Raw genomic sequence first — 144179 nt, forward strand, 5'->3', positions numbered from 1 at the left:
AATTTAAAATGGGGGGAAATATTATTCTGAAATAAATGTTTTTCTCTAATACACATTGGCCACAATTAACAGCACCCTTTTATTCAATACTTTTTTGAAACCTCCATTTGCCAGTTTAACAGCTCTACATTTTCTCCTATAATGCCTGATGAGGTTAGAGAACACCTGACAAGAGATCAGAGACCATTCCTTCATCCAGAATCACTCCAGATCCTTTAGATTCACAGCTCCATGTTGGTGCTTCTTCTCTTCAGTTCATCTCACTCATTTTCTACAGGGTTCAGGTCAGAGGACTGGAATGGCCAGCAGAAGCTTGGTTTTGTGCTCAGTGACCCATTTTTGTGTTGCTTTTGAGGTTTGTGTTTGGATTATTATATGGTTGGAAGATCCAAACATGGCCCACTATAAGATTTCGGTAAAACTTTATTTTGATAGTCCACTTTAGACATTCTACTAACAGTAAGTAACTTTGCAACTACTTGTCAACTAGCGACTAGTCATTAGAGTATTGCCAGACTGTCTGCTTAATATCTTCTAACACTTTATTTTGATGGGTCCACAACATACAACATGCTGACTATGAGAAAATTTGCAAGTATATGTCAACTTATTCTGCTAACCCTAAACCTACCCTACTGAGAGTTAATAGACATGTTGTTGCAAATTAATGAGAATTAGTTGACAAGTAGTTGACGTAGTTCCAAAGTTACTTATAGTTAGTGGAATGTCTAAAGTGGACTACCGAAATAAAGTGTAACGAAGATTTCTAATAGAGTTAGTCACATATTGATTTTTTATCTGTTGGTATTTGATAGAATCCATGATGCCATGCGTCTAAACAAGATGTCCAGGACCTCCAGCAGAAATATAGGCCCACAACATCAAAAAATACAGCAGTATATTTCATTGTACACATGGGGTACATTTTATCCCTGTGTTCACCAAGCATATCTTGAATGTTTGCTGCTATAAAAGCAATTTTTTTTTGTTTCATTTGACCATAGAACCCAGTCCCATTTGAAGTTCCAGTCATGTCTGATAACTGAATATGCTGTAGTTTATTTTTGGATGAGCTAGGAGAATTTTTCTTGAAACCCTCCCAAACAACATGTGGTGATGAAGGTGCTGTTTGACATTTTTTTCAAGATTTTCTGACCTCAAGACTCAACTATTTTCTGCAATTCTCCAGCTGTGGTCCTTGGAGAGTCTTTAGCCACTCAAATGCTCCTCCTCACCCTGCATTAGGACGATATAGACACATGTCCTCTTCCTGGCAGTTTCGTAACATTTTATGTTGATTAGAAATTCTTAATTATTGCCCTGATGGAGGAAATGGGAATTTTCACTGCTCTAGCTCTTTTCTTAAAGCCACTTCACTAATTTGTGAAGCTCAATTATCTTTTGCTGCACATCAGAAATATATTCTTTGTTTTTTCTTATTGTGATGGATGATTAAGGAAATTTGGGCTTTGTTTTCCCTCCTATTTATATTTCTGTGATGTCATACAAGACATCATACATATGATGTCATTTATATTTATAAGTCTCTTCTAAAGATGATGCACAAGAAAGCCAGCAAACAGTTGGCTGAAGACAAGCAGACTAAGGACATGGATTACTGGAACCATGTCCTGTGGTCTGATGAGACCAAGATAAACTTATTTGGTTCCGATGGTATCAAGTGTGTGTGGTGGCAACCAGGTGAGGAGTACAAAGACAAGTGTGTCTAGCCTACAGTCAAGCATGGTGGTGGGAGTGTCATGGGCTGGGGATGCATGAGTGCTGCCAGCACTGGGGAGCTACAGTTCATTGAGGGAACCATGAATGCCAACATGTACTGTGACATACTGAAGCAGAGACTGGGCCGCAGGGCAGTATTCCAGCATGATAACGACCCCAAACACACCTCCAAGACGGCCACTGCCTTGCTAAAGAAGCTGAGGGTAAAGGGGATGGACTGGCCAAGCATGTCTCCAGACCTAAACCCTATTGAGCATCTGTGGGGCATCCTCAAATGGAAGGTGAAGGTGCGCAAGGTCTCTAACATCCACCAGCTCTGTGATGTCATCATGGAGGAGAGGAAGTGAACTCCGTGCCCAAGAGGGTTAAGGCAGTGCTGCAAAATAATGGTGGCCACACCAAATATTGACAATTTGGGCCCAATTTGGACATTTTCACTTAGGGGTGTACTCACTTTTGTGACCAGCGGCTTAGACATTAATGGCTGTTTGTTGAGTTATTTTTGAGGGGACAGCAAATTTACACTGTTATACAAGCTGTACACTCACTACTTTACACTGTAGCAAAGTGTCATTTCTTCAGAGTTGTCACATGAAAAGATATAATAAAATATTTACAAAAATGTGAGGGGTGTACTAACTTCTGTCAGATACTGTATCTGTCTGTATGTCTATCTACCTGTGTATATATTTATATATCTGCCTATCTATCTATCTATCTATCTATCTATCTATCTATCTATCTATCTATCTATCTATCTATCTATCTATCTATCTATCTATCTATCTATCTATCTATCTATCTGTCTATCTGTCTGTCTGTCTGTCTGTCTGTCTGTCTGTCTGTCTGTGTTAATCAACAAACATTTACTGTACTCTAGATAAAGCACTCCAAATACCGCAGGTAGTGTTAATATATTAATAGCATAATGAGTTCACAAAACAAATTTAAAACTTCAAAGCTTTTTTTGTTTTGTTTTTCATCTCCTTTCAGGCAAGTCTTTGTCAAACCAGCATGAAAGGCTATTTTGATGAAGGTGCCTCTGTACGCTTTTGAGGTTTGTGGTCAGGTTGACAGTAGGTGCAGTGGTTTTCTGATTGCATTACATACACACACACACACACACACACACACACAAATACCTAGCAACACTCAGCTCAACCACACACATTCAGACTGTTTTAATATTTTGATTAACACCTAAATCACACACAGACGTATTCAACACGCCACACTGAATCATCATCACTTTGCACGTGCTTAACCTGATGCATGACACGACAGTGAAGAAAATATGGCTGCTGAAACACCGACACTGGTTATTAAAGAAATAAAACTTCTGGCCGAAAATCTAAAAGATTTTTAAAGATCTAAAAGCAGCCATATATATATATATATATATATTTTACTTTCACTACTCGAAGGCATTATATGTGTATTGTTGTTATGTCTCTGGAGAAAAAGCAAAGCATTTACATTTTCTGTATAAAGTGCATGTAATATCTGGATGAATAACTACATTCGAATACTGCCTATCACAAAGCAAGGTGCTTGACCTTCCATTTCCAATGTGACAAATGAACTACATAATGTATATTACAATTTTTAGCCACATTCTTTGACTAAACTGAAAAACGTTATTACGAAAATGCAAAAATGCTAATTGCAACTTGCAATGTAGTGAAGTCATGTGACAACACTGAAGATGTACTACCAAAAAAATTGTAGTATCATAAAATCAACATACTGTATCATAAAATACTGTACTACATATATGCATCATATTTCTGGTGAGATATGTAGAAAAGAACACCAATATTCCATTCTGAAGGAGATGATTGTTCCAGAGCTCTGATTAAATCAAGACACTGCAGACCTAAATGTCTGATATACGCAACCTGTGTAGAGTTTTACTGGGAGTAGACGTTTCTGAAACGGCTATAATCAGGATTTTAACGGCAGACATCAGAAAAGATGAATGTGTGGTGTTTAATTCTAACCTCTGTGAAGTCAGTACTGCAGTGGGTCATTTCTAATTTAAAAGCAGAGCTTTACTAGTAGCTCTTTCATCCTTATTAAAGACATTTCAGGCCATACGGTAGCCAGGAGGTATGCTTTAAATATATGTAATTTACCGGCTTTCAGAAGGGAAATCTGGGTTTTATTGAGTAAAGTTACAGTTATCGTGAGCACTACAAGAACAGACAAACTGAGACAACTGTTCCAACAAGGAACATCTGAAATATTTCTGATTTCTCAAATAAAACTACACAGTTCTTTTTTTACTCTTACATCTTGTTCTACTGTATATTTGACTAACACATCTTTTTCCAGCGAATTTTCGGTTCACATTTAAAGCAAAATACTGCAGAAAGCAACATAACTCCAGTCAACTATAACATGTTTGGTTAATAATATACAACTATTTCACAAATAGATGAATAGGTGATTTATTGTTGGTGGAGTGACTCAAATGGAAACAAAACATACTATGAATTACATTCTGACACATTTTAGAATGCAGTGATTTACAAAATCAAGCTTGCATTACTGGACACGCTCACATTCACATGCATGTCCTCTTAACTCGGACAATTCTTCATGCAAACTCCAGCTTGGATTGTCTGCTGATGTTCCTAAGTGTCTAACTCACAGTAGCACTGTCAGTTTATCTGGTCTGCTGTAGGGTTTGTGAACATGAAAACCAGCTGGTGACTCTGAGAAAAGCTTTTCCTGGTGCTCATGTTCCCCTCTTGAGATCAGAGAACACACGGTTACTCAACTCAACATCAGCACACAGACACAGCAAATCAAACTTAACCAAAGATAAACAAAACAACTCATTTGCATACAAAAGCAGAGAGGATTAACTGTGTCCGTCTGCTGTAGAGCGGCTCCTGTAAACAGGCGTCGTGTTGAGATGACACAGCTGTAGTCGCACTTAAACACAACCACATTGTCAAACACAAACACGCACGAGACCTGACCAAAACAATGCTTTGGATGGTCGAACACAGAAGTTCCTCAAGCCAGAATGTCCTGCTTTGAGTAATTTCCACCATAGTCAGATTGCAAAAGCCTTAAATTATTTCATAAAAATCCATAAAACAGTTACACGAAGATCTGAGAAATCAGCCAATCTAGCGAACCAAAATGAGTCAAATGGACTTCATCAAGAGGTCTGGTGTGCAAACGCTCTTGATTTGGCTTCTTTTTACCTTCTTAGAGGGAAAGAGTGGATGTCTTGCTCTTCAGGCTTTCCCGAGATGCCATGAACACTGTTCAACTTTGACAGGTCTATTTAGTTTTAACTTAATTGTTTACAAACCTGTTCAGCTGAGGTCTGCAGGAGAGTTTTCATTTAGATTAATGATATGGAGCTGCTTTCTAATGAGAGTGTTTGACAGTAGACACTTCCATTCGCTGGGCCTCTGGGAAGAGCCTTTGTACTTCAGGTAATTACATACAAACCCTTCACATACTCTAACCTTTAGAGCTTAACACACACACACACACACACACACACACACTGGCGTTAGTTAATGATAAATGCACTCAATCATTGGACAAAATGGCTTTAGACAGACACATGCAATTAGCTTTTGCTCTTTTTGTGTGTTTTAAGCAACAAGGATGTTGTTCTGCCTTTGGTTATTTTGTAGGTTTGAACCCACAGGAAAGCAAAATCACAAATCAGATCTTATTAATATTGCAGTTGTTTCTCCTAGACAGCAAATTAAATCAAATGGAGGATCCTTTTCAGATGTTTCTCCCAAGAAATTGATCCATGCTTCTCGCCAAGAGTTTTAGAAAAGATCACAACGACGTCTCAAACTATTCTCTGATATGCTAAGATCAAATCTCAAGATGAACTCAAACATTTCAGAATCTTGCAGGACCAAATGATCTGGGGTATGCTTCCCAAAAGCAACTATGGTCACAAATTCCATAGTTACCAACAGAGTTCAATGGAATTCAATGGAACTTGTGACCATTGTTATAGTAGCTAGCGATGCTTTTGGGAAATGCACAGCTCTGACAATTCTGATATTTGCATGAATCCTAACTAAGATCTCTTGAGCTTTGGGCAATCTCTGAGCAATTAAAATTTTTACATTTATGCATTTGGCAGACACTTTCATCCACAGTGACCTGCATTGCATTCAAGGTACACGTATGAGTTAATGCATTCCATGGGAATCAAACCCATGACCTGCTAGCATTGGTAGTTCCATGCTCTACTGTATGAGCTACACAGAGGCTCTGTTTCTCCTCTCAAATCTCTGTTTCTGGCTAATGTACAGTAAAATACAGATGCACACGCAGGACAAACGATCTAAGCATATCCCAGCGCTGTGTACACACAATATCACAGTCTCAGTCCCCCAGGACTGCTCACTTTCTTCATTTGACTTGAATTTAGCTTGGCACGTATTCTGCAGAGGAAGAGCTCGAGGGAAAATCTACGTTCAGTCCCAGTTGTTTGGTGAGGTTTTGTGCTGGAAAAGGCACGAGACAATAGAACAGGCCAGAGACGGGCTGCCGCAGCGCCTGCTATTGAGAGCAGAGAAAGTGCAGAACAAAGTGATCCGTGTGAAAGGCGAGTGGGAAGAAAGAGACAGATTATCTTAATTATCATTCAGAGGCAGCTCGCAGCAGCACCTGTGCATGAATAATAACATTTATCAGCGCTTGGAGATGTGCGAACATTCTTTAAATCACCCTCATTACCACAGCGCCGAGAGATCAGCCCTGAATTATCCGTGTCTACACACAGATGAACGTACGGCACCTCCCTTTCTCCGAGGATGGGGCATGCATCTGTAAAAGCCCATACGGGACCCATACGGTGCCACGGTGGGCACAGGACACAAAGAGCTCAGGGGGGAGATGGCATGGCTTCACCCTGCATTAGCTCACAGACCTCGGCGTGCTCGCAGCGCTCGGCTCCAATATTGTCTTGATGTGAAAAGCATTTGATGGGATAAGGGCCGGGTGAATGACTGAGGCTCCTTCCTGTCACACACGATCACTTCTGTTTAGCTGAGAGCCTCGTCACCAGACACACGTTCATATTTACGAATTACCGCACGTTAATGGAATGCTATGCAGCCAGACACGGGAAAATTAAAATGGAGCCACAAACAACATTTTATAAATGACTCGAATAAACGGAAAAGAAAACGCATAATAAACGATTGCAAAATTTGCAACACGGCCAAAAGCGTTGAACCGAGGAGTTTTGCAACATACAACAACGACAGAACTTTGGCTTCGTGTTTTCTTGCTCTCTTCGAAAACAGGGATGTTATTTTCCTGAGAAAAACAAAAGAAGAATCTTCATGCAGGTCTTTTCCATAAAACAGCATGCGGTTAGGCTGCAGAAAAGCACCATAAAATTAGTCCCATGACAAGTCTCATGAAGTCTTATAATTGCTGATGAATAGACCCAAATGATTGGTTTTCACTCATAATACTCCTCTCAATTCTCTTTTAAAAGAGTTTCATTGAGATACTGTAATGCTGCTTTTTTGTTATTTTTGTAACTGGAAAGTGAACTGCTGCATGCAAAAGAGCTGCATGAAGATCTCAAAAAATAATAATAAATAACTTAAGGGACAGTAATTGCTGACAGAATTTCACTTCGTGAGCAAATTATTTCTTGAATAATGCAGAGAGGAGTGGCCGTTTTTAATAAACACCCAAAGAGTTGGAAAATGAGTGGGCCGCACCACTGAAAATCGTCTCAAAAACATGACCGCTGTCTTTCCTAAAATATCTTACACTTGGATAATTTGATAGTCACTCAGAATTAAAATGTATTTTCTGAAAAAAAAGAAAGAAAGAAGAAGTAATTATGCGAGTGTTAATGTTCTCCATTCTCTAATGGTGTTCCAGTCCAGAGACCACAGACGTTTAAATAAGAATCCATTTCCAAGTCCAGTGAGATTCACGTCTCCACGGGCTGGAGTTGGTCAGTTTCTGGTGGCCTGAGACTTCTCAAATCATGTCATACTGAATTGCAAGGATTCCCCAAATGCCCACGGTAACAAACACGCTCTACGTTTGAATACGATTCCGATTTCACGCAGGACTCCATCAGAGTTCAACACGGCGGCCGCCTACATAAGTAGCCAGTCCAGAATGACACATTCCCTGAGCATCTACAACAGAGATGTGATGCAAAATGACACGACCCATCCCTGCTTTCCAAACCACATTGTGGGTGAAGAGGAGACCCTGATCCATCAAAACCGCAAAGATGCGTCATTCACGGAGGTGAATAGTTTTAGAAGCATTGCAGGGCAAGGGTCTGGGGTCGAGGAGGGCACTCCATGGGAGGGCTTGAACAAAGACACACTTACAGAGGAACATCAGTGCAGCAAACACGCAGAAATGTGAGGAATTCACCCACTGCAATGCAGCCACCAAAGCATCTGGAGAAGTGAAACAGAGCTGTCAAAAGTTCAGCACTATAAATGTCGCCTTTGTCCAAGCCATTGCTCCTGGAGAAGAATGGACTTCTTCATCTGAGATGGACAGTCCTAATAGACAATTTGGACATGCCATTTCCTCCTGACATCAGCCTAATGCTCTGAAGTCCAGACATGTGCATGGTGACTCAATCCACAATTAAAGGGTTTGGTTGCAAACAAAAGTCCTAGAAGCAATTCCCATGAGCACTATTCCAAACTCAAAAAAATTACACAATAGTAATAGTGAAGTAAACTTGAGCTCTGCTTCAACAAATGAGATGAGTAAAAGTGGTTGACTGGTAAACTAAAGATTGTAGTTTCAAACCCCAGAAGTGACTAAACCGCAGGATACAAGGGCTGGACCTGTATTCAATTATTTAAACATGAAGAGAAAGCACAAATAATGAAACTCCAATATCTACATGCCATCAACAATAGAAAAGCAAACTTCAGCTTTGATTCTCAGTGGAAATTGGTGTTTTACAGGTAACCTCAATGTTGTAGGTTCCAATCCCAGAAGTGATTCCCATGAACACTATTCCAAAATCTAGAAAAAAAAAAAAAACAATTCTAAATCTACATGCTATAGTGACAAACTTCAGCTCGGCTTCAACAATGGAAATAAGTAAAGTGGTTGACTGGTAAACTAAAGGTTGCAGGCTCAAATCCCAGAAATGATTCCCATGAGCATATAGTATATATATATATATATATATATATATATATAATAACAAAACAATAAATAAATGACAATCTAAAATGCTGCCAGATATGTGATAGAAAACTTCAGCTTGTCTACACCAATGCAAATGGGAAAAGTGTTTGGCTTGTAACTTAAAGATTGTAGGTTCAAATCCCAGAAGTGATTCCTATTTGCACTAAACTGCAGGATACAGGGGCTGAACCTGTAGTCAATTATTTAAGAACAAAATGTGAATAGAAAATACAAGTAATGACAATCCAAACTCTACGTGCCACCAATGATACAAAAGCAAACTGCAGCTTGGCTTCAACGGTGGAAGCAGGTGGTTGACTAGAAACCTAAAGGTTGTAGGTTTAAAGGGTTAGTTCACCCAAAAATGAAAATCAGTCCATGTTTTACTCATCCAATCAAATATTACGGTAGTTAATGGTTGGATTAAAATGATTATGTTTTTGGAGGATAATGATCCCTGAACACGCTCTATCAGACATTTTCTTTTTGAATAATAAGTAAAGAATAACCAAATGAAAACTGTACATTTAGGTTTATGCATTTAGTAGATGCTTTTATCCACAGCTACACTGCATTCAAACTACATATGATATCAGTTCATCCATTCTCTAGGAATCAACCCATGACCTTGGTATTGCCAGTTCCATAATCTACCCGTTAAGCTCCAGAAACACTCAAGAGCCCAGAAACTCTTCATGCCATTAATTATAAAACAGCAAAATTCACTTCAGATCTTGGATATAAAGCGGCTCTGACAACAACAGGATGAGACCTGAATAGAGATTATTTTATCATTCTTCACATCTTGTCAAATCACATTTGATAAAACTAATAATTTTCTCCGCTACTCACTGATGTGATTTTATCTCTCTGGTCTTTAAAGATGTAGATGACTAAATCAGTCAATCCTCACCTCCATCAATGTGTGTGTGTAGGTATAATAGAAGCACTCAGACCTTTATGAAGGTAAATGAGACAATTTTATTCAGCGGTGTGTTACAGCTCTGTGCTTGAATCATTTATGGATCTCTAATAGCTCTTGAAAGTTCGCCGTGTGTCAGCCGGTGAATGTGGTTCATTGACCTTCAGACAGCAGATTAAAGAGCGGCAGCTCGACACCCAGATCATTTCTTATGAATATTCGGAGGTCCTGCTAATATCTGAAATATTTGCTTTCACTCTCTCTCCTGTTTGATTTATATAAAATATTGCATCACAATAAATTATTCATGTCAATTAGCTTTTCATCTTCCCAGATACAAACTCATGTGATCCTTTTTAACAACTGTTTATTTCGGTGTGTAACTGCGTTTCCGCAGCAGTGGGGCGGCCGTGAGCCTCGGGGCAGATTTCTTTAATAAAAGCATCAGATCTTTGCATACCTTTCATTTACATATTAAAGGCGTGAGTGGCTCTTTAAGTGGATCCGGGCACCACGGTTTGAAAGCTCTGTACTCTGACTGGAATTCTGAAGTCCTCGGTGTCTTCCCATCAGAGACAAGAGAGAATATACAAATTAACAGCATCTTTTCAAAGTATGTTATTCTCAGGACTATTAGACTCACTTACTCTCCTCTGATACTTCACCATAGAACTCCATCACCCAAAACTAATGAACCAAACAGTCAAAGTTCTGTGTTTCTGAGGAGTTTCGGTGGTTTTATTAACTGAACTCATTATGAGAAATTAATTCCAGAGTGATTCTCGTGAAAACATGTAAGGATTTTCTCTTAAAATATTCATTACTGAAATGCATTTACTTTTTTACCCACTTTTTCCGAAATATGAGATTATATGTGAGATTAAAATCTCCTATTGATTTACACTGATCATATTTCAGCATTGAAGATGTAACAGTAATAATGACATCATGATATTTGCATACTGAATTCGATTGGTCTTTTTTCTTGAATATATTTGCATAGTAATTGCAATCTATTTAATCATCTAAATTATTCTTTCCACTACAAAGACTGTGTTTCATACTGATTCTCAACATAAATCAAGGCAGACATCAGAATAAAGTGTTTCACAGAGAATCAAAAACTAAAACCTGAACAGCCACAAATCAAAATCAAGTTTACTCTATTAGTGAAAACATTAATGCAATGTTTTATTTAAATATGCACAAATTAAAAGGGAGTAGAACAATTATTGTCATGATGTATAAATACTATATGATTATTTATTTACCGTTTTCATATTACAGTAATGCTAAAGGGGGGGGGGGGGTGTAGTGTATTTAATTTTTTTTTTTTAATCACAACCCCCAAAACTGGTCTTGAAAAACATTTTGTTCATGCAAAATATAATATATTACTTAATATTTTGTTAAATATGATCTAAACAGGTTTTTAAGATAGTTGCCCACCTGCTGCTGTTTTTCACTGAAATGATTAACTGATCCTTTAATGATGGTACAGCAGATCAGAAGTGATTTGTTCTACTGGATTCATCTTCCAAAAGCATTTGATGACCTCTGGTCAAGAAGATGGCTTGAGATGTCGTAACTTTTGTTCTTATTAGATTTCACAGTAGATTAAAATGCATATCGTCACAGATGGAATAGCACGGAAGAAGGCTGAGAAGTAATATTCCAACCAGATTAAGATGGATCAAAGAAAATAAAAATGAAAGGAATTTTTAATCTGCTCTAAACACTTTCTGAATCCATATTCATGTCACAGGACATTCAATTCCCTCATCATCCTCAGCTGGCACGTGTCATGGGTTGGGCTTTACTTCAACAAGACAGGATGATCTTACGCTGGCAGTTTGTGGGTTTACGAGGGTCTTACGGATGTCAGACGGGTCATGTACTGTAATCATGAGACATGTAACACGGATCAGACATGCCCATTGGTCAGGTGCAGCAAAACATCATGTCCGGTCATGTCAGGTTTGCTCTGACAGCACAGGAGCAGATAAACCTCATGAAGACCCATATGGATGCAAGACTGGATCTTCCCTCCAGCATCACAGGAAGTGACCTGCCACCCGTACAAACACTGTGACTTTGACTGGTTGTCCCTCTGGGCACGAACACTTGAGTCACCCATGACCATCTCAAGGAGAAAGACTGACCAATGGTGAGGTCAACAAGCAAATCATCATCGTTGTCATCATATGTCCAGTCCGATCACATTTGACCTGACCTATTTAATCAGGTACAGAAAGTTTCACAAGACACTAGATAGAGTTTGTGTGTCTTTTACAACTTCAATGCTGCTACAAAAAGAAGGAAATAAAGGGAAACTTCTCAAGATGGAGTTTTGGCTGTGAACTTTGCTAGATCACTGGACCTCAACTGGTTAATTGGTACCCAAAAAATGGGTTGCAGGTTTGTTATAATAAACTGGTAAATCACCAAATCAATTCTGCTCGCTTCATTTTAGTATTCCATCTATGCAGTTAAAAGGTAATACTGATCAATGTAATTGTTAAAGGACTTTTTTTTTTCATTTAACAAACAAACAAATAAATATGAAAAATACAATAAAATAAAATAAAAAAAAGTCATTAGTCTGTTCTTTTAAAAGCAGAGACATTTATTTTTTATTGAACTAATACCAGAGTTCAGTCGCTCTCATTTACAGTCATCAAATCCATTTATAAGAACCACTCTTTATCAAATGTAGAAAAACCACCTTCTATGCATACAAATCCATCATGCTTATATACAACACTGGAAACACAATTTAGTGTCTAAACACCAGATTATGAGATAAGCACAAACAATTGCATGAGTTTTGCAGAAATACTTGTGTTTGTATGTTCAGTAGTTCTCATTCTGTGGATCTTTGTTGCAGATTGACATATTCATATTTTTGGGGTTTTCTTGTTGTTGTTCTTTGCTGCTAATCCATTATCATGTCTAGCTTTAGCCTGCTAACGAGCTGATTTCCCCTGACAGAGACTATATACTACTTCAAAAAAATATTAAGTGAAACAGCAGGCCAACTTGTTTTAGAGAGCAGCAGGCTACAAACAGTCACATGACCCAACTACATTTGTCACATGATCTCAAGCTGCATGTTTAAATTAGTAAGTGCTTACAGTTTTCATATTGGAACTAAAACAGTTACTTTGCATTGTTAATCCATTTTGGGTGGATTCAAAATAAATAAATAAAATAAAATATGTGAGTCTGATCAAATGGTCAAATTTGAATTCAAAATAGTTTACATAATTTTACAATATATACATATTTAAACAAATGAGGTTTAATGTCTGAAATACGAGCAGCAATGTTCTGTAGAGTGGCAAGGGGCCTCTCACCCACATTTCCCATGATTCTCTCTGCTAGTATTGGGATGACTTTAGAGGTGAGACACTAAGCTCTAAACCGCCAATCGAAGTCCGTCCTCCAAGCACAAATAACCAATCAGCAGTCTCCCTCATCAGCGATTCCTCCCAGGATTCAGATTTTGACAACTTCTAAAAGAACTCCAGGACGTGGTTGTATTTTTCCCGGTTGTTTTTCTTGTGGTAAGGGTTCATTTCTGCAGCGTGAGAGTTCTCATGGGCTCTAGACTCTGCTTTTAATGAAGTAAAAACAACTCCCACACAAGTTCGCAAGTGTTTCTGAGCAAATTCTGAGATGATTACAAGTGAGCGAGCCGAGGGAGGAAAAGCTGCTGTTTTTTTTTCCTCCTCTCTTTTCTCCTGTTTATTTTTTTTTTCATTTTTCACACACCAATTCGGCTGTTTTAATCACCCTGCCTTCTTTCAAAATCAATACGCGGCTTCTCGCCAAATCGGCGTTTGCACTAAAATGAAATAATTAAACAAGTCCATGCCACACAAGCGCAAACAAACATTTCCACAAAAAAAACATCTGAAATCCAAAGGCAGAGAAACAACAGTCCTGGACTTGGTCCAGATCTGAAACATCACATTTCACAGGTCTTCAAAGATGGAGTCCGTACAGGAGACGGTGAGTTAGGTCTGAAAGCAAGGCATTTGAAGTTGTGCTCACCAGGAGGCTTTTTAACATATCACACATCTTTCAACTGATTGCAGCAATTCCAAAAAGAAAAAAACAACTTCAAAAAGATCACGGCATCCTGACCGTTTCCCGCCACGACATGACCGGTGGAGGAGATGGCGGCCATATGTAGACGGATTCGTGGCTCTCGGGGTCGTTAATGTATTTGCGGGGTAATTACCAGGGCAAAATTTCTGCCTCGCCCTCAAAATGACATGCAAATGAAGCCCGCATAAAATTAGGCCGGTGAATAAGTGAGTAATTGAGCCTCCAAACCTTTTCTTTTGTGTGAGGACGTTTCACACTTTCTCAAAGCCTTTCTGCTGTTTCCTCCATAATGGACGGGGTTTGAATCGGGTTCACTCTTGGCTCTTTGATCTGGTATTAAAGGATAAAGGAAAGTTGAATTTTTATAGATTAAGGTTTCAAAGCAACAAAATGGCCAGGACCTTTTTCTCCCTCTTTTATTTCAATTGAGCGAGTCAAGAGTCTCTTTGCCTCTCAAGAGCCGAACTTCATAACCGATTGGTAAAAAAAAAAGTAAATCTCTCCAAAGAGCCTGGAGGATAATTATGAGAAGGCTAATGAACTTGACTAGACTTGTTGTGTCAGTTTCTGTTTCACACGAATGACAGAGACATGGAGGTTTGCTCGCATATGAGTCAAAGTGCGAACGCTGACCGAATATCATTTGGGAATGTTTTACGTTGAGCGGACGAGACATGCACTTTATAGAAAGAGGAAGGTGATGCATCTGCGTCTGCATGAACATTCACTTTTACTTCAGTTATTGCAACGTTTTCTAAGTAAAACAATGTTCTATTGTGATTGTTCCGAAAAGAGTCTCTACATGACAGGTGGCTACAAAATGACAGACACTGATGACGTTAGCTGAAAAGAAAAGTTGCTTCAGATGTTGAACAAAAATAAGAAGAGCGGGAAGATGCATTGAGATCTCTCTCCAACTGCTTCTACTCAAACTGTCCTATGAAAATTTCAGCAAAAAGGCCAAAAATATATTTAAGAATGAATGTCGTGTGTGTTTGTGGCGTTTTGAACAGATCGTCTTTGGTGGTTTGGATGTCTACTGAATCAAATTAAGACAATTGTGGTTATTATCAACACATTTTTGTTTTTTTCTTTGCAATGCAAAATCTAATCATGAACTGAATATTTTACATCAAGTGTAAAATTACTGTGATTTAATTGCTTTTTCATTATTAATACTTCATAATTGTATTAATATTTAGTTGCACAGTGAAAGCTCAGTAAAGGCTCTGGCTAAAACCATATGAACACTCTATTCAACCATTTTAAACAGAGTGATGAATGAAATTAATGTACTCACAAATTGTTTTTCTCTCCCCCTCCTTTTTTTTTCCTTGGATCCTTTATTTTTTATGCGATATTAAGACATGTAATTAACACGAAGAGCATTAAAGGGGCTCTTAACTATAATTTGCAGTTCATGAACTGTTTTTAAAAATTACACTTAATATAATTAACTTCTGTCATTAGGCCTAATCCCCAACGGCTGTGTGTGAATGCTTGCCTTAAAAAATTACATATAGAAGGAAAGATGAAAAAAGGCATAGGTTTCCATGTCCCTGAAACAGGTCTGATCGCGTTCAGCTTTGCATTTTGAGTCTGGAACATGTAATTATCTGACTGCGAGGGGCAATGGTGGTGAGTCTATTATAAACAGCCTGCTCGTAACACACACGCGTTTATGCCAACTCCAGTCGGCCTATGAACGCTGAACAAGTTAAAGAGTAAGTATGTGGATGTTAAGTCTAAATTACTGACTGTTAAACTCTAGCATATTTACCCTGACAGACAGCTGTGGAGTCACATGACTGTATCAGCTGCATTACCGCGTCGTAGTACGGTGTCCATCAGGGTTCTGTCCTGGGCCCAAGTGAGATTCGCTGCTTTGAATGTTTGTCAGTGTATGTGAACATGTTATGAGGGGGGGGGGGGGGGATCTATGTCAGGATAACTGACCGCTAATCTAAACAGATATGATTATAACCCCTGCGACAGGCCGCCATGCGAGCACAATTCCACTCCCCTGGAAACACGTAATAAAGGATGTTCCTGGTCCCCAGCTGAGACCCTGCAGTCAGAGCCCTGATCAGGCATCTAATCAGCACTCAGCTACACACACACACACACACACACACAACCTGCTGCCTGCCGCTCAAATCTGTGTTTCTGCATATCAAAGGCTCCATAAAACGTTCTGGCAAAACCTATAATTACCTTTCTCCTCTTTTAGACGAATAGCCCAAATAGGCTGTTACTGTAGGTATGTGTGAGTGTGTGTGTGTGTGTGTGTGTGTGTGTGTGTGTGTGTGTGTGTGTGTGTGTTCAAGGCAGATGTGAATGTATGCATGTGCACATTAGGGTGTTCAGTGATAAATAAATGTTAAAAGGTAACTATTGGTGGGGTCAAAGTTCATGGAAAAGTCTTAATAACTTCTAAAATAAAAATAAATAAAAACATAAGAGCTAAACTATTAATTTAATATAAAAATAATCATTAATTGGCCTAAAATTAGCGTCTCAAACACTCAAAGAATCTGACAGTCCACTTTGTTTTGTATACAAAACAGTGCACACATTTTGTATTCTCCCTCTCTCTCTCTCTCTTTCTAGTTTATAGGCCTACTTTGTTTTATATTTACAGTTGGTGTAGTTAGGAATTTGTTTAAAGGTGCAATAGAATGCATTAATACAATATATACTGTTTTCTGATATCAACATAGAAGGTATGTTTAACGGTTTACATGTCAATTTACTATCCTAGGATTTGTCTCTACAATGAAATGGTCTGTTATTGGCTTATTTGGAAGGGTCATGAATAATAATGAGCTCTGCTTTGATTGGCTGTTTGACACTGCGGTTCATTTCAGTAGCTCACAGCAGGATGGAAACACAGGGAGAAAAATATATATTTCAATACTTTCTTTTGCAGTTATATCATCGGGTAATTACACTGTATATAAAATACGGGCATGAGGGACCCGCTATTGATACGCAGGACATTTAAACTGCTTTTGAACGATCGGTCGATCACGTTATAGTTTCACTTTCGCTTTCGAGATTCGTGATCGCACGTACCCTGTTTATACTATGGAGCGGCAGTACTTACACATTTTACAAGATCAGATGCTTGTCAGGGGTGCTCAGGATCTGTAAATCATACGCCATTATCCTCAGTCATCTCTCCTTACTCTGTTTATGTGGTAAGTGAAATCTTATGTAATGTAACAGGCTACTGCTAGCAAGAAGCTAACCTTGTCCCTTTAGTGTCTCGTGTTATTTTATTAGAACGTGTTATTTGCTTTCCATGCCTTTCTGAATACCGGCACCAACCCATCCCTGCTCTTCACATCCCCTGCACAGCCTGGAACATAACATTTATTTCCATGATCTGCCATTTTCGCTGTTTCGCCTGTTTCTTCACAATACCTGCAGAACTTCTGATTATTCGTCTGGTGGCTGTCCTAGAACATGGGCAGGTATATGCAAACGTTGGGGGCGTACATATTAGTGATCCCGAATGTAACGTCACAGTCGGTGTTATGTTCTGATTCGCCTGTTTTTCAGTGGTCTTTTTTAATCACAAGATTTACATAAGAAGGAGGAAACTATGGTATTTCATTTCCATGTACAGAACTGTTATTATTTAACTATTCTAAGGTAAATACAATTTTCCATTATATGGTACCTTTAAAATATGTAGTAGTTTTAGGTTTATATGATTTGTGTTCTGTGTGTGTGTTTCTCTCTGGGCTGAGCAGCTGTTGGCCTCTCGCTGCTCATCTGTCTGTCTGTCTGACTGTACGACATTGAACCGTCTCTCTTTGTGAGTGCCAGGCCATCCACACACACACGCACACACACACACACACACACACAGGACTGAACAGGCAGCATATGGGAGACATGAATAATTGAGTTAGGTCAAAATTTTGAGTCCAGCAAAACTTGAGGATGAATCAGAAATTTTGACTCTAAATAATGTGTGTCAGAAATATATCTATATTATTTTCACTATGAACTTTGTTGAATATGATGCAAAATAAATGTATTATTACATTATTTTGTATAATGTTATATAATATTATATATATGAAATTATTATGATAAAATATTTATAAAATATTTAATAAATGTATATGTCCAAATAACTGTAAACATAACATTAAAGTCATGAAAAAATGAAATACATGGACATATGGGAATGATGAAGTCACTGAAACATGACATACATGAAAACTTTTAATAGTAAACATTTCAGCAGAAAATGTAAATGACCAAAACATTTTTTTAGACGATGTGAAACATATTTAGTCAGGTTTTTAAAACATTTTCATACATACATTATATTTTTACAAATATACAGAATGAAAATGTATTTATTCAGAATATATTTATTTTAAAAACTGATTCAGAATATATTTTTTAATAATTATTATTTAAAGAATAATAATCCATATATTATCAATTTCCATTTTTCCATTTCAATAATTCATATAGGCTGATACTGATAAAATTACAATATGCTGTCTAAAAGGTTGCGCTGTGTAGAGCCATGTTTTAAGTGTGTGTGTGTGTGTGTGTGTGTGTGTGTGTGTCTGTGAGTGTGTGTATGTGTGTGTGAGTGTGTGTGTGTGTGTGTGTGTCTGTGTGTGTGTGTGTGTGTGTGTGTGTGTGTGAGTGTGTGTGTGTGTGTGTGTTTGTGTGTGTGTGTGTGTGTGTGTGTGTGTGTGTGTGTGCTGTTATATTATCTGTGAGAGTGACATTTGTTTTTGCATTGGAAGATTTAAACTGTGCAGGAGAAAGATGTTTGAGAAAAGGACTGAGCCAACAGCAATATGAGCTCAAGAGAGAGAGAAACAGACAGAGAGAAAGAGAGAGAGACAGGAGAAACAGTGCTGTCTGTCTCTCAGTGCTCCGTACAGTTGGTGAAAGAGCAGCAGTGAATCATCAGACAGAAGAAACTCCAAACATACCAACACACCCGCCAAAACACACACACACACACACACACGTACTGTAAGAATAGTACAGCAGCCGTTTAACTGTTCAGAGTCGTTTGAGTGATTCACAGAATTATTAAGGCCTTTCATTTGTAATATTTATTAACCCTGTTATGCATTAATGTTGTTTCTCCTTCACATCAGACATTTTGAACTCATGCTGTCATTAATAAATAACACAATGGCATGTACAGTCATATTAAATTATAGGTAAGGGTTTTCAGAGCCAATAGCCCTGGGAGCAGCACTGGGTTTGAATCCTGACTAATCTAAATAATAAAAAAAAGAAAAATTAAACACATGAAAAATAACAACAACAGCTGAGACCATCAGAAACACACATCCTTTAAAAAAAAGAGAGTCAACACTGAAAAGCTGTTCTGCATACATACAGGAACTGGCTGATATTACTGACTGCTGGAATTATGACTTTTTTTATTTATTATAATGAACAGATGAAAATTATACTGGAAACACACTGTGGCTGCCAAATATGTCACACTGAACTATAACTTGAGGCACAAAACTCTTTTTTTTATCCTAATTATGTATGTTAGTACAAATATACTGTACGGGGAACGCCAGGGCTAGCTGTCAAAATTGTTCACAACTTGAGTCTTGTTTTATTAATTTTTGTATTTATCTTCTTTGTTTGTTTGTTTGTTTTTTAAAGACATTTCAAACTAAAACTCCAATAACAAATTTTTTGTAGAACTGTGCAATTATTATATTTTTTTTTCATAAATGTCACACTCCTTCAAGCAAACTGTCACATATTATTTTACACTTGTATTATTATTTTTAATATATATATATATATATATATTCTAATTGCAGTTTGAATAAGAAATAATTCTGGTACAAATTTTCAGTAGCTTTTCATTTTATATATTTGTGTTCATACAGGAATTTATTTAGATTTTCAAAAACAAACCACCATGAGAAATATTCACAGAACTAAAAACGGTGACAATTCTTTGTGTATATGTATGCCATTTTATAATAAATACAAAAATGAGTTATACGAATTATTATTATTAACCACAATTTAAATACTGTTCAAATCTAAATAAACATTTGAAACTGGAAAACTGAAAAGATGAAAGCCTCTGGGAAGTGGCATCTTCAGAAGACTTTTTATTCCTTTTTTTGTCATTTGCTAACTCAATTGATCAGGTGAGCTGAGGAGAGAGGAGGCCTGGGCGTCTTCAGTGTGTGTGTGTGTGTGTGTGTGTGTGTGTGTGTGTGTGTGCGAGAGTGTTTGATCTGTGCTTTCATATGCATATGCTGTAGGAACTTTAAGCTGTCTCTCTGTCCGTCTCGCTCTCGCTTTGTTCGACAGGTTCTCTGCTCTTTATTTGAAGAGTTCATTGAAAACCTACTCGGCCTTCATCGGCTGTGAAGTTGTAGGAATATCTAATGACGGAGCCTGAGAATCACCTTTGAAAGGTGAAATTTCCACCGCTCTCATAAAGTCAAAGCCAGAACTGAAGCGGCGAGTGTCCTCTAAAACAAAAACACATGAATATACGGACGACGTATGATAATTCAATCCACACGCTCACTCACATTCACACGCCTTCTTGAAAAGTTCTTTAATTTGGCTACTTTTATTTGAGCATGGTCATTTCCAAGAGAAATTACAAATTAAAAAGTCCATAATACTCTTACAAAGACATTTCAGGAAAGATTTGTGTGTTTTCAGTCATGATATTATCATACATTGAATTTCAACTGTCCCTGTTCCACTTCAACAAAAGATATGAAAGTGGATCTCTTTTCTTTGTTTTTTTCTTTTTTCTTTTTTCAGTTGAAAATACAGTGTTCTCACAATATTGTATCAAAAGTTCCCAAATTTTGGAATTTCCAGTAACTGGAAAAAATAAAAGAACGACAAAAACTGAAATGTAATCGAAAATTGCATTTCACAATTAATGTTTTAAAACACAATAAATGCTCTCATCAACTCCAGGTTCCATTTTACTAAAATAGATCTATTTATTGAAGAACTATAATACTGTACTGTACAGTATGAAATAAATAAAATCAGGAGATACAAAATGGGCCACATAAATAAGATGTTATTTAAACCTACAAATAAAAGGATGCAATTCTGTCATTGCAAAACGGTTTGGTGTAATACTGAGAACAAAATTGCACAAACGTCGTTGTAAACTAAAGAGCTGCTGTGCTAACAGAGAGAACGTGCTGATCGGAGAGAGAGAGACGGCTCGGCGTCGCTCTCCTCGAATACTGAACAGGGTTGGCACTTTAGAAACGCGCTGATTAACAGGTTTGCAAATAAGGCAACAACCTTCCAAAGGCTCTATCCGTCCGTCGTCATCGTCTGTCCCGGTCGAATGGTCGTTCTCTCTCCAAACAGTCTCTTTAAGACTTGAAATCGTCAAAACAAACGGAATACTGTTACGGTCTGTCCTTCACGTGAACGGCCTTAAAGAGTGTGTGGCGAGGGCAGAAATGCATTAAATACTGATCCCCTGCAGTCTGCCGCACCGCAGATGCTTTTTTAACACTGTATAAATATACATCGGCAAATAATTTCATTATTCTCGTAGTGATTATAGAAGCAGAGTGCAATTTTTGTACAAGTTACTAGTTTGTGCTACAAATACTATGGAACACATGATTTTAGGATGGTAGCACCACACATACTTTAGGCCTTAATACTGTACACATTTTTAAAACTTCATTTATTTTATTTTCCTTTTTTTCATTTTTGCATAATGCAGCTTCGCAGGCGACCCGTCCCCCGAACAAGCGGCTACACCGCGTCCTCCACGCCGTCCTCGTGATCCGATTTGGATTCGTTTTTGCCGTCCATGGAGCTCTCGTCCATCGAGTGCTCGCCGTTTTCCTCCTCGTCCCTCATGGTGTCCCCATCCGTGTCCATGCTTTTGTTTTCGCTCTCCTCTTCCTCCTCCTCGAAGTCCTCGTCTCGTCGGCCCATCTTCACAAACGCTCCTTCCACCTCCTTGAGTCGCTCCCGAATGCTCCCGTTCAAGCCGTCTCGCAGGATAGGCTCCCGCTCTTGGTGCTCTGGGTATCCGGGTGGAGCGATGCCTTGCAGGTACGCCCGGTTTAGCAGCAGCTCCGTGGGCTCCAGGTGACCCTTCTCTCGGGCTTCTCTCTCGGCCGCCTCGCGCTCCTCCGCCTCTCTTTTGCAGTAGGAGTATCTGTGGTTCATGTGCTGCGAATACGAGCCCGAGTGCGAGAAGCGCTTGCCACATTTGTCACACTGGTAGGGCTTCTCTCCGGAGTGCAGGCGGCTGTGTTCAATCAGATGATGCTTGTGTTTAAACGCTTTCTTGCAGATCTGACACTGGTGCGGTCGTTTACCTGCGGAAACACACAACGACAGATTGCCCTCGGTGAGCGAGCGAACATGCACTTCTCACAAACACACAGCAGATCTCGCACGCTAACCAAAATAAACACTAAATAAAAGGGTTCAGATGAAAACAAGCCAAAATAATCCAGTGTTATGAATGTTTGCCTTCTCTGGTTGCAGTTCTGCTTGACGCGCCGCCGTCTCGTTTTGTGTATTTACTCTGTAACATTCCCTCACTGAAGTGAAGCGTGAAGCGGTGAGGCAGCGCAGGGCCGCAGCGCTACAACACTGCAACATAAATAAACCAGCGCAAACCAAACAAACACACGGAGCTGGAGCGCAGGAACAAACAAATAGAGGGAAATGCTCTGGCGAATTCCTGCTGCGTAACTCTTTTTCTGTTGTGTCGCGTGCTGCGTTATGAGTGAGGTGACGTGTCATGATCTAACATCACGAGAAAAGACCCGGAGAGACAAGAACTGAAAGAGGGAAAGAGCGAGGGGAGGCGCTGTGGTCAGGTGCACGAGACAAAAAAAAACAGCCACTGAAAGTGACAGAAATGCCCCAGGTATTTAATTGCTGGGGTTTTATGTAATATTTATTGCTATATTTCATCATACTCTCTTCTAGGCCAGTGGAGCGTCTCTGCAGACGCTGTAGTGACCTGCAGCTGTCAGATATCTGTATTCACGCTCTCAGAGGTGACTGATGTTCAATATGCTCATGATATGAAGTGATTTTTTTTCATGAAAGCACTGAAGGAAAACATTTCCGAGCTGTATAATTTAACAGAAGACCGGACAGTAATGCAAAATGCATTTTAGCTTAATATAATATTTGTGCATCACTATCAGCTACTTTTGCATTTTGTTTTGATTGTAAAATTAACATCCATAATTATTCAAATAGTATTTTTCAAATGTGTAAAATAGTGTAATGGTGTTTTTTAATTCATTATTATTATTATTGTTATTATTATTATTTTTTAATGGTTAGAAACTAAACATGCTTCCATAAAAGCAAAAATCTCAAAAATGTGTAAATGTTGCCGATAATAAAAACATTCATTACTGTAAATTACATTAATATTTGTGATGTTTTTGAAGGCTATGTAAATTTAAGCAACCTTGTGTATATTGTGCTCATTTTAATACACTTCATATTTGACATTTAATGTTCTTTAAATATATGAAATATACATTATTTATTTGAATTGCACTTATTTTAAATGATCTGATTCAAAACACTCCTGTAGCATTTTTCATATATTAAATAATTAATTAAAAAGACATGATGTAAATGCTGCGCTGCATTACTAAACATTTTTATACCAGTGTATATAAATGAAAGTCAATAAATATGCTTCTTTATGTTTTACAGCGAGAAAACATGCATTCATTATTTTAGCATTTTTTTCACAAATGTACTGCCTGCATTAAATATTTAAAATGCATGCTTAGGTTCAAATAATTATTTATCTGATTCAAAAACAAATACTTAAATATTAAAAAAGCAGAAAAATATTGAGATACAATTGTTTGTGAAGTATTGCCTATAGTCTGAACTTAACATTTACACTGATATGCTATAATATCAGTCCTACACAGAACTTTACATTTACTCTGTAACACACATAACTGGCCAAGAGCTGACCGCAAACAGCACAGGAACGCACCGCCATAATACACCATCACCCACTCGCAGAGAGAAAGAGAGAGAGAGAGCACAAAGACAAGAGAGAGACAGGGAAATTAAATAGTTGTCATTCCCATGTCCTTCCAGACTGACTGTAAACGGTGATGCAATCAAGAGAAAGAAACTGTGAATGTGTATGTGTGCGTGTGAGTGTGTTTGTGTGTGTGTGTGTGTATGTGTGTGTGTGTTTGTGTGTGTGTGTGCGCGCAGTTACTCTCCTCCTTTAATTCACTTTTATTTTACTCTTTTATTCACACTGGCTGGTCTCTGGAATAGAATGTGACCTTAAGCTCCATGTCTACAGCCGGCATATCACAATGCATCAAAACTAAATCGCTCCCATTATAATCAATGAAGCTGTCTAGAGTTGCTTTCAGCTGACAGACGCTCCGTCTGTATTTCTGAAGAGCTGCTCCAGCCACTTTGGTCTGTCATCCATATGGAAAACAATTATTTTATTAACAAAACCTTTTATGTGTCCAATGAATTTTATTTCTAGAAATGTAATTATTGATGTTTCTGGTCTATGCATTTTTTTATTTATTTAAATCATCTTGTGTTCTTAACCCTATGCCGTGTTATATGTCTACACAGAAATATTCTGTATAATTATTTTTAAATACATTTTATACAAATGCATTTCTGTTGAAAATTATTAATTTCAATGAAAGCGTAGCCTCAAGCTTACAGCTGATTGGTCAGTGTTAAAAACCAAATCCAGTGTAGACATGGTGTCAGGCTACATTCACACAACGTGTCCAATCCTGATTTACTGCACTTCCCCAACAAGTTTCAAATTTTTAACATATTTTATTTCAAAATAAAATTAGAAGAACTTCTCTTCATTCTCAGATCTAATACAAATTCAAGTATACTGCTGCATTTTTCAGTGTAATAATTAACATAGTGAATACACTATTATATTAATTTCAAGGGTAAATCAAGCATGCAGTTATGACAACTGTTAAGGTAGACTGTCATAAAAAAAACACATTTACAACCTAAAAATATCACATTGAAGTCATTTAGCAAAAACGTTGCCCATTTATTTTCACATTTAAAATGCTATTTTTCCTGTTCATACAATCATCCAAAATAAAGTCTAAATACTGTAAATATGTGGTGTGAATGTAGCCTCTACTAAGAGTATAAAGGTCAAAGGTTCATGCTTCCGTTCACTCCCAGACAATTCCAGAGATTATTCAGTCCAGCTTCTTGTTTGTTTGTTTTTTCTAACTGTTTAATTTTGCTTAATTATTTTCTTAATTTAGTGCAATGTCAGTGTCATGTCTTTGCCACATTAATTACATTTACAAATCCTCTCACTGACTGTCAACAGGAGAGAAACGTTAGTTTTTACTTAAAAAGGAAAAAAGAAAACATGATTAAGGTAGTGGAAAAAGACAGAGCGAAAGAAAGAAAGCAAGAAGCAGCGTGAATATTCTGGAGTTAGACAGACAGTTATTAAATGATGGTGTCTAGAACAGTATATATACCTGTGTGTTCATATTTGTGTCTGAGGAGGGAACTGCTCTTCTGGAATGTTTTGTCGCAAAGGTCACACGCGTACATACCACTTTCTGTTTTCTTAATCTTCTTCCTGGACAGACAGGCCTCGGGGTCGGCCATATCATCTAGACTGCTCAGATAATCTGCCGGCCCGTCAAGAAGCTCGCTCTGAAAAGAGACAGCGATCGTCAGCTCCTTGAGTTGATTATTATTTCTATTGTCATCACAGAAAGCAGTACACTCTACAGTGCTACAATAATAAAAATAACAAATGAATAAGCATTAGAATAAAACAAATATAACATTAAAAAAAAAATGCTGTTGTCAAAAACAATTACTTACAATTATGATCAATCACAATTTAAAATCTAAAATAATTTATTAAAAACAACAATCTAATGATATATATTTTTTTATATTTTAATTATTATTTGTAATGAAAATTTTATTTTTTCTTCTTCGGAAAAGCACCCAGATAAAATAGACAATACATTGTCAATTGCAGAATGGATCAAAAGAGAACTTGCTTGTTTCATCTATTTATGTATTTCATGATTTTCTATATTTTTTAACAAAAAGAGATTAAACTTTAGCATGCAAATATGAATAAGATATGCATTTCCCAGCTAAAACTGGAGTAATAGTCTCATACAAATTAAACATTAAAATGTTTGCGACCTGAAAAAAGCATGTAAAGGCAGGATATTGCAAACGAGTCCTTTCTCTCTTCTTAATCACACCTTATTCCATATATTTGCATTCAAATTTGGTTTAATTTCATACATGAAAGGGTGTTAGCGCAGTATTTATCTGAGCAGAGATTACCCCGATAGGCTTAAACTTAAATTAATGGGGAAAAAATATTATTACATTAGAAGCTAATAACAATAAGAAGAGAGTCTTAGTAGGGAATATTGCCACAGTCCTCTAATTTCAAACGGTAATGATTAAATCAAGAGGGGCACAAAATGGCCAAAACTGCAGCGACGATGCCCTCATTAAGGACAGCCGGCTCTGGACTGACAATACTTCTGTGCACTCTCTTTTAAAAAGCTCTGTGCTATCGTTCTGCAATCAATTTGAGCTAAATGCCCTTAGCTGTATTTTTAAAATCTAATTTAATAACTTAGAATAGGAAACATTATTAATACTTTTTTATCAGAATGGTTTCCCCGATGTTAAACAGCCCTCAGCGCTGAGCTGTAATGAACATGGGGAGTGTGCATTATTAATCTTTATGCTCAAGCTCATTTCAGCTTTTCTCGCTGTAGAAATATAGGGGAAAAAAAGAGCAAAATGAAAAAAGGGGTTGAAATAAAGAGATATGTCTAAGGTTCACTGACTCTCTATGTCTCTGATGTTTCTCACACCTGAGATGGAAAAAAGAGCAGCGGCGCCACAGGCGCATCTACGCTAGACCGCCGAACACCTGCCACTTTGACGTTTCCTGCTCTTAGTATCTTGGATGAGCCACTCAAGGGCTGGAAACATAACCTTCAACACTAAAAAAATGGCGTACGGCACTAGAGGCATCGACGTCTACCACAGGAACCGCGGTTCTCTTTCATTGCCTCATCCGCCGCTGGGCGTGAGGTGAGCTCCCCTCTCCCGTTCTGAGTGGCTTTTAATTAGTGTCTGAATGAAGCCGAGCGCCATTCACCAGAGGGATAGAAAAAAGAAACACAAGGCCTGAGGGTTTTTGAAACAGAATGTCTGTTATTTACCTGGAACCCTGGCTTCCGCTGGTATTTTCTTCTCTGCTGCATCTCGGCGAAGCTGGCCGCCCCCGCCGCATACGTGTAGGCCATGTGCGGCAAGAAGCTTATCTGGTCGAGGCTGGGGTAGGGTCTTAGCCCCGGGAGGCTGGCTTGTACCGGGGGCATAAACGTGGGGGGCGGAAATGCACTTTGGGGCGGCAAGGAGGTGTACAGGGGTTTGGCAGCAAATGGGTTCAGACCAAACATGGGGCTTGAGCTTTTATCCAGATTGCTGTTTGCATTGGGACTGCCAAACTCCTTCTTGGACAGATAAGCTAAGTTGAGCGGCTCGTCTGCATGCTCCCGGGGCGTCATGACGTGGTTATGGTCAGTGGGGGTGCTGTTTGGCTTGGGTCGGCTTTTCACAGTCAAGATGTGCTTTGGCTCCTTCATGAGCTTTGGCAACGAGAGGTCAAGAGGTTCAGCCTGCAGGTCCTCAGAGGTGAAGCTGTTGGGTGTGTAAGAGCTAGTGTGGGAGTTTTTGGAGGAGGCAGATGACAAGTTTAGAGGAGATGGTGTGTTGCTTCTGGAGTGGTCCAGCTTATCCCCCAGTGGCTTGTGGTTGGAGAACTGAGGGGTTTTGGAGAGCCTGAGTGGGGTGTCGCAGTTGTTAATGTTGTTATGAAGCTCGGGAATGGAGGGGGATGTGATGCGGTCAGTACCTTTGACTAGGGACATCGGAGAACGGATGCCTAATGAGTCTTTAGTGGGCGTGTGAATGGAGACTGGATGACCAGACTCCACATGGTTCCTGTCTAAAGGAGGAGTCCTGGAATTAGCATACTGAAAGACTTTCCTTTGCTCAAACCACTCTTTTACGAACTCCTGTGGGAGGCCGACCGCTATGGAGATTTTCAGTAGTTCTTCTGAGTTAGGCTCCATGTTCATGGCGAAATAAGCTTTCAGCACTGACATGTGGTCCCTGTAGGGACTGATAAGGCCATTGACGGCCTTCTCAGGGATGATGGAGGGGTACAAGAGGCCGTGTTTCTCAGCAAACAAGCCGGTTTTGTTGGTCGACGCATTCTGAGCGGGCTGAAGCACGGCTTTGATTTCCTCATTCATCTTGCAAAGGTAGCGCTCGTGCTGGTGCAGAGGAATGGGACCAGGGAAGGTCTCTTTGCAATACTGGCAGGAGAAGGGTGTAAACATTAGATTATTATTCTCGTGCATTTTGTTCTCTATACCTATATCTAGCATATGATTTGCCTTCTCTTTCTTGATATTGCTAATTTGCCTCTTAGAGTCCGTGGTCAAGCTCTGAAGGCAGGCTTTGGCTTCGTTGACCTTCTCAAGCGTGTAGTCTATGATGCTCTTGGTGGCACCATTGTGATTGATGAGTGGAAGAGTGTTCTGGGGTCCACCGGGAGAGGTGAGTGCTTGCTTCTGTTCCTCTATGTGGGAACCCAACTCCTTCATGTACGCCTTCAACTTGGAGATCTCCTCTGGCTTGCAGTCCATCTTTTGTCGACAAACTGTGTTGTCCACGATCTGCAGAACCTTCTGTACCTCGCTCAGGTTGTTTCCCAGTGATGGGTATCCCAGCATTTGCCCCTCCATTCCCATGCCCAGGTGCTGAAGGGGACTCTGGGAGTTATGAACGCCCAGTGGACTTCCTCCCCTCACACCACCATTCAGGAAGGGGCTGCCAGTACCGTAGCCATGAGAGGCCATCATCAGCTTATAGTCGTTGAAGTCCAGTGGTTCAGATTTGATGTTGAGGGGGTTGGACTGGTCTTGCAGACCGAGGGGTTTGCCATTCTCCAGTTTGTGTCGTAGCTGCGAAATGGCGGTGTTCGTAGGGGAGGACGATGCAGAGGTCGGAGATGAACCCGTCTTCAGGTTGTTCCTCACCCTGCCGTTGATGGCAATCAGTCCGATGCATTTCTTACTGCTTATGTGTGAACTATAGGACCCGGAGTGTGAGAATCTCTTCTTACAGTTTGGACATTCGTATGGCTTCTCACCTACAGTGAAGACAGACAAAGAATTGAATCACATCAAGAAGCGATATATGTTCTCATTGACTTAAAGTAATGAGTGCGTGCCCACTTTTCATCTAATAAAATTTCTTTAATGAAGAGATGACAAAGAAAGAACCCATTCATTCTGATGCAGAATCAAGAACGTTCTTATCTAAGGCAACGAGTTATGAAATAAAGAAAAGGACGTACCACTATGTATCCGCAGGTGCTCCTTTAGATGGTGTTTGTATTTGAAGGCCTTGCCACATTCAGTGCATTTGAACTTGCGGTTGCCAGAACCCTGGTTGAGAATCTGGTGCTGTGGATGAGAAAATATTCACATGAGCTTCTCTTGCACAAACACACAACAGGCAAGATTTCAGTGAATAATTTCATGACGGGCCAAATGGCTCCCGTTGTAAAGCGGCATCTTGCTTTGGTTGGGTGCATCTGAGCAGCGATAACAGAGCATCTCATACCTTTTCATTTCCTGACTCGAGAGCCAGAAACGCTACATTGGCAGCGAAAAAAAAGAACAAAAAGAATCCTATTTTTAAGACTTTTTTCCTCATTAGGGAGGCAGAAATTATCCACTTCATCTAATTTAGCATAATCGTTCCGAATAAATCACACATATTTAACCAACACATCCTTCAGATACCTGTGCAAAGAGTTCATTACGCAAAAAGGTGGGCTTGCATAAATGTTGCAATTTCATAATTGACACAAATTTGTAGACTGTTTAAAGGCTTCAAACGTCTCTTTAATAATGCGTGAATGCGGCTCGGCACTTCATTTGCTGTTCAAAGGTAGAATATGAGCGCTGCGCCCCTCGCATTTGCAATTCAAAGCAGAGCCTCGAAAATGAAAATATAATAACAATAACAACAACAACAACAATACGGGCGTCAGTGCAGAGAAGCAGAGAGCGCACCAGGCGAGCACAATTAATTCAGAGTGGGAGGTGAGTATGTCGAACGGGCAGAGGAACACAAAAGGCCTGTGAGCGCCGCCCATGATCGGCTCCGACAACTGGTGGGGAGAGAGAGAGGCCCGCATTCCGCTGGAGACAGATGGCATAAAGCACAGGACACAGGGAGGATTGTTCAAACAGCGGCAACCTTCAAACATCAAGCAGGGAGCCGGGCGACCCACGGTGGGGAGGGACCCCACCATTCGCTCATATGTTGCTGAGTCGCATAAACAAACAGCAACAGCTGCTTTACGCCCCCCACCTTCCCTCTGAGGATGGAGGCAGGTTTTGGTCCCGTCATCACCCTTGATGTGATACAGTTACTCCGTCGGCCTAATTGTGAGTGGCAGCAGCGAGAGGAGAGGGATTTTTCCGCCCGGCGTGATGCACTTGCACTAAGTGTGTCAAGCATGATGTGGGCGGGGCATTTGATTGGGTATTTGCATGTTATTGGGCTTAGCAAGGATCGGTAAACCGGAGTCATGTACACACGTAAAGCGCTCTACTGCACATCACGGATGGATTTCAATGGCCATTTTCAGACAACAACAAATTTTCAACAGGAAAGTCTTTCAAGATGAAGCGCACAAACAAAGACCAACAAATAGGAAGCAATTTGTGGATTAGAGAGGTCACGGGTGCAGAATGGGCCATCTGTTCATGTTTTGAGCAGCCCATGGCATCAGGTGAAGAAGTTGGCAGCTCGTCGTGTATCAAATCATTCTGTTCTAGTCAGAACGTCATGTCTGAGAGATAAAAGAGCTTCTGTACCTCATCTCCGTTGATTACAGGAGCAATTCTAATGTCACACTGCGCTTTGAATCGTAAAGATAAGTTTCAAGTTGTTTAGTCTCTAGAGAGATCAGCGTGTCACTTTGCTTTTACCTGCTTTATTTGCCAGTAGAGACCCAGTGTATCCACCTGTTTATACAGGGGAATGTGTCTTATATTTGACACGACAGCCACAACAACCCATTTAATGTGTGTAAATAATGCTGCGACAGATTGTTAAGAGAAAAAAAACACAGAGTGCTCGGCTCATGTTTATCATTTACGCACATGGAAATGATGATGTGTTACTCTGTCACCACAGAGAAACTGACTTTTAAAGAACATAAAAAAGAAAACCTAAAGAGCGGATACAATTTCTAAATTGGAAATTAACATAGTCATTCGATCGTGAATATAAGACTGCAGAATCATATCAGAGGAGGCCATCAAAAAACCATTTAGACCTCAATTAAGGCTATAACCATTAAAAGATCTGCATCTTCAAAATGCCATGAAAAATTAATAATGATTGCCAATCAAAATGATATCTTTTCTCAGAGGGAATACAGCACATTAGATATAAAGCTAAAGCGAGGCGGAGAGAGAGAAGAGCGAGAGAGGAAGTGCGGCTCACCTGATCTCGTCCTGGCTTGTGTGTGGCCATATGTCTCTCCAGCTGAGTGCGGTAAGCAAACGTGTAGCTGCACAGAGGGCAGGCGAAGTTCTCCTCATTTTTCTCGTGCCGGTACTTGATGTGTTCCTTTAGGGAAGTCAAGCGTTTGTAACCCCGGTCGCAGTAGGGGCAGGTCAACAGTTGGGCGAAAGCATCTGGAGTTCCAGGTGGCAGGTCTGCAGCAGAGAGAGAGTGGCAGTGGGCCAAAAGGTCAGCAAATCAATGGCAGCGAATGGGCGCTGTGCCCAGGGTGGTACAAGGAGGTATCTGTACAATCTGCTCCACTGTGTGCCGCCGTCAAAGTTGGCACTGCCACCCACACACGCACTCACGCCAATGCATGAACACACACAGTAGGTGCGTTCGGATTCACACAACTTGCCGAGTTTTGCTCATGGGCTTTATGCGACGGAAGAAATATAACACATTCATGTTTTAAACTATTTTCCACTCCTAAAGTGGGAACATACTAGTGACAGACAGATTTGTTAGCCAGGCAGATAATTAGGATGATATTTAGCCATTTTAAGGCCCAATAACTGGTCGATTTCAATATCCACTGAGCATTTTGGGAATGGATAATATAAATATTCCACAAATTTAAAACAAATAGATTATGAAATTAAGTTGAAAATAAATGTAATAAATTGTGTCCATCTTATTTATATGTGACCCTGAACCACAAAATCAGTCTTAAGTGTCAATTTTTCGAAATTGAGATTATACATCACCTGAAAGCTGAATAAATAAGCTTTCCATTGATGTATGGTATGTTAGGAGAGGACACTACTTGGTATAAAAATCTGGAATCTGAGGGTGCAAAAAAAAATTAAATATTGAGAAAATCGCCTTTAAAGTTGTCCAAATGAAGTTCTTAGCAATGCACATTACTAATCAGAAATTAAGTTTTGATATATTTACAGTAGGACATTTTCAAAATATCTTCATGGAACATGATCTCTACTTAATATCCTAAACATTTTTGGCATAAAAGAAAAATCAATAATTTTAACCTATACAATGTATTTTTGGCTATTGTTACAAATATACCCCAGCGACTGGGGTATAATATGATAATTGCAGTTATAGCAATGTTTTAGCCACTAGCCACCTCTGCTCAGTAGATATTAAATAAACATATTTAATATTAATATACAACATTTGTTAACACTATACTTGAAGCCTTATATATATATATATATATATATATATATAATGCATTATATAACAGCATTTCAGTGCATTAATTATGCCTGATAATGCAACTCATAGTATGATCTCATGAATAATTATAACCACAGACAGAATACATTATAATTTTAACTTTTATTTATACCTTTAGAAAGTATAATGCATTAAAACAATGTACTGCACTATAACAGGATATCTGCAAATATTTTGGTTACCATTATTTCTGAAAATATATAATACATTATAGCTTACTTTGCATTACAGATTAAGGCATCAAGTAAAGTAATACCAAACATTATTATATTAAAATTGTATTTGTGTTGATTCTATGCAGCTTACGGTAACAGTATGGTTTTTGTATATGGGTCACCACTTGGTGTCCAAAATTAAATCCGGGTCTGGGAGTGTTGACTTCTTTGGATTGTGTCAGAATAAACTGCTACTAACCCTAACCAGCTAAAAGCAGTTGTTTAAAATTGTTTAAACCTGAACACAGAGCGATTGCTGACGGCGTTTGGGGGCCAGTTGTGTTCTCTCTGCTGTAATCACTTCTGGTGGCTCGCACGTCTAATTTTTCACACGTTCTTCATAAGAGAGGTATGCGCCGTAATGCGCCCCGGCTGCCCCCCTCGGGACGGGAAATTTAGGGTTTATGATTTCACCACTCGGACAGCTGCACCTCGCTCTAAAGGTAAACACTCCGGCATGCAGTCAATCAGACGGCGGCAACAGCTGCCCGACATTCTCACCGTTCTCCTCGTGTCCATTGGCTTCGGGCGTGGCGAGGCGGGAGCGGGAGAGTTCCTCCGGTGCCTCGGGGTAGATGATGGCTGTGTCTCCTCTCTGGAGGTATTCGGCAATGCTGACCACATGACTTTCACTGTCCACCAGTTTACGCTTCCCAAAGAAATCCTCATACTCAGTAGCGCAGTGAACGCTCTTCACTAGAAACACAAAGAGAGGCAGCATTTAAATAAAACCTGGATTCTTGCTTGCATGTGAAAAATATGGTGCACTGGACGGTGACGGAAACATGCGGCAGCAGCTGTGATAAAAAGAACGCAGCAGCATTACAGAAATATTCTGGGAGGGATACGTCTAAATTACTGCCTTATCTAGCCACCTAATGGCCACTAAAATAAGAAGTATGAGTTAATCTAACAGGAGAACCATTGGAATTGTGGAAAAGCTTTTAACGATAAACCCTTTTTTCTACTTTTAAATGTATTAGAGGCAGTCAGACAAGGAGCAGAAACATATGCTGTAATCCCAGCATCACTCCCTAGATCTCTAATCAAACTCCTAACTAGGTGGATTCTGAGAATTGTGTTAAAAATTAGGGGCCATTTTGACAACAGGGCTGAGGCTATGTGTTTTTTGGCAATTGAAAATAATCATGAAAATGCCCACAGAACGAAAAATGTATTTAAAATCTCAATTGTTTCTTAAAGACAGCAGTGAGACTGAATAGAGAATTTTGATGAAGATTCTCCTCATAAAAAGACAGTAATCTCTTGTGTCTCTTCTAAAGGTTCAGAAGAGATCTCAACAATGTGCTCAGATTTGCCAAGATATCAAAAGTCGGAGATCTCAACGTGAATCTCATCAAATGATCGAGCTGCTAAACACATGAATCTTACAGCTCTATACTCTTACTGGATGACAACTAGTCACTCGTTTGCAATTTTTTTGGAAAAACATCTGAGAACAACATGAAGCATCATTGAGAAGTGAGTATTGAGCTGTGAAAAAAACATCCTCTGAGCAATCAAATTTGCTCATATGGAAAATTAGTGTATGTACAAAGTAGACACAAAGACAGCGTCATAATTATTTCTCCACATCATTTCTCTACAAGAACAAATGCAGGAAACCGAAGGTGTTTTACATTATTATGTAACAGAATATTATCTAACAGAGAATAAATAGCTCTCACCCGTTCGTCAGACAAGTTAAATATTACAGCAGAGAGTCAGTGCATGTTTTGAGAGGCTTGAGTTTTATCAGCTACCTTTTAATTAGGATGAGCTTGTGTAAGGTATAAACTTTGTAGTGAGGTTTGTCTGACAGTAAACATTTTATCGTCTCATTTGTGCAAAGGTCGAGCCACTGGGCTGTGTCGCTGTCAAAAATGTCTTGAAAATGTCAGAGAGCCGGCAGCCCTTTAACATTATTTAACAGAGCAAATGATTTCCCTCCTCTCTCATTACTAGACCTGCCTCGCTATCATTCACGTGAACACGCGTGAGCGCCGCGGCCCGACAAATGAACACGTTTAGCTCCTCGCTGCTGTGGGTTTTGCGGCTTACATGATCTAAACAAATCGAGTTTGCGCACAAATTAGATTTTGGCCTGAAATGCGATTTGGGGAAGTTCGAGCTCGCAGAAGAAAGCGCTCTAAAGTCGACATCCTAATGTTTTCCTTCTGCTCCTGATGCTCGAGCCGAGAACATCCCTCCCTGCAGAGGAGGATCGTGGGCCGCACAGCGGAGCCGTTTATCTCTGGAGTGTGTGTCTAACATTAGAAAGCTTTATTAAAACTACACATCCTTCCTCCTGAACTACATCAGCGATGACAGCTTGAACACGTTCTCATAAAACAAACCCTTGTGTGTGTGTGATGATGTCAAACAGAGAGCAGGGATCACTTGGATGATTGTGGATTCATATGAACGATGTTGATGTGCTTCTGTTGCGTAAATCTCAGCAGTGGAATCATTTTTAAGTTATACGTTTCAGTTTGCATGAAATGCTGCATCACAGACATCCATTCATTTTCTCCTTAGGGAAATGATTTTTAACTTATAAACCTTTAAAGACAGACCTGTTGTGAGCTCTGAGGTTGTTAATCAACGTTATATGTTTGTGTTGAATGTTTAAAAGCACAATAAAGACTACATTACCCATGATGCTGTACAAAATTCCACCAAGCTGAGAGCTGCTGTGAGAAAAGTGCCCCATTCTGATGAAGCACTGTGAATGATGTAATTGAGTCTCCCTATGCTCTCAAAATACTTACATATTTGTATATATATATGCATATTTTGCAATCAACTTAAAATATATTCTTTCTATAGATTAAATCAACTTTAAATTAATAGATTTAATTTCTCAAGCACTTTTAATTCCATTCGTAATGCTTCATGGGACTGTAGTTATTTCCTTACTAAATCCATTAAGCACACATTCTTGTCTTTTTGTCTGATTTTATTTTACTTTCAAATAAAACCTTATTTTTATAAAACCTTTTTCAAATATAACGCTTCATGGCTTAAAGACTTTTTTTTTTAATCCCTATGGCAAAAATGAATGGGAAAAATACTTCTGGAACAAGGGCTGCTGAATAAGTGGGCGGGACTAATGCACTCTATACCAATACAGTAAATTGACATGGTCACATGACTCACCTGTACCGTTCCCAACCGGCTCTAAAGCGGCATCGGGCCCCATAGTGTCATAGTCTCCCTTCAGCTCATCTGTAAAAGAGAGACAGACAGGAGAGGAGAGTTTATTATCATCTCACTGACACACTGCATCTGGACAGTAAACATCTTGTTCTGCAACTCATGTAGGACTCAAAATGACCCACTTATTTACACTGACAACAATCACACGAACACACACACAGAGCAGAGCGCGCTGGGAAACAAGTGAGAGCAAACTCAGAGATCAGCTCAAGAATGTTCCATCCACCTGAACAAGCAAACAGAGCGAGAGAGAGAGAGAGAGAGAGAGACGGAGAGGAAGAGTCTTCTGATCTCCAGTGCACTGATCCGCTGCTGCTCCGTGTCTCTGGCACACAAACCAAACACTGAGTCGCTAATTAAACCACTGACATCATGAGAAACACAAACGCAGAAACACATCACTGCATCAACTCTCTGCTTTAAACATCATCATTCTGAGATCAGTTATCAGGGTTTTCACCTGCTATTGACAACCTGAGAACATATATAAATAATGCAACTGATATATATGATGAAATTGTATCACCTTTTCTCTGGTGATCACTGTCTAATGCAAATGTATAACTATATATACTGTACTATAATATAAATGCACTATTTATTTTATTTATATATGCATATGAATACAACTTTTTATAGATTTTATGGGGATCAAAAAACATTGCATGGCTACATAAAATTTATTCATTCATAAAATATAACTGTAAAAATATAATTTGTTAAATGCATCAACACCTTAGAATCTATGTTTGTAATTTATATATTGTAATTTATCCAACAATTAAAAAAAATAAAAATTGTTGTGGAACTATACTACAACATTTAAAAAAAAAGAATAACATATATTAAAATGTGTTTTTATTTATTATTTTATTTATTATTTACAACAACAACAATAATAATATATTAATATATAACAATATATTATATTATAATATTATTTTTCAATTATTATGCATTCACTCACTTTTGTTTCTGAATTTTTCAATTTCTTTTGATCTTTCCCGACATCTATTTTATTTAATTTTTTTCATTCTTCTGCACAGAGCTTTTACTGGAATCCACTGTTTGGATTCTTCTTTTTTCTCCTTCTTGTTTCTATCAGTTTTACTATCAGTGTTTCAGGGGGACAGGGGGCAAATATTCCAGTAGGAGGTGAGCTAGACCTCCTCAGTTTGGAGAGCCGAGGGAGTTGTGCTCTCGTCTCAGGCTGATAAATCAGTTTTGAGGTGGTGGGTGAGTAAACAGGCCTCTGAAGGAGACCCGTGTTGAATCTATTCCTCCTCATGATTTCACTCCATCCGTTCAGTTTACTCTCAAAACATTCATGTCTGTACGGGCTGCTAGTGCGTTCTGTGAAAACAGACGGCTCCTGTCTGAACCTCCTGACTCTCTGAAGTCCTTGGAAGGATCCAAAAAACAAGAAAAGATGAAAAAAATGGTGGGGAGGAACGCAGGTGATTTATTTAAAGACTCTGTCAGTGATAACAATGTCACACACTAGTGAAGGGCATTATGGGAGATGAGAGCGAGTCAAGGACAACACCAACGCAGCAATATGACTGACCGGAGCAAACAGACAAGAAAAGAGCGAGGGAGAGCGTGCTGGGCTTATCTCAGGACAGAGCTATGTGCTGAGGTACCAGTGCAGACACTCCGGCACCAAACGCGAGAAAAAACACAGAGATGCAAAAGGAAAGTGCCCACAAGTTTGGAAAGAGCGCACAAAAGAGAGAAAAAGAGAGAGAAACTTTGGCGTCTTCCTCCAGAGCTAATGAACGTCATCCCAGCAGCGCAGAAACATGGCCGTGGTTTTTATCACAACACACACACACACACACACACACATCATCATCATGGAATTGCAACACAGCGGAATCACAGACATTCCGGCTCCAAGAGGGTTTATCAAATTAAAGGAATGTTCCGGGTTCAATATGAGTTAAGCTCTATCAACAGCATTTGTGGCATCATGTTAAAAATAATAACAACAAAAATATCACTGGCTATCAAAGTATACTTAAAAACTTGTTTACTTAACATTCAAATACATACAAGAACCGTAATTGCAAACACAGGACTGTAGTTGGTTTAGACTAGGGCAGGGTTATCATTGTTAACTAAAAATAAATGAAAATAAGTAAAAAGTTTTCGAAAATAAAATAATTGTTAACCAAAATAAAAAATGTATGTACTTCCCAAGGCATTTCTCATTTTCGGTAAAGCAACTAACACTAAAAAAAATAAATAAAATAAATGCTGAAAAAAAAGCTAACTTTAATAAAATAAAAAAAATATATATATATATATGATAAAATAAAAAGTAATAAAAATGATAAAACACAAAATTACTAAAACTATCTAAAATCTAAATAAAAAAATTTAAAATATAAAAATCAAATAAAAGTAATATATACCCACATTGTAAGACCCCATTCAGTGTTATTTTAATCTCATATGTAACAGTGGATGTGGGCTTATGAAAGTGGGTGGCCATCATTCCCATTTCTGTGGTACTCTATGGCATCTCAACCTGTTGTGGTCATGAAAGGGGTCTTTAGTTCAAAGACGTGTGAGAAATCCTGGACTAAAGACAGCCAAAAATTCTTGGATTCTCTGAACCGCTGTAAATAATGAAGCCGGCTGCTCTCGTGAAGGAAAATCAGACTTCACAGTATTCCTAATGCCACTACCCCGGCTTTTTTGGGGGGGTGTATTAAATTTTTAGACTAGCGAACGCCCCCTCTTTCTCTCGGCTCTGTGCACAGCTAGTTCATTAGCAGAAATGAATAGCGAAGAAGTGCTCATTTAGATGGTCTGTCTTCCATGGGCTCTCACACTCCTATGTTTCTGTCATACGCTTCTAAGAATCATTGACTCTTATTACACATGTAAATGGCTATCATAAAAATAAAAATTTCATTTAAGATTCTTAATGACTTGAGCAGCAGCCTGGCCTCCCTTAATGATTACCTCTCTCCCTCATTAAGAGTATTTATCTCTCTGCGTCTCTGACTGCGCCTCCCACACCAATGATGCTTGCAGGAGGAAAGCGGGAGCCGCGTTTACACGGACACGCGACACTCTGCTATTACTGCAATTACCAATGATGCTCTGCAAACCGGGCCGAATGCGCCTCCGACGATTACAGGCAGAAACAGGTCTTATGTGATAATTAAAGAGAAGCGTTCTGCTGTAGTTGCACTGGAACTGAGAGCAGGCTTCAGGGACAACATACAGAGGAGAGGGGCGTGTCTCAGGAAGAGAGGGTGTGTCTATGATGTGATGGGTGTGGCTACAAGAGGAGGGGCGTGTCTAAGAGGAAATAGGGTGTGTCTAAGAGAAGATGTGCATGACTAAGGGAGGAGGGGGTGTGTCTAAGATAAGAGAGAGTAGGCTTGTTCGACTTCATGTGGCACCGCAAAGATCGGCTGCCACCTGAAAAAAGCAATGCATCCTGGTTATAAAATTTGTCCGACTTTGATCGGCACTGCAGCCGCCTTACTATCACATGTGCCATTAAAGTACCGAGAGAGCAAAACGAGACCAGCTGCCTAGGTCAGGCGCTGCAGTTGCTCAAAATCGGCGGCGAAAGCCGTGATGATGACACACTTTATTCTCATTGGTCAGATTCTGTGATAACAAGCACGACGTGTGTTGCGTGTTTATTCTAATCTGTGTTTTTATAACAGCAAAGCTTTTTTTAGTCACATTGTTATATAGTCATGTTTATCAAAAAAAAACTGATAAAAGCGTATTTACCCCCACTTTATTGGTAGTATATGTTTATGTCGAACTTTATTCATGAGATAACATATGGGCGTGTCTAAGAGAAGGTGTGAGTAAATAAGAGATGAGGGGTGTGTCTAAGAGGAGAGGGCGTGTCTAAGAGAAGGTGTAAGTAAATAAGAGATGAGGGGTGTGTCTAAGGGGAGATGGGCATGTTTAAGAGTGTCTAAGAGAGAAAAGGGTGTGTTTAACAGAAGATGTGGAAGTCTAATAGAAGAGAGGGTGTGTCTAAGAAGAGAGAGGGTGTGTCTAAGAGATGAGAGGTTGTGTCTATGAGAAGATAGGCATGGCTACGAGACGAGGGGTGGGTCTAAGAGGAGCGAAGGTATGTCTAAGAGATGAAAGGGTGTTTCTAAGAGAAGATGTGCATGTCTAGAAGAAAAGAGGATGTGTCTTAGTGAAGATGGGTGCATCAAATATAAAAGTGGGTGTGTCTTTGATGGAAGGGGTGTGTTTTCATAAAGGAGGTGGGCGTAACTCACCGGTACCATCGACTGATGCACTCAGCAAGTCGTTTTCATGCCAGACGTTCTCTATTCCACTGTCCTTCATATCATCTTCATCATCCACAGTCTTCCTCAGCAGTGTGTGACCCAGGGTCGGAGAGGGCGGAGCCACAGACTCATGATTGACGAGGCTGACTGGACTCCCCGCCCCATTGAGCAAGCCGTCCTCCTCCAACACCAGAAGTCTGTCCTCTTCTTCCGTCTCTGATCCGGTTTCTACAACGTTCTCATAGTCCAACACTGTCAAAAAACACATATACAAACAGATAATCAATATTACAGATTATTAAGTTATGACTGAGCTTGTGCATGGATGTGATACATAAACTATGAATGAGTATTAAACTCCTCTGGGATGAGTTAATAAAGGAAGGCCTTTCATGTAGATTTATATTTATTTTCATCTGTGCATTGTTTAGTTTGGTAAGAGAGAGTATGCCAGCACGCACACACACACACACACACACACACACACACACACACACACAAATCACAGTCTATCTTAACATTCCCCTGTGGACAAAAAAGATTACACTAGGCATATCTGTTCCTAACATGATCTTTGGCTAATCCACTGGTCTGCACTTGCCTCCCGAACAACTGCACAACAGGTGCAAATTAAAATGAAAACGGTGTATGTGTGTGCGTATGTGACCTGGGCTGAATACCAATTGACAGGGGAAACAAAACCTTTTCAAGAGGTGTGACCACAAGGGTTTAGGCAAGTTCAGACTGAGTAATGCTCTCTGTGAGAGAAAGAACCCAAGAAAAGAGACAGAGAAAAAGGGAGGGAGGAAATAAGAATAGAAAAGCCAAAAGAATAAGTGAGACATTCAGACTTGATGTGTGGTCCAGATATACCTTCAACACATTTACACTCAAAACACCCTTTACATGCCCAGCGACCGGACCCAATATTTCTGGACAGGCTGCCGGTGCTGGAACACTTCCACGAGACTGACCAAAGAAAAGGTGGTTCTGGACCAAAAAAATGGGCTTTGCATCAGCCACTTCAACCACATGCACATAAATCAGAAACATCCTTATTTGTCAAGGACAAAATTTATCAAAAGTGAAAGTAAAGACATTTATGATGTTACAAAAGATTTCTATTTAAAAATAAATGAACTTTTTTGAACTTTCTATATGTGTATCCTGAAAAATGTATCTGTAACCGTTTTCAACATTGCTAATAATCAGAAATGTTTCTTGAACAGAAAATCAGCATATTAGAATGCATATTAAATGTATTATTTAAATTTAGCTTTGATCACAGAAATAAATTATATTTTAAAATAGATTCACACTGAAAACAGCTATTTTAAATTTAAATAAGATTTTACAATTTTACTATTTTTACTGTATTTTTGATCAAGTACAACCAGACAGAAGAGACTTCTTTCAAAAACATCTTTACCAACACCAAACTTTTGAATGGCAGTGTACATTTAAATACCTTCTGACCATCACATCAGAGCAGATTGTGATGGCACAAAGACATTTGGATGTTAAAAGAAGTTCTCAAAATGAGCGAGCATGTGTTCATGAACAGGTTACGAAAAAGAGAGACAGAAGGAGAGACAGAAAAAGAGAGAGACAGCGCTTCTACAAAGTAGAAATGACATCTTGAGAAGTTAAAAACAAAATCCATCAACTTTGTACTCGCTGCTGGAAGATTTGAAAAGGCCGATAAATAATGATGGGTTGGGTGGAACTTCAGATTGAGTAAAAACTCTGGAGCGAGAGCATTGTTTGGCTGACAGACAGCCTATCACACGCCGGTATTGTGCTCTTCAACACAATAATTCCAACCTGCTAATGTCACGGCAGCCATTACAGTGATTCCTCACCTCATCTCTAATCAGTCTTTTGTGTTTCCAGAGCGCAGACACAAAGAAACGATAATGTTGACTTGCCGGCTAAGTTCTCCTCTGATGACACTCTCTATTCGTCGGCGTCTTCTGCGAGTGTCAAAGGGAACAAAGGCGATTATGACTGCCATTCTCGCGCCGATGCTACCTGCTCCTCTGCTTTTGATTTCAAACAAATAAAAGGAACATCTCTCACTCCGATGCCACAGATAATTAAAATGACATTCCTAATTGCCCCAGTCACTGTTAATGTTGGGCTTAACCTACGCGCCGCTCGCAGACAGGCCTGTCATTTCTGCGTCTGATAATCGCAGGGCCGTGCGAGATGGTATTGATTCCGATGGTGGCTTTCTCCACGCAAACACACACTTAAGACTACAGACCAGAGGAACTCATTCAAAGAAGTTAGAAGTGTGACAAACTATCTCCACTCTTAACTGTTAACAAAAAAAGCACAATTAAAAGAGTCTCTCTCTTCTGGCAAAACAGCACAAAAATAATCCGAAATCACCCACATTTTTGCTCAAAGAAATTCTCTGTAAAATGAATTCAGGGTTTTTATAGTTAACTAACACTAAAAAAAAAAAAAAAAAAAAGTGTTAATCGAAATAAAATGTTGTACTGAAGTAAACTAGTACAAACATTTGTGCTGTCAAACGATTAATCGCATCCATAATAAAAGTTGGTTTATATAATATATGTGTGTGTGTACTGTGTATATTTATTATGTATATATAAAGACACACACGCATACAGTATATATTTAAGAAAACTGTGTTATATTTCTATATTAAATATTTATATTTAATTCAAATATTTTCAAAATATATACTGTATGTGTGTGTATTTATATATACATAATTAATATACACAGTACATACACATATATTACATACACAAAAACTTTTATTATGGATGTGATTAATCACTATTAATCGTTTGACAGCACTAAAAAAATACAAAAACTCTAATTTTATCTTAGCTGAACTTAAACTATTAACTAAATAAACTAAAACAGATTAAAAATGCATACAAATATACTAAAACTTTCAAATTGAAGTGAAAACAGAAAATATACAAATACCCTCACCTCAACTTCCTGTTTCAAAAGGAAATGTGTCATAAAAACTGTGCTCATCAAACCACAAAGTATCCAGTCTTTTCCAGTTCATCCTCAGCAGGATAATCTGTTTAAAATCCAGTGGTTTCTTATGTCAACTGCAGAAAGGCCTCTAAATGTAGCCAGAAATACAGGCAGACAAAATTAAACAAAGTGTCCTGCTTTCTTTTCCTCATTGAATCCAGTAATCCACACGAGTAGAAATAGTAATTCCTAAAGTGCTCCAGGGTGGGTTTCTCTCTCGCTACAACACAAGCCCAACCTGAGGGCCTCACAGTGGTCCGGCGCAGACACACGGCCACTAGATGAGCCCAGAGACGAGCCTGTGGCCCTGACGCTGTGTGTGTGTGTGGAGGTGACAGACTCCCCGCAGGTAAACCTACACACTGCGCTCGAGTCGTCAGGGCTAATGGGAGGAGACGTGAACCGTGCTGAAGATAACCAGCCCTCCTCATGCTGCCTCACACATGCAGATCACCTGAACACCTCCGGCGTGAGTGTTTGAGCTCCAGCAATAGATTTAAACACTCATATTTTCCTTTCACTTCAGGTTTCTGAGATTGCAAGAGCCAACAATGATCTATATACATTTACATGACATTTATCCATTTAGCAGGTGCTTTTATCCAAAGAGACTTACATTGCATTCAAGTTACAGTTTTTACATTTTCATCAGCTCTTGCTTTCCCTGGGAATCGAACCCATACTCTACTATTTGAGCTACAAGAAAGCTACAGGAAAGCTATATGTGAACCTTTTTTGACAACAAGGTTCAATTTGTTAACATTAGTCAAGTACAATAGTTGACGTGAACTAACAATGAAAAATACTCTTAAAACATGTAGTTAATATTAATTATTGGACCTGCGCTCACATGAACTAACAATGAACAGCTGCCATTTTTATCTAATGTTAACAAAGATGAATAAATACTGTAACAAATATACTGCTCATTAGTTAACACAGACTCATAGGAACTTATCTTACCCAATGTTATGTGCATGTTTAACTCATTTATAAATAAATCATTTTTATGTTAACAAAAACTATGTTTGTTTTTATTCTCAGGAAGGAATTTGCAAGACATTTTTGTTATATTACTTTAAGACCATAGAGTTTCAAAATGAATTCAGAGAGCAGTCCAGATCATTTGATGAGAAATGTTTGAGACCAAGTTGAGATCTCATTTAAAAGACGAGACACATGTGAGATTACAGAGATCTTTTTCTCAGGAGAAGCATGATATGTAACTATAATGATTATCAAAACAATGATTTTTTATTTTATTTTGCAAGCTTACAAGTTGTTTGCTTTTATGCCCATGAACTGTTTTCATATGAAACTCTTCCAGTCTGATATGGGGGTTTTGGGGAAGCCTTGGAACGCCTCAAGAAAAAAATAAAGAGGGAAAGAAAGAGAAAGGGAGCGAAAGACGAAAGGGGGTGGTGTGGTGAAGAGAAAGGGACAGAAGGGCAGCAGCCGAGAGCAAACAAAAGACGAGTGAAAGAGTGAAGCAGCTTTGAGAGGCCAGTGAATGGAGAAACTCAGTGATGTGTAAAACAACTCCTGTGTCTGTGTGCGGATCCAGGACGGCCCGAGTGGGTGTGTTTCAGGAAGGGGGTGGGTATGTTCAATAATTTCTGCCGTGAGGCGGCCACAGTAGCCGGACTCTAATTAAATTAAAGTCTCATTTATTTTGCGGGGCCGGAGCAACAGGCTGGAAAGGCTGAAGGTTTAGCTGCTCGGACCAGACCGGACCGGCCCGCTCGCTTCCACCATCTGTGCTGCTACGGGTCGCCCCCCTCTCCATCCATGAGCCAACCAAAAAAACACATGCACACAAAAGATCTCTCGCCCACCCCGGGATAAATGACGCAAGAAAATCTGTGTGCACAGGGCAACAATAAAGAAAACCCAGAGCCAACGTGAGAGAGATTCAGCCAAACTGACCAAAGACGCATCAATGCATCTTAAAAATAACATGCACATGCTTTTATGCCTTGATTTTTCTATGTATTGAACACTTTTGAGGCGAATTGTACCAAAACAAGTAAGTCACACTGGATGATATAAATGAGTTTTATTAGAAATTAATAGAAATTAATAGAATTTTTCTTTATTTTGCAGATATAGCATGATTTTTTATTTAGTTGCAACATATAACTATATCTTCACCCAGCTCTTTATATATAGTTGGATACATTTTTATGTCCAACTTTATACATACAGAATACTGTATGCGTGATATATATACAAATCTCAACTGCTTGATTGTTCATATCTTTGCAAAATGTAACTATATTATTGTCCAGCTCTAATCTGATAAATGCATGAAGATAAATTATAAACATTAACATCATGATTTTATGTAAAGCTTTTTTTGAAACAATGTGAAAATTGTAATATAAATAAATTTAGCATGACTTGAAAATTATACAACATTTTCAAAATAAAGCAATACAATTATAAATTAATTCAAAATAAGTTAGACAATATTTTTCCACATCTAAAGTGATTATAAATGTATACATTCAATGCATTTTTCTGTAAAGCTGCTTTAAAGCAATGTGTATTGTGAAAAGCTCTATATAGATTATAAAGTCATTCTTCACAGAAACAAAAAAAAAAACGTTTACAAATATACACTAAATGCATTTTTTTAATAAAAAAAACTGCATTACATGACAAATATATTTTAAGAATGCTGATACAGTACATACATTTCCAAAAGCATCTGTTTATCATGTTTTTGGTGGGGGTAGTGGATGGAAATTTTGTCAGGGCATGCCCAAATCTGAACTTCTAGGCCAAAGATAAAATAATTGTAAAAATCCTTCATGCCGAGCCCCGGTGCAAAGGGGGATTGAGAAGATAGAAGAGACGGGGGGCATCTGTGCAGGTGAGTGCGGGGTAACAGGGGTATCTCCGGCTCTCACATCCGTCAAGCAAAGGAAAGGTTAAAATTAGAAAATTTAATTTATTTGATAATTTCCCAGAATAATTAGAGTTAATATGGGTTAATTAATATGCAAATCTCTCAGCAGATGTTCGACAGTGAGTGTTGCGCGCAGAGGCAGCCCGTTTGCTCTCCCGCATGCGTTTGGCTGTCAGTTAGTGACCGTAATTGCCGTAACTAACCAAATACACACAAAACCTTTAGCGGGATAAAACGCTTTCTGCCCCAGTCACGGCACACCGCCACTTCTCTCGCACAAAGACGCACAATTTCTTATTTTCTCTCGTCTGAAAGGGCCTTTTATGTGGCGGTCGTTTCGGTGGTGAATGAGGCGAATGTTCAGCACGCTTCACTTTTCTCTTGCCGCTTTATATTTTCCATAAACGTGTATAAATATAAAAGAGGAACAGAACGACACCTGCTCTCGGGGTTGTTGCTGTCTTCCCACCTAAATATGTTCAGATGGGGCCATTTACGTGCCGCTGCGGTGAATGAACAGGATGAGGGAACGTGGAAATGCTCCTCGACTCTTTTCAACCAGGTTGCTCATCAAATATTGATGCAACTCCAAAAAGTCCTCAGCTGTGATCGCTTTAGTGCGTATTTGACTGCAGCTGATCTCTGAGCGCTGTTAAAACATTCATTCAAGTACACACACACAGACACAGGAGCCTTTCACTGGTGTTTACCTGAAAAACACACTTCTAGACTTCTGATGCAGCAAGAATCGAACGCGTCACACAAAGGCGTCTCCAGTTATCAGTAGAGATACATGAAGCTGTGGTTTCTGGGGCTAGTCATAATTTAAAGTAGTTCAACTACAGTCAAATGTCCTTTTTAAAGTAGTTCATTAAACTATAAAGGGGTAACTAACATGAAGATATTCAGAGTTATTTGGTCCTTAATAATGTTCTCAAAACATTAGCACATTACACATTATGTATACCGAATTCATGGAATGTTTTATTTTTTATACATTTTAGTTGGAACTTTAACTTTTTTTAATGTTACTACTTGTTTCAGAATGTAACATTCAAATGTAACATTCCCATAATGATTGCAAAATTATGTGTTCTCTTAAAATGTTCTCTTAATGTTCGCATAACAAAAAAACAAAAAGACTTTTGAATGTTCAGAGAATATTCAGAGATGTTAACAAAATATTCTTAGAATGTATTTTTGTTAGCTGGGATCACATTTTAACACAAATTCACATTGAATACAACTAATACAACTAGAAACATTCTAGTTTATAAAACTGCATCAAAAGCATAGCGATAAAAAGCAGCATTTGACAAAATATTTCAAAATTACAAAAAAAATGGAATGATGACAAAGAATTGGTACATCATTTATGAATTGATTAATTTACACAAACTGTCCAAACAAGTTATGAATGAAATTGCTAGATACAATTTAGCGGAATTAAAATACAGTTAAAATATTTGACCGCAGAATGCAGCCATTGACCAATCACAATCGAGTATCCCAGAGAGCCATGGAATAAGGTCTGTTAATGCAGTTGATCTTCTCTCAGTGCAATACTCGAGGTCTCTTCCAGGGGTAAACGCCTCTCTGCCCTCCCCACCCAAACGCTCTTGTACAACAGAGAGACACAAAGACACTCAAGCAGTGGACGCCTCCTTCCCTGCCCCCTGCTCTCCTCTCTCTCTCTCTCTCTCTGTCTGTCTGTCTGTCTCTCTCTCACACATGGGCAGGTAGTGGAATGCGCTGACGGCCGCAGTATGTTGTGATGGGTGCAGTATGTTGTGTTGTGGGGTTGTGTGGGTGCGGCTGTCACAGTGCAGTGTTATCAGCCAGACAAACTATTTAATAAGGGTGAGGCATTTAATCTGCTCTGCATCACTCACACACTTTCACTGAGCCTTCTATGTGTGTACCTTCATTTCAGTTGCGTTGTGGAAATTATGATCTGTGACCCTGACTAAGGAGCACAGATTCATGACACACTCGAGAACCGATCACATTCACACTGCAGCTCTTGAAAAAACAAACTACACACAGAGATACTCACAGCAGAAACATGGCATGTTTTGCAGATAAAGGGCCGTACAGCCTATTTTAATAAAACAGGAATCTATAAAAATAAATAACTTGCACTAAGTACATGCAAATTCAAATGTAAGCAATCATGGCTAAATTAATTTTGCCACAGCGCATTAAAACATCAATACATATTGTATAGAGTATTTCCCCGATCTGCTTTTGTAAACGTATTTCACCTTGTGCAAGATTAATAGGAGTGCTACAATAACATGTAGCTCTGTCAGAGCAGATTACAGTGTGTTTGGAGTAATAATGGCTAAACACAATCTGAGATGTAATTATACTCTGTAACGGGATCATTTGACTGTGATTTGCTTTGATATAAATAAAGAATGAGCATATGGCAGACAAAGGTAAGGTGTGTTTTCTTTTCTTTGGAATAATTTGCACTGATGAATCATTCACAATAAGAGCAGGAACGTCTGTTAGGCAAAGCAAATAGATTTAGTCTTTACACGAGTCTCTCTACGGACAGCGAAAACAACAGAGTAGCACTTCGTCCTGTGTTCGGTACATATATATTTTCCTTCTTATTCTGCAGTGCTAAACAATCAGCCGGACCCTGAGATAAGTACAAGCTGAGAACAGCGTTTTGAGCCATTCAAGGTTGCACTGCATTCCTGGCTCACAGTCCAACCTTTAGAAAGAAAACCTTTATCTCTGTCCTACAGAGTCCCACCTGAAGATCAGCATGACTTTCTACAAATAAAACACATTGAAATAAAACTATTGTGTTTACATGTAGAAGACGATGTAGATGGCCATGAGAACAAATGGAGAGCAAATAGAGATTAGTCTCCTAAGAAAAGACCCAGTAATGTCACATCTGTCTCAAACTGTGCTCAGAGTCTGCAATCCAAAGTCTGAGATCTCATTACAAATTTTCCCATGCTCAAATTATCTAAACTGCAATTCTCATTCATTTGGGTCTATTTGGGTAACAAAATTTATTTTGAAACATATCTCACGAGCAAAGAAAGAGCAACAGAGGCTTTTTATGTTTTCTCTGGGTCTGTCAGAAGTGAAGAAAAGGAAATGCCATTTATCAACGTGATGCTGTAAAATACAGAGGCCTTTCTGTCCACATGAATGGAAAATTAATAAAATAATAAAGCGCACAGGGCGGGGGGTTAAAACAGCCTCTTGGACGTCTTCCAGGCCTCGGCAGAGGGGGTCATGGGGGGGTCGCATTCATTGTGGGGCCGAATTTTCCCGATGCGTTTCGGGCACAATGAGAGAGTGAAATCCGTGCGAGGGCAGGTTTTGGGAAAAGCATCTGTGCTCAGGTCGATTACTGTCATAAAACTCTGCCAGCGCCCAGCTGGGGGTCAGACGGATAGAGGGAACGGGGGGCAGAGGTCCTCAGATGGTATAAAGATCAGAACAGGACTATCCAGGTGAGAGGTAGAACCCCCCCGGTCAGTCCAATCTGAGCTGCTCATTCAGATGCTAATGAGAGGGTAGAACACATCTGTTCCCCCCCTACCGCTCGGGGTCTTTGTCACCTGAAAAGCTCCCCACCATGTATCAAACAAGCTGCAGGAAACAGCCCCTTTTCATCCTGTTACCTCCGTTCTCCAATCAGCAAATGAGGCCCTTGTGACAACAGGGGCCCCCAAGAGCCTGGCAGGGCCACCGATACCCCACACGCACCTGACACAGTTACACAGCCCAATTAACCATTGCTCGCTGATGAACACCAGCAGCAAACTGTTTAACCAAACCAGTCGGTTTACACACGCTCACTAACATGATATTCCGTCATCGATTAGCTCTGGAAACGAGTTTGACACGGTAAACGTCCCTGCGTATTACTAATGCATGGCATAAACACACGGAAAGACATTCGAGTTCTCTCACCTGCCTTTTCACTGCCATCCTGAGAAACACGCCGACGCGTTTAATTAGAGCTGGATGCTGCGATCACCCCACTGTCACATAAGACCCGCGCGCAGCTCAACCCAAATAACGACCTGAGACAGACAGCCCCGCGGCACGCTGGCGGACCCCCCGCCAATCTTTCTTATGCTAAATGCGCCTCTCTTAAGCCTAATCTTCAGCTGGGCCGCTTAAACACAACAGCACACTGCACCTTTACTGCAGAACAGAGGCCGTTAGCATGACAAAGATGCTCATATTCATACGCTGAATGTTGAGACAATGACCTGCATAATAGATCATATCTGAATAATATTTGTAAAACTGCAATCAAACCAAGTAATGCTGAACTCAAAAGATGCGAGTGATTTTGTTTTAAATGTACTGATATAAATAGTCATTCTATGGTTAAAAAAAATAAATAAATACAATTTCCAAGCTGGTATAGCAAAACTTACCAGCATACTACATCAGTATACAAAAAAACCCATGCATGCTGACCGGCTATATTGCCATATTACAGCACCATTTATAAAAAAGTCGGCATGAAATTAAATTTCACCTTTTTTCAAAATGCATGTTATTACGAACATAATATTATCATCTATACACATGTTTCAAAAAGACCTTGTCATTTACATGTAATAACTGGTCCTTCTCTCTGGTGATGTATGCAGGACTTCTCCATTCATGTTCTGCAAGCTTATGCTCATCTGCCTCCACTAAGTGAAATACTCATATAATGCTCACTAGGCATGGTAAGATTCACCGATTCACATCGGTGCATCGGCATAAAATATAATGATGCAATACACTGATTTTAAAAAGTGCATGTGAAACAAGTTGGCATTTGTATCGCGATGCATCGTTTCTAACATATTTGCATCGGTAAAACAAACATTTATATATATAATTATTAGTAGATGCGCTATAATTGTATTATTCAGAAAGTGACCAATAATTTGTGACCAATATTGAATATGTAGATTGATTTCTCCTTTCTAAACCGTTTCTCTCATCACCGTTACTGCTACGTGAATATGACGTATCACAACACTAATGAGACCGAGGCGTGTCCTGAGAGTCACATAGAAAATAGATTAACATGGCAGAGGTAGAGCTGCATCTTCCACCAAATAATGAACCAAAGAAATACAAGCAAACTATCTGTACCATATTGAATTGAATAGCATCAGATTTATTTATCTTTTCCCCATTGCATCGTACTGCATTGTGTTGCATCGAATCCCACTGTAGCGTAAAAGGGGTAAAACGTATCACATCGCAATGGTAGCTGCTTTATATGTAAATTTAGTGTATCGTATTGTTGGCTATTCATCGAGATGCGTATCGTATCGGCTTCAGTTAAGTCATTGTCCTACATTTGTTTCTTTTTCAGTAATTCGCTGCATTCAGATGCACGTCACAATACTTAAGAAAGGATTTGTCACAAAAGGAAAACAAGTCTGCCTAATGCATGTGTAAAGTTCCACCACAGTACTCTTTTTTTGTAAGTGTAAGGAAAAGGTAGCATCAAAGCTTCGGTCTTTCTGCCAGTGGTGCACCACAATGCAAGCATGTTCCTTACATAATTGAGCGTTCCCTGTTCTCTTTAGGTGTACAGAGGGGCCGCAGAGAGTTGCGCAGCACAGTTCAGTGGGTAAAAGTGGAAGTTTTGATGTCCTGTCCAACTCTCCGGCTCAGTTCTCCGAGCGTTTCCCTCCGAGCCATTCTCTTTTGATCACAGGCATGAAAGCCGTTTCTTGCGAGAGTGCAGGTACCTGGGGTACGGCTAGGTGCTAATTAGCTCAGCAGGATAATTGATGTGTAGATTACACTGCGAACAAATGCCTCGACTTGTTTGTTCTTCTCACTTTTCCTCCCCCTTACCTCTGCCCTAATGAACAGTACCTGCCTCGTTAAAACCACGCTAATGCACAGCCGAATGCGTGGGGAGGGCTTTCCCCAGGTGGAAATACCTTTCAGAGGGAGCACGCACAAATGCGTTCCCACATGCACGCTCCTGACCTGAAGAAATGCCGCCACTTAGCGCAGGGATTTATGCAGGCAGCTCAAAGAATTTAAAAAGGAAACAATTTCTAAATGAAACGCCGTGCCATTAGAGTACCAGTGGAGTTCTATTGTTACGCCCTGTAATGCCATTTCCTTCATCTTTTGTCTCAGAGAGGCTATTATTAGCGGCCTCTCACAGCTGCGTATCCGTTCAATAGGGTTTGAATTTGGTCATTAACAAGTGAATATCAGCAAACACATTTGTGGAGCCCCTGCCATTGCTAATAAACTAACAATGAGTACAAGCCTAATTGGGAAATGCAATGAAGAAATGGAGGCAAGGTGCCTGAGGTAAGGCAAGACAGCGGAAGAATAGACAGGTCATTATGAGGACGGATGTGGAGAGAAAAAGGTGAACAGTTGAATTGTCGCCTCCTCGCAGCTCCCACGGACAGCTATAATCCTTCTCTTGCTAGTTTACACGTTAAACACGTTATTGTGATTATGGACTCCTGCTTTCTCAGCGCTTCTACACACACAGAAGCGCACACACCGGGGCTGTGTCTACGCCTGCGAGCCATCCGTGTGTTCTCCCAGACAGTTGACGGGTCTCCAGGTCAGAGGTTTCCCTCTCCTTGGCCGTTCGATGCACTTCCTGTCTGAACTGAATTCCCTGCGGCTGCTCTCAGATCTTTATTCAGACCGGAAGTCTTTGTTAAGCACTGCCTTCATTATTTGCTCTCTATAAACCTGCAGAAATGTGCTACCAGAAAGAATTCCACTTGGGTCTGTGAACCCTGAAAATACACTAACATTGAACTGCGCCTACTGATGATGTTGTTTACTTTTTATATAAAATCCTTATTCATATAGAATGGAGGCATGTTTGTGCTGAAGACAAGTCTAAAACAGTGACATATGCATTTGTGACCCTAGACCGTAAAACCAGTCATAAGGGTCTTTTTTATTATTATTGAGATTTATACATCATCTGAAAGCTGAATAAATAAGATTTCCATTGATGTATGGTTTGTTAGGATAGGACAATATTTGGCCGATATACAACTATTTGAAAATCTGTAATCTGAGGGTGCAAACAAAAATCAAAATATTGAGAAAAGTCCTTAGCAATGCATATTAATAATCATAAATTAAGTTTTGATATGTTTATGGTAGGAAACTTACAAAATAACTTCATGGAACATGATCTTTTCTTAATATCCTAATAATTTTTGGCATAAAAGAAAAATCTATAATTTTGACCCATACAATATATTGTTGGCTATTGCTACAAATATACCTGTGCTACTTATGACTGCTTTTGAAGTGAAGTGACATACGACCAAGTATGGTGACCCATACTAGGAATTTGTGCTCTGCATTTAACCCATCCAAAGTGCACACACACAGAAGTGAACACACACACACCGTGAACACACACCCGGAGCAGTGGGCAGCATTTATGCTGCGGCGCCCGGGGAGCAGTTGGGGGTTCGGTGTCTTGCTCAAGGGCACCTCAGTCATGGTATTGAGGGTGGAGAGAGCGCTGGACATTCACTCCCCCCACCTACAATTCCTGCCGGCCGGGGACTCAAACTCGCAACCTTTGGATTATGAGTCTGACTCTCTAACCATTAGGCCATGACTTTGTGCTCTAGGGTCACATTTGTATGTGTTTTTTTTTTTATCTAAAGTGATTTGCATTAAAAAGTATACATTTTCAAGTTGATCAAGTTGATCTGGACTGAAAAATCACAAACGGGCCGGAATTTTTTTTTGTGAATTCACCCCACAGAGTTTTGAGATGGAAGTCCAGCTAAAATCCAAACTGCTAAGTTTTTGCTTTCTCCAAACTAAGCCAACATGGATCTAATCCTCCAACAAACTCCATAAACACACTCCTCCCGATTTAAGAAAGTGCAAGGAACCATTTTTTCTCTCGATATTTCTGCGCTTAGACCGCACCATAATCATCTTATACACGCTTTTCTTTGTTTGGGGATTTTCACGTTTCTCCTTCCAGAGAGATAAGCAACACAATAATGAAAGCTTTAATTACCCCACCCCTCTGCCCGCTGAAGGACGAGAGACTGAGTCATCACGGAGGGTGGGGGTGGGCGGGGGGCAGATTGTGCCGGAGCTAAGAAAAACTGTATTTGGACTTCTAGACGAAACAGGGAAAAAAAAATGTTAGTTGGGCAAACTGGCACTTTCCGTCACCAACCTGATAATTCTCCCTCCATCCCTCACCCTGGAGGTCTTTTGTTTTCCCCTCCTGCTTCCTGTCACCATCTCGGCACAGAATCAAACAACGGCAGGGTTTACTTTTCTATCTCAAAGAAAGATAGAGAGAGAGAGAGAGGAAGACTGGAGTGATTTGGTTCGGGCCGGGGGTTTCGCCGGGTCAAAGGAAACCTGGACTATGCAGATGTTTAACAAAAGCCTTTCATCTTCTCTTGCTTTCCTGAACTTCCAAGCGCCAGAGACTTTTAAGCACAGAGCTGATAATGAAACCTCTTCTCTTTCAGCAGTAGATATGAGGCCTTTTCATCCAAACTATACACTCCCGCTATCACCATTAACAAACGCAAAACAGGTAATTAGAGCCGAGGAAACACATAATGGTGTTGCCTGCATGGTAATTCAGGAGTGAAGTTGCTCCGCTGCTAAACCTGCAGCGGAAATATATATCAGTATGTATATCAGGTAAGTTTTTTGGGGGGTTTTCATGTCTGGAATGTGGTTGTTATTATTCAAGACTAAACGGCACATTAAATACTTTATCAGGCCAAAGACAGACATATAAAGTGATGCTCAATTGTGAATGACACGCAGCAGATAATAGAAGACATGAATTTGTTGTACATATGACAGATTTCTAATAAACTAAAGGTAGTCTGTGTATGGGAGTGTGTGATCATGTTTCAATGATATTCTGTGTTCTGTATTGAAATCCCCCGGTGAGGCAAACAATTCATGATTCGCTGCAAATAAAAATAATTTTGGCGTATTTCATTCATCATCATCATACAGCTCAAACATCATCAACATCATCATACAGCTCAAAAGTTAGGATTGCTTTTTTTAGAAAGTATGAGTGTTTAGGTTGTTTAGTCTATCTATCGATCCATCCATCCATCCATCCATCCATCCATCCATCCATCCATCCATCCATCTATCTATCTATCCTTTTGATTAAATAAAGTATATAACCTTAAACAGAAAGTATACACTGACTCCACTGGCTGTTTTGTTATTTTCTGAAGGACAGTGTTCTGTCAGTATCACAGGCCTCCCACCAGCTCATCTTTATTAAAGAGCGTCTACTGACACCCATAATAACTCAGAGCTCCATCAATCGGCTAAAGGGACATCCACCTGGGGACCTGGAGAAAAACAGCATAAAGCCGTGAGGTGAGAGGACACACAGAAAGGGCCGCCGCTTTCCTGAAAGCTTTTATTTGTGACGGGCTTGTTTCTTTTTTGGTTTATGTGTGTGTGTGTGTGAGCCTGTTTGTTACCGCGGCTCTTATCTGCACTGGTGTATGTGTAAGGTGTGAGAGGATGAAAGCCGTGTGGGTGACAGGAACTCAGCTGCGGCACGGCAGAAAGAAACTAATCAGCCTTTTACAGCTTGAACCGAGGCGGTTAGGTAGCCTCGCGCTAACCGCACACGCGCTAACTCTGTCACCGCTACAAATTGGCTTCTTACAGAACTCAAGGTGCCAACGGACCATTAGACGCACAAAAGCAAGAGTTTTCCTAGCGTCTCATGTGAAAAAAAACCCAGCACCTCCCCGCCGAGTAAAACACACACTGTCTGTTCCTGATCAGGGATGTTTGGAGCTCTGGAATATCTCTGTTCTGCCAGAGCTAAGACGTTTTTTCAAAGCATAAAATGTTCAAAAATGCCAGTTAAGTCAATGGAATCAACAACAACTATTTAGACATCTTTCCCTGTGAAAAATAAAACAAAATAAACCGTAACAGAATCTGTAATGGTTTTACTGGTTTTAATGGAAACTGTAATGGTGCCTGTTGGCTTCTAATCGGTTGCCTTCTATTGGTGGCTTGTTAAAACCAATAAATCCTAATGGAATATGTTACCCTGGACCACAAAACCAGTCATAAGTAGCACAGGTATATTTGTAGCAATAGCCAACAATACATTGTATGGGTCACAATTATCGATTTTTCTTTTATGCCAAAAATCATTAGGATATTAAGTAAAGATCATGTTCCATAAAGATATTTTGTAAATTTCCTACCACAACAAATATCAGAACTTAATTTTTGATTAGTAATGTGCATTGCTAAGAACTTCATTTGGACAACTTTAAATGCTATTTTTTTTTTTTTTTGCACCCTCAGATTCCAGATTTTCAAATAGCTGTCTCTCGGCCAAATATTGTCCTATCCTAACAAACCATACATCAATGGAAAGCTTATCAGTATAAATCTCAATTTCATAAAATTGACACTTATGACTGGTTTTGTGGACCAGGGTCACATAGGTCCCAAAACACACTAGAGAAAAACATTTTATAAAGTTTGAATGATTAAAAGTTGATGGTTTGTAATGTTTGTAATGGTATTTGTTGTGGAAACCATTAGAAATTATGTGATGAATTGTTTTTTTTCAGTAGCGAAGACCTGGATATTAGAGTAAATAAGAACACAGCTCCTTTTAGCACTACACAAACGTGGCTTTATTTTCTAATGACTTGAAAATAAATCAGACGTGCGCGCACACACGCACCTGCACACGCGGTAAACAGGTTGAAAGAGAGGAAGCTGTCACCAATTAGCAGCAGGGCTAATCTAGTTGTGTTGAGAGGATTATACTCTGTCCTGGTGGGACGGGGGAGAAATTTCATTTCCTGTGCAGCGTTCGCAAACTCTACCTGAGTCAGTGGAGCTGCGCACGTCAAATCCATGCTGAGATAACAGTTAATCATCTCTCGCCTTGAGAAACTGTTTCCCTCCACTGGGCCGAGCACCCGGCGCTTCATTCCTTCTGAAAACACACGTGAAAATGTGACCTAACTTCTCACCAACGCCAACACGGGAAACACACGAGGAGACGCCGCCTCCCAGAATTCCTTGAGATGTTCCACTCTGTCATTTCATGTGCCGTGTTAACTACTTTACAAGGTTCATGCTGCCTTCAAGTCCTCCTGTTCAGAAGTTGAAAATGTATTCAAGTGACTTTGGTCTGAATAAAATGGCTGTGTTGAGCAATTTTATAGCTAGCTACTATACCACTGCCACTATACCAAGATATATATCTGAAACACTAGCATCTTCAAAATCATCTGCAAATAACTATGACTGGCAAAGAAAGGTGATCAAATCCGATTCTGATGAAAGATTATGAAGACAAATATTTGGACTATACTACTATCAGAACAAAAGTTCTTGTAAAAACAAATACATTTAATAATTTACTTCATGAGAAACTAGACGTGTTAAGACTGTGAGTTCCAGTATTAGTGGTTAACCTGAGTAAAAACCAAAAACACAAAGAGAGAGAGAGAGAGAGGTGGGGCTGCTGGGCTTATTGTATTAGGCATCGAGCTGTATGTGAGAGATAAGAGAGAGATAGAGTGAGGTGTGAGTGAGGGCAGAAAGGTTCGATGTATGAGCGTCTTATCATGTTGTTTTGTTCCTGGGAAAATCAGGTGGAGTCATGCATTCAGCTGTTATGAACGAGCATCCGAACACGTCACTTCACAACCACTGTGCGTGTGTTTGCACGCTTACAAGCTCTGTGCAGTTTATCTGTGTCAAATCGTATGCAAATAAATTCTCTCAGCTTTAAAGTGTTTTACAGATTCACTACAGTGACTTCTGACAGCACTTCCTCACATTAGATCTTCACTGTCGATTTTTGTCTTTATTTCATTATTTTGCGCTGAAAACACACACGCTCCTGAAGCTGGAGAGAAAGTGTCCATCTGTCTGAAATTCAAGCAGCCTACACTGACACAAATTCCCAGAGAGAGGAGTGATTTCCTCAGGTTTAACTAAATAATTTATGCTCACCTCACTTTAGCATGATGAAGCAATTTTAGCTTGTACAGCTACACACACACACAGACTAAAGAGGGTGAAATATAGAGAACGAGAGCAAGACTTCCTGAATATCTGAATAATTCAAACTTCTAGACAAGATGAACAGAGAAATTTTATTTTCCTCATGAAGGAAATTCTCAGACTGTTAAAACAGGAGTGACCCCAGAACTCCATTAACACTCACAATGACTGCGTTCAGAATGCAATACTAGCTTACTTGTTTGTTTGTTTGATTTATTTATATAGCTCAATTAAAACAACACAAGGTTGACCAATGTGCTGTACAGTAACAACTAATAAAAAGAGGACCATATCACAGAAAGACACATAGGACAAAAAAAATAATAATGAATGAATGAATGTACATAGCCCATGCATACTGCATACTATATTACATCACTTCCTCGAGATTTAATTCTTTGATTGATTTTCTCACAATGTGAATGCACTAATCAGAAGTTGCAGTGGCCACTAAGAATAAAGTCCATTGTCTAAAATATTATTATTAAACATGGTAGTCTGATCAAATAAGCAGTTATTTTAGTATCACTGATATACTATTATAGTTTTTAATTCATAAAAAAAAAAAAATTATATATATATATATATAAATATTATAAGTATATAATAATATCCAATTTGCACAGTATCCATCCTAAATAGTATCCATAGTATAAATGTGTGAGATTAGAATTACTGCAGCACAATTAAAGATAGCATTGTGATTTTTTTTTTTTCGTTTTTGTGTGTGTGTGTGTGTGTGTGTGCATCCATGCATGCTTTTTGGCTAAATATTATTCACAACAAAGGGGTCTCTGGTATCAACATGCAATCTTACGACACTGTAGAACCATGCAAATTGGGTCACTACCACTATATCTGAAACACGAGCATCCACACAATCACAAGTCACTAAGACTGGCAAAGAGATGTGATCAGACTCATTGAGGAACAGATCCGATTAGCTGAATGAACCCGTGTGGCCCGTTTAAGAGAACAAGAGATGCGCGGCAGACAGAAGTGATGAAATTGGAGGTGTTGTAACATTAGAAGGTCAGATTCGTTTTCCTTCGAGCTCCGTACGGCAGGGATTTGTGAGTCAACAGCCCCTCCGGCTTCCTGTCAGCGCTCTGAACCAAACCACGAGGGAACGCTGGCCCTCGAACCCGACACGACCGGCTCGCAGGAGAACAAAATACAAACCTGCTTTTATCAAAGTGTGGTGAAATGCAAAAGGAAGTGAAGACAGTGATGTCCCGCAGTTTTGATGCTTGTAATGTCAAGGTTGTGGGTTCGATTCCCTGGGAACATACATACACTCTTAAAAATAAATGTTCTTTATTGGCATTAATAGATTGACACTCTAAAAAATAAAGATTCCAAATGGAGTTTTCCACATGTACTCTTAAAAATAAAAGTGTTTAAAAAATTATTCACAGCAATGCCAGAGAATATCCATTTTTGGTTCTACAAAGAACCTTTCAGTGAAACAGTTCCATTTTTTTTTAGAACATTTGAATAATCTAAAGAATATTTTCCCACTATAAAGAACCTTTTATGTATTGGAAAGGTTCCATGGATGTTAAAGTTTCTTCATGAAACCACATATGCCAATAAAGAACCATAATTTTAAGAACCCTTAACATTCATGGAATCTTTCCATTGCATAAAATGTTCTGGATAGTGGAAAAAGGTTCTTTAGATTATTAAAATGCTCCTCACAGTAAGAAAAAATGGTTCTACACTATTAAAAATAAAGGCTCCAAAAATGCAGCGATGCCATTTTTGGCTCCCCAAAGAACCTTTCAGTAAACAGTTCTAAAAACAACAATATTTTCTTAGTGTGAAGAGCATTTTAATAATCTAAAGAACCTTATCCACTTTAAAAAACCTTTAGTGATTCCATGGATGTTAGAGGTTCTTCATAAAACCACCAATGCCAATGAAGAACCTTTATTTTTAATTCAGTTAATTAGTGTATTAGGTGCTGTTCACTGAAATGTGGTTCTTCTAAATGTATTGCATTGCTGCATTAAACCTCTTTTGGGATCTTTATTCCAAATCAAATGTATGTCTTGAATGTCCTGTACATCTGCCAACCATGCAAACACAGAAGGAAAGTAACAGGTGCGGCTCCAAGTTGCACTTGACCTTGTATGACCTCTTCAGTCATGAATTCCTGTAGGATTGACTGGGTCGGGATGCATTCTGAGCAGAAGAAGGTCGAACAGTCAGCGAACGGATCTGTGCGTGTTGTTACATAGTATTTGGCAGGAACATCTAAATGCGCTCGTTCCGAAATCACAGAACAACTGCAAAAGACTCGTAGAGAAAATACTAGCAGGGTAGAAACGCCAGCGAAAAGAAGTTGAGTAGAGATGAACAGAGTGAGGGGGAGGAAGAGAAATAGAAGATTAAGCCAAATGTGTGTTAACTTTCATCGTGAAGGTTAGTGCTGGATATTTACAGGCCACGTTGGCTAAACAAAGACTGATATGCTGAGAGACCATCATAAAAATCAATACATCAGTAAACCCCCACCTGCATAGGCCCTCTCATTGTGTGTGTGTGTGTGTGTGTGTGTGTGTGTGAGAGCATAGATCACGTTTCTAAGGCTTCTGCCTACGCCATGATCAGAGCAAGAGAGCAAAACCTTCTGGGATTCTGCAGAGGACCTGCCCACACACACACACACACACACACACACGTGTTTGCATGTGGCCTGTTGCTTTCAGAAACGGCTCTTCATGAAATAAGGTTATAAGAACTCCTTATTATGAGATGCATGTATATAAATGTCTGTTTTATGGTTTAGAGAGTACGATTTGTTTGTGTTTATTTGGCCCAGGAGTGCTGTATCCTATTCAGTATTTTTTTCAAGCAACTACACACTAAAAGTGCATGATATTGTGGATATAGTCACAGATAAAGAGTGTTTGTTAGACACGACACACAGCTGAGTGACTATATTCACAATATAACACAACTTCACTGCCAGAAAATGAGGGTGTGAATTAAACATAATACTAATGAACACCCGACAGACTTTAGATTATCTTACAGGCACAGACAAGAAACACACACACACACACACACACACGCACATAAAATCTGTGTGTGAGAGAGATGTGGGGTGAGGGTCTGTTTTTGGCCCCGAGGGCTTGTGGGATACATCGAGAGAGAGATTTGGTCAAACAGTGTGGCAGATATGAGCGCAGGGCTCATAAATACAGTCGGCATCATTAATATTTCAGCGTAATGCTTCAGTTCTCTAATTAAACTTGTGGCTGATAGATGCCATTGTCCCATCATTACCTTCATCAGCTACAGCCGCAAAGATTTCATTAGCACTAATGACAAATTATCAGCACTAGTCCTACTGCTACTACAACAACTACACCCTACATTATTATTATTATTATTATTATTAAATACTAGTCTGAAATAATTCATCAGATCTGCAGAATGTATTTAATATGAGTATATCTGCATAATAATAATAATGTATTATTATTATTATTATTATTAAACACCAATAATAATAATAATTTATAAAATATTCAAAAACTTGAAAAAAAAAAAAATTACTAAACATCTTTGAAAAAAAAATTCATATTAAATAAATATGAAAGATGTCCTGAATTCAAAAGGGGATAATTGTATCTTTCAGTATCTTGTCCTATAAAACAATCCTCTCTAGAATGACAAACAATAGCAAATCATGGTTCATAAGGTCAACTCACTATTAACAAATGACAAGCCTTTTCATGTAATTTCCCAACATCCTGTTTTAATAGGAAATGCATCAATGAAAATGTGCATATCAAGCCATGTTTAGATGCTATAAATAAAATTGATGAATAAATAGATCGTATTATATTATAATATGGTATATAATATTATAAAACTAGTATTATATTATAAAACTGTCTTACACACGTTGCTGATCTTTTATAGTGTTTTTGTTTTTGAATTTTCTGCTGGATTGAAGGTGAACGATGCAGACGCGCTCGGCCAAGCACTACTGCAGCCCTAATAAACAACACACACACACACACACACACACACACACACACACACACACACACACACACACACTGGAGTGATAGTGGCTGTAAAACTCTTGAGTTAGAGCACATCCACACCTTTTTATTCTCCATGAAATGGGTCAGAGGTCAGCGGCCGCTGTGGGTGTCATATTGGTCCTGATGTTTTCAGATCTCAGCTCTTGACTGACATCATTCACAGCTCCTTAAAGAGCCGATTATTCCAGAATAAAAGAAGGAACTGAGGAGCTTTTTTTAAACAGGATCTTGAAGAGATTTACGGTCCAGCAGACAAACAGAAAGCTGAAATGAATTCGGACTCTGGGGAGAAAACGAAAACTGGGCCGAAACGTTTTATTCTTCAGAGTTTCCCCTGATTCTGGAGGTCAGAACAAACCGGCCACAGCTGCCAGAGAAAAACAACAACAGCTCCAGCTGACTCCAGCTTTTACATAAATATAGCCGCTCTTACTGGTACGATTGAAAAAGTGTCACGGCATGTCTGTCCAGGTCCGCTTCTGAAGGCAAAACCACACGAGTCCAGAATATCACACACCGCAGTCGATATGCAGTGGTGGGAACGGGAAATATAATGCGACCGCTCTAGTTCTGATGTAGCTTTTATCTAGATTAATTCATACTGTATGAATATGAGATCAGTCTACAGCTCCCTTACAAACACGATATTACGCTGCATGCTGCCTTTCACGCTTGTTTTGGCCAAAATCTAAGGCCGTGGAGTACACAATCCCAGAATGCATTGCCACTTGCTCAATGAAAAATAAAAAAAAGATTTGAAAGAATGGTGGCGGAGCCAGAAGAATATGCATACAGTATATATAGTGTACAAAAATATTGAGTAAAATAAAAATGACTACCGGTACTTTTAATGACATTTTACTGTAATTACCACTGAAACTAATGTATAATAATAATAATAATAAAAATAATGATATATTGTGAAAAGCAATCATTTACATACATTTTTTGTTAAAGTTTTAGTAGTTTTTTGACAGGTTATATGTCTAAATAGTTTTTTAATACATTTTTATCGCAGTTTTAAATATTTAATTACCTCTAATCAAACTACATGGAAATTAGAAATGTCATGGAAATAACCATTGTTATTTAAAATAAATTTTGACTACGTTTTATTTTTTCAGTTCACATTTTATCTTAAATAACAGCATTTATTAATTTATTTATTTGCATGCTTTATGAACTATATGTGTGGCGCATGAATCTGCTACCTATATATTCAAAATCAGTTACTTGTGAGATTTTATTTTGATTAGAAAGCCATCTATTAAGGGCGCTCACTAGGGTGGAAACCGTTTAGGATGGTTTCTCTTACTCTGGTACACAAGAAATAGTTTGTAGCTTACTAATTTCAAAGAGCATTTCCTTTGTCTCTTTTAACAGCTAGCACATTTCAACTCTGCGTTCCTCAGAATATACTAATTTAACACCTATTGGTCACAAGTTCAACACACACAAACACACACACACACACACACGCCAGCAGAAAGCCCTGTGTGCTAGAGCTTGCAGAAAAAAAGACGCACTCAGAATGAAAAGATGTGCCATGTGCGTCCGTGCCGAGAGAGAAGCGGGCGATGAGGAGCACGGGGGGAAAGGTATCAGCCCTTGTCAATTTCAGGTATTTACACTTTGGTGGTTCTGGGTGTTTTGTCCTAAGGTGGCACCTTTAGTGCGGCAGATGTGTGAGAGAGTGGCATCCCGAGTCGCGCCCCAGGGCCTGCTGGGTAATTCGGTGATGTCAGGGAAGGGTTGAGGAGAGCCGAGCTGACAGACTCCAAGACCAGAGGGCACAACTTCCACTCAGCTGGATCAGAGGCCTGCAAATCGCTTATGAATAGTCATTACAGTTGCATTACCTTCTCCTCTCTCACCACACCAAATGTCTTTTGTCATCGTCACAAGGTGCAGCATTTAATTGCCAATTGATTTCTTTCTTTCTTTCGCCGCTCTCCAATATGACAACATGTCATACGGTTAAACAGCGGCGGCGTTCCCGAGGGGATCAAATCGAGTCCTGATCTCGACTTCTTCAAATCACATCTATAATTAATACCAAAGAAAATCACAAACCGTAATATGAGCAAATGTTACCGACTCAACTACATTATTCAGTAGCCATATCCAGCAGTTACACTTTATAAAGGAAAATCATGCGTCACATAATAAAACTCTACTCCATTCACTTTTATGCACATTATTGTATTTATTTATTTATGCATATTCCATATACTGGCACTATATATGGAGACTGATTGTGGATTAAATATATATATTTTTAAAGTGAATATTAGATTTGGTACCTTTAGATCAAATGTTTTCTGGGGCCTGATATTGATCAAATCCGATCATCAATGTTTTTTTTATTATTATTATATATGGTTATAAATACTGTGCATAAGCAGAAAAGCTGCATGACTGAAGTACACAGCATTGGTGAATCTGATTCATTTTAGTGAATCAGTTCATTTGGACGCTGAGTCATTTTATGTCTATAAATAGCGTTGAAATATTTAGTTAAATGCTATTGTTGGTGTAGTTATATAAATTAGGGTGTTATTAACTTTCCATTTAAAAATGTGTGCATATTAATTACCAACGTGATTATATAATCTCATTGTTTGTTTAGTTAGTTACCTGTGTTTTGTTAGCAGCTTTGATTCTGACCAAACTGTAGCACTCAAAGTACTCAAAGAAGTTTTGGATAGTTTAAGGTTTTTGTTTTGTTCATAATTTTTAAGTTTTAGCATGTTTTTTTTTTTTTTTAAGAACAATATTTTTATATATTTTCCAATTTGTATTTCAGTTTTAGTTTTAGTTATTTAGTATATCAGCTTTAAAGTAAATTCAAATGAAAAATGTTTCTTTTAGCAACTATAGCCGAAATAAAATAACGTTAAGATTTTCTGTATTCTTTTTCAAATATTTTAATATTTTGAGTTTTATTTCTGTACTTCCGTGCATTTTCATTTTCATTTTAAAGTTTTAGTAATTACATTGGTGTTCTTCATTATTATTAGTTTTTTTTTATTGAAAAAAACAATTTATTTTTTCAGTATTAGTTATTTTAGTGTATTAAGTTAAACTAAATAAAAGTGAGAAATGCTGCTTTGGCAACTAGCTGAAATAAAATACTATACTAATATTTTCTGTATTTCATTATTATTATTTTTTTAATGGTTTAGGCCTTGTGGTTTAGGCTTTATGGTTTTAGTTTTAGTTAACTATAACGACCCTGCTGCCGATCATGTACAGGCCATGTTAAGTGTGCTCAGTCATTTAAAGAATCAAACACGGCTGTTTCGCGGATCACGGTTCGGTATCCGTCAGTTTTGAGCGTGTAGCGTGTTAAACGCAGGGCTGCCCACTCCCATCATCCTCCAGTAAAGCCATCAAACGTGCCTCGCTCTGACAGGTGAGCCGACGGCCCTCCGATCTCCTCTAAAACCTCCATCTCTCAGCTCAGCGTCTGACACGCTTCAGTTCAACTCCAGCAAGCAGGCCACAAAAACAGAACAGAGACAAGTGGAGAGAGAAAATCTGAGCTGTGTGTCATGTTCTCGGTTGTATCTTGTTTCTGTTCAGTGATTTTAGACCTCTTTTGTTGTCTCCCTACAGTTATTTCAGTTAGCACAACTGTTTTCAACAATGATAATAATTCAGAAATGTTTCTTGACACTGAAGACTGGAGTAACGATGCTGAAAATTCAGCTTTGTTCACAGAAATAAATTACATTATAACAGATATTCATATAGAAAACAGATATTGAAAATTTAAATATTATATCTAGTGCGGTCAAATGATTAATTGCATCCAAAATAAGCGTTTTTGTTTACATAATGTGTGTGTGTACTGTGTATTTTTATATAAACACACACACACACACATACAGTATATATTTTGAAAATATTTATATGAATATATTTATTTTAATATAATTTATATTATATATAAATCTTTTAAATGTATAAACATAACATGTTTTTCTTAAATATATATATGCATGTGTGTGAATTTATATATACACATAAATATAGACAGTACACACACATAAATTATGTAAACAAATCGCGATTAATTAAATTAATCGTGATTAATCGTTTGACAGCACCATTAAACAGTTATATATTATATTAATTACATGAATATAAATATATGCATGTAAATATTTTCTAATTATATGCTGTATGTGTGTATTTATAAATATGCACAATACACACATTGTCAACACAAACACTTCGTAATGTAAACAGTTGCTAGCGCTTATTTTGGATGCGATTAATCGTTTGACAGCACTAATTATTTCACAATTTTACCTTTGGACTGTATTTTTGATCAATTAAATACAGCCTTGCTGAGCAGAAGAGACTTCAACTTCAGCAAACAGGCCAGAAAAAAACAGAACAGAGACAAGTGGAGAGAGAAAATGTGAGTTGTGTGTCATGTTCTCGGTTGTATCTTGAATTTAAACCTCTCTTTTCTTAGGTCTCCCTACAATTCTTTCAGTCTGTGATGAATACCAGCGTGTTTCCCATTGTGTCGACATATCTGAACGCTCGTGATTATCAGGCAGGTACATGCACTCTCCGGCGCTCTGCGTGTGTGAATGGTGTCAGGCCCGCTTAATAAAACACGATCCGTCCTGTATTTACTAAACAATTTCTCCGGTCGCTGCGGTTCGTGGGAGCGCGCATTGTTGCTGGGAGACGTGAAGCGGCGGCGCTCTCCTTTGGCTCGAAGCACGGGTTGATTACTGACTCACGCCTTTAATACGCCGCATAATGAGCAAATCTCAGAAATGCAGGAGCGCCATTCCAACCCAACAATATGAGCCGGTAATGCATGTGTGTGTGTGTGTGTGTGTCTGTGTGTAATAATGAGAGTTGTGCTGGGTAATGTTCACTCTATTGTAGCAGAGCAAACACAGTGGCGCATTTAACTGCTCAGACGTGTTTCGAAGAATAGCAGCGTAGCCCCTCTCTCTCTCTCTCTCTCTCTCTCTCTCTCTCTCTCTCGTGATTGGCAGCTCTAGAGGTTGCCAGCACTGTTTCTTCAAACCTTTTTCAGTGTAGCAGGTGCGCCGTCCTGGTTAACAAGTGATAATTACACATTCTCTGCCGCCCAGACACAGATCAGGTCACTGCCACAATTACAGGCCTTGTTTTAGAACGGCTGACAGAGAGAAGCGTTACTGTCTCTATCTGTGATGCTCAGCGCTGATTACTGCAGTGAAACTTATGATTTAACTGCGATAAAATATACTATACAGACTGCTGATTCTACTTTGAAATTGTGTTACAGGTTCCTGAAATCACTAATTAAACGTTTGCTCACAAGTTGCGTATTTGTGTGTCAACAAGTGAATTTATTTCAATTCTCATCTGTCAAATAATGCTTGTGGTTTTGTTACTGATCAGAGATAAATGCCAGTCTATAAAGTCAACATTAGAGCCAAATGAATACTGTTTACTTACTGAAAGTGATTTTTGCTAACTTGTATGATTACACTAATATATACTGTACTCTTTAAAAGTTTGGGGTCAGTGAGATTTATATTTTTATTCATCGTGGACACATTAAATTGATCAAAAGTGACAGTAAATATATTAATAATGTTACAAAAGATTTGGAATAAATGCTGTTCTTTTGAAATTTCTATTCATTTGTGAATCCTGAAAAATAAAATGCATCACAGTTTCCACAAAAATATTGGGCAGCACAACTGTTTTCAACATTGATAATAATCAGAAATGTTTCTTGAGCAGTAAATCAGTATATTATTATGATTTCTGAAGATCATGTGACACTGAAGACTGGAGTAATGATGCTGAAAATACAGCTGCAGATCACAGAAATAAATTACAGTTTAACATATATTCACATAGAATTTTTATTTTTTTTAAATTGTAATATTATTTCATAATTGTACTGTTTTTTTGATCAAATAAATACAGCCTTGGTGAGCAGAAGAGACTTCTCAGAAACTATTTTAAAATCTTACCTACCCCAACATTTTGAACACTAGTGTACATTTTCTCAAAGCTACAAACATAAACTAAAAACTCCAGTTTTACTCTTATTAATGTGATATTCTCACACACTCACATGTAAGTTTCTCTGTTATGGAGCAAGTCAACCCCAATCACACACACACTGCATCTTTCCATCACGTGAGGTTTAAACTCACCCTGTGCTCAATGCACTTTGTTTAAGTATCTCTGCTCATTTCTGCGGCTAATCTCTTCAGCGCAGTTTTTTTACGAGCTGTTAATATTGATTGGTGGGTAAGACGGAGCAGGATGCAATCACAATAACAGGTTTCATTAGTGTGTGTATGTGTGTGTGAGAGAGACACACATTGATCAGTGTAATGTTGAGACGCACCTTGAAGAAAAATGAGCACTTATTTTAATGACCGTCACAATTATCAAGGTCACTGTATGCGCAACAGCTGCTGAGAGAGACGGCTTTGCCTTTACAGTCTCGACTCATCCTCTTCTCTGATTTTATTTCTGTCTTTCATGGGTTTTGTGAAGCGTGCGGCTCCCTGTCACTCATTCAGTGCATCTTGTAACCTGCCGTCCGCTGCGGTCTCAAACTCGTGCTCAGAAACAGTGCATGCTTCAGAGAGCGTGTCTTTATTAGCACATGTAAACCTCTTCTTGAGTCCTTCAATCTGAGCTCAACTATCTTAAAAAAAAAAAAAGTACAGCCGCTCACTCACTTGCCTTTAGACTGACGTCTCCTGGTGCATGGGGAACATTTACTGTAGTTAAAAAAAAGGGGAAAAATTAGATGTTTCTCTCAAAACTGTTCTCAGATTTGCCAAAGTCTGTCATCAAAAATCAGAGATATCTCTGTATGAACTCCAATATTTCTGACCTGAACTACTCTCCACATTAATTTTGTAGCTCTAAACTCTTGGATGAACTGGCGGAGAGGGGGGGTATTTGTATTTGAAATCAAGTCTATATATATATTAACTAATTAATGTATTGTCCATTGGAACTTTAAAGTTATCACAACAAAACCATAAAGTTACATTAAAAAAATCAAGTGTCTTTCTTAACTCAAGCTTTGAGTTTCAATTCATTCAAAATTGTAAGGTTTAAGTTACACCAGCAAATCATTTAGAGGTTCGCTTTAGTCTATTTTATTATTATTTAGGAATTATATAAGAAACTTCTACAATAAAACATATCAAGGAACTCTATTAAGTCTCCAGAGATATGGAAGAGCAACACCCGAGCAATACCAACCTCCTGAATGCTGATGCATGTGTGCAATGATGAGTCTGATTGATTTACACCAGATGGACATGGGCACACACACACACACACACACGCGCACACACACACACACACACACACACACACTATGCAAGAAAGGTAGACAAACATTCCGCACGCATGTGTGACGCATTCCAGTGCACTGCTGTTGTCAGTCGGGCTTAAATTAGATATGAGTTTATCTAATTGTTTGAATGTCATCTGGGCCGACCCACAGCAAATCCCCGTCCATCTAACCCACATTCCCAGCAGTCCAGAGTAATTCCCCACGACACACAGCTCCGGGCCGCTCTGTCCGACTGCTGCTCTTCCTGATCATAACGCAGTGTGTCAGCACGGGCCGCTGATTTAAAAGAATCAATTACGTTTTAAAAAGGTGTTCCAGAGCCTCTCCATGTTATTATAACAGAGAGAGTCAGACACAGAGCTTCTCCAGGGATGACAGACTGTGTCTCTCTCTCTCTCTGCACTTACACCGAAGCCTTAAAGGGACAGTTCATCCAAAAATGAGACCATTTACTCGCCATCTTGTTGTTGCAAACCCATAACACAAAAGGAAATGTTTAGCAGAATGTTAAACAGAAACTTGATGGTGCTTTTTGCCATTTTTAAGTGTAAAAGCATTCATGCCCACCGTATACCGTAACAAAAAATTCAAATCTGTGAAATTTATGGTAAAAAAGGCAGCTGTGGTTCCATGAACTTTACTGTAAAAAAATACTGTAGCAATTTAACAAATTGAACTTATTTGCTTAATTGTAAAAACATAAAATGCTTCATTAAGTTAATTTTAATAAACCAAATTATTAAAAACAGTTTTTTACCTTTATAATATACTGACAACCACCGTAAAAACAGCTGAGAAGGTCCACAGTGCCACAAACACAAAACACAGTAACACACAAAACACTAAAGTAATACAATAAACACTTAACAACATAAGATGTAAAATAAAAACTTTACATAACTGATCAGAAAATTAAGAAACAGTTATTTTAAATGAAAAAACAAAACAAAAAAAACCATCAAATTTGAGAATATTTAGTAATCTCAGTTTACAGTAAAATGCTTTTTCACTGTAAATCATTAGATGACTTCATTTTCACTGTACACTGTACATTTAATAGTATTTTACTGCAAAATTACATACAATTTTCTATTACAGTTTTTCATTTTATAGAGTAAAGGCCTTTTAACACCAAGAACAAAAACTGATAACGATAAAAATGGTTTACAGCTATAATCGTTATAATTGTCTTTATAGGTGTCATTTTTTGAGAACTTTAACCATTAATCAATAAACAGGTTTTTATTGTATAATTTTTGTATGTAAAAGAGCAGCGTGAACATTCTGCTAAACATCTCCTTTTGTCTTCCACAGAAGAAAGTCCGTCTACAGGTCTAATACAACATGAGGATGAGCAAATGCTATCAGAAGGTTTGTTTTTCAGCGAACTGTTCCTTTAATCTGTCATCTAGTATTACAACCCATCTCTGGTTTCACCTGTCCACGTGTGTGTGTGTGTGTAGCCAGCAGCGCTGCTCTGTTTTGCTGTGGGGTAGAGATGAACCCGAGGCTGTTGCCCTTGCCCTGTCAGAGCCCCTTTAGCATGAGCGATCTCTTTTCAAAGGCCGGTCTGACGCGCCACAGAGACGTACGAGACTCAAACAGAGTGAAGTGGAAACTAATCGTCTGTTTCTTTCCCACCTCGACAGATGAGAGACGAAGCGCAGCAGCTGCTAGATTTCAATCAGGTGAGACGTCGCAGGATAAAATGCATCTCTTTGAAGAGCTCTAGAGAGCAATAAGTGCATAAAAGCTTGTATGTGTGTGCTTTAGTAAAGCTCACCGGAGGTTTGACATGAAAGGCTGACGGGGAAAATTTCCACCTGCATTTGCGCTGTAACGTTCATATCACAGGGAACGACTTGATATTTTATTCTTTTGAGTCTTTTGGTGATGTTAAATATACATGAATTTTTTTTTTTTTTTATGTATGAAAATGCCACATGGAGACTCCTGTGAACTGTTTTGCATGACGGAAATGAATCATTGAATCAGTGTGGTTTTAACGGATTCAAACTGAACTTAAATGACTTCAAACTGCATGTGTTTTTGTTTTTTTCCCTACTGAATTTTAAATGCAAAACACTATTAAAACAACTGTATTTCCACTCTCTTTCTCATATATTCACAGTGTTGCTTAATTTTATATCATCAGCATATGACATCACAACTATATTGAAAATATGCAATATGAGGTTTGAAAATGTCCACCTGCATTTGCAAAAAAGTCAGATAACTTGATATTTGACTTTTGGTGATATAGCCTATTTAAGACATATCTTGATAGATAAGTGAACCTATTTCATTACATTTGATCATGCAATTATATGCATCAACATAATGATACATAATAACAAAACATCATTATTTCTGCACATTTTTTAAAATAATACATGAAAATACCAAATGGAAACTCAGTTATGAATCGGTTTTGAATCAGTTCACTAAAAAGCCTGTTCTGAATGAAATCAAACAAATCTAACGCCGTGTTTTGCAATTGAAGTTTAAATGCAAAACACTATTAATAGATCTGTATTTCCACTCTCTTTCTCACATATTCACAGTGTTGCTTGATTTTATATCCCAAGCTTATCAAATCACAAGTATTGTAAATATTCACCATGTTGTCCATCACCAGTGCAGGTCAGAGACACACACAGCCTCTTTCTATTTCAACTATACAGCTACACATAAACAGAAGAGGAGATCATAACTCTTATTTATGTTGTTCAATTTGCCCGCACAACTCTACAATTCATTTTCGTGATCAATTACAAAGGCTTCAGGCTTCAGGAATCCATTTTCCGTGACACACAGCAGATCTCTGCAAGCATCCTTTCTGCTCGACTCCACCGGGAATATCTACACTCATTTTTACACGTCCTTTCTTTTCTGTTTGTTGGGATGTGTGAGATTGTGTTGGAGGTGCGTCACCTGTTTAGTGGCTTTTTAAAGAGGCTTTAAGGCAAAAGAGAGAAAGAGGAAATCAAACGAGCGTCGCACACCAGGTAATACGCATTTGTTCAAACAAAATCCGTTTTTTTGACACCCCAGCTGTCAGGAGCGATTGTGGGGAAAATAAATAAAGAACAAACGGATGATGTTTTGAAGGAAAGTGCTAGATATTCGGCTTTATGGATATTCAAATAGCAGCCGATTTCAGTGCATGTATATTTTGATTTTTCCGCACCCTTTCTCCCATAATGCAGAAGGTTTTTTTCCAATCATTACACCGCTTTGGAGTGAGAGAGACGGCGGCCCGAGCTCTTCTTTGCTCATGGACACGAAAATTCATTTCAATATATTTACCTCTATGAATATTTTTTTCTCTTTCAGTGGGAAATAATAAAGAGTAAAGTCGGCCTGCCCAATGGTGGAAGCTCCACAGACACATTAGAAAGGGAAATTGCACTCAGCAGGATGAAAAATCATTGTGTTACCCCAGGTGAAAAATATTGTTGCTTTGCTTAAAAGTGCATGCAAGGCAAGCCGCATTATTAGAATGTTTAAATATTAATTCTTCCAGCGGGTAGTAAAGATGATCGAGACACTGTGTCAACTACTTTATTTTTCTTGCAGGGGCCACAGGAACGCTCTCTTTCTTTCTCTCTCGCTCTGCTTTCTTTCTCTCAGGTTTTCTCTCTCAGCAAACAAACAAACAACGGTTTCATTAGAGCAGATTTGGGCCGCGCTATAGACTTTAATAGCAAAAGCTTCTGGGATCCGCAGATTTCATCATTTTACGGCTCTTTGCGTGCAGATGAAAAGGAATAATTTAAAGACTCCAGTTTGTTCTTGCGAGGTAGATTTAAGTGATGCTAAGAGCCAGGATGTTTCAGATCATATCATCAGCGCTTCATCTTCTGCACCTCGCTAAAAACCTCTGTGTGTGTGTGTGTGTGTGTTCAAGAATCCTCGAGCCACATCTGAAGAAACGCTAAAGCAAATTACAATTGATCCCATATGTCAATCCGTACAGGTAACAGTCAATAATCTGGCATGGCAAGCGCAGCGACAATCTGTGTTGAGTAATTAAAAAGAACTGTCTGTCTCTCTCCCAGGTCGTTCAGATGTGCCTCTCGAGGGCTCTTCACCCCTCATCGCTACAAAGGGAGCACAAATTGAGCAGGCTTCTCCAGTTTGCTCACACAAAGCTGGCTTATTTCTGAGGATCTCTTCTGGCTTTCAGGTAAAGTTGCTCGCGTTCCCAAAGAGCGGAGCGATCCGAGACTTCGCAGAGAAAAGACTCTCTCTCTCCTGTCAGGATTCGCCACCTGAGACGGATTTCACTCGATTCGCTCATGCACACTGCGCAGACGGAGTGTAAAGGCACTTTAAAAGCTCATCAGGCGAGTGCTGCACTTGTAGGAAATACCTTATTCATGACAGAACAGACCGAGTCGAGGTAATGACTCAAATCAAGGTGGCCTAGCAAATGTTTAAATCTACAAGGATGACGAGAGCATGAATAATGCAGAATAATTTGCATCTAAATTTTTTAAGTGTTCTTTATTCAAAAGCTAAAATGCGGCTTCGATTAAACTTTGATGGGTGGAAGCTAAGACGCATGAGCCCGAAACCCTCTTATTTGCAGAAATTATTTAGAGGAGCGATAAAAGAGAATGAGCGGGACTTCCAATAAATTGTAATTAAGTGTGAGGTGTTTGACACGTCCCAATATGGACATGCATGGATAAAAACACAACCTGTGTGTGTGTGTGTGTGTGAGAACAGTCATGCATTTACATTCATGCATTTGCTGGAAGCTTTTATCCACATGCATTCAAAGTTACAGGAAAACTCATGAGCTCCGCTGCACCTGCATTGTGTTTGTGTGCATATAAAGGAAGCAGATGAATGTTAAAATCAGCTTACCTGCTGCTGATTTGAAGAGGACGGATCCACGGCCGATCAGCAGAGAGAGAAAGAGAGAGAAAGAGGGTATTGATTAATTTGGTCTCTTGTGTTATCTTTATCTTTTGTTAAAGCTCTCAGAGAGATCGCACAGCCAGATGACATTTAAGAAGTGAAATAAACACTGACAACAGTAAAACTCTGAGCCAAAGAGAGAAAGTCTAAATGCATCTGATGATGTTTTCATGTTTTATGATCCTGCAGGTGAAAATAGTGTACACCCGTAGTACAATCTGCTCAACAACACACATGATCTGAGGAATCATCTAAACTCTGCAGGACGACACACACACACTCAACTTTAACTCTTAGTGCTGGAGGATTCATCACATCACTATCAACACTAGTACTACCGATGAGTGACTTGAGCACCATTAAAAATGATCTGGAAACGGCAATGAGCAAATGAGAGAAATGCAAATAAAGGTAGTTTTACCTAAAGCAGTGTTTAGGTGTGTAGATGCAGCGGGTCAGACAGAGAGACAGACAGCAGGAGGAGAGCGTCTCTCTGTGGGCTCTTTTGCTCGACTGACCCCTCGCCACTCCACCATAATTATCACTGCCTGATTCTCATTCAATTTACATTTAACCCACATCTGAGGTCAACAGCATCTTCACCCTGAGTCACAATTACAATACAAACACACACACACACACACACACACACACACACACTATAAGTGGCTTATTCTACGCGCTGCATGTGATGTGATGATGTTTTTAGTTTGCACCATGTTTATTAGTGTTAACTAAAATTAAAACTAAAAACATAAAACATTTTAACTACTTGAAAAAAAAAAAAAAATGCTGCTAGTTGCCAGGGCAATATTTCTATTTTTTATTTAGTTTAACTTGAAGTACTAAACTAAACTAAACTAAAATACAACTTAAAACCTATAGACATATTTAAAAAAAAATAAAAGCTAATAGACAAAAAAAAAAAACAGCAACAATCAGAATTTCCACCTGACAATAATACTCTTTCTTTTGAATTCAGTTCCTTAAAATGCCTTTTTTTTTTTTGCTTAATTTGGCTAGAACAGAGATATACTGGAAAATACAGCCCTGTGCACGGTAATACAGTGGTACTATAGTAACAGGCCTGTACTATCAGTGTGAAGTCAATGCACACATGGGCTGGCTCATAGTGACGCAGAGAGGAGACACGCCAATGTGTGAGAGACATGCAGCTATTGAAACCAGTCAACAGACGGGAGGGAGGGGAAGACGCGCTTCATTCTGGTCCATGTGAGAAAAAAAAAAGTGTTTAATTTGTACAACGTGTTACTGACGACTCGCATGAGTACAGTAGAACACAGACCAGCCTACACACACTAGACCAACAGCATCTAAACACACACACACTTTACCATCCGCCCCCAGAGGTGCATGTTATCGCTCAGAGGTTTCCCTTTGATGCTGTAAGTTATGCTTCATCTAAGCATCAAGGTTTTTAGGAGACAAAAATAGAGATAAATGAGTCAATAGTTGTCATACAGTAACAGAGTTTTAAAATGAACATGGATACACTGTAAAAAAAAAAAAAAAATGAAGTTGTAAATCAAACAAAGATTACAAGAAAATATTATTTTTTCTACTTAAAATTTTTATATATAATTCAGTCTTTTACTTGCTGTCTCTTCGCAAAGTGAATGTTTGTTAATTTAACAATAATATAATATAACAATAATGTAATATTTAATAAAAATGTATATGTTTTTCCTCTGTGGCAGCTTAGATCTTGTATAATAAATATTTGAGTTCATGTTGAGATCTCGGACTTGGATTGTGCAAATCTGCAATAAATAAATAAAGCAGAACTCATTCACTATGTATATATGTTGTAAATAAAACTAGGATTTTGGGAGTACAACAATATATTTCACTTTCTAAAAAAAAAAAAAAAACCGTTTAATTCAATTTCCTACTTGCCATTTCTTTCTAATTACTTTTGACATTTACTAGCACTTTCTGAGAGACAATTGTTGAAAATGTCAGATATTTTGTGAGAAATATTTTAAAACCATATTGAGATCTCTGACTTGGATTGTGCAAATCTGAGCACTATTTTGAAACGCTGTGCAATTTATGAGTTTCAAAAGTAAAGCTCAGTTCATATTGAGATTTCTGACTTAGACCATGCAAATCTGAAAACTGAGGCACTACTGAATCTCTGCAGAAAACAGATCTGACATTACAAGAGACCTTTTCTCAAGAAAAACTTCTGAGGAGGAAAACTCAATCACTTTTGCGGAGCTGTAAATAAAACAAAGATTATTGGAGAACAGAAAAATACTATCTCAGTCTTTCTGCTTTAAAATGTCATGTTTAATTCACTGTTACTTGCCGTTTCTTTGTAATTATTTATTTATGAGTAAATCAGTGTCGAGAAATGTTTGAGTTCACATTGAGATCTCTGACAAATCTGAGCACAAACAGAGTCTCTTTTGAATCCCCGCAGAAAACAGATCTGACCTTACAGGAGACTTTTAGTCAAGAAAGCAACTCAACAACTGAGACATTACAGCGATTTCAAGCACCATGCTTGTTTTCTACAGGCTTTGGACTCTTGTTAAACTTCCAAGCCTGGAAGAGTCTCATCTCACAGCGTGTGATGTGTTCATTTCTAGAGAATAATCCACGATAAGGTCTTTGTGCTTCTGAAAGAGCGGAAAGCAGCGACTGATGGCTATCTGGAAACAGACAGCAAACAATCCGACGCCAAATACCACCGTCACAAAAGCCACCAGATCTGATCTTCGGGCGATACGATCCAGATCCGACTCTTTTTGTGTTTTGATGCGTTTCAGGCCTGGAGTATCTGCTCTTATTATCGCAGGTTTGCGGTTCGAACGCATGAAGGTGTGCTGACAGAAGAGTGACCGCTGAGAAAGAGCGAGACGTTCATCTGTGAACGAGAAGACATGATGCTAACATATGTCATTAATTCAGCAGCCGCATACATATACATGCATGCATGTGCGTAAACGCGATCTGGCCGAGCAGTCATCCGTTCTGCGGGCGAGGGATGGATAATCGGGCATTCCTCGCACACATCTGCCAAACATTGATAGCAGATGCCAGTCAGTGAACGAGCAAGAGAACGCAGAATTAAAAATGCAAGCATCACCAACTTCCGCTGGAAAATGAACTAGTATAATAGCACTCAACAAATGCCAGCAAACCAGGCCGAGTAATTGCATGTTTCCCACTTTCTCTCCTTTACCACCTGCTCTTCTTCTTCTTCAGGGTTGAGGGTCCTGCTTTCTCGTGCCGTATTTTAATTCGACAGCACAAAAGCAACACCGCAGCGAGCATTGCATTTCTGTCTGTTTGCATCAGTTTTCGCCTGCATAATTCATTTAAATTAGAGCAGAAGCTTGGCTGAGTAATAAAAGTGAGTTGGGCTGTGCGACGGTGTAAATGAAATGTGAATATTTTACTGATGAAAATGCAGAAATGCTCTTACTCCACTTTCCTGCATTATAAATGGATGGCTTGAAGAGCAAGGAATGCTTTATTGTCTTTTCTCGACGCACTAAAAGGCTCCGTCGTAGGGATCGTTCTCACGGCCGCCGCCAGCAGCGCTGACAAACATCTTTTTCTGTCAGCGCTTCTGCAGATGGTCAAACTGGGCGGAACGAGCCGCTCGCGTATGCAATAAAACACCGACATCAAACAGAACAGCCACCCAGGACCTGTAGTGCGAAACACACACATGGAAAATAAGACAGGGCTCTTTTAAAACTCATCTGCCCTGAAGATGTAATAAAATTGACATATTGATTCCTTTGAATTTACAAATGCCTGTTTCATAAACTCCATTTCCAAAGCTTAGAGCTCCGTCATTTTCCCCCCAAATGGATCAATTATGTGCCCACGTAATCCAGTTACCTGTGAAATCCAGCAGTACTCGCCCGTACCCGCCTCTCTCTCTCTCTCTCTCTCTCCCTCCACAGACACACACTTCAAGGCATGTGTGTGTGTGTGTGAGAGTGTGTGTTCTGGGCTGCTCTCTGTCTATCACACACTGAACAAGAGCTCATGCAGGATTAGGATGAATTATGCTCACCTGCATGTACTACGTTTGAAAAATGCCCAGAAAATGAACTCAACACTAATTGTTTTACAGCATCACATCCTCAGTGCGTTTCTACTCTTTGTTTGGGTTGTATAGTGCAGGTTTGCTGATATACAGACCCACACAGAATCTGGGCCTGCAGAGAGAAAGCTGCAAATTAAAAGAATGCATATAATTCAGAAAGTTCTACATACACTGTTGCACTAAATATTCGGGATATTTCTGATTAAAATTAAATAAATAAAAAAAAAGGTCAAGACACCCTAAAACAAAGCCTCAGTCAAAAGATTGTAAAAGGGTCTGTAAGATTTTTGAAGTCTCTTCTGCTCACCAAGGCTGCATTTATTTAATCCAAAATACAGTAAATTGTGAAATATTATTACTATTTAAAATAACTGTTTTCTATGTGAATATGTGTTAAACTGTAATTGATTTCTGTGATCTGCGGCTGTATTTCCAGCATCATTACTGCAGTCTTCAGTGTCACATGATCTTCAGAAATCATTATAATATACTGATTTACTGCTCAACAAACATTTCTGATTATTATCAATGTTGAAAACAGTTGTGCAACACAATTTGTTTTGTGGGAATCGTGATACATTTTATTTTTCTGGATTCACAGATGAATAGAAATGTCAAAATAACAGTATTTATTTGAAATAGAAATATTTTAGAACATTATAAATGTCTTTACTGTCACTTTTGATTTTTTTTTATTTTTTATTTATTTATTTATTTATTTTGGAAAATCAATGCAGTGTTAGATTTAAGCAGAACACAGATGCACATTCTGTGCATATAAAACAATTCACTATTGTCTCGACAATCAGTGTCTTATTTTCTATGCATGGGAATCCACACATTGAGTTAAATAGTTTTCTCGCGATTGATAGTGTAAATATATTCACCTCAGCTTGTCATGCAAAGCCTTGGCACTGTAAAGACGAGTCAATTATTGGAGAACACATGGAGAAATGTTCGTAATTATATCAGTTAATGAGAAATGATTCACGGATGAAACCAGTTCATGGCACGGATCTGAATAACTGGCTACCTGTGTAATAACAATAAAAAAAAAAAAAAAACACATTCCTGCAATCTCAGTGATAGACCAGATCTACAAATATTCTCTAAATAATCACAAAATTAAAACAATTCGCCTTCACATGCAAAACACAGGGCTCCTACAGTATGACACACCCAATCCACTCAGCACTAAAGAGAAAGACATTCACACCAACATCCAGCTCAGTTACACAAAACCCATGCAGAACGTGTGTGTGTGTGTGTGTGTGTGTGACAGCTGCAGTATGTTGGACTCGTAAAGGGTCACTACGCTCTGGAATACCTGTCAGATCACACACGACCCAAGCAGTCGAGTGACTCCAAGAGGAATAGGATGAAATCATAATAAAGGGAAATTCAGGGAAGCGTGTGTGTGTGTGTGTGTCCGCTGTGTTTGGGGTCTTTGGAGATAAGGAGCGGTGTGTGGGCTACATTTGACATGCTGAACAGAAGCAGCACCTTGAACCTCAGAACACAGCAAACACACGACACTACAAACACACCCTGACACCCGCAGAAAAGCTGCAACAATTTGTCACACTGCTGTGTCCGAGAAACACGGCGTAAACTGAGCACCAGTGTGTGTGTGTTTTAGGAAACTCTCTGGGCAAGAAATGAAAGACTGAAATGCTAAAGTGTGTAACTGTTGTTTTCTTTCTTCTCAGACATTTTACAGTTTGTATTATCAACGCAAATACACATTTCAATCACAAAATATGTATACGTTTGAGTATATATCCATTCATAAACATACAAGTTTTACATAAAATGATTTACAGTGACTCCAAAAAGTATTCAGTCACTTAAGTCATGCTTGAAAATGATGCCATTGTATTAGATACACTGTAAAAAAACACTATTTCAGTCTTTATACTTAACGATTTTACATTTAGTTCAATGTTACAATTAATTATGAAATTTACTACCAACTTTTGAGTGAAAATTATTTCTACAACAATTGTATTTCAATGTACACTGGAAAAAATATATTTTTAGAAGTTGTTAATAATTATTAATATTTGAATAAGTTTTACAAAAAAATACAATTTCAGTCGTTTTAGTTTAAAATTTCATATTTAATTAAATGCATTACTTGCCATTTCTTCGTAATTATCTGTGAAATTTACTAGTAATTTCTGAGTGAAAATTGTTTAAAAGTAAATCCTACACCATTTTTCTTTTTTTTTTTTCAGTTTCAGTCATTTATTGTAAAGAAAGGCATGAAAACATCAGCTGATTAACTACACAAGTATGCATTTTGATATTTGCTATCTAATACAACATTTTAGGTGTCCAAATACTTTCTGCTCAACAAGATGAGACTCAGTAGCTCAAGTAACCAACTGGATGAAACTCTCGGAGCAGCGATATAAATCTCCCTGTAATCAGCGTTTCCATCTGACGAGTGCTTGAGTAATTAGAGCGGTGAGAGTTCAGATGAAAGTCTATCAGTGTGTGTCCTTCTGTTCCCAGACACACCAGAATCCACCGCTGCCGGATCTCCACGTCTTAGAAAGTGCGGTTGGCATTATTATTGTCTCCTAGCTGTAGACAGCAGATAAACATTCTCTTGATTGGCTGTTAAATCCACTTTTGAAAACGCGTGTCAGAAAAGACGAGCTCCGGGTTTGAAGCCATCAGCCGTGGTAACTGTGCAGCTCTCTGCCTTAAAACACTTCAAATATTTAGCAAACACATTCACAGTGCATGCTGGGAAAGGCGCGGATGAGTCTCGGCTGAGCCGCCGTTATAAATCACCTCATCAGAGAATGAAATTAACACCGATTCTTGCAGGCAATTTCTCAATTTCCAATGCTAATTACGCTTTTTCTCTTTACTTTTAAATTCCGTACCACCTGTTTCGGGAAAGACATCTTAGGCGGCAGAGATGGATTTAATCACAATTTTAATTAACTGCCGTGTACATGAGGAAAAGCGGCAATTATAATGCAGATGAATGATGATTTTTCCACATTAAATTGTTTTGTTTCTTGGTTATGTTGATTGCATAAATACCGTCAGAGAACAGTTTTTTTATGTACAGTAATTTAGTAATTGTTTTGCATGGGGAAAAAAAGCCTTAGACTGACTGACTGACTTTACTGTTTGCAAATTGTTTAATTCGGTTAACTCTGTGTGTGCTGGAGTGGATCTGCTGTCTTTAGAGGACTGTGAAAAAATCATTGGCTTTGCAGGAGATTCCGGCTGTGTTCTTCTGGATTTAATTGGTCTCTCTGTTGAAGAGGGCGGCTTTTATTAATGTCATTGTGATAAACATGGACACATGCTCTGCATTTGAGCTTTAGACACCAAAGTCCAGTTCTGCTCAGTCAAAGCAGGAGTAATGTGACATATAAAGTGGTTAATGTTCAGGCGAGTTGAACCTGAGAGACAGGTTGAGAGACACACTCCTCTTAGTATGTGAGATATGAATAAAAGTGTAATAAAGCCGCACACAAAGGCGTCTCTCTCTCTCTCTCTCTCCTCTTTTTTCCTCTTGGGGGATTTGAGGCATTTGCGCGATGTACTTGCAGAGTATTTGGGATTTGCACTGTGGCAGAGACAGAACTGGAGCAGATATTCACTAAAACTTTCAACACTTCAGGACTTATCTGTGCTCTCTAAAGCTGCACTGAAAAATATTCCGAAAATAATTGCGCAACATTTCCATGTCAAACACAAACCTTTTCATCTTTCATTTGGCCAAAGCGACCTAACAGAGGCTCACTGCTGTAATGCTTTTCACAAAGGTAAGCTCTATTACAATTACACGCTCTGTGTGTGTGTGCGCATATGTGTATGTGGAGCTGATGCAGCTTTTGATCTGAAATATTATTGTGACTGTAGAGAAATATGTTTTGTCAAGACTGATTAAATACATGGCAGTAAATGGCACACACACACACAAATACACACACACACTAAAAACTATTGCTCCACGCAAAATTAAAATACAAAAATCCCATAAATAATAATAAAAAGATTTACTACTACACATTTCCAAGTGTTTTATGCATCTACTTAAGGACTACAGAATTTAATTAGATTTAAATAAAGTTAATTATAGCTATATATTTAACAAACTAAACTAGAAAGAAAGAAAGAAAGAAAGAAAGAAAGAAAGAAAGAAAGAAAGAAAGAAAGAAAGAAAGAAAGAAAGAAAGAAAAATAAAGAAAGAATATCTGCTGTTCAAAAGTTTGGGCTCAATAAGGTTTTTTTCTATGTTTTTAAAAAAGACAGCAAAAAACATTACAAATGTGAAATATTATTACTATTTCAAATAACTGTTTTCTATGAGAATATATTGTATAATGTAATTTATTTCTGTGATCAAAACTGTATTTTCAGCATCGTTACTCCAGTCTTCAGTGTCACATGATCCTTCAGAAATCATTCTAATATACTGACTTACTGCTCAACAAACATTTCTGAATATTATCAATGTTGAACACAGTTGTGCTGCACAATATTGTTGTGGAAACCGAGATACATTTTATTTTTTTCAGGATTGACAGATGAATATAAAGTTCAAAAGAACAGCATTTATTTGAAATATAAATATTTTCCAATATTCTAAATGTCTTTACTGTCCCTTTTGATCAATTGAATGCGTCCTTGATAATTAAAAATATTATTTCTTTCAAAAAAAAAAAAATAGAGCAATCCTCATAGGGTCATAGTCCGGTGAATTTTGGCTCCGAACTATAAACTAAGTAAACCCTCAAACAATCAAACACACATAATAAATGTATCAAACCATAATCATACACTCTCTCATGAACATGTGTGAAATGAAAGTAAACCTCTATAAAGAGACACAGAGTAAAGTGTGTGTGTTCGTGAAGTTACACCCATAACACAGCGACCTGACGTGCGTGCAGCTCTCACACCTCTGAACACACACTTTGACCCCAAACACCCTCGATACACACACACTATCAGCGCTGTCTCTCTCTCTCTGGCTGTCTGACTCTCTGCTGTCAGCTTCTCGTAGCTTGACTGAGTTGATTTGATGCAAATACCTCGAGGGGAGAGTCCTGCGACTGATGAACACTTACGTCAAGTCGATTTTGCACCGTTGGGAAAAGGTAACCTCTGCGTCGGGCAGGGAACTCATACACACACTCACACAAGGTTAAAAAGACTGTGTGTGTGCGCACTAATTGCAGATGAGACTGTCTGCTATTGTAATAGAACTGCCCACTCCTCTCAGAAAAGCCAGAAATGAATATTTCATTACTTTAATTACTGAGAGAAACGCTTTCACTGGCCGTCCCTTCACTAATTATGAGCACTGATAACGTTTGTGAAGTGTGACTGCTCCAAACAGACCTAAAGAGACCCAGAAACACCAATAACTTACACAAACCATCACATCTCAATGTCAGAGAGTATTTCATTCACATAGGAAATAAAAAGCACAAATAAGGCTCAGTTATTTCTAGAGATCAAGCAAATCATCTGATGATCCTCCTGTCAGAAAGAGAGAAGCTTCACACCGTTCTCACATTTTCCCAAGTGACAAAGTCCGCAAAAGCAAGACATCTTAATATGAACTCAAACATTTCTCATCAAATATGAAATGAACTGCTATCCATGCTCATTTTATAGCTCTATACTCTATTGACTTGTGGATTGTCTCCTGAGAAACTAAAGTTGAATCTAAAGCAACAAAATAAATGTTCCTCTGGGATTCAAGTAAAATACACAGCCGCTCATGCAAGTTATTATACCAGGTTTGAGTGTTAAAGCATTAATAGTGCCAGTTAACTTCTACGATGCACTGAGCGAATGAAAGCACGCACACACACACACGGGCAGGTAAAGGCTCTGAAGTGCAGCCGCGGGGCTCGTCCTGTGGAAAGGCTGAGGACACGCTGTCTGTATGATTAGCCCAGCGCTACCTGAGGAGGTGTTTGTTTGACATTTGTGTGTGACAGCGGCGAGACGTGGCTTTGACGGGCGCTGCAGCACAAGGCTTTATCCGCAGTCAGAGTCCATTAACCACAACACACACGCCAGCCCTCTGGACGAGGAAAACGAGTGTGTGTGTGCGTCTCCACGTCTCCTTGGCACACTTTTACCTAAGGTTAAAGCAACAAGCCAACACGGCAATTTCAACAATTTCCTGGGCCGTGCTGATGGTGAGATGATTAAAACACTAAATACAGAACCGACGTCAAAATCTCACACATCAAACATCTCAAATAAGCGGACTTCTCCTTTTCTGAAGGCTGATAAGATGGTTTAATAATCTTCACCTCTGCTATGAAAATGAATGAACTGAAACACGGAGGAGTGTGTGTGTGTGTTGGGTTCCTGATGTCTTGATCTGATATCTACACATCTCTTATTGATTGCCTGACCTTGCCAGAAGAAAACCGACAATCATCAAAGAGAGAACAGCCTCTATGTGTGTGTGTGTGTGTGTGTGTGTGTGTGTGATATACAGCCAATTCTTAAGAGAGAGATTATATAAGGAATATATTTTATACTTTGGAATATAAACTGGTAAATCAATCTATCTATCTATCTATCTATCTATCTATCTATCTATCTATCTATCTATCTATCTATCTATCTATCTATCTATCTATCTATCTATCTATCTTTGTAATTACCCAATCCTGTATACTATGAGAAAATAGATAAAACATGTAGTACTTATATATATATATATATATATATATATATATATATATCAATTGATTAATTCATTATTTAATTAAATACTATCATTTGTTAGTATTATTTGTAGTATTATTGTATTATTTACTAATATTGTTTGTTTGTTTGTTTGTCAAATAAATTAAATACAAGATATCTTATGTTTGCTTGTAGGGTTAGGGATTGAGTGTATCATTATTATAGTAATGTAATATGCTAAATGTGGTTAAAAACCTCTGAAAACAATTTGTGGGGCTAATTTTTAAATATCAAAAATATCGGACTTTTGAAATCATCTTTAGAGAATAAATTATGCAAATGTTATCCGTTTCTTTACCACATTCTTTCTTCTCCAGAACGTGGCCATCAAACTCATCCTGCTAATTTATACAGCACAAACCTGCACAACACGGCAGCATGTCCAAATGACGACGCGTGTTTTCACACCTGAGCAGCACAAGAGTGGCAGTCACACCAGCCCTTCCTGCAAATGAACATGTTGACACCTGAGATTTTTTTTCCCCGCAAAATCTTATACACATTATTATGATGCACAAACAGAGACAATGGGAAATGAATCATGTCTGAGATCTGAAATGAGCCGTGATATTTCTCCAGGAGCTTCGAGTTTGATGCATGAAGAGCGCTGCGGCCTGACATCACACGAAACGTGAAAACGAGAAGTGCATGCAATCACTGCCGACTGGACCAATGTTTTAGTGCAGATGGACAGACAGCGAGCTTCATATGACATTTGTCTGTAGGGTATAGCGTTGTCCAGGGTCCAAACTGAACACTCACTCTGTTAATTGAAAGTAAAAACTGGCTTTGGTGAGTAAATAAAACGTAGATTACTTGCCAGTTGGCTTCTAAGTTTATTAGAAACTGTAAAATGCAGATGCAATATTCTGATCTTCGCTGATGTGAGCGAATCAAATCTACAGCTTCATCTTGGATGCACGTTTTCTCCCAGCTTTGTGGACTGACATGCAATCGTCCTCACATTAAACCAGCAAAACTAAAAAATAAGCACATGCACTATGAAGGTATTTCACTCCAACACACACTGGACATTAAACAAACACATCTTGAACAGCACAGTCAGTCAAAAGAAACTTCATGCAGCAGCAAAACCTGAAGCAGAGAGAGACAGACTATCTCTGTGCTGTTAGCGTGTTATAGAGGCTAAACATGAGGATTAAACTGACGAGGAACCTCAAGAGCTAATCTAAACCAATCAACTACATAACAACATCACTTCCTCCAAAATGAGCACAGTTTCAGCATTTACATCAGACTACAACGAAAGAAAAATCACCAGTGAGATCTATTTAATATCCTTTAGACAACAAAGAGATGAAATATAGATAAAACTATATAGAGGAAAGAACTCCACAATGTCTCAAGTTGTGTTAAGATTTGCCAAGGCATTGCTCTTGATATAAATTCAAACATTTCTCATCAGATTCTTCAAATATCAAATAATCTGAGCTGCATTTTATAGCGGTGTACTTTTACTGAACTGTTTGGAGATAAAATTCATACACATCTGAAAAATCTGACATGTGCAAACCAGCAAGGAAAGAAAAATCACAAATGAGATTAAAAATCATTAATATCTCAAGTGTTTTCAACAACAACAACAAAATAAATGTTCTGAAGTATCCTACATGTAAGTCATTCTTTGTATCAGTTTGTGCAGAATCAAACCAGTGACACTGGCGTTGCGAGCGCGACGCTCTGTCAGCAGACTGTAAAGTTTTAGCAAACTGCTTTAGCGAGCTAACTCTCTCTCAAGGTGTCCAAAGGTGTTTGCTGAAGTAAATGGGGATAAATCCAGCGGGCTTATAATCTCTCAACTGAAGTTCTGAAGGAGAAAAGAGTTTGAGGAATTCCCGTCACATGATGCCTTCAGAGGTGGAGCAGCTCTCTGCCGTCTCTTTACACGCTCAGACTGAGAGTATACAGGGAGAAAAATAATCTGCTCTAATCCAGATAAACACCCTTCAGTGTGTGCAATAGAGGCCGCGTCCTCCTCATGTCTGTGTATTTCAAAAATATTTATATTTAGAAAAACAGCTGTCCAGCGAAACTATTAGAGAAATGTCCATTCTCAATCAGTCCTCTTTAAACTGTAAAAGCATATAAAACAACATAAAATAACAAAAATAAACAAAAATACTCACATTTAAAAAAATAATAATTGTATATAATTTACATGTAATTTTATATAAACTAAACAAATAAAATAAAAAAATAAAATATTTTTTATATTAAAGAAGTCTCCCATGCTCAATAAGTTAAGCTCGATGGACTGCACATGTGAGATCCGGCTATAGAAACAAACAAAAATGCCACGACAAATGCATTTACGGTGCAAGTCCGATTTCTACACGCTTGCTAAGCTAAAGATCACGCCAAAAATGATATTCTTTAAATATAAAAAAGATACATACAAACACATTCAATTATCTAAACACACACACACACACCTGTTCCAAACTATTCTTGCGTCTTAAAGCAGCCGTGCCTCACACAGATGGTTTTCTCTTAAGTGTGAATGTGTGCAGCCATGAATAGAGCGAACATGCCGCTGCGTAACACTATCTGTGTGTGTGTGTGTGTGCGTGTGTGTCTCTATATAAGGGCCGTAACCAGGGGAGGCCCAACAAACATTCACAAACACCTCCGTTATTTTGCTCTCGACACCAACCCTTCTTCTGCCTTTATTCTCCAGGTTTTTTTCTCTTCTGTCGCTCTTCCCCCTTTTTATGCGCGCCTTTCTGAAGCTGAATGCAAATGCTGCGTGCTGGCAGAGAGAGAGAGAGATAGAGAGAGTGAGAGAGGGCTGGGTTGTGATTAAGGAGAAAGGGCCGTGTTCTTTGTTCGGCCCTCGGGGGATGTTTACCGGTGGAGACGCGGTGGATGTGATATGAAAGGCAGTCGGGTCAGCGGTGATGTGAGTGAAAGTGAAGTCACACCTAAGGCATTTCTACAGAGCTCTGGGTCTGACTCCCCCCACCCTCCGATAGGCCAAAATATCTTCAGAGACGAGATCGCAGAAGAAACACAACAATAAAATACAACTGGGAGCAGTGCAAAGTGAAATCGTGAATTTGTCACCTCAAGGAACTGAAAGGACCTTAAAAATGACATTCAAAGGCATATCTTAATGTAGTCGCATTAAATAATCACTCTGACACGAATAAAACCCGTGCATTTAGAATCAGTGGAATTTTCCCATTTTCTTGTGGAGTTCTGTTGAAAGGATTTGTAATGTGTTAAACGAAGCGGAGACAGATCGTATTGGAGGAAGACGGCATTATCAAATTAGATAAAATATTCAATAAACAAACACAAGGGGCGGAGCGTGTGTATGTTTGTGATTGACAGGCACTTCGGCTGTGTAGGCGCATTTCACATCAGCAGGTTACATTTTAGGGTTGCATTTTTAAGGAAAAATAAAATTTTAAAAATGATGAGCTAAGAAAACTGATTAACATGTTTTTATTTAAGGTTATTGTTCATTAAGGATTAATTTATAAAATTATAAAAGTATATTATTTCTATTTGAAAGTTTGTTCATTCTGAATTGATGAAATATTGTCATCTCCTTTAAAAACGGCACTTTAAATGTGACAATTATTTCTTGATGTGTTGTGTGATTCCCGGGAGATACTTCCACACATCCATGCACCGAAGACGTTTGAATCGAAGCGATCAAGTCAGTGCTAAAATAATCTTGCAAAAAAAATAAAAATACTGAAATGATAGAGACAGACTCATGCACCACAACCAACTCTGCCCTGAAAATAAAAATAATTTAAAGCAAAAACTGGTGGTTTTTACCCGGACAACTCTTCAATATATTTTCAACATATAAAGAGAATAGATAATATAATCAAGTACAAATCAGACACACGAGAGTGCGAAAACGAGCTCAGAAATGCCGTGTGAACTAGCAGGAGATCAGAGATGCCAGAGATCAGGAGCACCGCCATCCTCCTCTTCCTCTAAAACTCTCTCAGCTCCTCGCAGTGCAACCTAAACTCTCAGAAACTCAGGAGTTTCTCTCCGTGCAGGGGAACCAAAGGTGCACGCTCACGCTCGGTTCACCTTACACACATGTAAATGACACGTATTAGAGCTGACAATCAGCTGTGAGCGGCCCCGCTCCTCCCAAACACAGGAGGCAGAGGAGGGGCGTGCGGCGAGGGAGCCACGCAGCATAATGGGGGCGCAGAACAGTTTAGACTGGGCGGAATCTGCCATTGTCGGGGATGAAAGAGCCCGAGCGAAAGAATCACCCCCTCCTAATTCAGCGACGACGGCTCAGCTGCCATAATCAAACACAGAGGCTTCTCATCGCGCCACGCAGGAGCTTTTCCAAACCTGAAATGATGTAATCAATCTGGCTGAATGCACCACGAGGAGCACGTCTTTGTGCTGCAGGAAACCTGTGAAAATATGCATCTTAGGACACCCCACGGCCGTCAACTGCTTCCTGTAATTTCAGAGCAGTGAATTTGTGAAAGACTTCCCGTGTATGCAGGCACGACAAACAGAAAAGACTTCCCGCGTGACCCCTGACATCTGATCTGCTCCTCTCGCACACTGCAGATATTTAGTAAAAATAGTGCATGCAAAATAAACGGTCACAAGCAGCTCTGACTGACTGCACTGAACATTCACAGACAGCACAAGCGTCGCAGCTGGACTGAAGTTTAACACAGGAGAAAGAGCCGGAGACAGCAGCGTTCTCTTCCAGCAGACAAACTCTAACTCTTCACACGTCAGATTCTCTCTACGCTTTGGGTTTTAGCTCATCAAAGAGCTGAAGCAAGATGTTTGCAATTAATCTGACTGAACTAAAAGTTTCCTTTCCCACAGAAAATACAGCACTTTTAAACATTGTGCAAACTGAACAAGAATTAGAATGATAAAACACTACACTTGCTGGATTTGATTAGCTTTATATAAGATGCAAAATAACTAACTAAAAAAAAAAAAAAAAAAAAAAAAAATGATGGCTGTATTTTTTGAAGCATTTACTTATGCTAAATGTCTTACAGTGCACACCTGAGCTCACCTGAACACACTGAATCCAGCAGGTGTGTGAGAACATACACATTTCACCCTTCATATTTCTCTGAGCTCAAATCTGCAGTCTTCCAGCATCACTGAATATTTCATCTGTGTCCTCATTTTAAAACGACTGTCACTTCATATCAAGATGCTTTTTTTTTTTTCACTGGTGCATTTTTATTTCTACCTAAACAATTAATTTAGCATTACCATGCACACTTGCATGCGTTCACGAGCTCCACAAATAATAAACTCAAAACTGGACATTGCATTTGAATATTTCAGTACCGTTATTTTTATGCAAATCACGCACACGTTGTATGAAAAACACAAACGCATATGCATGGACTGTAAGACAGTAATTCATTAGATTTTATGAAATGCATTATTAGTCATAAGCAAAAGACTATTCAAAAAAGTGGGAGGACAGAATTACGCTTTTTAAACTTTAGTGCTTGAACGCTCGTGAGGGTGAAAAGACTCTCGTACTCTCGTATTGATTTTTAGCGGATCAATATGAAACATTTCATAAAGGAAAGAGGAGGATGGAACTGAACTGATCGCAGCGTTTAATCCTCGTGAAGCAGAAGAATTAAAAACTCAAACGTGCAGCGCGGCACCCGAACCAACAAACCCAACAATATCACGCACAATTTCAAATGCAACCTAATCTATCGGCTGGTGTGTTTAGTTTATATATAAAACACTATAGTGTTTATGCATGTGTAAAACGCCAAAAACAGCTATCCTCAAAATACAACACACTGACCTAAAACATCCCTGAAAGCAGCACAAATTTATAAAATCAACTCATCTGTGCTTCACAATCAGGATGCGTGCTGCATTAATGCAAAACTGTGTTTACCAGGCACTTGTGTGACATTGACTGCGACTAACGGAGCTCCACACAAAAACACAAGCAAGAGCACCTCTAATTCATGCATCTGATAATGAATGAAAATAATGCACTGGGACTGTCCAATCGGTGTCTCTGGACGGTCAGCAGCTTCTTAAACGAAACGCAAGTGTAAAGAATCCACAGGCATCGAACGTGTTCAGAGCGCGTTTAAGAATTACGCACAAACTTTCATTTCCAAACTTGCGCGAAAATACAGAGAGAAAAAGCTCCGCTACATGGCCTTTATTTACATCACGCCTGTTCAGTCCGATTTCTACTTGTCCTCTTTTAAGCGTACTCCCATCTGGACTCTGATCTGTCCGGTCTCCTCTCTCTGCGTCCCGCGTAACGCGTCTGATTACGCACCGCACCAGGACACTTTCCCAAGCCGCTCTTACCGTTTTTCCTCCGCGGGTTGGCTTGTTTTCGCCTCTTACACCGGGGGCCATCCGCCATGATCAGCTCCCGCATTGATAAACGTGGATCAGATGGCAGTTTGCATGGACTCAGACCCGACCAAACACAGCAGCAGGGTGGACCGCTCCCTCTGGCAGCCCATCAGCCCGACCACACGAACAGAAAGACACAGAAAAACACCGGCACATGAGTGAATGAGACTGATGAGAGCCTCTCAGATCATTCGTTGTCCATGCATCTGAACCCCGGAGACTGGAAGACGCGTGCATTGTGACTTATGGACATCTAAATAAGCAGTTTAACGGTGCATGTGTGTCCTCTGATTTACACGCACAATGTGAAATAACAGCTAGTCTCAAAGGTCAGAGGCTGGATTTATATTTGACATGTTTCGTGTCTATAAAGCCACTTTAACTGCTGATTGTTATTATGTGTCTAATGCATTTATTGGGGAGCTTCCAATTAGCTAGAGCAGGGAGATTTTCTGTAGTTTGTTTTAAGATATAATCGTGAAATAATAAAATGAGAACACTTTGTTTAATGCATTAGGTATTATGAACATTAACATTTAAATCGTATATTATCTGGAATATACCCCACGTGTATCAGAGATCTATTGCTTTTCCCCCCCTTGACTTTTTCAGTGTTTGAGCTCTTCAAGTAATAGTGAAGACGAAAACTTTGAAAAATTTGGATCTATATAATATCTCTCTGTAATGATAATGACTGTATGCTTGAATAAATACGCAGTGTTAGAGAAGGAAATTGCGAGCAAAATAAAACGCATACAGATATCATAATGATTAATGAATCAAATATTTAAAATTGCATAAATACTTTTACTTTTACTTTGCATTTGTATTTACTTAAAATAAATATATATTTTTTTGTGACTGCGTGTTAAAATTGTATTTGTTAAAAAATTAAGCTGAATAAAATCAATGCATTTACAGCTTGTAGCGATGTGGCATGATTTTCTCTATCACTGATCTCGCGCATTGCAACATTACAGAAAGAAAACATATATATATATATATATATATATATTTAGTCTGCATTTAAAAAATGGTTAGTGAAAGCAATTAACGTCAAGCGCTGGTTTCCTTTCTAGAATAAAACGTCAGTTTCTAATAAGTTGGTCCGCTCGCTCAGCGCACCTGCACAGGTGAACGCAAAGGTAAGAGGAAAAAACGCACACCTTTGTGTTTGACTTAAACGGAGAGCATCCCGGATCCAGCAGCATGAGAGCGGCTTTATTTCGCATTAGGACTATTTTAAAGACGACGTGAAGGTAGAAGAGTGTGCCTTACCTTGTGGTCTCGGCTGCAGGAGTGTGTGTTGTGTGTGTTATAGTGTCTGGGTCCAGAATAAAGCCTGAGAAACAGAGGCGCGTTATTCCTGACTGATCCTCTCACACACTCCAGGACTCAAACCTGCGCTCGGACTGACGCGCTCACACGCCTCGAATGACACTGTTTTCCCCCTTTCTTTTCGAGAGAGAGAGAAACACACGCCACCTATCAGCACAGGGAGGGATAATAGAGCCAAACGTGTGTGTTTTATGAGCGCGCACACACACATAGAGCATCAGGCACCTTTATAGCGAAGACACGAATAACGTTTGAAGAAAGTTCAGGCGCGGTTACGCTCCCTCTCTTCAGCGCCGGCGACAAACACGATTGTAGGAGAAATAAAGGAGGGTGCAATCAAAAAGATGAATCTGAGGAGGAGAAGCGCTGAATTTGAGGAGGAAAAGTGTTCTGTCAGAGGAGACGCAGGAAGCGCGCGCTCTCCTGTGACAGGTGAGTCTGCAGGTGCACAGGTAAGAACGCTGATTTCAGGCTTTTTTAAAACCTAAGGCACTCGATGCAACGCAATGGGGTTTTTAGTGCATTTTATGTTATTTGTTCATAATTCTCAGCCCAAAATGAAAGAATGAACTGCATTCTCGATGAGATTTCAGAGGGATTCCGACACATTTAAGGGCGTGAATGAGCTCTCTCTGCATTCTTTCACCGTTATTGTTATTTGTCTTCTACTGTGTTTTACGCTTTAGTGCTGAAGTCTTCAGAGGGCGACAGCGCTTTATGTGAATAGACTTTCTGTTCTTTCAGTATTTGTGAGGATAATGAAGACATCAATCTACTGGCATCTGCACTGATTGATGCTTTTGTTCAGCATCAGACTCCTGCAATCTATAATCAGTCAGGTATGTATTTATGCATTTAAAAATAACAAATACAAATTATTAAGTAATAATAATAATTATTATAATTATAATATTTTATATTATAATATGACATATTTCATTATTTGAATTGTTTAAATTGTGAGGGTGTGTACTTGGTTTGTCCATCACCCGGAGCTGCTGTATCCCTGTAGGGTGAGTGACACAGATCAATCAGACAATAATTAATCAATCATTCAGTTTGTGATTTATACCTGATTTGATGTCCACTGATATAACAAGGTTGATTCAATCATATTAAATAATATGTTTGACTAAAAACTAAATCAGCTTATTTGTATGCAATCATATCAAGCATGCATTTTTGACAATTCTATTCTAAATCTATCTATCTATCTATCTATCTATCTATCTATCTATCTATCTATCTATCTATCTATCTATCTATCTATCTATCTATCTATCTATCTATCTATCTATCTATCTATCTATCTATCTATCTATCTATCTATCTATCTATCCTTTCTGCACACGTTGTCTTTTGTGTCTGTTTCTATGCAAGTATTTTACACATTGTTAAATATTGTGTGAGACAGGCAAACACTCTGGGTTCATGAATGTGTTCATTTAATGGAGGAGACAGACGCCCCCTCTCTGCGCTCGCTCCCGTTACACCCTCTCCCTCATTTCTGACCCGTCACACATTCAGCTCAGAAACATTGTGCTACTAAAGGATTTTTGTGGGGGCTTTTCTCTGAACAATCACTGCCAGTGGTGCATCATAACTTACAATTGTAATATCCTTCAAATTGTAAATGAAGCATGTATCAAATCCCTGTAAAATGAGTAACGATAAGGATATGAGAAAACTGAATATAACATTATGCATTTAAAAACAAATGTATAAAAATATATAAAATGAACTGCAACAGTTTTCATTTTAAAATTCAAGTTAAATGTGTTTGAAAAAAATGCAATGCCCTGTAAAAAAAAATATTTACAAAAAAAAAAAAAGTGTTTCACAAGAAAATGCTATTTCAATCTTTCTACTTAGATATTTCATATGTAATTCATTGCATTATTTGCAATTTCTGAGTGAAAAATTGTTTCTACATCAATCTTTTTTTTTCATCAGTATGTCATCTTCCTGCATGAACTGCTGGGGTCCCTGTCCTGTGTTGCTAGTTAATTTTGGTAGTCATTATAAAGCGCACTGCACCGCACACAACAGTACCAGAGTTACAGGCGTGTATTTCATTAGCATAATTATCACATCTTCATGTGTACGTGTACATTGCCAGCCAAAAAGCCTGTCTGACTGTTCACAGATCCACCTCTGTGCAAATACTGCATGCATGCACATGCATTACATGCGGTAGTGATTTCTCATCTGTACTTATTAATTATGCATTTACCCAACAAACCTGTTCCATTCACAGACGCATGTTAATGTGAATGACAGCTGTACAGGGTGAGCGTATCTCACACGCACAGACAAAAGAAAGGAAAAAAGAGCCATGGCAGATTGATGGACAATTATAGTGCAGAGTTAGCAGAGAGAGTGATTTCAAAGTCTCTCAAACATATGAAATGAGTTGTTGTGCTGTAGCCGCAGGCTCCTGCGCTCACACGGCCTCGGTCTACTGTATATAACAGCATGCTGGGATACTGACTGCGCAGCTACAGATGCCGTATGCATCAAATAGCTATTGATTTTCACATGTAGCACTTGTTCTATGCAGAGGAAGGACTCTGAACACCAATGATCTGATTATTAGCCGGCTCTCTTCATTTGCACACATCAAACGAGAGACGCTCGGCGAGGAGAGAGATGATTCCGAGCGTCTCTCGGTAAAGAGGTCAGGTCTCCTGTGAGGTAAAAGTAGCAGTGCGACGACATTTTTTTTTTTTACTTTATTTGATGCTCTGGCTTTCTGAGACGGAGAAGGAAATGGAAAACATTCACGATTAATTCTGACATTAACAGAGTTCACAGAGAGAGAGAGAGGAAGGTAAAGGTCCGTTAAAATAGGAAACTCTGCCTACAGAAACATGGCTTATTGTTTCTGTGAAATTAATAATTGACGGTTGTTAAATGAATAATTTATCACGAACTGGAATAATTGTTGTATCTCTAATCTCGACGCACATTTGCATATGAATCTTGTAAAAATCTGCTGCTATGTGCCCTATAAACTTCGCAGGGGTGTGAAATTTAATTTATCCTATGAAATAAAACGTGACTTTCTCCTGCAGGATTTGGCCCTCTTGTGGAAGTGCGCCGGGCCGCTGGATAAAGACGTGTTTGTGTACGTGTGTGAGTGATTATTCACATTTTCCTCTTTCTATTTTAAAATCTGCTGTGAGGAAAAACATATGGCTTTACATTAAATAAGACAAATGATTCACTATCAAATGCAATGTCAAATGTCATAAAATGTGATAAGAAAATGCAAAAGTGCATTATAAAACAGATCCTTCCACTCCTGGATGCTGATTGGTCAATTACTCAAAAAATACACAATATAACAACATGAAACCAATTGGATGCCACTTCACATATTTGCATAAATACTGAATAAATTAGAATCTGAGTAAATATTTGTGTCCTTAATATTTTATTAAGTACTATCAGTTATAAATGCAATAAAGTGTTGAACTGTGAATATTTGTGTGTGTGTGTATATACACATACATATATATATATATATTCACAATCTCAGGTGTCTGTCTGGTCTGTCTTTCTCTTCAGTCACTTTCAGACAGACAGCATCGCTTGAAAACACAGATCCTACACAGCGCTCAGATCTCAGCGAGACGCAAAATGAGCAAATCAACAAATATTTATATTCAAACGTGTGATGCAAAAAAATGCAGTCATCACCGTGACAACGAACATCTCTCTCTCTCTCTCCCTCTCTCTCTCTCCCTCTCTCTCTCTCTCTCTCTCTCTCTCTCTCCCTCTCTATCTCTCCCTCTCTCTCTCTCTTAAACAGGCAGGAGAGTTGATTGTGTTTGATCCGGGCTTGTGTTGAAGTAAAAGAGCATCTTATACAATTGACGGCTACAATTAGCTGCCGATCAGAGCGGCGGAGGACAACACTTACACTCGCATTTACATGTCAGTTTGTTGAATTAAAAAAAAGCCGTAGGATTTATCTTTTCTGTGTTTGCTGTATAATTTGTGGAGATTTGAGAAAGAGGAGGAACGCAGAGATGCTCATTAACATGTGAAAAGAGGCAATCAGGGGCCACTGCTGAGACTATTGTCCACACTCATCCACAGCAAGAGAGAGAGAGAGAGAGAGAGAGAGAGAGAGAGAGAGGGAGAGAGAGAGAGAGAGAGTATTATAGGGCAGAGATGAGCTGTTATCGGCTACTCTATTGAATTGTACCTATGACTCTGTCTTTCACACACACACACACACACACACACACAGACACACACACACACACACACACATACGCGTTTCCTCTTTGCAGGACTGTTATATACTCCAGCAAACATTTATATCATTGCATGTCGCTGCTATACCTGAGAAATTCAATAAATGGGCATCCTGAGAAGATCACACCTGTCTCTATGAAAGCACATTCAGAAATCAAGCTTCTTCAATAGTTCTTAAGGTTCAGCAAAAGATCCTCTTCTGATCAAGAGTCATTCTGTCTGTTTAGGGTTCTTGAGCTGCAGCTAAACAGATCTTTGGGAGGAAAAAAGATACTGATTACAAACTGTTGTTGTTGTTGTTAATTGAAGAAAAAACTTAAAATAAAACATAAATATTAACTTAAATATTTAATAATACAATTAGTTACATAATATTTTAAAATGCATTACGAAAATCATTAAACGGAAATATTAATCATCATATAATTGAATCATCATCACCATTATGACAAAAGCACATAACAAATTCACTGAAATTTAAACTAAAATACTGAAAAAATAAAAAACTATATGTAAATAATATTAAAATAACATTGGTGTTTTGATTTGGGTATTTTAAAGCCCAATTTCTTCAAATTTTTTAAACTAAAACATCAAATAAACAGTTCTCTTATGGCATAAGTCTGTCAAACCATATTAATGTCCTAGTTCTGATAATTGGGATATTTATTGTATCAGTTCATCCTCTAGCGTTTGCTGAAAGTGAGTGAAGAAGTGGAGAGCGGCAGAAGTTAATACTCTTATTTCACACCTGTATTGTGGGAATATCTGTGTGTATTCACACATGATTATTAAAGAGGAAACACACAGAAAAAGGAACCATCAGTCAGCGGCTGTCATACTGAGCAGCATGTGAAAGTGTGTTTACTGCTCAGTGGAGTTCAACTAAACCCTCGAGCTAGTTTAACCTCTCTCTCTCTCTCATTGGCCAGAATGTCACAGTGTGTTTGGATTTGATCCATCTGAACCACTTTTGAAAGATCCTTGCTGTTTCCGTTTAGCATTTGTAGTAAAATAAATTAAGATTTCTAAATAAAATAAAACAACTTTTTTTTTACGTACAAAACAGCACGATTTTTAACAAGTATGTAATTATGACAAATGTTCTTAGTTGGATTTTGTCCTTAAGGTGTTTGATTTAGTTATGCTGTAATTTACACAATTCACATGTGAGAGACAGACAGACAGAGGGTTGTGTGAGGTTTGGTGGTGAATGAGGGACAGATACAATCAGAGAGACAGACGGACAGGAGTGAGTGAGAACAGATGCAGGACGATCAGCCCAGATCCCTAAACCATGTCACAGTTTTCATTGGTCGGAGCTGAACGTCACATGACTCTCCCCCTGCCGGCCTCACCCTCCTCAGGCTCTGAGTGCTGATTTATTCATTATTCTGCAGAGCTGAGACGTGATAGGCTGCTGTACATCTGAAGTTCAAATCAAACTGGACTTTTTTTTTAAACAGTAAGATTTTGCAACTTTATTTGAAAAACAGACTAGTTGCTGGATTGTATGAAAAAGTAAGTAATCAGATTTAAGGAAATACTCAATATTTTTTTTTTATTTTAACATGCCACCTTAAAATTGGTATGAAATTATAAGTTGTCTACTTTCTCAGTTTTATTTTTTTTTATCTCAAATTTGAATTAAAAAGTATAATTAAAATAACTGGATTCCAATAAAACAACACTCTTATATCTGGTGATGCATGCAGGATTCTCCAATCATTTAGCGCACTTAAACTCCGCCTCCTTCTAGTACAAGCCACCCATTCAGCTCCGCCTCCATTGTGAGTGCCACGCCCACATCTCAACAACTGATGAACAGAAACAAGTCCTGCATTAGATTAGTTTCTTTTTCAATAATCAATTATACTCCAATGTATGTCACAATATGGAGAAGAAAAAAAAAACATTGCAAATTTAAAAATACAACATTCATGGAGGGACATTCAAAACATCTGTCTGGATCCTTCTGGCTGTAATTCCAAGTAATTAATTAAATAGTTCCAACTCTTTTGCTCTTTTTTAGGTTGCTTCCGTTGTCCTCATTTGGATAAAATCATCTACTAAATGACTAAATGTAAATGTACAATTATTATAGGTTCGTTAGTTTCTGATTTCCGAAAACATTCTCAGATATTCAAACTTTCTCTGTTGGTCAGCCATTAAAGTTTTCTTTATGCAAGAGAACCAATGTAATGTTGAAACATGAACTTCAGCACCTGTTGAGCTCAGTGTGTGTGTGTGTGTGTGTGTGTGTGTGTGTGTGAGAGATTGTTTATACCTGTGAACCTGTTCCTTTCGGTCATGCAATATTTTGCCAAGCGAGGCAGGTGGTTTAATGCTTTACATCCTGTGTGAGACACACACACACACACACACACACATGCACACACGCACACGCACGCACACACGGTCTTTATCTCTCTCACAGAGAGCAGGTTTGTATTTCAGGTGAGGCGAGAGGAGGACGTCTCATTATCTCCTCATGCTCCTCTAAACACACACACACACACACACACACATACACACTGACTCCAGCTCTCCAAGCTAAAGAGATCAGAGTCTCAGTTCACTGGTTAAAACAAACCTGTAGGTGATTCATCAGAACCAACCCTAATACTGTCTCACCGCGACCTCTGACCCCTACGATTAGCCTGCCAGAGGAGCACGGTTTAATGAACAGTACTCTCGCCCTCGGCTGTCAGATTCAACTAAAGTCGACATTATTAAAGATCCGTGCGCTCGTGAGAAACACACCTTAAGTAACGCGCATTAGAGCCGCGTCTGTGGAAAGATCACATTTATCGGACACGAAACCCCGATCCTGCAGAGACTGTGATTGGCCATTACGCCGATGTCACATGGTGTCTTTAACTCGTGCGCTTGATTTGATGTGTGGTCAGAGTTTATTCACACTGTGTGATCTCACTGACTTTGTGTTATTGGTAATACACAGATAACACTAGTATAAACGTGCTGTAGATTTCATTTTTAGAATAGTTTGCATTAAACAAAAACTAATGAGAAAACAAGTGTCATCATCTAGATATAATAACACGTGTCTATGACTAGAGCAGCTATAATATGGAGCAGCCTGTAGTTGCACCGTTCATTCATATATCTTAGCAAAAATACAGTAATAACATTAATATGATTCCAATTTAAAACAGCTGTTTTCTCTGTGAATATATGTTAAAATGTAATTTATTTCTGTGACGCAGCTGTATTTTCAGCATCATTACTCCAGTCTTCAGTGTCACATGATCTTCAGAAATCATAATAATATACTGATTTACTGCTCAACAAACATTTCTGATTATTATCAATGTTGAAAACAGTTGTGCTGCACAATATTTTTGTGGAAACATATATTTTATTTTTCAGGATTCACAGATGAACATACAAGTTTAAAAGAACAGCATTTATTTGAAATAGAAATCTATTGTAACATTATACATGTATTTAAAGTCACTTTCAATCAATTTAATGTGTCCTTGATTAACAAAAGTACTGCTTTCTTAAAAAAAAAATCTTACTGACCTCAATAATTATACGATTATAGTATTTATATATAATATTTATTTTTTTAGTTTCCTGCAGAAAGCACAGACTTGCTACAGTATTAAAATGATACAAAGTTAATCCCTGATTTAGTGATTTAGTGAAGGTTAACTAGTCTGTGTGCTTAATAAGGTTGTGACAGGCCTGTGGGGGAAGAAGACGTTTGTCACCAGTGCTGCAGACGGCCCAGCGCTTCTTCTGCTCCACGAGGGGATCCGAGCGCTCAGCTTTGTGTGAGTTAGTGTTTGGCCGTCGAGGACACCAGCTGTAGGTCACAGATAAACTCAGTACCTTCAAACTCCAGCAAAGAAATCAACTTCACTCCCAAAACACAGCACAGAGCACCGAGGACGAGGACAGCACGCTCTTCAGACTCAAACTTTGACTTTCTATCACACACACACACACACACACACACACACACACACTTCCCTCTCTGCTGTCCTTTGTATCTGCACTGTCACAGACGGACACACACAACCATTTATTGAAACTTACAGGTCATAACAGCGATGCCTTTTTTGTCAGCTTTTCTGAAGTGATTTTCCCATTTATTGTCTCCAAAGGCATTTTAAGACGCATCCATCTCAGCTTTCCTTTGTATTTTCACTGTTAATATTTTTAACAGAGCTAGGGTTATTTTTAGTATCAGTTACTGATTTTTAAATACTTAAAATGTATAGTTTTTGTTTATTTCAGTTTTAGTTTTTGCTATTTTAGTACATCAACTAAATTAAACTAAACTTAATAAAAATGAAAAACGATGCTGACAACTAATTTATATTTCAAGTATTTATATTTTATTTAATATTTTTATGGTTTTAACTCTAGTAATAATAATAAAAATCTAAGTTGTAAATAAAACAATGATTACTGGAGTATGTTTTACTAGAAAATACTATTTCAGTCTTTCTACTTTAAAAATGTATGTTTAATTAAATGTATTATTTGCCTTTTTTATTATTATTTTTCAGGTTATTATAACACTGAACAGAATTATGGTTTAATTTAAGAGTGTTTATAAAAGTATCATGGCTTACAACATATGGACAATCATCTGCATTAATAATAAAGTGATCAAATCATAATAAACATGATTGCATTTTATGTTAATTGCAATTTTTACAATGTAAAACCCTTTCCAAGTCCATACAGACCATTCATTGAAACTTAACTGTAAAAGCATCTTATAGGAGCATAACAGCAACACTGACTTAATAGGAAGCATTTCTGAACTGATTTCCCCATTTATTGTTTCCATAGGCATTGTAAAAAAAATAAAAAAATAATTCAGCATTCAGCCGCACGTCCTTCCCTAAAGAATAATAGTGTGAACTATACCACTAAAATATGCCTGGATTTGTTCACAGCGGGATGGTTTTCTGGACAGGAGCCGCTCACACTAAACATCTCCCCAGCGGAGCCCTAAAGAGTGTGTGATAGAAGAGTGGAAAAGTGTGTAAATGTGTGTGTTTGTCGGTGGTCCCAGTTAGCCGTGTGTTTGGCTCCTGTGACCTCCTGCCTCATAAAATATAATTTCTCACATCACCTCTGAATTACTACCTACTGAAACCTCAGCAGGAGCAGACGGCGGCGTTCAGAAAGGCCTGTGCTTATTTTAGGCATGAGGGCAGAGAACCCCGTTTGGACTCGTGTCTAATTAGAAACATCAGTGCAGAACATTTACAGACGCCAGTAAAGAGAAATCACTCCTGAACGCATATATCACCTGCCCTCCTGCGGTAAAACAACTCTGCAAGCTGAGCTGATTCAAAGGAGTCAAATGGGGAGGAATCAAATCTTTTGAGTGGACGATGCAAACATACTGTAACTTTCAGTAATTTAATATAATTTATTTCTGTGATCTGCAGCTGTATTTTCAGCATCATTACTCCAGTCTTCAGTGTCACATGATCTTCAGAAATCATTATAATATACTGATTTACTGCTCAAGAAACATTTCTGATTACCATCAATCTTGAAAATAGTTGTGCTGTACAATATTTTTTGTGGAAGCCGTGATGCATTTTATTTTTCAGCATTCACAGATGAATAAATTTAAAAAAGAACAGCATTTATTTGAAACCGAAATCTTCTGTAACATTATACATGTCTTTAATGTCACTTTCAATCAATTTAATGTGTTCTTGATTAATAAAAAGAACACATTTTTGAATGTCAGCGTAACAATTTGAAACACACCCAGTTATCCAGAAAACAATATACATCCACTACAGGAAGCTGAGAAGCGACCTTCTGACCTTTGAGTGTTTCTAGACATAAAATGACTGGAGGTTGGTCAGGTTTTCTACAATGTGAACATCCACTAAGATTCATATCAAGTTAGCTCTTTCCAGCACTACAGGTGCAGACGGATCCGCGCACATCCAGAATAAACCCTTGTCACACACAGAAGGATCACAGCAAATCTGTGTGTGTGTGGCAAGTTCAGTCAGAATAAAACGCTCACCTTCTTCTCCACCTAGAAACGTGTCTTTTAAGCGATTGCATAATGTCAGAGGAGGGATTTTATAAATATCTACAGAGCATCGGTGTCGAGCGCTGTGAAAGCATGCCAGAGTTAAGAGGCTCTCGTGTTCCTGCACTCCGAGTGTCTTTGAAATGCAGATTACGAGTCTATCAACTGTCACCTGTGCGGAGCGCCGAGAGAAGCAGGTTAGATCGCTATCCTCGCTCCGACAAATTACTCCTGATGTCTGTATTGTTCTGTAACGCCAGTTTGATCTCTTTATCCCAGCTCTGAATCAGACGTTTGAGGTAAGAATTTTCAACTTCACCTCAAAAAAGAATCAATTTCCAGGAGAAAACATCAATCTGACACAGTCTCGGCGATTCTACCCAAATACGATTACATAAGAGCGCTCGCATTTCCTCGCCAGCATGAGGAGAAACACAGTTATTCTCTCTGTTCTCTGAGATTAACACTGTTTTAGCAGAATCGTCCCCGTTAGCATCTCCTGTATTATTCAAGGCATCGTTTCATGTGCGTTCGAGGAGTTCTGCTATTAAATTACCCGGTTAGTAAAGGTTGAGCGATGAATAAAACATTAAAAGTCACAGAAATCAGAGCGGTTGCAGATCAGTGTTGGGGAAAGTTACTTTTAAAAGTAATGCATTACAATATTGCATTACTCCCTAAAAAAAGTTACTTATTGTGTTACTTTTATGGAAAGTAATGTCTTGTTACTTTTGCGTTACTTTTTCCTCATCTGGGCTGGGCTTGCTTGTTTGTCTGTAATATCAAAAAAAAAAAAAAGTTATATTTGGCAAATATAGAAGCCCTTTCACACCAAATGTGAAATGAGTAAAGAGCGCAGCTGAAGAATAGAGGAAAGCTCATACTTCAGCAATGAAACACAAATATGTTGTTCATCTAAAGTCATTAGTATGGTTGAATTGGATCAATCGCAGGCCAGCAGCAAAGACATCGGTTAATAAAACGCGATGAAATACTTGTGGATATTTGTGTTATTTAACATTTAATTTTTGCAAGTTTGCATCATATTCTGAGTTTGCTTTTGTATTAATTATGAGAAATAGTGAATGTGTTTTAGTGCAGGTGAGATGAGTAAATACATGATGATATTTAGTCTAGAACTACAGTAAGATCATGTAGATATTTAGTCTGGAACTACAGTAAGATCATGTAGATATTTAGTCTGGAACTACAGTAAGATCATGTAGATATTTAGTCTAGAACTACAGTAAGATCATGTAGATATTTAGTCTAGAACTACAGTAAGATCATGTTGATATTTAGTCTAGAACTACAGTAAGATCATGATGATATTTAGTCTAGAACTACAGTAAGATCATGTAGATATTTAGTCTAGAACTACAGTAAGATCATGTTGATATTTAGTCTAGAACTACAGTAAGATCATGATGATATTTAGTCTAGAACTACAGTAAGATCATGTAGATATTTAGTCTAGAACTACAGTAAGATCATGATGATATTTAGTCTAGATCTACAGTAAGATCATGTTGATATTTAGTCTAGAACTACAGTAAGATCATGTAGATATTTAGTCTGGAACTACAGTAAGATCATGTAGATATTTAGTCTAGAACTACAGTAAGATCATGTTGATATTTAGTCTAGAACTACAGTAAGATCATGTTGATATTTAGTCTAGATCTACAGTAAGATCATGTAGATATTTAGTCTAGAACTACAGTAAGATCATGTAGATATTTAGTCTAGATCTACAGTAAGATCATGTTGATATTTAGTCTAGATCTACAGTAAGATCATGATGATATTTAGTCTAGAACTACAGTAAGATCATGTTGATATTTAGTCTAGATCTACAGTAAGATCATGTAGATATTTAGTCTAGAACTACAGTAAGATCATGTAGATATTTAGTCTAGAACTACAGTAAGATCATGTTGATATTTAGTCTAGAACTACAGTAAGATCATGTAGATATTTAGTCTAGAACTACAGTAAGATCATGTAGATATTTAGTCTAGAATTACAGTAAGATCATGATGATATTTAGTCTAGAACTACAGTAAGATCATGTAGATATTTAGTCTAGAACTACAGTAAGATCATGTAGATATTTAGTCTAGAACTACAGTAAGATCATGATGATATTTAGTCTAGAACTACAGTAAGATCATGTAGATATTTAGTCTAGAACTACAGTAAGATCATGTAGATATTTAGTCTAGAACTACAGTAAGATCATGTAGATATTTAGTCTAGAACTACAGTAAGATCATGATGATATTTAGTCTAGAACTACAGTAAGATCATGATGATATTTAGTCTAGAACTACAGTAAGATCATGTTGATATTTAGTCTAGAACTACAGTAAGATCATGATGATATTTAGTCTAGAACTACAGTAAGATCATGTTCACACACAACACTCTACACTTACTCCTGATTTCTCTCAACCCCAGAGCTGTCACTCAATACATCACAAACACAGTAACTGGAGTTACCTGTTTGAAAAAGTAACGCAGATATTTTCTTGCAAATTAAAAAGTAATGTGTTACTTTACAAAATTCCCCACCACTGGATTTAACACCTGCGTGACCCCATGTACATCTGACATTAACATCTGTCTCGTTTACCTTTTCTTTTTTTTCAGTTGCTTACACACATTTTCAAAACTTTTGCACACACAAAATGCAAAATGCCTCAGATCTCTTGCAAAATGAAGCACTGCATTCAAAACATCACACACATCTCAAAAGCAAACATTTGCAAACACCTTTGCCATGATATTAATTCCTGCTAGATTTTTGTGTGTTGCACAGATAATGGTGTGTTGTGTTTTGCAAGAAGTGTTTTATGAAATTGAAAACAAAGGCTAAGAATTAGTGTTTTTGTAGATTTGGTGTGTGCTTCTGCTGTTTGAGTGTCAGCTTTCAGAAACTGTGTGACAAGTGAAGATTGTGTGTGTAAGCAGTTAAAAAAAAAAAAAAACTAATCCCATAATAAGTGCACTGCAATCCACACACGTGTAAATGAAAGGGATCCAATGTGTCCTTCCTCTTAACAAAATCCCATCAAAAGTCATCATTGGCAATGCATTTTAAAGGTATGTTAATACTACATGTTAACAGGGACTTTTTTCCTATCTGTAATGCTCTTTGGGAACATGTACAACTGTCTGCATTATTAGTATTCCTCCTCCAGACAGGGGTGAATGGCCAAACCGATCTGCTGTCATTAATAAAGCATTGTTAGTGTCATCTCAGTGTTGTGTGGCTCACCTGCATAAAGCCTGCAAAAATTACACAAGCTGCTAAAATCATCTGTTCAAATTGCATTGGATGATTGATACACAACTTCTGGAATCAGTGTGCGTACATTTATATTAGGTTATGAAAACAAGACATGTTTATAAGTTACTAGACTACTACTAGGAGTGTTTTCAATGAGAAAGTGACTGGATTTTACTGTTTTTGACACTTTTTTTATCTCAACATTCTTAAATCAAGATACAGTTACTTGAGAAGTCAAATGAAAAAAAAGTCTTCGACAGTTTTAGAAAAAAGAAAGTGTGTTTTTCAATTGAATTAAGTATTTGTTCTTGTAAGTAAAACATTTATTTAGACTGGAAAGCAAGACATCACTACTGACTAAAAAAACACTTTTGTTTTCTGCAGTGTAGCTTTAGACATTTAGTATAAAACACACAAAATATGCTTTCACTTTGTGCAAGTTTGTCCAATTTCAAATCTGAAATAGATGATTCCACTATGACGAAGTAGAAAAATGTAGAGAACAGTCATTTGTGCAGTAAAAAATGGAAGTGTATGTTCAAAATTAGAAAAGGAAGTAGAATATTTAGTTGTGCTGCTCAAAATCTAGTTTTGCCACTCACCACTTCATGCCTCAATCAAATATATAAATACATATTTTTTTAAGATTTAATGTCAGTATTCAGTGTCTAGGTCTTCCTCAAAACACTCGTATTATTAAACTGTACCATTTAAACACAATTTGGTTTCCCAGAATGTTAATAAAAACCAGTGATCTTTGACTCCTGGAAGCTTCGCTTGGCAGATGTAGTCTGTGATTTTCACAACAGCTTCCAGTTTTGGGTGCAATATGTATCAGATGATCAGTGAATGCACTGAAGATGAGACTGGTTTGGCCTGACCGTTTACTCAAAGCCGCTGTCGTGTTTCGAGTGTGGACCAAATACATTTCAGTGCACAATGGAAGCCAGAAAAACCTAAGAGTGCTTCCAATGAAGAAGTAATTATATTACTGAGTTTGTGAGGTTTATGGCAAAACATATTCAAGGGTTTGTTTGAATATAGTTATGTTTAGTTGAAAGACCTTTCCTATCGATGCTTGCGCTTATTTGCTCTCAAAGTTTTGTCCAATTTCCAAATGAAATGCACTCAAGTATCATATTAAACAACAAATTGAGGTTGGATAGCAGTTTTTCAGTCTCTTCCTGTAAATTTAAACAAGCCTGTGTGAAACACTACCTGACCAACCACACACACACACACACACACACAACTACCTGCTTGTCTGGGACTGAGTCCAGAACTCTTTTCCCAGAATTCTCTTCCTCGCTCTGGCACAAGGGTCGTAAAGCTGTCAGTGCTCTTGTAGGCCCAGTCACCTCTGCTATTGTTACAAGAAGGAACAAGCTACCACACACACACACACACACACACACACACACTCATCCGGTCTCCCTCCGGGTCTTTGGAAGCTGAGGTGGATGATTGGATCAGCCTGTGGAATCTGCTCTAATGAGATCCAGTTCATAATAACAGCTCTGTAGTACAGGCTCTTCTAACAGCTCTACAGATCACAGCACACTAACTGCTCTTACAGCTGGAGATCACCGCTGACTGTACTGTTGGTCATGGTGGGTGTTTCTACTGCTGGATAATGGATAACAGTATAATCACAAATGTGTTGCTAGTAAAAATAAGATGTCATTTACAACTGGATATGGAATCAGTTTCCTTTAAATTCAAAGATTAATTTAAATATTCTGATTCTGGAACAGTATTTGCAGCTCCAGAATCTCACAGAAGGTGAATCAAGTTAACCCCACTCTTTTCTACTCTTCTTTAGCTTGCTTACTAATCTAGGGGGAAGTGGTGTGTGGCCAAGTATGGTGACCCATACTCGGAATTTGTGCTCTGCATTTAACCCATCCAAGTGTACATATACCAAGAGCAGTGGGCAGCCAATGCTGCGGCGCCCGGGGAGCAGTTGGGGGTCCGGTGCCTTGCTCAAGGGTCTCACCTCAGTCGTGGTATTGAGGGTGGAGAGAGTGTTGGCTATTCACTCCCCCCACCTACAATCCCTGCCGGACCTGAGACTCGAACCCATGACCTGCAGGTTACAAGTCCAACTCTCTATCCATTAGGCCACGACTGCCCATATTCTAGTTTAAATATCTAATTAAATGTCAAGTTAAAATAAAGTCTAATAAACCTGGCATTGTATAATATGAATACTGTTTTCTCTTTGACTTACTTGTGTTCCTCTTTTGCAAGTCGCTTTGACTAAAAGCATTGGAAAAATGAATAAATATAAAAGTAAAGTAAACATATTGCATTGCTGGACACGCCCACATCACATCACCAAAAATCACTAGTCCTCTTTGCTGGAAATAGCCAGTCATTGAAAATAAATTAATTCAGGCAACTTTGTCACTGCAAACCAATGTCAGCATGAACATCAAGACACTATTCTTCAACAATCGAGACGCTATTGTTTACAATATTTGTGACTAGACTGATCATGTTTAATGGTCTTTACTAATGCAAAACTTGTATCAATAACTTCTCCATGATAGTTGTGGCTAATTCCAAATTACACTAGTTTTACTGTAGTAATAATAACTATGGTGTTTGAATTTCTGCTTTAAACAAGAAAAATTAAAAATAAAAAGTCTTTGAATTAAGACTCATCCCATTGGCATTTTTTGTTTTCTCGTTTTAAGTATAAATTCAATATTTATATATTTATTTATTTATTTCATATCAATCATGCATGGTTGTTTCAAGATTGGGTTTACCCATGGAAAAATTTACCATAAAGTTTCTGCCAAAATACTATAATTACTAAAGTATATCACAGTAAATGAATATGGGATCTCATACAAACTGTTTAAGACTCCTGCATTTTCTTTTACTTTGTTTTCCCATGACAGTTGTGGCAAACACCAAGTTACCACAGTTTTACTGTAGTAACAATATTGTTGTAAGCATTGATTATCATTGCACAAGCAGTCTATAGTGTTCTTTATAACTCGTAGGTTATGCTTTCGATCCATTCAAAAGTGTTCATTCATACTTTACAAAAACAGAAAATTACACTTGTCAACACAACTAAATGTTTATGTTATGTGAGGATGTGTGTAAATGTGCAATATCAGCATGCACACAAACACACCTCTTCCGTTTTATTGCCGTGTTATTCTAATACTGGCATTACTATGGTAGCGAGGTGATTTCTTGGACTCCAGCGCAGGTGTTAATGCACACGAGAGGCTTATATTATGAAATATTATTATGTTCTATTTAAACATCCTGTAGATGTTGCATTTCTCCCCTGATTCGTGCGCTCTCAGCTTTATGAGTCACTGTCAGCGGACCGTGTCTTACAGTGTTATTCAAGACTTCGCTCGGAGACTGTGATATAACACAACACAATACTCCCTCCGCTCTCATTCACTCATCAGACAAAACACACAGATCCATTACTGACACCGTTTGCCATCAAGTGTAACATGTCGAAATCTTTCCAAAATAAATGAGCTGAAGGTACTGGGCGGGAATGTTTGGTCCTATAGTTTCACGAAATCAAACTTTTCGGCATGAAGTTTGGTCCACTATATTTGGAACTGAATTATGAATACTGTTGGCTTTTCGACAAATTGCTTTGGTTCCTCTATCGCTTTGGATAAAGGCATTTGCTAAATGCATAAATGTAAAAGTAAAAGGAAATGTATTATTCTTTATTCTGAACTGCACACTTAGACAAGAAACCATCTGGATACTTTTACATGCCGTTTAGAGGCGGGTAAATCTGAAATTGATGATTAGACAATTGCAAACTTGTGTCGTGAACAGTACAGACATTATTGGATATTCATGCTAATTTCTGTATGTTCAAAATGTATTATTTCCCAAAGGCAAAACAAAATAGAATATGTAATTTTGCTGCTCAAACTGTAGTTTACTCACCATTTTCAACTACCAGTTGAGATTTGAGGTAATTGGAGCCTCTGATTTCCACAAGAGCTTTCAAGTTTTGCATGCAATATACATCAAACAGTCAGTGAATGTACTGAGGATGAAAGTACAGTATTTTCCAGAAAATAAATCACAACTGGTTAAAATTGCATCATTGAGAGAAGTTGCATCAGTGTATGGAAACTAACTAGTCACTAAGTAGTTTCCTGAACACGGTCGCATCTTCGTCGTTTGAACCACATTGGTTCAACATAGGGCCGTTGTTACTGACGTCACATGAAGTGGTGGAGTAAAAACTTCTGCTAATTCACTGATTCGAGATCTCCGAGATGCTGCTAATTTACTTTTTGCTTTACTTGATGTTTGATTAATCACAGCTTGTCCCTTATGTCATACTCCAGGGTTCCCAATGCATTTATGCATATGTGCACTCTTCAAAAACTGTGCTGATTGTTGACATGCTAAAAAGATATGGACTGAAATGTACTGTACATATATTTAACTGGAATGAAAGATACAGAATGTTCTGCATGTCAGCTTGCTTATTGTGCCCAAGAGCATGATCTGTTTAAGTCCATATGTCATACTAACAATAAACTCTGCTACTAACTACAGGGTGAGAGTGGTGTTTCCAACCACGTAAGTTTGCATTGCTGTTTGCAAATGTTCATTGGAACTAGGTTTCGCAAAACATCAAATCATTGAACTATGTTGGTAATGATGGAACTTGTGACCGTAGCTGGCTAACAATGCTTTTCAGAAACACAACATTGTGAAATGTTAACTGCATTATATAAGATACTTCAGAATATAAGTCACAGAACATTTCAGACAATAAAAAAATGTGACTTGTGTTAAGTAAAATATGGTAGCTTGGCTTAACCCGGTTCACTTAGAGACGGAAAGTCGCTGTCGTGTTTCGTGTCCGGATGGTGTATCTTTCAGATTGAGGTCAGAAAAATCAGGAGTGTGAACGCAGACCTATAACAAACCAAACAACATGGAAAAAAAGAGCTGTGACAGCTTTTACAGACCACACAAAAACACAAAATGTACTATCATAACAAACAGCCAGAACATCAAGCCCAGAGTTCACCAACTCAACCCGTGTTTTCTTTTTTTAAATCACCCATTCTGCAGTTTTACAATAAAAAGCAATTCGCCACAAAAGGTAAAACGCTCGATTGCTTTCAGCGCTGTCATAATTCCTGCATTGTTGGCGGCTGCTGACGGTGATATTCAAGGCGCAACCGGGGGACAGGCCGTACATTGTTACTCAAATGCAAGAATGAAGTGAAATGTGTTCTATTCTCATGGCAAATAATATGTTATTTATTCGTGGTTTTCACTGGCAGCCATGCCGTCTAACGCCCGGGATAAAATACAGCCGAGGCGCAGTCTCCTGCGGAGTGTCTGGGGATGAGACTCGCCTCTTTCTCTCTCTGCTCGCTGACAGCTCACCTAAATCTCACTCTGAGGGGTATTACTAAAGCAAAGTCTGCGAACACACACGCAAGACCGAGGAGTATTTTCTGCTGTTGTCAGGTTTTCCAAGCATTCTGTAATTCCTGTTTAATTCCAGGAGTTGTGATGGATCCGTCACCGGAGCTGGCAGCGCTAACAGGCCTCGGCACACAGTGTGACTTCACCAATCTCCAGGAGAGACGCTTCAATCTCTGGCAAACTCAGCTACACTGCTCATTTACCACTTATAAAACTCTTATAATAACTGCACTGCTTGAGCTTGAGCCTCTTTATTGAAGAGATACAGAATGACAGGAAACTAGTCCCTTCTGCTCACAAAAGCTGCATTTATTACAGTAATACAGTAAAAACAGTAAAACTGTGACATATTATTACAATTTAAACAGCTGTTTTCTAAGTGAATATCTGTTAAACTGTAATTTATTTCTGTGATCAAAGCTGCAAAACTGTCTTCATGATCCTTCAGAAATCATTCTAATATTCTGATTTGTTGCTCAAGAAACATTTCTGATTATTATCAATGTTGAAAACAGTTGTGCTGCTTCATATCTTTGTGGAAACTGTGAAACATTTTATTTTTCAGTATTCTTTGATATATAAAAACAGCATTTTTATTTAAAATGGAAATATTTTGTAACATTATAAATGTCTTTCTGACACTTCAATTTAATGCATCCGTGCAGAATGAAAGTATTAATATTATCAAAATGTATCTTACTTTTTCTGCCATCTGCTTACAGAGTTTATTGCAAAGCATTCTGGGATTACCTTCTCCATAAAGGACATATACAATGCTGTCTGAAAGTCTTAGAAGACTGCATTATTGTGCTTCCTATCTTTTGGAACAGATTTCCTGTCACTCATATAATGCATTAAAATGCTGCTACATAAGCAGATCAAATACATTTGGGAAAATAACTTATGATTCACCTGTCTGTCAGTGTGACTCATTCTTATCTAACTCTGACTCACCTGCTGTTCACCTGTGCTTTTTTCTAAAATTATTTTATTTGTCTTTCACACTTCTATTCTTCACCTTCCACCTGACCCATGAACATCTAACGGTAGCTTTTGGCATAAAATAAGACACGTCGACACCTTTATATATTTGTTCCCACATGGTGTGTTCATCAGGATTTACTTCTCCTTTTGAGGACAGAAAATTTGCCCCCACAGCAATAGCAAAACCAACTCACACACAATTCTAAACGTTCCCATTTGCCAATGCAATGTTTCCACAACGGAGGAGGTCTGCGAGCAAATAAAATGCATAAAGGCAAAGCCAGATTCAGCATCAGCAACTTTAATTACCTAAATTAAGCAAACACTGTAAGTCAGAGTCATAATGAGGCTTATGGGAGGCGAGGGGCAGCAGTCTGTGTGTGTGGAACAGGTTTGTTCCTGATGACAGAATGAAACGCAGCACAGCTCAAACAATCCACCTGTTGGTAATTACCAAGCACTAATTCTCTGAGGTACAAAGAGGAACACACACACTGGAGCTGTTGGAAATAACCAAATGTCGCACAGCAGCATCAGCCCTCCTAACAAGCCCCAGTACCTGAGAAACAGACAGACAGAGCGAAGAGAAGAACAGCTGAAGCACACAATACACCTGCCACCTGTCTGAGCCTTGTAGACCTGCATGTGGGCGAGAAAGAGAGAGAGATGCCATGCTTTCCATCCCGACCAAAGACAATTACCAGTCAATCAACCAAACTATACACCTCTACACACAATACACGCAACTCAACCACTAAACACTCAACTACTTTACCGTAAGTGGTCCAACACCCATCCAAACCAATGTTTTGTACCAATAGAACACCAACGCAGTCCCATGACAATGCATGAATTTTTATGAGATCAGATTGGAAACACCTCGTTAAAATGCCAAACCTCTATACCAGTCAGAGACCAAACCAAAACCCTCTATCAGTTACCCACCCAAACATATTTAAAATACCAATGGATCGGATACTAATCAATCTCCTCTATATAACATACCTAAAAAATTAATCTGTAAACCAAACATCAAAGCAAACACCTCTACACACGATACCCCCAACAAAATCCCTAAACTCCCAACTAAAACCCCGTAAGTGATCCAACAGCAAACTAAACCCATATATACAGTATTTATAGAATGGTATAGAACATTCTAGGTCTGATTCTAGTTTGCAAGTAATATTTTAAAAACAAGCCCTTTTATTTCTATGCCTAATGTCAATGATGCAAAATGTTTATTTTTTTTGTTGGTTTGTTTTTGCCTCATCACATTCAGTTCATTCAGGAATTACTCGAATCGCGCAAATGATTTTCAATTTGTCCATATTTTGGGGAAAGAAATTTAGCATTTTGTATCCCTGCCTATTACTGTCAGGCATTTATCATTTCTATAGTAGTTTTCAAATATTACACATTTTGCTATTTCCATCTTACCTCTCTCTCTTTCAGCAATTTGTGTTGTAATTCCTTCTGCGCTTGTGTGAACAGTAAACCCCGCCTACATTGATATGATTGGCTAGCTCAATAATTTTGACATTGACGAGCACTGTGAGACCGCTGAGGCAGACCAGGCTAAAAATGTAACTTCTGAACCATCCAAGCAACAAACAGAGTGCTGCATAAGAGAGTGCAGCAGATCAGTGCAAGAATTTCAAACATTGCAGGGGGACAATTTGGCCATTTCTAATTATTGGGGGGACACTGTCTATGGTGGTTACGGCCCTGAACCAAACCCTTTACCAATGAAATGTAAACACTTTAAGTAATCAAACACCCAACTTCTACCAATCAGACCTCAAAAATGAATTGTTAATTCAATGCCGAACCAACCCCCTCTACCCAACAAGCTAATCAGACACCAGTCAAACACCCAAATAAAGTCTACACCCACCAGTGAGAGAACAGCATTTCGACCTGCCAAGACACAAGCCTAGAGAATCATCTTAACAGACCCCGATTACCCACAGGTACAACCCCTCTGCCCACTCTGTTTCCCCCTGGCCCGACCGAGCGGCCATTGTCTCCTAATGAGGGCACACGGTCACCTGGTGAGGGAGCGCAGAGCAACGTGACTCCCCGAGAGCAGGGGCCATTGTCTCGGGCACCGCTCCTCTCGGCGTCTCTCCACTCCCCGTTCACTCTTTCTTTTAAAGAAGCCATTCATTAGCGGTGGAGAACGTGAGGCGCTTGGCGGGACCTGCTCCTTTTCAAAAACGCTGCTCGCCTTTTGTTTTTGTGTCCTGTCAAAAACCTTCACCTAATTAAGGATGAGATCTCAGGCCCAGAGAAAAGCCCCGTTAATGACTCTCTGAGAATTTACTTAATGAGTTTAGATGCCCATTGTGGGATGAAGCTTCTGGAAGACGGCTCTGGCAGAAAAAGGGGGATGGTGGGAAAGAAAAGGGTGAAAAATAATATGAAGAAATCGTGGGGACTGGGCCGTGGTGAGTTTATGACTGAAGGCCAAAGAGAAAAGGTGTAGAGCAAAACGAAAGATGAATCAAAACAGGTCATTACTACTGAACAAAAGCACAGAGAAAGAGAGAAGGAATATTTCACCTTGATCATTGGCTGTCATTGATGCATTTTTTTAGCATTTTTCTTTAACTCCGCTGGTCTTGTTTTAGGGCCTCAGCTGTGTTTCTTCCTTTTCGTTTGCGTGTGAAGTATTCCTCAGCGCAGCCAGCGGAGGAACAGGGCTTAGTTCATGCTTTGTTAGCATGAGCATTGGAACTGACCGCAGACACGAGCCTCAACCTGGTGTAATTGTCATCGCTGCAGTCCTGAGAGACACATATCAAACGCCCCTCTCATCTCTTCTCTTTTCACTCTTGTTCTTTTAATCCCAGGAAGAAAACTTGTAAATTAGTCATAGTGTAGGAACAAGACTTTGCTTGCTTTCCTCTCCTCTCCCTTTCTTCAGTTCTGTTACTTCATAGTCTTTTCTCTTTTTTTGTCCTAGAACTTTTTATCAAATGTCTGTGGGTGCACAGCAGAAAAACCATCTGGAGCAAATACTTGGAAGTAAGTTCTGCTATATTTCAGCACTAAACCTGGGTCGAATGTAGTTTAACCTGGTAAACAGAACTTTGAAACATTTTCTACTGATTGTGGCTGCAAATGATAATCAAATGATGCAGATGTTATGACGGGGCATAGATGTGTCATGCATCAAGCGCACATGCTGCATTTTAAAGAGTCGATTCAGGAGTCTGGATGGGGAATTGCACCATGTAAATTGCATTCGGCACAAGGTTTTTATTTCCAAATGTTTTGAGAGTTACCAGATTTGCATAATTTCTTAAGTGAATCAGCGCTATTGCAATGCATGCAATAAACAACACTTATTCATTATTTGAGAATTCCCCATTGACAGATAAAATAAAGCCAACTGAGGTCTTGCATTACTGTGATTTTACCACGGTTGTTTTTACAGCAAAGTGGTCAAATCAATGTGATGCATGACCTCCTACGGCTTATTGGTTTCATAAAATGGTAGCAACATGAGAAAAATACAAAGTTTCTCCATTAATATAAGCAATATAGTGCACTAATCAGGTTACAGGGTAAATTTCCAATGAATGAATGATGGATAAAAGCCATATAAAAACATGTAGTTTTCTAACTGTAAGTTGTTTACAATGAAAATGTTTTCAATGCAAATTGGTGCATTTATATTGAACGTGTTTATCAGCATTTTTACCACAATTTCAAACTCATCCAATCAGAGTTTTGATCAGTTAAAAAAAAAAAAAAAAAAAAAAGCTTTTTATAGAAGAACAAAATAAATAAGAAACATTTTTTTTTTTGGTGTTTTTTTTCATCACACTTTAAAACACAAACATTGTTACAGGAGTAAATATGTTATGATTAGATTCTCTGGAATTAGCTGGAAATGATCTATCATGTGTTGTAGCTGTTGTTGGATCTCGGCCGTGTTTGACAGTATGAGGTATAAGCGCAGATATCCGTACATTCGCTAGCATAGCCAGATTGATGTGTATAATAGAGCGCTGCTCTGTACGGAAGGACATTAACGTGTGAATGATGTGTAGCCGACACATATTTAATATTTCATAACTCCGTAGTGAACAGTATGTCAACATCTATCTGACCCTGGCCCAGAACACAGGGCTCATATCAGAAAGCTGATTACTGACCTTACCACAGTAATGGGCATGTTATCGATGAAAAAAATCCTTCCTAGTGGAACACGGAGCTCCGCTAAAGGCTACAGAAAACTACAACACTTCTCTAACAACATCTCAGTGCAACCACAGGAATGTTTTATTGCTCAGAGGTTGCTGTTTTCTACCTCACGAGACTTCATGTTCTCAGCTGTGATTCAACATCAACTTTGTCTCATTGAAATATTCAGACACAATTTAGGAAGACTAATTCAGAACTTCTCAAGAAGAAAGAGGGTTTAGAATAAAGAAAGAACTGGTATTTCAATGCTCTGAGCTCCTTTATTTTGGGGTCACACGTGGTACTTTTGCAGACAAAGGTGACCAAAGCTCTTTTTTTTTTTTTTCAGAAAAATTAATGCAATATATTTGTGTTCAATAATATTTTTTCCTTTTGTATTTTGAGAGATTTTTATGGTACCGATTAATATTTATGCAATAATTAATATAATTTTTTTCCCATTGAAAATCATTTTTAAATAATATTTTAAATTATTTTTTTCAGTTAATTCAGTATTTCGTGAGAGACTAGCTGTGCACTTTTTTCTGCATCATGGCTGATTTGTAGATTGTATTTTTATTTTTTTTCCTATATCCCATTCATTTCTTTTGGTGGTCATTTTTGACTGTGAAGACCACAAGTGTCACTTTATTACAACGACTTAGCCTTTTCGATTCATGCCCTCATTTTTATTTTTTTTTTGTGTTCACATATCAAATGCCATAAAAGTCACCATGTTTCATACAGTTCAGATGAAGTCACGCTTTAAAACATTTCTAAATGTATATTTTTTATAATTAATTTTCTTTCCTAAGGATTCAACAGCACAGAACTGGAAATGATCTAGCCTCAGCTAGAAGAGATAAAGGGTACGAGGAGGACCTCAGATTTACGTTTGCTCCGTCCCGGTCTCAGTTAAAGCAGTTAGATGCCGTTACATCAGCCATTGTGGTGTTTTATGCACTTGCAGCGATTCAATTATTTGTTTGTGCGAGTCAGCTGTGCAGCGAGTGATGATTCACATAAATTCAGCCGTGAATCCCAGAGGAACTCCGACTGTTTCTCTTTGAGTGATGTTCTTCTGGGGAATGATGGTGTCACAGAGTGTTGAGGAAATGTTTTGATGAATGTGATGCGATAAAAGCATCGACTGCCAAAATGCCAGGGCAGGAACATTTCATTCATCAAATTAAACCTGATTGTTTCTCTGTTTGGAAAACTTAATCTCTTTATTTTAGCCTTCATGTCAAAACAATGGTCATTTCTACTAGTCTTAATACGTTGATTAGTATGGCCGTTCGTTTTTGTCATGTCTGGATGCTGCATTAACTTCTACCAGGAAAAACTGAAAATGTATTCAGAAATATGCCATGTTTTCCATTATTTCCACATTCCACATATTCCATTATATTTCTAATCAAAACAGTTTCAAACTAAACTGTAAATTGATAATCAGTTAAAACTATATTCTCAAAAAAACATTTTTTTGTTTGTTTTTTTCAATGTCACTTTCCATTTGATTAGTCTTTTGTGAAACCCTTTTAACTAACACAAGTAATTTCTTCAATGACATCATCAATCAGGAAGTGACATCATTTTGGAGGGAAAACAGCTCAAACAGCAAAGTATTATTGATATGATTTGATGTGTGATGTTTTTTTATCAAATATTATCAAAATTTCATAAGATAAATCTTGAAAATGAACTTCAGATTGACTTTGTGTAAGCAAAATGTCAATATCTTTAAATAATAAATAAAACTGCAAGCGGTAATTTACTAAAATGACCAATGACGAAACTGAAAAATATGCATGTGAATCAAGTATTTTAGCAATGATTTTCAGTAGTTTTAAAGCCATAATCAGAATCAATAACAATGCAGTGCTTTAACTTTTGACAAATAGGTGGCACGATCACCAAATTGCTATGGTATTGGTTACAATGCTACAGTTAGTTTCAATTGGTCAAAGCATTGTGCAGATACAGCTTCAGTTCTTACTTGGCATCATTATTGTCAAATTTGTTTTTGCGTTATACAAGAACGGTTTGCTATATCAAAAAGTTTTTAGAAAAAACTTGATATAACACCGATATGAGGCGGTTCAGTGAATGCTTCAGAAGGAATCAGAAAAAGGATATTTCTTAACACAACACAAATTGGCAGACAATATAGTTGGGTAGAATTAAATTTATGGAGCACATAATTCAAAAGTTTAAAGCAGAAATATAAGTGCAACTTTGAACTCTTTTTTTATTTTACCATACAGGTTTCTGAGTGTCAGTTATGCGCTTTTATATAAATACAAGCTTGTTGAAGGTTCTGCAGAACAGCAATGAGCATCCGTTCACACAGATTCAGTCTCTCAGTCTCAGACAGCTGCTGAGAGTCAAGAAATAACGTCAGTTCATTTCGGCCTAATTAAAATTGGCGCACACACTCTTAGGGAAGGTTATATTAATTTGTTCTATTCAATTTGTCTCCTGCTCTTTCTGACTGAATGAAGTGTGTGTGTTTGTTCAGCAGCTCAGTGTTCAGTTTGCCTACAGAGCAAACAGGTCTGTGGATGAAGCAGTCTACATGGGGCTGCATTACATACTGCAAACCCTGGACAGACCAGGAGCCTGTACCATGATGGTGGCTGAACAAACTCAGGGTTACAGGATTAGTTTTGAGTAGACAAAACCAAACCAGTCCAATCCGGCTTTGTTGGTACCATGAAGCTGATCATCAACTTTCTCTGCCAAATCAGGCTTGATCCTGAGTTAATGGAGCGCGTGCACATGAATGTGTGACATCAGTAATGAGCAGCCAATCACATGCCTTGAAACTGTGATTCACTTCTCGTGAGAGAGTCAGTGCGATTCACTACCAAAGATTAAAAGATTGAAGAATTTAAACACATTTGCACAACAAGATGAATCAATCCATCCATGAAAGAGGAAAATTTATCCTACCATATAAGTGCAAGTAAAAGTTGTAAAGTTTATAATATTTATAGATATAACAACACTTAATCTAAACTCATATGTAGTCATGTTTACAGCTATTGATTCTAAAACTTATTTATATTGCATATTATCTATATGTTTATATTCATTTTAAATAAAAGCTTAATAATTACTATTAAACTAAGCTGGCTTGTGTAATGGATTAAGGGTATAATAATTATATAAATAATACAAAATAATCATCTCTAAAAATCAGATGATTTTATCTTTAAAGATGTTTCACTATGTAGAGTCCTGTAATTTGGAGTGAGATAAACTGGAGGAGTGCCTTTATTGCGTCAGAGATCACTTTGTCACTTTGCTTGAAGCTGATTGGACAAATTTCTGTTTGAGATCTCTAAATCAGAACATAACCTGCCCCGGAGCAGGTTAGCTGTGGAGCGTAAGTTACTATGGCAATTAACACTGCTAAAAGCCAAACCACTTTCATGGTACCTAAAACCCAGAGTTGGCGCAAACTAAACTGAAACTTACCTGGCTAGCCAGCTAATCCGGCTTCATGGTACAGGCCCCAGGGGCTTATGTGAGGATGCTGTTTGTGGACTTCAGCTCAGCCTTTAACACTATCATTCCAAACCACCTCCTGCCCAAACTAACTCAGCTCTCCATCCCCACCTCCGTCTGTCAGTGGATCAATAGCTTCCTGACAGACAGGCAGCAGCTAGCGAGGCTGGGAAAATTCTCATCCAGCACCCCCACCGCTCTTCTCTCTGTACACCAACGACTGCACCTCTAAAGACCCCTCTGTCAAGCTCCTGAAGTTTGCAGACGACACCACACTGATCGGCCTCATCCAGGACGGTGACGAGTCTGCTTACAGACAGGAGGTCTGGTGCAGTCTCAACAACCTGGAGCTTAACACGCTCAAAACTGTGGAGATGATTGTGGACTTCAGGAGAAACCCCCCTGCTCTCCCCCCACTCACCATCAGCACTGTGACTGCAATGGAGTCATTCAGATTCCTGGGCACCACCATCTCTCAGGACCTGAAGTGGGACAATCACATTGACTCTATTGTCAAAAATTCCCAGCAGAGGTTATACTTTCTTCGCCAGCTGAGGAAGTTCAACCTGCCACAGGACTTACTGAAACAGTTCTACTCTGCCATCATTGAATCCATCCTCTGCACTTCAATAACTGTCTGGTTGAGCTCAGCTACCAAATCTGACCTCAGAAGACTACAGAGGGTAGTCCGGACTGCTGAGCGAATCATTGGTACAACCCTCCCCACTCTCCAAGAACTGTACTTATCCAGAGTGAGCAAAAGGGCTGGTAAAATCACTCTGGACCCCTCACATCCAGCACACTCCCTCTTTGAACTGTTACCGTCTGGTCGACGCTACAGAGCTCTGAGCACCAGAACGACCAGACACAGGAACAGTTTCTTCCCTCAGGCAATCCATCTCATGAACACTTGACAATAAACATGAAACACACAACATCATCATTCTTTTTATTTAATACACATACTTAATAAATTTCAAATTTGCACCTAACATACTGAATTGTCTATTTTTTATATTGTGTTTGTGCAATATTTATTATTATTATATATATATATATATTTTTTACTATCTGTGTCCTGTCCTGTTACTGTCTTTCTGTTGCACTGTGGAGCTTCTGTCACTAAAACAAATTCCTCGTATGTGCAAACATACCTGGCAATAAAGTTCATTCTGATACTGATTAGATATCAACTTTACAGAAATCTGCAGTGAAGAGTGAGCTGCTTATATGTGCCTGTTACATTCTCAATACACTGTTTGCTGAGCTGTGTTGCCAACGTAGTAGACTTGTTGCTAAATTTAGCAACTTTTCTGATTACCCAAGCAACTTCTTGAAAAAGCAACTAACAACAAATGTAGCTATTTTAAAAATTTATTTGCCAATGTTTAGCAACTTTTGATAAGTGACAAACAATAAAAAGGCACATATTCCCTCTAAATTACACAAAGAGGAAAGTACACACATCACATTAAGTTATGCTGCTATTTACAATTGTTTGATTTAATAATAACAATAATTGAATAAAATTGTAATAATTGTTCATTTACTGTATGATACACCTTGTTAGTGATTGTTGATCACTGTAATTAGTACACTGTAATATGAACAATATCTAGAAAAATGGAAAATGTGCTGGTAATTTTCCAGGACGTCATCCGTTATCTGTTGTAACCCAAAAACACAAAATAGTATGCATAATTTAAAATGCAGTTAAAAAAAAAAAAAGTGAAAGATAAATTTGGAAAATTCCTTTATATTAACAAAACAGATTGTGTAGAGTGTAGCATACTAACTAAATACTAATACACTGCTTAATATATTTAATATATATACTTAATATAATTGTTCAGAATGTGTAGTTTTACTATTTTACTAGCTAATAAAAAAAAAAAAAAACTTTGAATCAGTTGTAATTGTTCAAAAATGTGTAAGTGTTCAATAATTCAATGTTGTATTTAAAATCAGTTGACATCACAACCTCGTTTAGTAAACTTTTAACAACAAATGGACCTTCCTTTATACCGTAACAGTAAATCAGGCCTAAATCTTTTGCTGCAGTGTCTTTAAAAGTCTTCTATGTAAACAAAAACAATAAAAAAGCTGCATCACACCGACAGATACATAAATCAATGTAATGTGCCGTTTAAATTGTTCCGATCAGACTGAAATGATCAGCAATCTTGTTAACTAACTCAAACAGCAATATTGAGATTATTCAGACAGAAACATCACAAGCTTTTACACATTTTACCACATTTTTCTTCAGTTGTTTATGAACAATAGTGTCTCCTGCTTGTAGCATTTCCATCAACAGTGAGTTCTGTAAAGGGACCAACTAAACACGGTGTATTTACAACAAAGCACAAGACGGAAACACCAGCCCTCAGCATAAAACCATTCAAACAACACCGCTAGCAACCTCAAACTCATGGCTTCAAATCACAGAAGGGCATGAACTGATCAAATACACCCTGAAGGCAAGGGAAGTCATGTAAATGTAAAAGAGTCCTCTGAGCAAGTGCTCGTCAGATGTCTTGGACAGATCTCACCAATGCACCGATCTTTCATCCAGAAACTGAAGTGGATACATTTGGTGGATAAATTCATAATTATGAGTCTCTAACAAGAGACTGTGCCATGCAGCTCTTTACCTGAGCAAGTCTGTGTGCATTAGCAACACCACTGCCAATTAGAAATAATCAAACAAACACAAAATTATAACAACACTTCCTGTTTCCTGTCACATGACATCATGTGTCAGTCCAGACTGATGGTTAAAAGGACAGCATTTCTGTAGCTCAAGTGGTAAAGCATAGCATGAACAACACTAAGGTCATGGGTCTGATTCCCAGGGAATGCATGAACTCATTAAATCCTTACATCAATGCAATTTCATTGACTTTGTATAAAAGTGTGTAAATACATTTAATTATACATGTTGCATGAACATTTCTTAAACACTTAATTTTTAATGGATATTTCATTGCAAAAGCTTTTATCATTGCTACATCATGATCATCACCGTGGCAGAATGGGCCAAGTTTTGGATCACAGTAGATGTCATTGATATGCATAGATATTTATACTGGAAAACAATACAAATAAAATACAGTATCTATTTTCTTATCTTGTATTTTTGTCTTGTTTTCCAGTATAAATATCTATTCTTAAAACAAGAAACACATATCTGCCAATGGGTCAGTTAATTATTTCAAAGGGAAAACAAGGCTATTCTTCTTACCCTGATGTCAGATATTTGTGTTGTTTAAGTCATTGTACAATGAAACATACTCGTAACTGTCAGATTTCAAAAATTAATTTAGACCATTTATTGAAACTAAACTGCACAAACGACTCAATCTGAATAATTAAAACACATTATTTTGACATTTACACTAAAAATTATGATTATCCCACAGAACAAATACCTAAACATTCTTAAATGAAGATACATTTACTTTAGATGCAGTATAACACAAGATGTTAAGTCTTGTTTTCTAAAAAAATATAAAAATTACGCGAGTGCTTGCTTTGAAAGATTGAGGAAAATCTGATCTCTGTTGAAATGAGCTCTTTAAAATAGTTTGGTGTGTGTGTGTGTGTGTGTGTTTCACATTCGGAAGAGTGAAACACTGTGAAGCTGTCAAAACACTGACTCTTCCTTTAAATAATGTGTCTGTGATAGAGGTATTTTATTATTAAACATGTTTTTATTAATGAACATTTCATGTTGTCATCCGCTGAGACTACAGTCTCTTAGAAAATGACACCACACAAACCGTCTGTGGTTAAAGTGCAAGCTTATTTTCATTCAAAGCAAACTGCTCTCTCTCTCTCTCTCTCTCTCTCTCTCTGTGTGTTTCTCTGTGCAGCTTGAACATTTGTTTGTTGTTTTGTCTCACCGGAGCGCAGGATCATGGGATGCGTTCTCCTCCATCTGACTACAGGAGGTGTAAGACGAGAAAAGACACGTGCGGGAGAAGCTGCGTTGATGTCAGAGGTCGGCAGATTTCATCATCGCCAGCACGAACACTTGTGGAACTGCAGGTTGGTTACTGATCAACAAGATTCTCGACACACACACATCACATCAGCAGATGTATCCGGTGCATTCGGCGGGTTCAGGGTTTCACAGGTAAGCAGATGTCAGATGAAACCTGATACATGTTTGGGAGACACAGCTGATACTTCTTTAAATACACAGCTGAATCTCATGAAATCTGTCAAGAACGCGTCCGGCTCATATTTCACCCCAAAAAAAAAAAAAAAAAAAACTTTTTTTCTGGACATTAAGATTTTTTTTTCTGCATTTGTTTTTATGACAATTAAGCACTTTTTCTCAATATAGGGCACTATGAAATCTGTTTTAGTCCTTTCCAAGTTTTATTTTTTCTAGATTCCATTTTTTTTATGAACTCTGATTTATAGATAAATTACATTTTAGTACTCAAAAAGCATGCCCAATTAATTTAAATCATGTAGCATACAATTTTTTATTATTTTTCAGCTGCTTACACACATATTCAAAACGTGGCCTCTTTTTTTTCAAAACTTTACACATATATATTGTGTTTTTGCTGTTTTGTACATTGCCTATTTGTATATTATTCTTTATTATCTGTCCTGTTGCCGTCTTTCTGTTGCACTGTGGAGCTTCTGTCACTACAACAAATTCCTTGTATGTGTAAACATACTTGGCCAATAAAGCTCATCTGATTCATTCTGTTTAAAAGTTTACACTAGTGTTTCCGTGAGATTCACCTGCACAGGTAGAAGATTGTTCAAGCTCTGGTGGTTTTAGTTACACATAAAGCAGCATCTCTCACGGGACAGGTGATCTGCACACATTGACCAGCTCACCTTTGTCACCTGTCCTCTTTTGAGGTAAATCATTCCCATTTCCCACCACTGAACCTTCTCTGGCCTGCTCCCTTCCTCGGGATCTGTTGTTTTTACACCGCCTCTTTGTCAAGCAGATGCGCAATCAAGACTGTTTGTTTTCCCGCAGCATTACCTTGATTTACCGCAGGTAGGGAATCAGTGCTGCAAACATCCAATTTATCCCAAACACACACACACACACACACACCTGGCATCAGAGGCAGCGGGATCCCAGGACGCGGTGAAGGTATTGGAATGTAAATCAAGCGTTTTCCATCTGAATAGCAGCGCTACCTGCGCGTTTGGGTGTGTTTGGGTAGCAGACAGCAGGCGTCTGGGGTTCAGCGACTCTTACACGCTCGCTTCATTTCATAGGGCTTGTAAACACGATGCTGAATTGATGTTATCAATTGTGATGTTGGCAAATAGCGCCGACGCTTCCACCTCTGCGTTTATCTCCTCTCGCACACAGCCACCTGCTAAGAGGTGTCACACTTTAATGAAATTGTTTGAATATCCCTGGCGCGTTGCTAAGAAACAGCGCTGGCGCCGTAATGCGCGCAGATTTCTGTCATCAAATAATGATTAGGGACGAGCGGAGGTGCGCGGGCTCCGTCGAGACGCACGCTCCTGACGCTTTCGCATGCGGTTCTGTCGCGCGGTGAGAGCTCGGGCCTGCGCTCTGATGGCTTTATAATATCTAACAGAGCGCGCTCGCGGCTGTGCTGCTAGAACTCGTGGATTTCTCACACTGTAAAGAATAAATAGTTGAGAAAAAAATACTGCATCAAGTTTATGTTATTATTATTACTCGTTTCTCTCTCAGTAAAGATACTTTTAGCCAATGTAAATGTGTTTGTTCATACAATGCTGATTGTAGCCTATTATTTTGCTAATAGAAAAATTCTTGCCACAGCAATTAATGTAGTTGAGGTAATTCACCTTTTTCTGTTTCCTGGAAGAAAAAAAAGAATGTGTAAAGTCACCACATTATTGAATTAGTTTGTTTACGAATGACAAATGTGACCCTGGACCACAAAACCTGGACCACTTTTTCAAAATTGAGATTTCTACATCATCTGAAAGCTGAATAAATAATCTTTCCATTGATGTATTGATTTGTTATGATAGGACAATATTTGTCTGAGTTACAACTATTTGAAAATCTGGAATCTGAGGGAGCAAAAAAATCTAAATATTGAGAAAATCTCCTTTAAATTTGTTCAAATGAAGTTCTTAGCAATGCATATTACTAATCAAAAATTAAGTTCTGATATATTTACAGTAAGAAATGTACAAAATATCTTCATGGAACACGATCTTTACTTAATATCCTAATGATTTTTGGCATTAAAAAAATGATAATTTTGACCCATACAATGCATTTTTGGCTCTTGCTACAAATATACCCAGCGACTTGAGACTGGTTTTGTGCTCCAGGGACACATATGTTAATGGTTAACTTAGTCTAATTAGTAGACAACATTGTCTATGTCAATAAAACATCTTACAAAACTAAGATATCCAAGATACGAATATAAGTGTTTGAACATACTCTAGGCCTCAAAACTAGACACACAAACCTGGCAATCAATGAAAGTTAAAAAGATGAGCTCTTTACATCACGGTACAACAAATAACTAACAATAATGATAAAACAACAACAAAACAGTTTAAATGAAGTCAATAATCCTATAACAGTAACTGCATAATTTATTCATGCAGAAATGCATGCTGGGAACTCACAAAGACTTAATATTTCAACAATATGAAATTCTTTGTTCAGAAAACTGTGTTTGACTAGTTGGGACGACATTTGGATTAATTTTGGTTTTTATGTAGTTTCAAGAAGTAAAATACTTGGGAAAAGTGTGCAAACGTCACTTGCGAGATGAAAGCAGTGTAAGCAATTTACTGAAAAAAACAAGGAAAACATTTTGGTCACGTTGACCATCTTCAATGCCAAACCCTAAAAAAATAGCATTTTTTTAGTATTTGAGACTCAAAAGGTTTTGTAAACTGGAAAATGTGCAGTTGATTTTGTACAGTGCAGGTTAAAGGATTATGACAAGTGAAGCACGAGGAAAGAAACACCTTTCGCTTTGCTTCGACGTCTTTGAGCGCTCTCTGGCCACATTGAAGTCCAGATAAACGTTTGACTCTCATTTCAGGCTTGATTTCTTCCGTCTTTTATCCGAAGTGTCACCTTTGAGGAGGCCTGAAGACTGGCACACACCACAGGCGGAGCAGGTACCTCCGTGGCGGCGCAATTATCACACGGTGGGACTCTGTTGCTCTTTTCAACGGGTTTCTTTGTAGCCGATTGCGAATCGATGCATGGCCTGTCTTTTTGAGCTTTTTCGGTGCAAAAGGACAGTACGTCTTCATGGCGAGTTTCTGGCGGAATTTCGATAACGGGTCGGAGCATCGGAGCGGTTTTGGAGCACGTCACGGCACGTTCCCTCAGCGGGGATCCAATCAGGCTGCCGCGGGACGCCCGACGCCGCTCGGGTGCAAACAGGCTGTCCGCTGGGGGCGTCCACACGGAGTCTTTTAGAGACCAGATTATTGAGCTCTTCACTACAGGTTTAGATCAATCCGCCCCTTTTAAATGCACAGAGCGGCGTTCACAACTCACACACCTGCAGAGGAAACGCTCGCTCACAGAGGATGCTCTTTCAGTGCTCAGACTTAATGGAGTTCTCGCTTGTGTTGCATTGAAGCATCAAAGATGTTTCCTTTGAAATTCTATTGCTGCTGCTGCTGCAAAAAAAAAAAAAAAAAAAAAGTTGGCATATAGTGAGAGCAATTGGGAGAAATTGATTGGAAAGTTTATATTGAGATTTCTGATCTTTGATCACAGACTTTGGTATCTTGAAAACGTGAGGAAAGTTTGAGACATCGTTGAGATCTCCTCTGAAACGCTAGAGAAGTTGAAACTACTGATAAACCTTTTTTATTAACAAAACTTTCAAAGGCTATGTTCAGACTGCAGGCAAATCAGATCTGTTCAGGCAGACTGTCTGCACTATTAATCACAAGTGATGAAATCAGATTTGTGTTTTCAGAAATAACCAACTTATCTGCATGGGTTGCTTTGGAACGACTTATGATGAGGCTTTCAAAACGGACGCAGGAAAAAAAGAGGTGCATTATCTCGCTCTCCAAATAAGTCGCAGTGCAGAACTCCTCTGTCACACCAAAAAAAAAAAACATTGGTATACAGGCACATCTCAAAAAATTTGAATATCGTTAGTCTTATTTAAAAAAGTGAAACTTTCATATATTTTAGATTCATTACATGTAAAGTAAAACATTTCAAAAGCCCTCCACAAAGAGGGTAAGTCACAGAGAGTCATTACTGAAAGGTGTGGCTGTTTACAAATGCAAAGTTGACTGGATGGAAGAATTTGGGTAGGAAGAGGTGCACAAGCAACAGGGATGACCGCAAGCTTGAGAATACTGTCAAGCAAAGCTGATTCAAACACTTGGGAGAGCTGCACAAGGAGTGGACTGAAGCTGGAGTCAGTGCATCAAGAGTCTCCACGCTCAGACGGCTTCAGGAAAAGGGCTACCAAGCCACTTCTGAACCAGAGACAACGTCAGAAGCATCTTACCTGGGCTGTGGAGAAAAAGAACTGGACTGTTGCTCAGTGGTCCAAAGTCCTCTTTTCAGATGAAAGTAAATTTTGCATTTCATTTGGAAATCAAGGTCCCAGAGTCTGGAGGAAGACTGGAGAGGCACAGAATCCAAGCTGCTTGAAGTCCAGTGTGAAGTTTCCACAGTCAGTGATGATTTGGGCTGCCATGTCATCTGCTGGTGTTGGTCAACTGTGTTTTCTGAAGTCCACAGTCAACGCAGCCATCTACCAGGAGATTTTAGAGCACTTCATGCTTCCTTCTGCTGACAAGCTTTATGGAGATGCTGATTTCATTTTCCAGCAAGACTTGGCACCTGCCCACACTGCCAAAGGTACCAAAAGCTGGTTCAGTGACCATGGTGTTACTGTGCTTGATTGGCCAGCAAACTCGCCTGACCTGAACCCCATAGAGAGTCTATGGGATATTGTCAAGAGGAAGATGAGAGACACCAGACCCAACAATGCAGATGACCTGAAGGCCGCTATCAAAGCAACCTGGGCTTCCATACCACCTGAGCAGTGCCACAGACTGATTGCCTCCATGCCACGCCGCATTGATGCAGTAATTCATGCAAAAGGAGGCCCTACCAAGTATTGAGTGCATAGAAATGAACATACTTTTCAGAAGCCTGACATTTCTGTTTAAAATATCCTTTTTTTATTGATCTTATGTAATATTCAAATTTTCTGAGACACTGAATTTTGGGTTTTCATTAAGCCATAATCATCAAATTTCAAGAAATAAAGGCTTGAACTATTTCACTCTGTGTAATGAATCTATATAATATATGGGTTTTACTTTCTGAAATGAGTGACACAATATTGACCTTTTTCACGATATTGTAATTTTTTGAGATGTACCTGTATATTTCATTGGTCCAGGCTGTAGTCACAGATGGCTTCGGGCTTCATTTGAATACTGTATGAATTCTTCTGGTGTTTCCATCACCATTTTTGACATTATCGTTGTGTTTTGAGTTAAGAAAAGACCATTTAAAGTCCGATTTGAGCAGCCAGATCATCCAGACTGAGGCGTATCTGTAAAAATCTGATGGGAATCGCATTTGACATTTTCCCAAGTTTAGACGAGTCTTTTACTGAGGAGAAACTACGATAAACCTTCTAATAACAAAGTGTTAATTTTCTTATTTAATCTTGTTTCTGTCTAGGAGAAACAACTTAAGAAGTGCTGTGTGGATGACATTTTCATAGGTCAAAACCCAGAAACAAGCAATTTAGCAGTTCCAGTTCCATCATCCTGAAATCAATGGGTCATGATGAACAAAATGTGTAAAAATCATGAACCTTTGTTGGTCACAGAGTTTATAATCCAAAAGCCAATGGAAAAATCCTGTTGGGTTTTTGTTGAGGGGACAAGGGTGATGTTAACATCCACGTTGGCCTACAAAAATACACTGTCACTGCAGAACTTGCAAATTTGCTGTGTGTTTTGATAAACCAATGTCCAATCTATCCCACTCACATAGACACACAGGCTACCTAATATCAGTGTTATTTATTGGCTGTGGAGGAGAGTGACAGATGAGCGCGGCTGGAGACATGAAGAGAAGCAGATAAGCAGCTCATGATGGAGAGACTGAAGCTCTGACTCGAGCAGAGAGTTTAACAGGAAGAGCTTGAGTAACTCTGACCGCTCACAATAAACACACCTGTGAGAGAACAAACCACAACCCAAGCAGCAGTTACACAGGACACGCTTACACAACCTGTGTGTTTCCATGCATGTCTGCATTTGCAGCTAATAAAGAGTATGAAGAAGCAGCACCATGATATTCTTTGAAGTGCCATGAAAGTGCTTGAATAAATTATGCATAAGATGAATACATACTGTAAGAAATGTATTTGCATAGTTATCACTCACTGAGAAAATCTTTGAAATTCTTTCAAATGACACAGAAACTCCCAAATATTACAACGTTCATGTTCACAAAGAGGTGATGTACACTGAAAAAAATTATGCATTGAATTTACAATTGTTTTTTAAGGTAAGTGGTTGCAATCAATTTATTTTAGCTACATTTAAATAAACAAATTTTGTTGAAAGTTAGTCAACTAAATTTGATTATTTAAATGTAGCTAAAATAGATTGATTGCAACCACTTACCTTAAAAAAGTGTATGGAAGGCTATTTCCAGCATAGAATAAAAAAAAGCAATTGCAACTGAGTTGTAATTGAGTTTATATCTCACAATTCTGACTTTTTTTCCTTGCAATTCTGTGAAAAAAAAGTCAGAATTGTGAGATATTAAGTCAGAACACTCATAACTATGTACTTCTAACTTGTAATTGTGGGATATAAACTCAAAAATGTGAGAGAGAAAAAAATAAAGAATTTTTTTTTTGACAAATAAAAATTGCAAGACGTAAACTCGCAATTGTGAGGAAAAAAGTCAGAATTGTGAGATATTAAGTCAGAACACTCATAACTATGTACTTCTAACTTGTAATTGTGGGATATAAACTCAAAAATGTGAGAGAAAAAAATAAAGAATTTTTTTTTTGACAAATAAAAATTGCAAGATGTAAACTCGCAATTGTGAGGAAAAAAGTCAGAATTTAAAATCACAATTACCCTTTTATTTTTATTCTGTGCCGGAAACGAGATGTATTTCTTAGAAGAATGGGGGGGGGGGGGGGCTAATAACTTGCAATTGCGAGATAAAAACTCACAATTCTGAGAAGAAAAGCCTAAATTGTGAAATAAAAAGTCACAATTACCTTTTTTCAATTTTTATTCGGTGGCAGAAATCATCTTCCATTGGATGATGATCAGGTCAGATCTCTGTGTGGAGCACTGGCTGTTGCCAGAAAAGAATCTCACTGATTATTACAAGTAATGGCAAAATTAATGTTTGGAAATGTAAACTGAAATTTCCTACTGACACACTACAGCAAAAGATAGAAATAACTGACTTCAAACCATTTTTTAGCTGGTGAAAATACTAGTGTTCTAATCATTTTGGCCATCGCTGTACATTTTGATTCAATGGTGGAAAACGCTTCCATAGATAGGGTAGAGAGACGTTATCAGGGCAGAGATTACACAAGCTCCAGTCATTAGTGCGCCGTATCAGCAAACTCTATTGAATCAGAATAATTTAAGCTGCGATACACAACCCGGGGCCTGCAGGCAGGTTGGGGGCGCAGACCTCGTCACAGCATTAATTGCTATCAGATCACCATCGTTAGCAGCGTCGTTCTCGGCTCTGAGCTCAGACTCTCTCTCTGTGTTAATTAACCTCAAACCTGAGGCCTGTCCGCCGGAGGTGCTTGACCCCCACTGACCGCAGACCCAGATCATCTCTGCCGCAGGAACACTCTTAAAAATAAAGGTTCTTCACAGCGATGCAATAGAAGAACCATTCAGTCAAAGGTTCTTTAAAGAGCCATCTCTTTCTTACCTTTTTATAATCTGAAGATTATAAGGTTCTTCAGATGTTAAAGGTTCTTTATGGAACCATTTAGACAAAAAGGTTCTTCTATGGCATCGTGAAGCACCTTTATTTTTAAGTGACCTCAAGGTCGATGCTTCACTTAACTTAGAGACGGAGAACGCAGAGGTAAGACGGCAAACCTGAACCTCCCTCAGGTGTCTGAACTTCAGTGGCTCTCCGAGAAGAGAAACGTCCGTATCCGCCGAGCTGTTTACCGACAGAGATCGACATGAATAAACCAAAGGCATCTGATGGCACGCAGTTACCTGCTCTCACAGGAGCGCTCGCTCTCATCCCACCAATAACCTTTAATATTTCATATGTGGCTGTGATCTGCGAGGAGAGCTTCTCTCAGGCAGAGCTTTCTCAAAGCAGAGGGCACGGGAGAGACACAGAGACAGGATTATTTTTGTACCTGTTCAAACACGCTGCGCTAAATTATTCAGCGTGTTGGTCTGCTTTTACCTCGCTGCTGAAAATGCACCTACAACCTCTGACAAAAAGGAGACACGGTGAGGAAAGAAATCTCGCCTCGGGGAAGAGAAAACACAGAGCGAACGAGGAGAAAACAAGCGCGGCACTTTTCGCAACCTGCGCAGGCCGCCGAGCTGCCAGCATCTATAATTCATGAGCTATGCTCTCACAAAATGGATCATGATACACTTGTACAAGCATCCCGGGCAGACATAACCTGATATGACAAGGCTCTGACCCTCTTCTTCGTAAAGTCTGGTATTTTTAGCGGGGATTAAAAAATGCACAAGTTTTCCTGATGTCGGCCGAGTGCAGAGAGCTGCTGTGATTGGCCTCACCTGCTCTGAGCCGCGGTTAAAAGGTCAGCGGATGAATGTATCAGATTAGATGTTTTTCTAAAAGTAAGAATATTGAGTTAAAATGCAATATAATAATCCAATAATCAATGTCCATGCATGTGTTCATAAGGAACGCCCTCGTTTATCAAGTTAAAAGAAATGACCACAGACAATAATTCTGCTTCAATCTAAAACAATCTCCAATATTGGATTTACATTGTACACAATTCTATGTTTAAAATGATTATGATTATGATTATTATTATTGTCATGTCCACTACAGTGATTAGAGATGGGATGGAAATGACATTTTAAACTTTTTGGAACTGCTTTGCCTTGCCTTGCTAAGGCTAATTTCATAACTAGCATATTAATATTTTATGCATATTAAAAGTTCAAACCATCCCACATGAAGAAAAAATATTGTAATTTATAGTAAACATAATGTTTTTGAACCATACTATAGTAAAGTGTATTATAGGGTATATATTATAGTATTTACAACACTTTGTTAATGAATGCTACGGCATACTGTAGTATTAACTATAGCAAACTAATAAATACTGTAGTATAATTTAGTTTTTACTACAGTAAACTGTAGTGTTTTGTAGTATAATATAACCTATAGTAGTAGAAAACTTACCACAGCAACTATAGAGTTACTACAACAAATGAATTCAAGTACTTTACTATAGTAAGGTTCAAAAATACTATAGTATTAACTATAAATTACTGTAGTATTTTTTCATCTGGGATTGTATTGAATGGTCCATTTTTCCCCAAGTTGTAAATAAAGATTATTGGAGTTTTACAAGAAATACTATTTTAGTCTTTCTCATTTATTTTAAAATGAAAGTGTAATTTAGTGATAATGTTAGTAATGATGTTACTTCCTGTTTTTGTAATTATTTGTAAAATTCACTAGCAATTTCTGAGTAAATCCTACATCATTTTTTTTTGTCATAAGTGCCCTTGTGCTGGTTTTAGATATTACTGATGTGTTATGAAGGCCTCATATTGATGAATGCATTACTTAGTTATGCGTCATTCTGACACATTTACAGTTGCATTAAATAAACTTTACTGTCACATCATATTTACACCATTAGCATCCTTTCAGTGCAACTAAAATCATAAAGCAACATGCAACAATGTTTTGGACCAATATACTTCCATCTTAACTTCACATGATTTTTGCGTTATTTTATATGCTGATAAACAATACACTTATTTCTGTGGTGATTGACAGCATATCTCAGATGCTGTACGTTGCATCTGTATTGAATCCAGAAGGTTGGTCTAAGATTGATGTGATTTGTCCCTCTCTTTCTCCTGCGTCCCACCGGCGCTGATGGCTGTAGTGGAGGCTCTTCATTTGGCCGTAATCAGGAGAGAGTGTGCGGAGATGAAAGATCATCAGGGAGAACGCACATTTACAAAAGAACACCATTACTCTCTTCACATTCAATAATCTCACAGCTTACCACGTAATTAGGCCTATGAAGAGCTGAACTTTTCGTGTTTCCGCTACAAAGTTCATCATGCTAATGAGAGGCACTTCATCTCAGTAATGCATGACGTCTGATGAGCAGCGGTTCCAGAGCTGTTCACCGGGACTAAACCAACAGAAACCAGCAGAACCTTGATCCAACGATCCTCTGCTCTGAATGAAGCCTGTTGACTAATGTGCTGGGAATAATACATGACATTTAGCAGCTGCTACAAGGTAACTGGTACACAATGTAAACCTTTGCCCAGCTATAATTAACTTAAGTTAAGATCTAAGCTGCCTGAAATGTTTTCCTTCCATAAAAGCGCTCAAGTTATGTTTGAGTATGTTTCCAGGTGCTGCTGATGATTGATGCCTCATATCAGATTTGATGTCAATAATGCAAAACATCACTGGTGTCAAAACCAATAGTGTCTTTAGCCAAACTTAAATTTATTATAAAACTATTTAGATTTAAGAGCTGCAGGGGTCAGTATTAGTCGTACACTAGTGTGGTATTTACTCATATTTTGAATTATGTTATATTCTTTCTCATTTTATTTTAAGTTGTATTAATTTTATGTATTCTATAATTATTGTCCTCTTTTAAATATTTCTGTATATATATATATAAATATATATATATATATATATTTTTGTTGGTGCTTGTTTTAGTTGCCATCGTTTTTGTGATTGTTAAAAAAGTTAAATTAAATCTAATTAAATTACATTAGGAGGTTATATGTTTATGATTATTTGCCGTATTATTTTTCTTCTCCAGTCATGAGAAAAAGAACAACTGCACACAAAAAACAATAAAATCCTAAAAATGTGGAACGACAGAGGATGACTAAATGATGTCTGTTTCAATTTTGAAAATCTCATTAATAATACTTAATAAAGCTGACTGTTGCACCAACTAAAGCCATTTTTAAGAGTTGGATCATGTAGAAACTGTTTTTTTTTCTGATTTTTTGAATGCATTTGACCCTAATGAGGCTTAAGGTCCATTATAACGGTAAATTATTGTGTGAAATGATTCTACTAACGAGATAATGAGGGTAGAAGAAGTTATGATACGAGCCGAGGCTCCGTTCTGGTTTAAAGTGGGGCACAGAATGGCTGTTGGTCTGGATCTTCTGCATCAGAGGAACTGCTGTGGACTGACTCTCAGACTAATTCAATTAGCTGTAATCAGAGGTACTGACGAGCTTTGTGCTGGACACAATGACAAGTTTCTGCCTTTTAAACCTCCGAGTGCCCTAAAGCTCGCCGGCGGATGGCCCACACTCGCACATGCTATTTGCCTGAGCAAGAGAGAATTATGAACTGATAATAAGAGAGAGAGAGAGAGAGAGAGAGAGAGAGAGAGAGAGATGACCAGGGGTGACCGAGAGAAAGAGAGAGAGAAAGCGAGGTTAGACGCAAAGCACCTGAAGCGAATGCAATTTTTATTAATTCCTGTCTAAAACAAAGCATTCAGGAGTAAAATTACAGCACAAATGACAAGAACAATTACTGGAGTGATTCTTCTCGTCTGGAAATGTGTGTGATCTTTGTTTTTCAGCCGTAGCCGGATAACGCTGAGCAGTTTGCTGCTTTATGAAGCACATCCATCCAGGCTTTCTTTGACCTTCTCCTTTAACAAGGGGATCGCATGCGTATGCAAAACATGCATGCTTTTCTCTACATCTGGGAAAATGCTTATTAATTTGTATCATTTCATTTTAATTTTAGTTCAATATTTGTTTTTTTTTACTGCTTTTGTGCTTTTTATTAGTTTTAAATATGTCCATATATCTTTATTTCTATATTTTAGTTTAGTTTAGTACATGTACCAATGCTACATTTTTAACTTTCCTATCTGTTTTAACTTAAATTGTATTAGATTAAATTTCTCATTTACATTAAATTTCTAAATTATTAAGTTTTAGTTTTTCATCCAGTATTTATATGTTATTTAATTACTGAAAAGGAGTTTATACCTTTGTTATTTGCTTTTGTTATTTGTATTAGTTTAAATATTTATATATAGCTATATTTCTATATTTTATTTTAATATAAAATTGAAATTTTAGTGCTTCAGTTTACTTCATTTACTTGCCAATGCTACATTTTTATGTTTTATGTATTTTATTGAACTTCTTAAATTGTATTAAAATACATTTCTCATTTACAGTATATAAAATTAGTATATTATTTAGTTTTTTTTCTTGTTTTGTTTTTTCCATCCAGTATTTAAATTTGATTATAGCTTTATTTCAATTACCAAAAATATATATTTAGTGGTATATTTTATGTCATTTTTATTTGCTTTCAAATATTCCTATATAGCTTTATGGTATTTTAGTTTTAAATTTAGATTTTATTAAATTAAATTTCTAATTTATTAAATCAAATTGGAAAAAAAAAATCCAGTATTTATATTTAATCTCAGCCTTATTTCAATAACTACTTTGAATGGTTTTAGTTTTAGTTACAACACTGATTACAGTGATGGGTAATAATCATTTGTATGCACCTTTGATCAAAAGTGAAAAAAAGCTAACTTTTCAACAGATATATATAAAAAAAAAACATGCTTCTTTATGTATAATGCTAAAGTCTCATCTGATGAGACCAAGAGACTGAAAATGATGTCAGGCTTGCAGTATAAATCAGAACGAGTGAATCCTAGGAACACAATGGACTGTAAAGATCAGATATCTGCGGCTCCGTCAGCGGCATATGTTCATGATCTGAATGATTCCTCACATGCTAACAGTACGTACAGTACATGTGCTTTACCTTACAGACCCATCTGTTCATTTACCTGTCTGACATCCGCATGCCTGCGCACACCTGCTCAAACATCTGCTGTATCGCGCTCAGCTCACAGCTCAACAGAGATTCATTTGATGTATATTTGATCAGATAGTCACTCATATTAGAGATGCTTTGAGCTTCTGTGGATCAAGCAGATCAAGAGAAACATCTTTATTCCAATGCTTTACATAAAGGGAGTCACGTGAGAGAAACCAAACGCTGTGTGCTTCAACTGCACTACAATTAAAGGAATTATTTGAAGAAACTTACACGCATACACACACATGCTGTGAAGGTGCTTATATCAAATCCTCAGTATATGTTTAATAGCACAGAAAATAAAACCTGAATCATATAAGATCACATCTGTAAAAAAAAACAATCTGTTTCACATTTAAAGGGATAGCTGACCCAGAAATGACATTATTTACTCATTCTCGTGTTGTTTGCATGCAGATCTTTCTTGTCCATGGAAAAATAACAATACTGTGATGGTGTTTGGCAGTGTTATTGTAGTATCGTTGATTTTTATTAATATTTTGAATTTTTATATATTCAGTTTTATTTTATTTATTTATCTTTAGTTAAAGTTTAACTTATTTAGTTGTGTCTTTCTGTCATTTCTATGTTTGTGTTTCAATTTTATTTAATTCAATTCAGTTAAATTCAATTACATAATTTTTTTTATTTTATTTAATTATAAAATAATTATATTTTATTTTTAGTAAATGTTTATTTTATTTGAACTAACAAAGATATTATTTAACAGTTTTAATTTAAGTTTTAGTATATATATATATATACACACGCAGAGAGCGAAGTAAAATAATTGCATTTTGTATTTTTATTTGTGTGTGTGTGTGTTGTACTTAAAATAATGTTTTCTAATTTGAGTGGTACGGGTAGGTTTTCGCAGGAAATTCGAGCATTCTGCCGCGTCATTATGTCACGTCCAGCATAAAGAAGTTTTCCCGGCTAGTAGGCTATCACGTGTGAGGATGCTGCAGGTGGCGGCTCGTTTATAGCCTTTTCTCACAGCAGCTAGAATAATTAAATTAATCATTTTGATGATGGATTGTAATCCAGAAATATAAATGATATTCCAGTTTTAAATGTGCATCTGATTACAGATAGCCTGGGATTACACAAGATTTGCATTTTAAAGAGAACCAGAAGGGAGCATAGTTTGCTTTTTGGGTTAAAATAATTTCTTAATATGAAATTTGAATGGCATGACAATTAGAGATTAGACTGTACAGAAATCTATACGCTAGTACGCACTATACTCATAGTCACACAATTCTGATGTTGTTAATATTAATAATTTGAAAATAAAGTATAACAATAATAATAATTTGCACGGTTTGATGTGATATGAGCTAAACGATCGTTAGATTTAATCACCATTGGTAGCGCGATTTATTGTAATGCTTTTTTCCTCAGTTGGTCAGAACAAATGTGGCAGACTTGTTACTTCAGATGACAATATACGGTGAAAATTCTTATTTGGGTCATATACTCCAAGTCCTAGGCTAGAATCAGTTATTGCGAAGTACAGTAAATATCCGCACTGGTGACTGACAGATACACATACTCCTCAAAACATTACAATTATCCACGCTGGAGACAGCTGCAATTTCAGGTTTTCAAACAGAGATGGTGACAAAGAGGCAAAACTTATGGACTTCGGCTTTAAATTTTTTGTCAATATGGGTCACTGTGAACTGTTCATTAAAATTCACCATTTTTTAAATAACTTTTATGCTGATAAGTCTGGCGAAGCACACACACACACACACACACACACACACAGGAGTGCTGGTGATGTATGGGGTCGGTGGGGAGCGTCAGCGGGGCGCCTGGGCTCTCTGTGAGCTCCTGCCGTGTGGATTAAGCTTCTGTAACGACTGATGCTTGTAGTCCTGATGTCCTGCGTGAGACGCTGCAGTCAGAGCAGCAGTTTCATGCACAAACACCTCAGCAATCACACTGACTGAATTCTGTATCTCTACAACATCCTAAAAGCGGTGTGAATGAGAACGCAGTCTCGGAGCGATGAAGGAGATACGCAGTGAATGCCACAACATTTGCAGTTTATCTTACAAATCAAAAGAACACAAATATATGCAAAACACTTTGAGTATGAATTCAGTGTTTTTAAGATTGTATTTGATTTCTTCCACATCATGTTTTCCTTGAGCTGTGTTACACAAGAGCTGCATAGATCTGGAAATCGTTTAAACAATAAACATATTTTTTTCCCTTGAAAGAAATTAACACTTTTATTCATCAAGGATGCATTAATTTGATCAAAAGTGCCAGTAAAGACATTTATAATGTTACAAAAGCTTTCTATTTCAAATAAATGCTGTTCTTTTGAACTTTCTATTCATCTGTGAATCCTGAAAAATAAAATGCATCTCAGCTTCCACAAATATATTGTGCAGCACAACTGTTTTCAACATTGATAATAATCAGAAATGTTTGTTGAGCAGTAAATCAGTATATTATTATGATTTCTGAAGATCATGTGACACTGAAGACTGGAGTAATAATGCTAAAAATACATTATTTTAAATAGTAATAATATTTCACAATTTTTGCTGTATTTTTAATCAAATAAATTCAGCCTTGATGAGCAGAAGAGACATCTTTTAAGAAGCTTAATAACAGTTAACTTTCATTTATCTGAATGAGTAAATAATGACAGCACTGTTATATTTGGGTAACATATCCCTTTAAAGATATTTGATTAGTTGCAAGATACTTGTAAATAAGTAAATGCAAGATAATTGGTTGAAGTGTTAAACTTGGTAGACTGAGGCAAACCTGTGCAGGAAATAACAAAAGAAAAAGGAGGCTAACAGAAAAAAAAAGGTCACATCACATTTAACACTGAGCTGAACTCAGGAGTGTCCCATCATGCATCTCTCCAAACACACGTCAGCTATCACTCCATAAACCCTGACATACTCATTGCAAATCCCATAATTCATACATCACCACAAATGTGCAAAAACATGCCACAGAATAATTTAGCAATATTCTGATATGAGAGACAAGAAATGAATGAAAGATTTGAATTGATTGGCATTGATTAAAACTCACTTAAAGGGACGGTTCACCCAAAAATGATAATTCTTTCTTCATTTACTCATCCTTACGTCATTAAAACAGGGGTGACTTTCTTCTGTGGACACAAAAGAAGATATTTTGAAGAATGAGGAGTGTTTTTGATCATAAAATGTAAGTCAGAGGAGTTCAATGTTGTTTGGACATTCCCAACATTCTTCAAAATATGTGTAAATTCAGTACATGATCGTTTCTGTGTGAACGGTGCCTTTAAGGTTGCTCTGGTGAAGTGTCCGTGTGATGTACTGTAACCGTACGCCTCGCAGGAGCAGATGAACAGACGCTGGTGGCGCTGAGCCAGCGGTGAAAGTGCCAAAAATTGGGGAAGTGATGAACTTTCTGTGAAAGAGACGTGAGGTGAAAACGGTGATGTTTGTCATAAATGTTTCAAAATCTGCTGCTGAGTTTCTGCTGGATTCAGTGTTTAACAGGGCTGTGTGCCATACAGGGTTATTATAGAAGACTAAGGGCACGTTTACATGACGAAACTATCCCTGTTCACACGGATCCGCTAAAAATGCTGTATTATTCATGCCAGGCCTGTAGGTGGCGATGCCACTTTGTAAAGAAACACTACATGCCTGTGCACATATGCACTCTATAGACTGAACGTGTAATATGCATAAACATGATGTCACATTTTGAGTTTTTGTATAACGACGATAATGTTTTGTTTTTTTACGCCACTTTTGGTTGAAAACAGTACTGTGTAAACGGCCACAGGACTAAACGTATTTTTTTTAAAAGTGTTACTCAACATAAAATAAACCTAAACAGAAATTACTTTAAAAAAATATATAACTTTTTATAGTTCAGCTAGTTACCAAGGCAACATTTCTCATTTTCTTGTGTTTAACTTAAGTACTAAAATAACTAAAACTACACCGTAAAAATGCTTTTTACACAATATTACCGGACTAGGTTTTAGTATTTTAAGTGTTTCTACTTCAAAAGTTCACGGTTAATTCAATATGTTGTGTTTTCGTTGTAAATATTAGTGAAACTTATGAACAATTTCTGAGAGAAAATTGTTTCTACACCATCACTCAGTGCAAAAGAGAAGTGAAAATGAAAAGGAAGAAAATTATGAATAAAAATGACAAACAAAGCAAAATTAATAAAATTTTAAAATGAAAACAAATGTAAAAACTAAGAAATAAGAACTATTCAAAGTAATATCTATAATAGCCATAGATACTAAAATAACACGGTGCCATTCAGAATTGGCCTAAAACCCAAAACACTTCACCTATGTTGAATTTCTATTAATTGCATTTCAAAACTTCCTGCCATTCTAATTCAACTTCCTGTGTGTTTTGGCCAATTTAATTCAAATGAATCCAGATGAACTGAAAGTCAAGTCTAGTGTTGAATCTAACACAACCCTGTATGGTGTTAAAATCACAATGTCACTTTAAGATTAATTCAGATTTCACATGGAATTCACCTGCTTTTATTGCACAGCGACTGTCTGTATTTGGACCATACTGAACACAGGCACACTCTCTGAGTCTGAACAGATCTATAATAATTCTATAGTGCTACATTTCCTCATGTACAGTATAGTGTGTGTTAAATGACTAGATATCACTGATCTCCCGTCATGTTTTCACCTACTATAGTGGCATAAAGCTCACTCTCACTCACTCTCAGTGTGTGTGCTGTTGTAAATTGAGGTGATGGGACTCATCCACCCACTCGACTCCACCAGCGCTCTGGAAATCTCCCAGAGATCCATTTCCTGTGACTGAAGCAGGGCTGTGATTGGCCGGCTGGAGGATCGTTGTCATGGTGCTGTCTCCAGGCTCTGAGCTGTGATATGAGATTGGTCATCAAATTAATCACAGGACACGAGCGCTGATTACGGCGATGCAGCCGCATCTAAACACGCTGTCAGAGCAAGAGACGGCCAGCGCTCTCATTCAGACAGAGACCCAAATCAGCGGAGAGGATGAGGAACTCTTTCAGGTCAGAGGAAGAGGGATACAGACCACCGAACACTGGCCACGGTCTGATCATATCACAGATTTATATTTTACTCCAAAATAAATAAATTAATACTGGTAATTTTCTGCCAGGACATTATCTATTAATTTTACAGACATTTCTGTCAACCCTAAAACAATGCAATGAAGTGCAAAATACCTTTAAAAATCAATATGGAAAAGTCCTTCATATTAATGCAGCACAGTGTGCCTTTTTTATTTATTTATATATATATATATATTTATTTATTTTTTTTACTGTGACAAGAAGAAACCATAATTTATTTAATTATTATTATTTGTATTTATTTATTTTCTTTATTTATATATTTATTTTACTATATGTTTAAAATGAACTAACAATGAAATATACTTCTAAATCACTTTTTAAAATCTTAATTCATTTATAGTTACTTAATTTAAATCTTAATTGTATAATTTACTAAACTTTGTATCTGTCAAGATTATGTAATGCACTGTAAACATTAACAAATATTAACAAATTGTTACCAAATTCTCAATACCAAAATAAAAAATAAAAAAATAAATTAAATATAAATTAAAATAAGTTCAAGTAATACAACCATGAAAAATAAATATTCACCGTTTAAAAATGACTTTTTTTCTGCAATAAAGTAGCAGAAATTAAAATTTTCCCATGACGAAATGTGGAGAAAATATTGCTACATCT

The 144179-nt window shown here is 38.1% G+C and overlaps 1 protein-coding gene across 2 annotated transcripts; it reads right to left on the bottom strand.

Moving 5' to 3' along the window:
• Positions 1 to 20563: 20563 nt before the first annotated feature.
• Positions 20564 to 93656, bottom strand: LOC306879332 (zinc finger E-box-binding homeobox 2-like). 2 transcript variants are annotated; one of them, XM_079432176.1, is made up of 10 exons: positions 93474 to 93656; positions 92145 to 92293; positions 40587 to 40850; positions 36256 to 36324; positions 33598 to 33792; positions 31619 to 31833; positions 29451 to 29559; positions 27244 to 29243; positions 25507 to 25687; positions 20564 to 22323 (listed from the first exon to the last, which is right to left on the bottom strand). In XM_079432176.1, the coding sequence occupies exons 2-10, from the start codon at positions 92215 to 92217 to the stop codon at positions 21749 to 21751; spliced, it is 3681 nt and encodes a 1226-aa protein (XP_079288302.1). In that variant the 5' UTR covers positions 92218 to 92293; positions 93474 to 93656; the 3' UTR covers positions 20564 to 21748. The 2 variants fall into 2 exon arrangements, with proteins under 2 accessions (XP_079288302.1, XP_079288303.1); XM_079432177.1 differs by having other exon boundaries at positions 20575 to 22323; positions 25585 to 25687; positions 93474 to 93631.
• Between the last annotated feature and the right edge of the window lie 50523 nt (positions 93657 to 144179).

The sequence above is a fragment of the Barbus barbus genome (genome assembly GCF_936440315.1).
Source record: "Barbus barbus genome assembly, chromosome: 13".
Lineage (NCBI taxonomy): Eukaryota > Metazoa > Chordata > Actinopteri > Cypriniformes > Cyprinidae > Barbus > Barbus barbus.

What these genes read in the sequence shown, in the direction of transcription:
- LOC306879332 (XM_079432176.1), bottom strand. Translation starts at nt 92,217, where the DNA reads ATGCGGGAGCTGATCATGGCGGATGGCCCCCGGTGTAAGAGGCGAAAA. An exon ending in ACAAGCCAGGACGAGATCAG is followed by an intron (nt 29,560 to 31,618) that starts GTGAGCCGCACT and finishes TCTCATCCACAG; the next exon opens with CACCAGATTCTCAACCAGGG. An exon ending in AGCGGAAGCCAGGGTTCCAG is followed by an intron (nt 25,688 to 27,243) that starts GTAAATAACAGA and finishes GTCTCTTTTCAG; the next exon opens with AGCGAGCTTCTTGACGGGCC.